The 144,179-nt window shown below is 36.3% G+C and overlaps 1 protein-coding gene across 1 annotated transcript; it reads right to left on the bottom strand.

Moving 5' to 3' along the window:
* Positions 1-65,189: 65,189 nt before the first annotated feature.
* LOC138700106 (uncharacterized) lies at positions 65,190-124,711 on the bottom strand. Its single transcript, XM_069826425.1, has 4 exons — positions 124,591-124,711; positions 66,445-66,597; positions 66,216-66,365; positions 65,190-66,129 (listed from the first exon to the last, which is right to left on the bottom strand). Exons 1-4 carry the CDS (start codon positions 124,684-124,686, stop codon positions 65,971-65,973), a joined length of 558 nt encoding a protein of 185 aa, XP_069682526.1. The 5' UTR covers positions 124,687-124,711; the 3' UTR covers positions 65,190-65,970.
* Between the last annotated feature and the right edge of the window lie 19,468 nt (positions 124,712-144,179).

Here is a 144,179-nt window from a genome sequence, read left to right as displayed (position 1 = left end):
GTTGTGTAACTTTCTCCATTCTCCTGTAACCTCATCCCTTTTAGCCCCAAATATTTTCCTAAGAACCTTACAGCAGAGTCCGTATAGGCCAGTTTCTATCTGATGCTTTTCCAATTCACTGCGGGCTAAAGCAGGGAGATGCACTATCACCTTTACTTTTTAACTTCGCTCTAGAATATGCTATTAGGAAAGTTCAGGATAACAGAGAGGGTTTGGAATTGAATGGGTTCCATCAGCTTCTTGTCTAGGCGGATGACGTGAATATGTTAAGAGAAAATCCTCAAACGATTAGGGAAAATGCGGAAATAATGATAATGATAATAATAATAATAATAATAATAATAATAATAATAATAATAATAATAATAATAATAGGAGGCCTAATCAGTAAATATAAAATTTTTGGATGTCTTGTAACCACTCCTAACGAAATATGTCTAATATCTATCGCAGAGGAATATGGTATCAATGTTGTTGCACCTCCTGAACTCTCGTAGGTCTAGTATCGTTGTAATGCACTCGTATTACCCGACATATTAGAGATAGCTCTGCAAAAATATAGTATGTTGTGAACCCCTCAAACATGTGGGTATTATAAGAATTGGACTACTATCATGTTCTGTTCAGATTTCATTTGAGAACAATCCTAAACTTCTCCTCGCAATCGACTTATCGGAAGTGCTATAAACAGTAACTTCATTCAACTAATACCAGATGACATTTTACAGCCCACTATCACCGATGCTGACACAGTACATCTTACTTTCACTGACGTTATTACTTTATATATTCCCTTCGGAAAGAGACAAAGAAACAGTTAAAAGAGCTAAGTAAAATCCCACCTTTACAACAAAACAGTTGCTAATATACATATGACAATGAAAAATGTGAAATTTTTTATGAAACCTTTCAAGCTATTTTTGTTGCAAACCCAATCAAGAATCAAGAGTTCAAACGAAGATATGGAACATTTTCTAGTAATTATTCTTCAGCAGCATTGCTTGTAAACTTCACTTCACAAAGTGTTATCGACTCAATAATAACAGAAACTTCCAATAAAGAAATCTCCTGAATAGATCTCATCCAAAATTTTGTACGGAAATATGTAACTCGTAACTATCTAGCAACTTCTGCCTCATTATTCAATACTCTACTTCGTCTGAGATATTTCCCTAACGCTTGGAAACATTCAGTTATTGTATTGAACCTGGGAAACCTGCTTCAAATCCTACCAGACACCGTCCCATAAGTCTCCTGTCAGTCATATCCAAAGTCCTCGAATAGTTCTACGGAAAATTTTGGAAAAATTTCTACATCGAGCTCCCATCCTACTTCCATAACAGTTTGGATTTCGTTGAAATCGTTCTACTAATAATTGGGTACTTCGTATTACTGAACAAATTACACAGGATTTGGAAAAACTCGCATTTCTTGACTTCACTCAAGCATTTGATCGAGTTTGGCAGAAAGGTCTTCGTTACAAATTATACAGATCCGACTTTCCGGATTACTTCTGCAACAGCATTACTAGCTTATTGTCAAATCGCACATTTTCAGTCATACTGGGTTGTACTCATTTCTCTATTAGACCTCATTAATGCTGACGATCCTGAAGGCTCTATCTTAGGTCCGATTTTGTTCAACATATGGAATGTCATTTATTCTGGTGGATGATTCCCTTAGTAAAGAGCAACAAGTAGTCAAATAACATTTTGCTGTACTTCGAAGAGTTTTCCAGAAAAACTACACTTTAAAAGTCATGAATTGTATGATCGTGCAACGCTGTAATCAGTAGGAAATGCCCAGAAGGTTTTTGTGTCCCTCTGAAAAACCCCTCCACCTAGATTGCTTTGAATAGGGAATGGGAGATCATTGTCATGGACATTGTTTTTAAAATCACAAGACAAATTTATTACAGATGATATATCATTTAATTTTTGTGTTTGAACTGTGTTAGAGAACTGAGACTGAAGAATATTCATTTCACATTAAAGAAACGAACTTGGGAAATTTAAAGTAAACTACCAAACCTAATTTTAATTAAATGCGCTGAGAACATAGACAATAAGATATGCTTATTTCAAACTAAATTAAAAAGATATGAATATTTCTACAATTCCGTATCAATTGAATGTTCTAGAGAACATAGACAATATTGATTCTTATTTCGTTTTATAAAAACTAAACTTTGAAACATTTAAAACTTCATAGGAAAAAATAGAAAATACTATGTACTTATTTTACGTCAAACGAATGAAATGAAACTATTTTTCAATTTTTCGATGTAACTTTAATTAATCATTCAGCGAACATAGGCAATAAGAAAACATATTTGTTTCGTCAAGCAAAATGAACTGAATGATTTAAAATAATCTCCATTTGTTGTAATGTTATCATTTTCTTCATTCAATCGGCAATAGTTACCTTCATATTTAATTTTTGAAGTTGTAACTGGTAATATTTCATACAAGAAATCAAATTTATTTAAACACAATTGTTTGTGTTATGTTTACATCTACTATTTACATTTTTCGTTGTCCCCTTTATCCTTCTTCGGTACGCATACACGAGCTTTAGAGTACTTAGGCCTACGTACCTCCCTCTACAGGCAATAACGTTTACAGCGTTGTTAGAGTGCATTAGATTGTAAAATTCCTTTGCAGAACGATGTTTCATTCGTTCGGATCAAATTTCTGCTCATTTAATGCACAAAACTAATATTCTTTCAATCATTAATTATCATAATACACTATTGTCTTAATTTGACTGAGCATATTGGGAATTAAATCAATGGCTTTCTCAAAATACACCATGTAAAATAATCTTGAAAAGGAAGCAAAAACGAGGGAAACTGTATTACATGTTTTGTTATAAATATCTCAAAGAATAACCCCCAGAAATTAATGACATTTCTTTCGATTCGTCCTGTATGCTTTGGACATTTATGCAACAACACTGCAAAAATTACTATGTATGCAGACGATACAGCTGTTTATACAATTCACTGTAACATTAATATAGTGTCAGATCATCTTTAAGAATCGTTAACATCGCATGATCTTGGGTTGAAAATTGGCGCATCTAATCTACAAGAAATGCGAAGCATCTAAGTAAGATTTATTAATCATGAAAGGTATATTGGAATACAAGAATTACAATGGAATTACACTTACAATGAATGGCACGCTTTATGTTACCTTTTGTAGACGGAGTTTCGATTGATGCCATGAAGCCCTGTGATGCCAAGTCCAAGGTTCTTCCTGGCAAGAGGAAGGAGAGCTTCTTGTCAAATGCATGATGTTCGCCCAGGAATGATTCACTTTGCGAACTGCTTCGGAGTGCCGCGGCGTTTGGCCGTTTTTGCGGTACCAAAGGACACACTAAAATTGATGGCTTTACGACGCCACGGGACCGGCAAAATTACGTTTAAGCCAATTTTACTCAGATTAAAAGTCTCAGGAACCTTTCCGACAATAGTGTGAAAATTAGCGCTTCCGGACGTCTAGACAGGATAATTGTCCTAAAAGTTGCAAAGAAGACGCGATCACGCAGTTATGACGTATCCATCAACGCGTTTTAATTCAGCCAATATATTCGCACAACGCACTTTAACACCTTCCATCATTATGTACGTCCACGCAAGTAAGATAGCGTCTTGCGCACGTTAACAGTGGCCGACCAGGGAAGCTGCATTTTGTGTGGGTGCATTATCAGTTCCGGTGTCAGGTGCAGACTCTCCGGCACCGTCTCTGATAACTGGTCTCGAACCTAATAGTCACTGAAGATGTGGGAAATAGCTAATGTTTTCCATAGACAAGTACAATTGAATTAAATAAATGAAAATAATTCTTTCTCGCCATATTCCGTAATTTATCAATATCTCAAATCTTTTACCATGTCTCGAGGCGATGCTGAGACTCGGAGCACAACAATATTAATTATTTTGTGTCGTCCTGCTAACCTTCCATGCGTAAATCTTGCAATCAATGTAATACCGCGGAAACCAAAAAGCGGACATGTAAAATATCTCGGAGTGCACCTAGATCACCGAGGAGCTTAATCTAAATTGTCATTAATGTAGGCCCTACTGTTAAAAATTGCATTTGTATTTACTTATTTAATTCAGAAATGGTCTGTATAGTTCTAAATGCACTAAATGTTTTGAAAATATTGTATCCAATTATCTAGTGAATTTTTCTTTCACTCGTCATTATATAACTACCATATCCATAGGGGAGAGTTGCGTAATTAGTTCCGTTGCCTAAATTGTACCACCGTCTTGAAAATTAGTTCCTTGATAAGTGTTGTCATATACGTCAAACATTGTGAACTACATCTACAAACATGCCATTTTGTGAGAGATGAAACCTATGGGTTGTGTTGTGCAGACGTGAAGTGAAAAAACTTGTTTTATGTAGTTTCAATCTACTTTTTGCGCTACCTGCTACAACAATTACTTCCGAAAGGTAAGTGGAAGTCCACAATGCTATATATTATTTAAAACTATATTTATATATTGTAATTGTCATTAAGTTACAGACTTCTGTTAGAAAACTTTAAGCTGCAAGAATTTAACAAAGAAAACGTGACGAGGTTGCGTATTTTGTACCGGATTCAGTTTCCTATAATGTACCGGTACAATATAGGGAACTTTCATTATATATGTTTGAAATTATAGTGACGTATGAAGAAAAACATACCTAATTTAAATCAGCAATTATAATTTATTAACTTCTAATCATTTAAATAAGAATATAATACTTTAATTGTTATTTTTAGGAAATAAAACACATTCAGTTCTGAATTTAAAATAGTCTTGTCAGACGTTCATTACAAATAATAAAAATTACGTGACATAAAAACAGCATAAACAGACTAAGCTAAATTATGCATTTAGAATTTAATCGAATGATATCCACATTTCATATTCTGACGTTTTTAAGTTTCTTCCTTTATAACAAATTATAATTGAATTTTACATTAATTCTAGAATGATAAAGAAGCTTCAATACGGGACATGGTCACAGGATGCACTACAAACCTCCTGACGTTTGCAGGTGTGTCTGCTTATCGACGATAGCCAATAGCGGCAGTGCTGCGTTGCAACATATGGGCTACGCAGACCCGCCGCATAGTCGCCGCTTAGAAATCTCAAAATCAAATAACAAGTGCGCTGGGAAAATTGGTATGTTGTTGGGACCCTGCATGTATATATGATGAATGTTTAATGTTTTCCGAACACATAGAAACAAAAATCATATTTCTACCCCCAGTGGTTAATACGGTAAAACCCCGATAAGACGCTGTTCAAGGGACCGCGTGTAAACCTCGCATTAACCGGGACCGCGTATTAAACGGGTATACTAATTTTGACTTAAATACAGTATCTATTAACATTTTTCTTTATAGAAATACATTATTCATGAAAGGTAATACAGCATTACTCCATTATGTAATTACTGTACTGTACGTAAAAGACATTTACGATATGTATTGTACTCAATTCTTTCGAAAAAAGTAGTTTATAGTTATTTGCCGTGTGCGTGTTTCCAAGTCCTCATGTTTAGCACACTTCACTTCCCTGCGTTTACATCCTTCCGACGTCGCAGCTGCAAAGATTAAGTCGCATTTTTTTTATTATTGTCCTTGATGTGGATGATGAGATTTCTAGTGAATCAGAGAGTTGTTTCTGATTAAGAGTAGGCCTATTGTTTCATCGTAATTTCGTAAGATTTCCAATTTTCCCGTCATAGTAGCCTCTGTCTCATTCCTTTTGTGCTGACTTCCAGCAATGAAGTAGTGGACGATGTTTATACAGCTGCGATGCGATAAGGAATGTTTACCATATGTAAGAATTTTGAGAACCATAAACTTACAGCTTCAAACAAAGGGTCCCTTCAGAATATAAACAGAGTTATCTGTTTGTGAGAGGAGAGAAGTGAGACTACTAAATTGAAATGTCAGTTCGATTTCTGATGGTGTTGTGTGCAGTTGGCTCTGTTTAAAGTATGGTATATGAAAGTGTAATGTAACATATTTTTCGTGTGTTGGCAATTTGGCATTCTCAAAACAATTATGTCTCTTAGTGAGCCCAGTGCAAGTGGGAATGGTGGATCGAGTGGATATGGCAGTAAAATTCGGAAAATGGTGTTTAGTGTTTATAATTTCTTTAGGAAATACTCTTCTGAAGAAATGCATAAAAAATTAACTTTTCAAAATGTCAAGCACTGACTGCCGAGGCTTGTTCTTTAAGTGTCTCTACAGTGTCCCGTGTATGCAGAGAGCGCAAACACAGGGTGCCGATAAATTGTTCCATTCTCCTAGAAAGCATATAAATGTTCCTAAAAGAGTTACAAATCTATACGATTTCCAAAAAGACGTTGTACGACGTACAATTTTTTACTTTTACGATAACGGAAAATTTCCGACAGCTGACAAACTAACCGTAGGCCTACTGCTTAGAAAAAAAATACTCAGGTTCAGTTTCTTCCACTAAAAGATTATTGAATCGGTTGGGATTCCGCTACAGGAAAACCAATGATAGGCGAAAATATCTAATGGAACGGAATGATATTGTTGCCGCAAGACTGAAGTTTCTGCGCAAAATGCACATGATCAGATCATTAGGTGACACTCGACCCACATTTTACCTTGATGAAACGTCTTAAAGTGCCTTTAGGAAAGGGAGGTAGACTTATTGTTTGCCATGTAGGATCAGCTGAAACAGGTTTCGTTCCAGGTAGTAAATGGGTATTCAGATCAAAGAAAACCAGTGATTATCACGAAGAAATGACGGCACAATCATTTCGCGATTGGTTCTTAAACAGATTTCTAAATCATCTAGAGAAAGGGAGTATAATAAATGAATCGCACTTTTTAGAAAGGAACCAAGTCAAAATATGCTACTTTTCTGAAGAGCAAAATAAACTTATTTTATGAATAAATACCAGTTTACCAGCGCCGTATATAAATATCAACTTGATGTTAAAGATACAGGGAGAGGATTGACTGAGTGTTTTTCTCCGCCAATTAGTGCGCATTGAAAGTATTAATCATTTCATCAGTTAAAATAAAAATCGCAAATTTTGACTTAGTTCCTTTCTAAAAAGTGCGATTCAATTATAATGGACATTGCTCCATACCATTCCGTTAGCATTAATAGAACACCAAATACCTCCTCTAAAAAAGATGAAATCAGCGAATGGGTGAAAAGTAAAGGTGTTAGTTTTTCTACCTCAGAAATTAAGTCAGAACTTTTAGGGAAAGTGTTGCCTTTAAAGCAGTGAAAAATGTATGAACTTTATCAGCTAGACAATGAAATGGGGCATAAAATGATGACTCCCACCTTATCATTGCCAGTATAATGCAATAGAACTAATTTGGGACCAGGTGAAAAGGGAGGTCGCTTGAAACAACAAAACTTTAAAATGTCGGATGTGGAAGAACTTGTAAATAAGGAACTTGATAATGTGACAATTGAAGACTGAGTAAAATGCGTGAAACACGCGGTAAAATTACAAGAGGAAGATTTCGCTAAAGAGTTAGGCCGGGAAAAAATGTTAGAACCAGTGGTCATTAATTTACAAGAAGACAGTGACACAGATGACAGTAAAACTGATGGTGAAGGGGCTGACGACGACGATGTTGGCTCACCATTAGCTCTGCCACTGGAGTAGAAATTTGCAGCACAAAAGGTACGTTTTATTAATTCATTATTTTCCTTAAACGAAACACAGGCATATAATAACCGCTATTTTTGTAAGAATGTGCTCTGACAGCATGGACATAATGCTATTTAGGGCCATGTCAATTCAATCAGTTCATTTGTACAGAAAATTACTATTTCAAATTAATCCTATCATTCAATTTATTTGATCAAACTGCGCCTTTATGTTATTCGACAACTTTATTAACCCTAATAAAAGTAAAACTTACAAAACTGATATAAATTCAGCGAGTTACGTCTGACTCAACTAATTTTTCTATATTTTGTGACTTTTAATTTCATTCGATGCAATTTGAAGATAATAAATAATAATAATAATAATAATAATAATAATAATAATAATTATAATAGTATTATTATTATTATTATTATTATTATTATTGTTATTATTATTAAGTCTTCTGCATCTTCCTATCAAACCAACCTCAGGTAAAGGGTCGCGCTCCACAGTTTTAAAAGCACTGCCGCTGAGTGACAGAGACGGAGAGCGCAGTTGTGACAACGTCGCGCTCGCATATTGCTGGCTTTCGCGAAACGTCAGGAGGTTTGAGCGTGTCTGTAAGTCTTGCTGTTGCTGCACATATGAATGGCGTTCATGGAATAAATGAATGTGCACGAATGTACAATGTGCCTGCCTACAATACTAAGACATGCGAAAAACAAAAACGTAGTTGCTAATGGAGATGTGAAATCGTTTGGAAGAACCACAGTATTTTCGGCAGAAATTGAAAATGAACTTGAAAATCACATTCTAAAGTTTGAAGAAATGATGTTTGGATTAACTCCAACAGATGTTAGGAAACTTGCTTTTGATATGTAGGTCAGAGAAATGGACTGCCACGTAATTTCAATCGTGAAAAGGACCAAGCATTGAAGAAATGGTATTATGCATATCTGAAGCGGCAACCAAAATTATCTTGTAGGCAGCCAGACGCAACATCCATGGCTCGAGCGAGAGTTCAAACAAAGAACGAGTCTAAGAATTCTTCTATCTGCTGGAAAACATTAGTGAGAGATACAAATTGGAATCCATGAGACTTTTCAATTTGGACGAAAATGGCTTCTCCACAGTGCAGAAGAAGACACAGAAAATCATAACGAGGAAAGGCAAGAAACAAGTGGGTATGACATCGAGCGGAAAAAAGAGGAGTGTATAAGCACCGTGCAAGCTCCTCTGGTGGCGACTGTTGTTACTAATTGCGGGACAGCAGCGATAGAGTTGTGCTTGAAGCGTATGAATATACTTAACATCTCAGGTTAAATGATTAGAAATATGGATGATCCTAAAAGCGGAAAGGTAATGCAAATTGCTGTGTTATTGAGTGTAGTAATGCTTATAGGAACACACCAACCGATATTGTTTTTATTCATTCCCGAAACAGAAAACTGAAGCGCAACGACGCTAATTGTGGATCCATGCAGTACGCAGACGAAAGTAAATAAGGCTACACTGCTTGTAATCATAGTATTATTATATACTAGGCCTAATATAAAAATAGACTGTATATAGTATGATGTTTATAAATAACCATTAAGTTAACGACAGGAATTTATCATTAAAAATTTAAAAAATACATAATTACTGAGTTCTTTACATATATATTATGTACAATATTAGCAACAATAAATAATAATATACTTATTTTTAAATGTATTCATATCGATATTCAATTCTTGATTTCACCTTGGAAACCAACACTCGCAGCAAGAATTTGCGGTACAGTATTCATTTTAGTGAGAACGAGATCAGAACACCCCCAAAACTGGCATACCGTTCCTAGTATTGTTATAAAAGATTACAAGAAAAAGACTGCCTCATCTCAACTAGTTCCGGAAAGGTACGAAAGAGACGCATAAAGAAGAAGAAAATATGAAAATTTAAGTTTTATGGAAGGCGAATGCTCAACAAGTGTTATTTATAAAAATTAAGTAGCCATATCATCTGAAATGCAAGTTTTCCGAAATTATTCTACAATAAAATATGAAACAGAACTACCAGACTTAATGGGAGTGACATTTGTGGTTTTGAATATATTGTTAAAATTGCTGCCAATTGGAACACAATCATACCCGTAGAATCATAATAAGAAATATTTCCAATTCTATCATTTAACCCAAAAATAGCTACCATAGATAGTCGAAACGCCCCAAGATGTAGACCATACATATTCTTTTTGTCATTTTTATTAGTGAATTTCACATCGAAAGCTTTCGAAAAATTCTGTCCAAGAGTAAGATTAGTAAAGAAAATCGTCTACTCACATTTTCCAATTAAAATGAAAACTGGATTGTCGTATTCTGCTATGAGGGTGATGTTCGGAGTTAATCGTACAATTATAATTATAATGTATTTTTACCGCCACTTTAATGTTGTTGACATCCACAATGGTTACTGTAATTTTGGGTTTCGGCCTAGCAGAGAAAGTATTCAGGAAACAATGCCTGCAATATTGAAAATTGTAGAGTGACAATTAATTGTTCAGAAGTGGAACAGCCACCCAATGTGGACCAGATTGTGGCCTTCAAATCTAAATGCTACCGAGGCAGATCGAGTGACACATGCATAACAACTGATTGCGGGTTATTGACTTTATTAGAAGGTGGTAATGAAGTAAGGTTTTCCCGGAATAATAACAAACCTCTCCTATAAATGGATCATTGTTGTTACTCCACCGTATCTGCACGATGGTAAATTAACAGCTGACAAAGTCGAAATTACTTACACCGTTGTCAGTGTTGGAAATCATGTTGAAAGGTGTATTCAGCGAATTAAAATATACAGTATAACATTTTACACAAACTATCAATTGAACTGCTTCCGCATGTTGATCTTGTTGTTTATTCAACTGTCCAAAGAGAAGTCTGAACCTCATAAGTGATACCAACAAGGCACTACTTATGAGGCAACTAGACCAGAATATCATGGGGTAGAGTGGCCAGTTCCTTTTCCCTTCCATTGCATATATCGCCGACTAGCTACAAATTACACTAGTCAGACTTCATATGCATACAAACAATATTGTTCTTCCTCTGACACATATCGTCAAGTGAGATGTACAGCCTGATAACAGATGTACTTATCAGCCAGAACCTCAATCAGAGGTAGTATATTGATGATATTGCTCATATGTGTTGTGTTTTAGAGAATTTGCAGTCGCCCATTATTCAGGAAGTGTAATTAAGAGTACTTTTGGAATTAAATCATATTAAAATACGTAATTTACAGAGGCATTATACACACAAATATTACACACGTCAATGTTTTAGTAATATGACTGTTCACCCTCATTCAATAGTCTGAAATCTGATTTAAATGCGAAACAACTTCACTGATATTTCAGGAACTTTGCAGTTACATTTTTACACTCCTCTAGCAGTACTGAACTTTCCACTGAGTCTATAAAATAATTAAAGACTGGAGATTGCTGGGTTTGCAGTGAAAGACCTGCTCTTGGGCAGAACACTATAAATCAATGAACCCATTCTTACTAGTATTACAACTTTTTATCGGCAGAAAGCCGCATGTAATTTCTATATCACACATGACTAGTGAATGACTGCGAGCCTGTAGTTAATTAGGAATTGAGACACTGCGCGGCGCCACCAGTACGATTTTGAGACCCATGCACGGTGCCTATACAACGATGGTATGTTGTGCCAGTGCATCTGGTCAATATATCCCTCCCATGATTATTTTCAAGAGACAGCGAATGAGTAATGATCTGTCTGTTGGTGCTCCACCGGCCATTATTATTACAGTTTCAGAAACTGGTTACATCAACTCCGAATTATTCGTCAAATGGATGCAACATTTCATTTCCTCCGTCCATCCTACCAAAGAAAGACAAGTATTGGTGTTACTTGATGGACACACCATCCACAGCAAGAACTTAGATGCCCTGATTCTTGTCCGGGAAAACGGCGTAGTTATGCTGCAACTTCAGAACGGAGCACTCACCTCCTTCAGTCACTTGATGTGGCTTTCTTCAGTTCTCTTGAAGTGTATTATAATCAAGCTATGGAAAAGTGGCTACATACTTATCCTGGTAAAACTGTTAGCCTCTTCCAAGTCTCGAGACTTTTAGAAGAGGCTTATGGTAGAGCAGCAACGATTTCCACAGCAATCAGTGGATTCAAATCGACAGGTGTATGGCCTGTCAATAGAAATGTGTATGGGGAACATTTTGCAGCTGCCGACACTCTAAACAGAGTTCCTTCTGAAGGAGATGTTCAACCTAGCAGCAGCATAACTTCAGGATGCTGACTGTCTCTACTGAAGGCATTAAGCCAATGCCAACGCCATCTCCGAAACTTCAAGTAAGAGCTGGCAGTTCTCAAGGATCATGTGAGCTGACTAGCAGTCCCAACAAAAACGCTCTCATATTAGCCAAGGAAAAAAAACAAATCTTCAATCTCAACAGCAAAAAGGAAAATTGTTTTGTCTCCTGAAACTAGCAAGCGAACAAAGACAGAGCTTGATGATTAGTACCGTGAAATGTGCGAGAATGTAGGGCAAATGAGATGATTAGATGCTTAAAATGCAAAAAATGGGTAAAATGCACAGGAGTAAGGAAATCAGTAAAAAAAAAATACTTCTGTACTAATTGCAAGTGAAAATAAATTGTTTGTGCAAAAATTGTATGTGGTACAATTTAGGAACCCAATGGTACAATTTAGGAAACCAGTTGCCTAATTTGTACTCCTTGTAGACATTTAGAAAACTGAACCTAATGACTTTATGTTAACTTAAAATAAACTTTCCTGTTCAGGAAAATCCTTCCAACATACTAGGGATTAAGATGTCGCTAATGAAATAATTCAACAGTATTCAGTTAAAATTAGAGAAAATAAAATGTGTAAAACTGTACAAATTAGGAAACTCTCCCTTATATTCTTCGCTTGGAAATACACTGTCCCAAAAGCTATGGTTGGGATTTCAGGGGATTTTATTTTTTGAATGAATAGAGGTAGAATAGTACAAGACCTTACCGCGATTCCTTTCTGGATATACTAGAACACACCAATAATGGGGATTGTCCTTGATGCTATGAAACTCAGTGTAAGCTATACTCGTATACAATATTATATATTGTATTTTTTCTGCAAATGTGGTGATAACGTGCTTCTCAAAATGTAAATTATCGTTATTTAATATTGGTCTTCAATGCTATCAGTTAGAGGATTCTTCCGTGTGTTGCATCTTTCCCAAGAACGGAAATACGTTTTTACCAGTGACGATATTCTGATTAAATAACAATATAAATGTTAAAAATAATGCTACAAAAGTTTAGTTTTTCTCAGAAAACTGAATGCATCGCTTGTTGTAATTATTATTATTATTATTATTATTATTATTATTATTATTATTATTATTATTATTATTATTATTCAAATGTTGGCGTGCTTCACGCTATTGTTGAAAGTAACGTTTCCGTCTACAATACCACTGAATCGGAGTCAATTCCCGGAAGAGAAATGCAGATTCCATTTCATTCCATGGGAATTGGATCTGTCCTATTCTGTGCAAAGCTGCGGCCTTGAGCAGTGGTCATAGAATTTCGATTCTTGAGATTGTTTGACGGTTGTTTTATATTTCAATAAGCATGTTTTGCAAAAATAATAGTAAACGATCCTGTTAATAATAATAATAATAATAATAATAATAATAATAATAATAATAATAATAATAATAATAATAATAATAATATAATAATAAGAGACTGAACATTTTAACTACACGAACCTGAGAAACAAGAACATAAAAGGCCGTCTCTTTTATGAAACACCATATACTGCTTAACCGACCTCTGAATTATAAACAGACATCTATCGACTAAATGAAGAGTGTGATCCCAAAACGCGTTGATTCAATTTTTGTGAAACGACTATGTTAGTTTTCTATCCACCACTCTACGGACTGATCGAGTTTTCAAGTGACATGCACAATAACACAAACTTTTAGACAAGCATTGGCGTTGTTGTGGAAGAAAACACGTTGAAATTATGATTTAGGTCTCAAGCATAATTCATATATATGTATAAAGTAAGTAGTAAAAATGGCCAAATGGACTGAGCCATTTTTGGGATTACACACTTCAATTCTCTGATAGCATATAGTATATTCCCCGAGAGATTAAAATAATCAGTGGTTATTCCTATCTTCAAAAAAGGAGAAACAATATCTCCAGAAAATTACAGACCCACATCACTTCTACCAGTTTTCTCCAAAGTCTTTGAAAAAGCAATGTATAAAAGATTATATCATCATCTTAAAAGATACCACATTTCAGTCCTAGAAAATTTTGAATTTAGGTAAAATAAACGCACGGAAAATGCAACATTTAGTTTAACCAGGACGAATGGAAGAAATAGTGTAAGCACGTCTATGCTTTCTCATTGTCGGTGGCGGACCTGACAACTAGTGGCGCTTCAAACGCTAGGGTCCATCTGGTGTCTGAAGTCAGACACCTCGAAAATATATTTCTCGCGCGTTTAATATTGAAAGTTTCTAAGGGTTGTTAATATGCTTTGTTGTTGAGAGTTATGTAGATGTCTTCAATTTGTTGTGCTTTGAAGTAACCAGTGACAAAAGAATATTGTGTGGTGGTTTACAAAATAATTACAAAAATGCCGTACTGTTTTGTTCCGGGTTGTAGATCGGAATACAGTAGAAATAGTGTAACAAGGCATTTCTTTTCATCTCCCAAAGAAAAAAATAAGTTTGGGAAATGGGTCAGAGCGATTTCGCGGAAAAATAGGCAGCTTTCGGTAAATAACCAATCAGACTGTTTTAATATAAAAAGTCTTAAGACAGCAATGCCGCGAGTAAATCCGTCAAGTCATCTCGCAAACTCCCAAAGGTAGTTGTGAGACACTGAAGAAAATCAGTAAGGAATTTGTGATCAGAAGAGTCTTTATAAAGATCCTTAGCAGAAATGTGTGAATTTAATGCGCCAACAATACAGTTCAAATGCCTTGTAAATACAGTACTTCAGTGCCTTCACTGCCTTCGAAACCCGATGACCCTATTTCCCGATAAGATTTGAGGCCTTTGTCGCCACTGTTGCTGAAGAGTTGGAATGCGAGTCTGGAATCCATCCTCTAAAAGGACGAGAGATCTAAATGAGCTGTTGTCGACTTGGGACAAACCCTAAGACAGGCACATCCAGATAAGTCTTCCTTAAAAAGTCTCCTATAAAAACTGAAATTGATATTTTTCTCTTTGCAAGAGAGTTCAATTTTATCATGGAAATAATTATTTCTTATGCATTTCAGTATGTGCACAATATCTGAGAATGCCTGTATCTTTCTTTTTTTTTTATAGTCGAACGAATTAGGAATATACATAGTATTACGCTTAAAATTTTTTCCAATGATTTCTAAGACTTCCAGGCCTTTCTGTTTGTTTAACTGCCAACACAAGTGAAACGGACTACTCTCGTCCCAACTGCTTCTAATTGTAGTATAACTTGTATAAGAATATAGCGAGAATATCACCTGGAGTAGCGTTTCTGCTAGCGTAAATAGCAATTGGTTGAATCCAATCTTGCATAAAGATCAATATTAATGCATGATTTGCTAATTGATTTTTTTGGACATCAGGCGTGAGATCTCCGAAATCAACAATTACGTCCATTTTAAGGGAATAATTATTAAATTGAATGTCTTCTCTGAGTTTGACCTCATCGAATATTACCGCTCCGAACGTTTATTTTCATATATTTAATCATTTCGGTAAATTAGGGAAAATGTGAGATAGAGCTCATGGTTGTAATTTTCAACACACTTGCGGTATTGCTGTCTTAAGACTTTTTATATTAAAACAGTCTGATTGGTTATTTACCGAAAGCTGCCTATTTTTCCGCGAAATCGCTCTGACCCATTTCCCAAACTTATTTTTTTCTTTGGGAGATGAAAAGAAATGCCTTGTTACACTATTTCTACTGTATTCCGATCTACAACCCGGAACAAAACAGTATGGCATTTTTGTAATTATTTTGTAAACCACCACACAATATTCTTTTGTCACTGGTTACTTCAAAGCACAACAAATTGAAGACATCTACATAACTCTCAACAACAAAGCATATTAACAACCCTTAGAAACTTTCAATATTAAACGCGCGAGAAATATATTTTCGAGGTGTCTGACTTCAGACACCAGATGGACCCTAGCGATCGAAGCGCCACTAGTTGTCAGGTCCGCCACCGACAATGAGAAAGCATAGAAGTGCGTTCACTATTTCTTCTATTCGTCCTGGTTTAACTGATAAAAGTCTGGAGGGATTTTTCTGCGATTTATCCAGAGCTGTATAAATCATAAAATGCTGCTAGACAAATTAGATTATTATGGAATTAAAGACATTGCACACCAATGGTTGCACTCATATCCCATAGGTAGAAAACAGAAAGTGGAAATCAGTATCACTATGAAATCTATCTCGACATGGGGAACTATTACTAATGGAATTTCTTAATGATAAATACTATTTCCCCTACTTTTTATAGTGTTCATAAAATAAATTATCTTGTCCCCCTAATAAAAGATGTAGGTCATCCCATATTGCAGATGACACAAGTGTAGTAATTAGAGCCAGTAACTCCAATATAGTCTAATCTTCAACAGAGGCAATTCTCTTCAAAATATGTGATTGGTTCTCAGCCAATAAATTAGTATTAAATTGTAACAAACCTAATATAATGCAATTTTAATCCTGCCCAAATCCAACCTCGCAAATTTCAAGTCAAATAATTAACAGGTGCCTAATAGAAACAACAACTACAACAACAACAATAACAACAACAAGCAAATTTCTTGGCTTAAAAAAAAAGATGATGTGTTAAATTGTAAAAATCGTAATTATTAAAGAAATTACCCCAAACTAAATTCAGCATGTTTTGCTATTAGATCTTTGCAAGTAATAGTAAATATGAACACCTCAAAAACAATATGCTTTGCATACTTCCACTCGGTAATTAGTTTTGGAATACTATTCTGGGAAAATTCTACAGATAGTGACAGTATGTTCCTACTACAAAAAAGAGTAATATAGAATAATAGGTACTGTAGTAAGTGCGAAATCTAGGGAATAGTGTGGGAACATTTTAAAAAACCTACAAATAATGGCCACGGCTTGTCAATATATTTTTCATTAATAAACTTCCTTATACGTAACCGTGAAAACTTTGTAACTAATACAAGGTCCGGCAGAAATAATTTGACAATTCAAAGTTGGCAGTAATATACCATTACTGTACATAATAATGTGTCGTGTAATTCATACCATTTAATAATGACGAAACCTTGGTTGAATGAACATCAGGTTTTTGCAATGACTCGTTGGTTTACAAGCAAAACACATGATGAAGTCACATATAAAACTTCTGAGAAAAAGCAGTTTGAAAGTTCTTGACAAAACTGAATCCTCAAAATACAGGGTGAATAAAAAATCTGGAACCATATAATTATCTTCCATATGCCTGATTTTCGATTACTATAGGTGTTACCAGTATTTTTAAGACCAAATGCTCTACCAGTGACACATTCGTTTCTGGTCCTCAGCTGTCTCAAAAGTCACCATTTTGGATGCAACTTTGAAATGTTAAATGGAAAGGGAGTCATATAGGTACTCAAAATAATGTGAAATTTTCTGAAAAAGAAAAACAATGGTGCAATCTGTTTTGAGATATTTCTAATCATTTTCAAGTTATTTTAAGATAACTGTCATAATGACACAAATATTAGTTACTGCATCTACAGAGGAGAGGAAAGAGCCCTTGTGGCCTGGCTCTGCAAGCCACTGCAGCGAGATATATGGGTTTTAAATAGCGGCAGTTTCCCTCTGCTTCCCTTCACCTCTCGACCCCCTAATCATGCAAGACACACTCTCTATGAGCTGACCACCCTTCAGATCTCAGGACGACTTTGAATGCAGTGTCAATTCCAATACAGTCGACGCGCAAAAAGATTATGCATAAGATAATAGTACATATTCCCGGCCAGATGAAATAAAAAGCAAATTACCAATAAAAGCTGTAACATTTCTTCTAAAAATTAAAATAAATATTATTTTTATTTTCCTGTCAAAGCAGGGAGTGCTGCAGCTCCGCAGCTCTTATGGACGAGCCGCCCCTGATGTCATGTCTGGTGGAACTCTTCCGAGCGACGTTAACTTCAAGAAATGAACGTAAAACTAAATGGTAAATTTTAAGGTATATTTCCAATTTGGTATTCAATATTATTTATATAATTAAAGTCATGTTTTCCGAATCGTAAATCATCTAATGGTTTCTGCTGGACCCTGTACAACAGTTCATAGCATAAATACGCGTAAAAATGACTCTCATACTCCATCAGCCAGTCTATCGTGCTATAGATAAGAATTGCGTTATATATCAGTAAAATTTTTTAATTGCCTCCCTATGGATATGAAAACTCAAACTCAAAATATAAGATTATTTTGGGCCAAATTAAAGAAGTACTTAATTTCTCACGCCTTCTATTCTGTAGGTGAAATTATGATAATCAGCAACGCTTCATGAATATTTCTGTTTGGTATTAAGTATGGATACTAAACCTTCGTGTTGTACTAGTTGACTATATTGTATTACTCTTCTGTATATATTTCAATTAGATTGTGACTATAATTAAAACTTTGTATATCATACTATTGGGGCATTCCATGTCAAATCAACACAAAAAAGTGGACTTTTCAACCCGACCACCTCAGATTTTCATTAAATTTGGTAGGATGGTAAAGAACCTTAAGTTAAGTAATTATGTAAAATTTTAGCCCTCAGTAATGCACGATATCCCTACAGCAATTCTGTCAATACGAAAAAAAAAATGTAAAAATGTCGCATACTATGTCAACAAAAATAATTCATAACTTCTCTTCTAATTGAGGTAGAATCTTAAACTTGGGCTTATTTTAAAGCTAAGGGATCATACGTTTCAATAAAAATAGGTTTGCATCAAAGTAATGAATTCTTTATTGAATAGTCACGTGAAACACATTTTAACATTGAATATCTATGAATGCAGGACATAAATTATTTCGCGAAAAATGTATGTTATAGAGGTAAGAGTATTCTCCCCTTGGTGTAAGTTTCATTTTGGAAACGTTTCAGGAATATCAGTAAAAAAATATATCAATGTATTGGTTTGTAGCACTTAACCCCGTCTTACACTAACACTGCATGCGCACGAGTTCCTACTTGTCTGATAAGCTGCGTCGTCGATCTGTCAGGCCGTCATGAGTGGCAGTTTATACAATACAGTCTTCAATTTATACAAAACGTGCAATCTGTTTCAAGTGCAGTGTCGTTAGTTTTCGTAGTATGTGGTAGTTTTGTGCGATGTAATGGAGTCGCGTTTTAAGTTATAGGCCTATGTTTGCTGCAATCCCTTCGAGAAATCAGGGCACTGTAATTAGAGGAAAAATTTAAGAAGTGTTATATCGTGGATGCTTAATGTATTTCCTGATTTAAAACAGGAACAAAAGGTGTGCGCTATGTGTCGCAAAGAAATAAAAATATGATATGATGCTGTTACGCAGAATCCTCATAATGACTCTAGTAATGAAGAATACGTCGACTCTACAGCAAATGTAAGTTCATTAAATACAAGTCTTTTTGACCAAGGTGTGTTCCTTATTAAACAAGAAAGGCTACAACAAGAGAAATATAAGAGACAGAAATTTGAAAATATTGTAAAAGACAAAGTCTTCGATATAAAGATGCCGAGGAACCAGGACCTTTCTGATTCTGAAACTTTGTCTAAGTTGCAGGAAAATTTTCAAAATTCAGGTAAAAGTGAGAAAATCACCATTTTAACACTACTACCTAAAACTGCAACGTAAATAATATAAAAAAGAGTTTCTTTCAGCTTTCGAATACATAATTCGGAAAGCCAAAGTCCTGGCAAAGGGAAAGGGAATTTTGTGTTCACCAAATCCGAAACCTGGAAAACCCTTGCTCGCGGCTGTTGCCTATAAAATTAAAGAATTCTGTTGTTCTGTCGAGATAAGCAGAATGATGCCTGGTAAGAAATATTTGTTGTGATTAAAGAATCAGGGAGTAAATCACATGAGCAGAAATTAATTACATGCAGTGTTTAAAAATTCTAACCCTGACCAAGAAATTGTATTCTAGCTGGAGTTAGTGGACTATACTGTCTGTGTTTGTGTGTAAAACTTATGCCGGAAGCAATTTATTAAAGTTTCAGGTCTTCGTGGATTTCAAGAAAATTTTTCTTTATACTTTCCAACTTAACATTTCTTGGCTACTATGGTGTGCAATCCTTCTCATATAAATTGCTTGTTCAGGAAATGTACAGAATGTCCTGAACCATTCAAAATAAGAGAGGGTTTAGAGAAATGTTTCGTATAAAACTGCAGTGAATCAGTGACGTACAAGCAGTGGATGACGACTGACCGATCAACGCTTGAGACTATAATGAAACCCACAGACAAATTTTTCGACTGTCTCTTGGAGAAACTTGGTGATTTACTGACTCACTCATTTATATCATCTGGACAAAGTAAGTTTCTACGTGATATGAAATCATTTCTACAGCCATGCCTGCTTATTGTGTTATGCGACTTCGCTGAAAACTATTATTTCGTAATCCAAGATGAAATTCAGTCATATCACAGGACTAATGTGCAGACAACCATTCATACTTGCGTAATATATCATAACGAATCGTCATCCGATACAGTCTCTATTAAAAATCTGGTAATAATTTCACACTGCCCGAAATATGACACTACAGCTGTATATCTGTTTCAAAAATATCTGATGGAGTCATTAGAACAAACATATGTAATTCACCACAAAAATTATGTATTTCTCCGATGGATTCTCTGCTCAGTATAAAAATAGAAAAAAATTTCCTGAACCTCACATTACATGAAGAAGATTTTGGATTTCCAACAGAATTGCATTATTTTTGCATATCGAATGGCAAAAGAGCATGCGACGTTGTAGTTGAGACACTTAAAAGGTTTGCGGCTTGTGCTAGTTTGCAGAGACCATCCGATAAACAAATAACTACACCTAGGGAATTGTACGACTGGACAAGGCATCATCTCCCAAACATTAATACCGTTTATGTGATTAAAAAAGACTATACTGAAGAGGAAAAAATGCTTGCTCTTCGATTTGCAAAATCCACCGCAGTGCCTGGAACACAAGTTTCATATAGTCCTGCTGTTTAGGATGGGTATTATACTTGCCAAGCAGTTTTAAAATGCAGTTGAAACAACGCAGCATCCTGTCTGGAAAGATGATCAGGCTATTTCATCTCAGCAATGAAAGGTAAGCATTTCTTACAGAACTTCAGGTTTAACAAAATCCATGTGACAATAATTTATTTCAGGTAATAATTTTAAAAATTCGAATTATGTACTACATGTTAAATTACATAGCGACATTCAAGAATATGATCAAATATAATTAAATACAACGAATGTGTGGGACATAATTATCGCGACTTATACGGTTAGCTTACGCTTGCTGTGACATAATAATTTTTATCTTTATAACCTATGAAGATTCCAAGTTGAAACTTATCAGTTCATTATATCACTAATTGAGGCGTACTATATATTTTTTTCATTAAAATAGAACCCCCGCATTTTTAAATATGAATATATGAAAATTGTTTCACCATGTTTTTTTAGTGTAATTGAATACATGCAGAAAACAATATAAGTAATAAAAACTATCACATATTAAGAATGTATCACCCAATTTTTGTAAATTTATCTGGAGACGTTGTTGAGATATATAATTTTAATTGAAGCGGCGTGCTTACAAAAATGTGAGTTTTCTTCATGTTTGAAACGCCACTGACAGAAAACGAAAAGCACAGGACATATGAAACTCGGCAGTTTTAGTTAGCGCGGCAGGTCAAACAAACCCTCAAATTTTGAAAGAAATCTGAGTGGTCGGGTTGAGTGCCTTGTTGATTTGATATGGAATGACCCTATTAAGATTTTTTGGCATGTTCATGTGTACGAATATCATGGAATGTAAATAAATACAATATAATACAGGGTCTTTCATAAGTAACGAGTCTATCGAAAAATTAACTATTTTTGATAATTTTTTAAAATGATGTTCATTCTCACGAGAAAGAACCTTCCTGGTGCCGTACAGTCGATTTGGAAACAAACACCTCCGCTAGCCGCCAGAGCTATTAAACGAAAGAATGGCGAGTGTTTTAAATCTTTATTAAAACATATAAATGTAAAAACATTTTCAATTGTTGACAAATTATGGTGTACAATTTTCAAAATGTCTTGCATTCTGCTGACTGCACAAATGTAAGCGACGTATCAACTCTTCATGGACTCTGCTGACCATTTCAGGCGTAACCATTTGTATCGTGTGTTCAATTCGTTCCACTAATTCAGGAATGGTGCGTGGCTTAGTCGCATAGACACGATCCTTCATGAATCCCCCAAATAAGAAGACCAGGGGAGTGAAATCAGGTGATCGCGGAGGCCAATGGATTGGGTTGTGCGACCAATCTACCTGCTTGGAAACACTTCGTCTAGCAAGGTTCGAACATCACATGAATAATGGGAAGGAGCCCCATCTAATTGGAAATGTGTTTCAGGAGTCAAAACGTTCATTCTGTTCAACTCTGAAAGGACAAACAGTGTCAGCATGTCATAGTAATCCACGCCGGAAATTGAATTGTTCGGAAAAATGAAAGGACCTGTAACAAACTCTGCTATCAGCAGACACAATACATTTACCTTAGGGCTGTTGCTGTCATGCTCTCTGATATCAAGTTTTTCCTGTCCCAAATGCGACAGTTCCATTTGTTCACTCGTCCTGATAAATGAAACGTTGCCTCATCTTTCCAGATCAGGTTATTTCTTAGTTCATGATGTATGATGAACATTTCCCCAAGGACATGACAAAGCATAATCCATTTCTGGTAATCATCATGATGGAAAGTCTGAAAAATTTGCAAACGATACGCTCAGAAATTGTGTACCTTCCTTAAAATGCTCCACACAGACGTTGGTGAAATGTTTAATTCCTGAGCAGCTTTAGCTATTGATTTTTTTTTTTTGGAATATCAAGAAATGCTCCGTGGATTGTTGCAATATTTTCGTAGCATGTGACAGACCGACGCCTCCCAGGTTTGTTCTTGTCTCTGACGGACCCGGTTTCTTGAAATATTCCGCCAACTGCAAGAATACCGGTATTAGTTTTCGTAGGTACCTGGCAGTGACCACCGAAATTCTGACGGAATAAACACATCATTTGAGCGACACTGTTTCCAAGTTCAAACCAGGCAGCTATTTTTCTCTTCTGCAATAACGTTAAGCGATTGCGTGGCATTTTATCATTCCAGTCTATCACAACAATATCCATAGGCATGATTGTGTATCATTATCGTTGGCGCATAGAAGGCCATGCTCCAGGTCATTTTAAATTCTTGGAGTATAGAAAGTCGTGCTCCAGGTCATTTTAACCCAGATATGTCTACTGTCCTATTAAAAGGACAGTTGTCAATGTTTCAAATTACCCTCTCTACAGTTAACGCATTTGCTTTTTCACAGGTGTCACTATTACTGGTCTTAATTAGAGGCTTGCTAGGTGTGTTAAGACTGGCAATTAGAATTCCGGTCACCATTGAGTTTGAGATGTGGACGTGAGAATTATTCGTTTATTTGAGCTATGGCATCCGAGACGCAAATCAGATAAGAATGTTAAATATTTTTACAGTTCGGAATTATTTTACAAATTGTTGTAGATCAAATGGCTTCTAATAAACATAAATATAACGTGAAACCACAATGCGTTCGAAATATCTATTTATTGCGACATGACAATGACGAAAACTTATGTGTCCTTTTAAAAGGACAGTAGGCATATCCTCATATATTTTGAAATTGTTTCGCTTTTTCAATTTTAGTGGATTTTCCCTACATAAAATGCTATCTACGTTTGAAAATTATGCTACGGGCGAAAATTCATCTCACATACAGACATATCATTATAATGCAGCCTACAAATGCCACACAGAGTTCGTGTGCACTGAAAATTGGGTTTGTGGCGTCTTGTCAGCCCACTGAGATATGTGGATATGAAGGGAAAGTTGAGACAGTGTCGAGTGTAGTTGCTGTGTAGCTAGTCGGCAGAGCGTTGGTGCGCTAAGCCAAAGGTCCCGGGATCGATACCAGGCTCCGGAACAATTTTTCCTTTGAAATTATTGAAGTCTGCTTCATAGGGAGATATACCTGAAATAGATAAACACAATATAATATTTGTTACTCAGTCAAATGACAAATCAATGTAAAATAATGACTTATATTATATGGTCATTAAGTTTTATATACATGAGCTACAAATTGCAAACGTTTTCGCCCATTCAGGCATCTTCAGGCACAATTATACAATATCTCAATATCAAACTATGCAGCTATTACATTGGTGGTAGATAAACTGTTTAAGATTAATGGTGTACAAAACATCTCCATAATTAAAATGTAATATTACAAATCATAAATTAAAATAATGTTAAAAACCACGTAGTGTTGTAATTGTATAATTGTGCCTGAAGATGCCTGAATGGGCGAAAACGTTTGCAATTTGTAGCTCATATATATAAAACTTAATGACCATATAATACAAGTCATTATTTTACATTGATTTGTCATTTGACTGAGTAACAAATATTATATTGTGTTTATCTATATTAATTGACAATCTGAATAATTCCAACATGCTTTCTAAGTTATATACCTGAAAGCCAGATTTGCACAGCAAGATCTGTTTACAAGTAGAGGACTGGTGACGTTCTGGGGCCTGTTTCTCAAAAATACTAGTTTAGTAGTTCACCAGTTACTAGTTACCAGAGTATATTTCACCAGGTCTACTAGATTCTGTTTCTCAAACTATTTTACCAGTCTAGTAACTTGTGACAATGTTTCACTAGTCACATGATCTGTTTCACTAGTCAACTGATTGAGTTCATTTGTTTATAGTCATTGGTAAGTACTGTTATTTGAGGTTAGAAAGCTAACTTGTTTATGTTTAGGTTTTGATTTCTCTTTTCGGTTGAAATTCCATCAATTGGAAGCAAATTAACTATACTCAATATGGTTAATGAATCAAAGCATATATTATTCGGTGCTTTGTCAAGCATATAAACAAAAAATGATAAAGTAAACCAATGGAGAAACAATTTTATAATGTGTGAGGCTATGGAACCGTTACCTCAGAACAAAGATTATGCAAACGTTAGGGTCAACATTAAGAAAGCAACTTTGATACGTACCAATTCAAGTTCATAGTATCATAATATGAACATATATTATGTAGTTAGTGAATATACTGCCCACATGAATGCCACTTATGACTTGATGAAAGATTCGCTATTTTTTTTTTTTTCGGTTTTACATTTGATCTATTCATAAATTAGTGTCGTTTTATATTTAATTTGTAGACTGAAGTTGACAATGTCAGAAGAACTGGCAGTGGAGGAGGAAAGCCAGCAAAAATTACTGCAGTTGATGAATTGGTATTAGATTATTAGGAAAAAAATTCTGCAAGTGTTGCTGGTCTAGGACAGAGGCATTAGAAAATATTCAACATCCCGATTTGTAGAGCAATTTGTATTTGAAGCTTTGCAGATAATTCATGACTTCTATTTGTTTATCTTGTTATGGGAGATCCCACTATATTTAACAACTATCCAAGCTTTCCAGCTCTTTACCTAAACTGTTCATTATATTTAAACAATGCTCCAATAAAGGAATAATATTTGTCTTCTCTATATAGTTTTAGCTCTTCTCACAACAACTTCATCGCTTCAATTGGAAACATTAAAACACATAAGCTTATATTTTAAAAAATAATTACATTTTGTTTTGATTACGTGAGGAAGGTTGTCACTAGTAACTGATAATATAGAAGTCACCAGTCTTTAGAGTCTTGTAGGAATATTTCCGTTGAATACTAGTATAATCAACTAGATTAGCATTTTGAGAAACAGAATCACTTATGAACTGGTGAAATCGACTAATATTACTAGTCTGTGAACTGCTAACTACTACTTTACCCTTGTAGTTTCTAGAAACACAGACATGTACAATAAACTAATATTACTACTTTACAGAGTAGTAATACTAGACCACGAGTTTTGAGAAACAGGCCCCTGGAGGGAGGTATTGAGCGAACATAAGTTTCTATTGTTTTTCATTTAGTATTTTTGGAAGAGGTCTTATTTTCTATCTGAATTGTCATTGTCATAACAATGTAGATTTTAGAAAATGAACTGAAACCTGTCTTTCGACAGCAATTGCTTCGTTATATATATATATATATATATATATGTCACTTCTCTCCCAATATAACCTCCTCCCCGAAACTTCAACACACTTTTCGCCTATTACTTATTTTTACGTATCAATAGCAATACGGTACTATTCAATGACGAAAGCATTCTAGAGTTGAAACGAATTTAGCCACAATGTATCATTCTTCAGAATAATATTAGTAGTAATAATAAAGAAACTATAATAAAATAACAATGCAATAATTTGTTAATAATAATAACAATAATAATAATAATAATAATAATAATAATAATAATAATAGTAGTAATAATAATTGTAAATTAGAATAATTACATTGTTTCCTTTCATGTAAGCATAGTATACAATTATTCCTCAAAATGTATGCTCATATGCCGACTGTCCTTTTAAAAGGACACCTGTTTCTAGCTCAACCAGTTACAACTAGAATATTTCGACACCATACAAATACTTCAGTTACATACTGCATTAAATGAGATTTGAAAAATACACAAAAATTGCAAAAAAAATATTTCAGGCATATCTGGGTTAAAGGAGAACACAACACAAAAATCAAACTTGAGTTTGTTACTGATTCGAATAGAGAAATATTGTATTATAAGACATTCTGTGAAATATTCAAAGACAGCTTTATTCTGCGTATTGGACTAACATTCAGCTATCTGAAATAATTGAGTGAAATTCTGTGGCACATTTGAATCAGCGATGCGGGGACTTGCCGAATCAAAAGATTCAACAGACCACGGGATATTTCGGGGCTTCACTGATTTTACTCCACATTTAGGTTAAACTTTCGAAGATCATTTATAGGGTTCGTCACAAATAAGCTCATTTGAATTGTTCTTGTAGTTTCTTTGACTCTTCCAGAAATTTCAATATTTAAATTTGGTGTAGGACGTCCTAATTCCCTAAGTTATTGTGGAATTTCTCTTTCATACTTTTAACTTTATAGCTAGATACTTTCTGCTCCCTCACCATTTTAGCTCCTGCAATACGTCGATTGCACCGTATTTCCTGTATTTAATTCTCTCTTTTCCCATGTTAGACCTAAAATCAAAATAGGATAGGTAATTTCGTGATAGGCACTAAATTAATAAAAATAGATAGAATTGAAGTACGTTTCACGGGTAATAATTTTCTTCAAATACGTTTTTCTGGCAAAAGTACAGATATCTTGCTATGGGCCGAAATAATGAGGCTTGTTCGGTATCCATCACTTTTACTAGAAGAAAGCTGTCATTCCATACACAATTTTAAAATTTGTGGATTTTTTCAATATTCTAGTAAATGAATGTCATAATAGTAAATAGTTAAATGGCCTAATATGAACTTCATCTCACCAATGCTTGAAAAGTAATGAAGGGTGAAATATTCGGGGAGTTGATATGTAGACTATTGTTAAAAAATATTATTAAAATGAAATGCTTAATTGTATCAACGTAAAATTGTGCCAATACAATGATGACTCTATATATTTAAACTTACTTCTGAGTTATTATGGATTTTTACTTCGAGAATGTATTAAAACTTACAGTAAAATAAAGAAATGTTAATATTTTAAAATCGAATATTTTTTTTACCATGCTCTATTTTTTACGGTGAGATAAACAATTTCTTAATCTGTTACAAAAATTTTATGATGGAATCTCTAATACTTTGGGAAATATTAAATAAACCAGAATTGCAAATGTTGCCATTAAGGATCAAAGTCGCGTGTAGTGTATTACGTCACCTCATACCAGACATCCATACGCGCGTTTAGCGATCGATATGACAATGCTAGATGTTGCGACATCCGCTCAACTGTACGCTAATAGATTTCACGTGAGAGTTTGTTTTTTTTTTCCTGTTACAATCTCAGCGCAACTTTTTCCCTTCAGTTTAGAGGGTGATTCTGTTCTTTCATTGTAACTTTTTCCCTTCAGTTTAGACGGCGATTTTGATCTGTTCTGTCATTGTAAGTTGTAAGTGTTCAATATGCTTAAATTAAAGACGAAAAGTTGGCGTCATCTGTGGTGTTGCAACACTTTCGGACTTTAAAAACATTCATCATAAGTCTGTAAAAGAAAAGTGACAAGTAGCATGTGTAAAAAGGTCCCGCATTTAATGGTAGGTAATGCTATTTGAGAACGCTTTTTCCATAAGATTTCAAAAATTGAAATAATTGGTGAAGTTGCTGGGACTGAAAGTAAGGTCGACAAATCAACAAGCGAAAAAGAATGTTTACAAACAGAGGCGGGAAATTCAACGAGTGAAGAAAAGAAACATATGCTCCTGAATGTAAGGAACTATAAATGTGTCTATGAGAAATCAATCAGAAATATTGACCTCATTGTTACAGAGAAATTTAGTACAAGGAATGGACGACAACTGACAGGGCCACTATGATTTTAGTGAAAAGTGACTGTGTAAATTTCGTTAATAACTTCATTGGTTGGCTTAAAAATTCAAGATACTGTACCCAACTTCATTGCAAAGTCCCAAGCAAATTATTTAAAGCAGCTGAAAAATGAAATAATGCCCAGTGAGTTCATCATCATTGGTGATTTTTCAGAGAATTACAGTTTCATTATTCAGGATACTACACAAGGCCATCACTGGAGTACTTCTCAAGCAACAATACACACATTCACAGTATATTACAGAAATTCATTGGTGGTAATTTAGAGAACCTTTGTTTTTCAGTAATTTCGGAATACTTAGTTCACGATAGTGCAACAGTTCGTGTTTTTTAAGGAAAATGATAGAACATCTGAAACAAACACATACCGAAATATCTAAAATATATGATTTCAGTGATGGAGCAGCTAGCGAATACAAGAACGAAAAAAATCCGTTCATCTACTCAATCATGAACATGATTTTCAAATACCTGCGGAGTGGCATTTCTTTGGAACTGGTCACGGTAAAGGGCCCATGACAGTGTAAGGGGTACAATCAAGCGACTCGCTGCAAAAGCCAGGAACTCTAATTTCAACTCCTAAAGGACTGTATGATTGGTCAAAATGCAATATACAGGGAATTATTGTGTCAGTCACATCCATTGGAAAACATGAAGAAGTAGTTACAAAATCTAAATCCTCAAAGATTTGCCGGCCTCAATACTGTTCCTGGAACAAGAAGTGTTCACTGTGTGGTTCCAGTTAATGGAAAGTTAGCAATAAAACCCTATTCTGATTCATCAGAAATACCGAAACTAGTTGAAATCAGACGTGTGACGCGCACAGGTCGTCAACGCGGAAACGCTTCTCGCAGTGATCAGCAGCAGTGATGGCGCATGGCGCAGCGGCATAGATCACCTTTTATACGGCGAGTTGTTTTAATTTATAACTTCCTTATTTTTGAAGATCCCATTATGAAAATTTGACAGCCTAATGAAAATGCTCAGTAAATTGTCAGTAATTTTTTTCATGCGAATTGAAGTATTCGATTTTATGTAATGGCGTTTTTTAATATATTTTTAAATTTCTTTAAACACAATTTTCAGAGCTGCACTGAATTACAGTATTTTAATAACCTATTTTGTAAGCTATTTAACGATATCTTTAAAAATATTTTTGTAATTATTCTTATGGTCAGAATATAAATTTAAAATAGAGCTATGTGCTCAAATAAAAATATTTTAACTGCCTACATTTAAACGGTAGCTGTCGCAAATATAATTTTGTACATGATTAATATATCCGACATGAAGAGTTGAATGTACAATTTTTAACAAATTTGGAGATATGAATGTTCTTCGTCATACTGTTTTGCATGGAATTACCCAGCTAAGAAATCGCATTCATTTCCTAAGCTTTAATTGACGCCATTAACATCAATCCAGACGGATTGACACACAGCCAAATAGATCACATAGAGACATACTAGTATAGTAAACATTCGAACTTTCAGGAGGGCACATTGTAATTCTGACCATTATTTGGTAATTGGAGAATTAAGAGAAAGACTACCATTAGCCAAGCGGGTAGAGCAACAAGTAAATGTTAGTAAATTCAATATTCTGAAATTAAGGACGAGGAAACTGAGCAACATTATCAGGTCGAAATTTCTGATAGATTTGCCACTTTAGGAAGTACCAACGAAGTTGAGAAAGAGATGTTAGTAGCGTGTGGGAAAATATCACAGATAGTATCAAAATTTCAGTTGAGCAGATCATAGGTTATTATGAAACTAAAAAAAGAAACCGTTGTTTTATGAAGATTGTTGCATGGTAGTAGAAAGAAGGAAACAGGCAAAATTGAAATTCTTACAGGATCCAGTTGAGGAGAATAGAGATAATTATTTCAATGAAAGGCGGGAAGCAAGTGGTACACTTCGAAATAAAAAGAGAGGTTACTTGAAGGGAAAACGGAATGAGGCAGAAACAAATAAGAATAAAAACATTCGAAATTTATATAAGGAAATAAAGGAATTTAAGAACGGATATCAGGCAAGGGTAAACGTGATCAAGGATGAGAATGGTGACTTGCTTTGCAGACTCTCGTTCAATCTTGAACAGATGTTAAAACTATTTTGGGCAACAAAGAAATAGTTAGATGTTAATAGCGTGTGGGATAATATCAGAGATAGTATCAAAATTGCAGATCAGTAGAGCATAGATTATTATGAAACTGTGAAAAAGAAACCGTAGTTTGATGAAGATTGTTGCATAGTAGTAGAAAGAAGGAAACAGGCAAAATTGAAATTCTTACAGGATCCAATTGAGGAGAATAGAGATAATTATTTCAATGAAAGACGGAAAGCAAGTCGCACACTTAGGAATAAAAAGAAAGGTTACTTGAAGAAAAAACTGAATGAGGTAGAAACAAATAATAAGAGTCAAGACATTCGAGATTTATATAAGGGTAAAAAGGAATTCAAGAACGGATATCAGACAAGGGTAAACGCGATCAACAGAGACCGGAACTTTGGCAGAATGCCTTTTTAAATGTGTTGAATCTATCTTCATTTTGAAAGTAAATCTGTACGAATTATATCTTTGTGTTAGAAACGTCACAATTTTATGTTACCCTATTCTGCCCTTTTTAATATAAATGCCTAATTTACAAAATAAATGCTTTTTTGCCTTTATTTGATTACTTATCTGTTATTTATTAATTTATTATTAAAAATTGCCTACAAGTTTATTTTAATATATTTCTATAACCGTTACAATGAAAGTGACTTCACCGAATGTATATTATTGTCTTTCAGTCAGTTCATATTCTCTAAGCGAGGCTGCCGTGCAAAAATGTATAACAGTAAGCTTTTTAATTATCTCTCGTCTTTATTTGATAAGGCAACAATGAGTGCGGGACTAACGTTATTTTTAACGGTTATTTTTCTTTCAGTTTTCATTGCGACGTTGTTGTAGCTAGCAGCAAGATGCCGAAATTCAGTGTTTCTTTACGCAGTAAATAGCAAAGTTACGTTAATAATTTTGGATCCGACGTATTTTGTATTGACGGTAAAGTATTTACATGCAAAATATGTGAGCTGTCAGTGAACTACGAAAAGAAATATTCCATATAACAACATATTAGTACAACCAAACACAAAAATGCACTTTCCAAGGCTACTGGGAAGAAGATTTCTTTGCTTTCAACAGTAATTGCAACATCGAGTCGAAAATCTCAATTTGCATTCGACTGTTCTTGCTGCCGAAATCCCTTTGTGGAAATTACAAAATCCTACATTAATACAGTTTTTGGAGGAGTATACGAACGAATCTGTGCCTAGAGAGTCAAGTTTGCGAAAATGTTACTTAAGCGAATGTTACGACGACACAATGAAAATCATTAAAGATAAAGTTAAAAATAAGATGATTTGGATTTCTATCGACGAGTCACCTGATCCTACGGGTCGTTTCATTGCCAATGTCATAGTTGGGCCATTAGATCCTTCAAAAGATGAATCAATGAAACCATTCCTGCTTACACCAGAGTGTCTGGAGAAAGTTAACAATTCAAATATCGCGCAGTTATTCACCAATTCATTACAGTTACTGTAGCCTGAAGAAATTCAATACGACAACTTGTTACTTTTCATCAGTGACGCTGCACCATACATGAAAAAGGCTGGAATAACTTTAAAAGTGATATTTCCAAACATGCTTCACGTGACCTGCATAGCACACGGCTTTCACAGAGTGTCAGAAGAGACACGATGCTTTTTTCCGGATGTCGATAATTTGATTTCCAGTATTAGACAGATCTTTCTGAAAGGCCCATCAAGAATTCAGACATTTAAATCCATTACACAAAATATATCTCTACCCCCCAAACCTATCATAACGAGATGGGGGATATGGGTCTCAGCGGCACTTTACTACGCTTCAAATGTCCTGACTATAACTGAGGTGGTGTACGCTGTGTAGAATGAAGCATCCAAGCAGCCAAGAAACTTCTCAATTCTTCGGAAGTGAAAAATGATTTAACTTTCATTGCGTCCGAGTTTGGTTTCCTGCCACAAGTGATCTGACAGCTTCAAGAAAGAGAGCGTCCTTTGACGAAGTCAGTGAAAATTGTGGATGATGCAGTGCAAAGAATGGACAGTGTACCAGGGAAACGGGGTTCATTAGTTAGGGAAAAGTATAAAGATGTGTTTTCGAAAAATTGTGATCTTGATAAACCTAGAAACATTTCAAAAATTCTACGAGGTGACAATTCTATTGCAGTTGAAATGGATCCTACAATGATGCTATGTTTTAGATTTACTCCAATCATCTTTATCGAAGTTGAGACGTCATTTTCTCATATGAAATATGTGTTATCTGACAGGAGACTCAACGTGACCACAGAGAACTTAAAAAAGCATTTGGTTGTCGTGTGCAACGAATAAGGCATTGCAATACATAGGCCTTTTAAAAACATTTTCATTTTTGTGAGAAGTACAACACTAGCATTTTGTTTAGAACTTTAAATTTCTTTAAAATATGACGATCGAGTAATTGAATAGGGTAAGGGGGTACATTTTCGAACATAGTACAATTCTGAACACACTAAGCTTTTTAAACATTTGCGAGTTTCATATGTTCGTAACTCTGCTTAAGGTATATAGCGTCGATAATCAGTCTTCTATAAGTTTGTCTTCTAAAATGTTGTGTTGTAAAGTGTTACTATATACCACTAATAAATCACTTTTCAAACAAAGGTAAGCAATTTGGCTACAGAATATGCTATGTTATAAAATGGTTCATAGTTTCCCGTTGTAGTATTGTATTACAATGATAAATATTGGTTTGTGTATGATCCTGACCTGTTCTGTGGTCTTCGTTACACATGTCACCGGCACACCAGTGATATCTATGAACAGTTTAGAAAATTATTGAGTCATTTCTCAAGAATGGCTTAAGTGCAATTTCGAACATTATTCAGGTACAATTCCGAATGGTAAGAGTACAGTTTAGAATAGTTGTTCGTAACCATTCTAACTCTGTTTGTGATCTATGATTCTAACTACGTCATTTCTGATTGTTATCATTTTAGATGGCACGAAGGAAACAGAAAAGGAAAAAACGTCTGAAATGGGATTCTAATGCTATGGGAAAGACAACCAAAAGTGTAATTTCAGAAGATATTTCATTGAAAGAAGCATCCGCGTTGTATCACCTTCCACTGGGCACTATATATGACAATGAAAATCAAAAACAAGCCGGTCTTACTGTACGTGTTACAGAGAAGATTGAACATCCCACGGTACTGTTTGGAGACATGAAAAAGGCTTTGGTAGATAGGCTCCTTTACTTAGCAAATAGAGAGTTAGGCCTTACCCCCTTGCAGGTTAAACGTGCTGCTTTTAATTTGGCCGTGGTCACTCAGAGTCCCTCAGAAAATTCGCAAAATGTTCCATCTGATTCTCCAGAAAATGCAGTTAATGCCTTTCTTAACTCACGCGAGAAAAAAAACTTGTTTACTTCAAAGAAAACTGCTCACGTCACTCCACCTTACTCAACTGTATCAACGAGATACGATCTAAGAAATTCTCTGCAGTTAATACTCGGTCTAAAGGAAAGAATAAATCTCCACCCAAAAGAAGAGTGAAACAAAAGGCAACATCGTCTGCTCCATCAAATGAAGACGAATGTGACCTCTTCCTACTGAATTATTATTCAAAGGAATCCATGTTGAAAGGGGAACGGATCCGATGCTACATGTGCGACGTGTGGTATCACGAAATGTGCTTGGGTGCCAGAGCATAAAGCAATGTTTTTTGTGACAAATGCCTTTGATCGAAACTGTACTTGATGTGTTCAGAATTGTACCTCTGTGGTACATTTTCGAACGTTTTTTGTTTATTGAAACGTTTATAACTATGGACAATGTAAACTTCTTTTTTTTTTCTTATATTGTTGCGGAACGACAACTAGGTCTTGAACATTGTATTCACAATAAATTTGGAAATTTAGTATGCTTATTTTGCCCACAAAATACAAATACCTGTTTACTGTTCGAAATTGTACCTCCTTACCCTAGTGTAATCTAGTAAATAAATGGGTCTAGTGCAAGGTTTTTGTAATTGCCTTATATTGCGTAGTTTAACTATTTATAACGCATTTTTGCCTGCCTATTTTAGCCATTTATGATGCCCTTTTTTCCTGCCTATTTTAATCATTCACAATGCCTAAACTTCCGGCCTCTGGTGATCAAGGATGAGAATAGTGACTTGCTTGCAGACTCTCATTCAATCCTGAACAGATGGAAAATTATTTTGGGCAACTACTAAATGTACATTGGCCAAAGAGAAGTGATATGGACGAAATTCAAATACAAACTGCTGAGCCATTTATACCCCAACCCACATTTCAGAAGTTTAAATTGCGATAGAAAATCTGAAAAGTACAAGTCTCCAGGTATCGATCAAATTCCAGCAGAATTAATACAAGAGGGTTGATGCGCATTATCTAGCGAAATTTATAAACTTGTAGGCCTACTTGCTATTTGGGAAAAGGAAATTGTACTAGAACAATGGAAGGAGTCCATAATTGTACCTATTTTTAAGAAGGGGGACAAGACTAACTGTAGTAACTTTTGAGGAATATCACTTTTGTTGACGTCGTACAAAATTTTGTCCACTATTCTTTTGAGAAGATTAACTCCGTACCTAGATGAAATTATTGGGGATCATCAATGCGGTTTTAGGCGTAATAGAGCGACTGTTGATCAGATTTTTTGTATTCCACAGATAATGGAGAAAAAATGGGAGTATAATGGTACAGTACATCAGTTATTCATAGATTTCGAAAAGGCATATGACTCTGTTAAGAAAGAAGTTTTACATAATATTCTTATTGAACTATTTACCAAGAAACTAGTTCGATTAATTAAAATGTGTCTCAGTGAAACTTACAGCAGAGTCCGTATAGGCCAGTTTCTATCTGATGCTTTTCCAATTCACTGCGGGCTAAAGCAAGGAGATGCATTATCACCTTTACTTTTTAACTTCGCTCTAGAACATGCCATTAGGAAAGTTCAGGATAACAGAGAGGATTGGAATTGAACGAGTTACATCAGCTTCTTGTTTAGGCGGATGACGTCAATATGTTAGCAGAAAATCCACAAATGGTTAGGAAAATAGGGAAATTTTATTTGAAGCAATTAAAGCGATTGGTTTGGAAGTAAATCTCGAAAGGACAAAGTTTATGATTATGTCTCGTGACCAGAATATTGTACGAAATGGAAATATAAAAATTGGAGATTTATCCTTCGAAGAGGAGGAAAACTCCAAATATTTTGGAGCAACAGTAACAAATATAAATGACACTCGGGAGGAAATTAAACGCAGAATAAATACGGGAAATGACTCTTATTATTGAGAAGCTTTTGTCATCTAGCCTGCTGTCAAAAAATCTTAAAGTTGGAATTTATAAAACAGTTATATTTCTAGTTGTTCTGTATGGTTGTGAAACTTGGACTCTCATTTTGAGAGAGGAACAGAGATTAAGGGTATTTGAGAATAAGGTTCTTAGGAAAATATTTGGGGCTAAGAGGGATGAAGTTACAGGAGAATGGAGAAAGTTACACAACGCAGAACTGCAAGCATTGTATTCTTCACCTGACATAATTAGAAACAATCAATCCAGACGTTTGAGATGGGCAGGACATGTAGCACTTATGGGCGAATCCAAAAATGCATATAGAGTGTTAGTTTGGAGGCCGGAGGGTAAAAGACCTTTGGGGAGGCCGAGATGTAGATCATCATCATCATCCACAGGGATAAGGCCTTTCGACGTGTTCCGTCCTCTCAAAGAAATTGATCTCTTCGTAGGTCTTCCTCTGTCTCTCTTGCCTTTAAGTTTGTATTCTAAAACCTTTTTATAGATACGGTATTCTGGCATTCTTTGTACATGTTCATAGTATTTTCCTTGGTATTCTTTTATTTTATTGTTTAAGTTGAATATGCTCAGTTCATCTCTTATCGTTTCATTATATTGCCTGCCTGTTCTTCTGTATCCAGCTACCGATCTCAAAAATCTCATTTCTGATACTTCTATTTTGTGTTTTTGGTTTTCTGTTAGGATCCAGAATTCTGAGCCATGCAAGAGAGATAGGACTGCCAAGTCTTTATAAAACGTCAAAATGGTTTCTTTCTTTGTTTTGTTTAATAGGGTTCTTTTAATCGTTCCAAATATTTGATTAAAATTTTGTAATTTTATTTGTTAATCTAATTCTCTTGTGTTTCCAGTTTCACAAGCCAGGTATTTAAAATCTCTTAATTGCTCTACTATATTGTCGTCAATTAAGATGTAGATGGGAAGATAATATTAGGATTTGAGAGATGTGGGATACGATGATAGAGACTGGATTAATCTTGCTCAGGATAGGGAGCAATGGCAATCTTATGTGAGTGCGGCAACGAACCTGCGGGTTCCTTGAAAGCCATTTGTAAGTAAGTAATATAATCTAATTATAGGCTATGTATAGTTAGAGGAACTCAAGTATTACAGTATAGCACAAGTATGGACTTCTTACTTTAAACATGTGCTCAGTAATCGCTGGAACACTACAAACAGTTCAAAAAGTACCGAAATTCTTAAGAATATCCGCGGCGCACAATACAACTTTCTGTCATGGCCAGCACAACCAAACTAAGCTGGAATGAATCATGTTTCGGTTTCCGTGAAATAATACAGTATTACTAGCAGACGCTATAACTATTTTCTACAGTAGGCATGTTCTTGAAAGCTTTTGCAAAAATTATCGCAAATATACCTATATCACGGAAATTCCTTTCCTTACCCTACGTCGTCGTACATGTTGTTAATGGTGGGAAATGAATATACTGTAGGTATAGGAGAATAGACGGAACGAGCGAAAAGTGACGTAAATCGAAGGGAAACGTAAATTGTGGGAATGTAAAAATGGGGTTCCACTTTATTACGACTGCTAATATCGGAGCTAGCAAACAGGCAAGCGTAACTTTCCTTCTCGTTTACTAGTCCGACTGTGTTATGCTACGTTTACACGGCGACAGTTTAGAGAAGAGAGCTAGAGATTATAGCTGAGTATCACCGTGTAAACGTTTGTGAGAGCAGGTATCTCGTTGACTCTAATATCTAAATAGAGGATCTAAATAGAGCGGCCTTGAAAACTGCTTTCGCCTTGTAAACACCCTGAACAGAGAACTCGCATATACTGTCAGCTCTCATTATAGCTACTCTAAATTAGTCAGCTAAGATGAACTTTTTCATTAACTCTCGCGACTGTTGCGTACGAGATTATACAAGCTTGCGCATAACTCTTGAAATACAGGTCTAAAGTAATAATCATGCTACGTTTGCACGGCGACAGTTCAGAGCGAAGTTCTGAAGAATCATGAGAGCTCTCTAACGGAGTGTTTACACGGTGACAGAATATAACTTCTCTAAACCCATTAGCGAGCTCTCATGAGATTTATATAATTCTAAACTCTAAGTTACTCTCCGGACCGTTTACATGGTGCAGACAGTTTAGAGTGAGAGAAAGTGTTGAGAGAGAGCATTTAGAGAAGAATAGGCTGGTCAGTGCGTTTTTATGACATCATCACCCATCTAACTTCTGAGCAGTGTGTCAGGAGTTGTGTAACCTGACCGCGCATAGCACTTGCGTTACTAATATTGTTGGGTGAGTCATTATTTATTTATTCGTATAGAATACTATAATTGCACGAAGGACGGAGTTGATAGTCTTGATCAAAAATGTGCAAATTATAGCTCAAGTCGGCACACATGTGATTTACATTATATGAATCAAAGATGCATGAAAATAGTACCAATGGTAAGAGAAACTCAAAAAGTTTAGCTGTGTTAACATTTTTCCCTACTTGATAACACGCCTTATAATAGTGCATATAAACAAATTTGTTCATATGAATAATATATCCGGCCCCGGAACAATTTTTCCCTTGAAATTATTCAAATCTGCTTTACAGGGAGCTTTACCTGAAAGACTAGATTTGCATAATATATACGTCACTGTGTACGTTAACAGAAAACCACAATTCCAAGTCACACAGAGATTGTGTGCACTCGATGTGGGTCTCTGGCGTTTCGTCAGCCCACGCGAATTGTGTGGATATAAAGGGAAAAGTTGAGACGGTGTCGGGTGGAGTTCCCGGGTAGCTCAGTTGGTAAGAGCGCTGGTACGTTCAACCAGAGGTCCCGGGATCGATACTCGGCCCCGGAACAATTTTTCCCTTGAAATTATTCAAATCTGCTTTACAGGAGCTTTACCTGAAAGACTAGATTTGCATAAAATTTGTTCATAGTTGAGGCGAAATGGCTGCTATAGACGACAGAAGAGCTTAATTTACATGTGAACCAGTCGGTTATTAATGTGCAAAAGCATTACCGAACAAAGTTTGGTGCAGATCCACCCAGTGGGCCTAAAATCCGTAAATGGTACACAGATTTAAAAGCACGATTCTTCGCAAGCATTTGGGACTCTGTCGTGTCCCAGGCTGCAGTCCTAGGATCGACGGACTTCCTTCGAAGACGTAGGTTGTACGTAATTCTCGATGTACCGGCGACGACCCCAGATGTTGGAAGATGAATTGAGTTGAGTTGAGTTGAGTTGAGTTGAGTTGAAGAAATAAATAGAAGGATTACTGTGCTAGCTCACGTTTATTAACGGTTCTAATGATATCAGGCCGAAATGATAGCTGAAGCTTAGTCACAGAATTTAAGTCTTAAATGAAAACAGATACAAAGTTACAAAATGTTAAAGATACAAAGTTACAGAATGTTAGCGTCGACTAGCGCAGAATACGCAAGTGAGCGCGGAAACAAGAAGTCACAAATGAGCGAAGAAACACAGAATACGCAAGTGAGCGCGGAAACAAGAAGTCACAAATGAGCCAGGGGTCAGGGCGAGTCAAAACTTATATAGGGAACAACAGCCATTGAGGGGGGAACACCTGTTTCGTTAGCGTCCCTCACGCGTTGAGTTATGTGACGTGGGACATGTTCCCTTCAAAACATAAGAATTGTGACAACAATTAGGGCATACAAATCCCGATAAGTTATGACTAGCCCAGCCCCACCTGTGAGCTGTGAGGCAGCTTGAATTACCATTTAAGTTCTTTCAAAGCCTTTTCAAGGTTTCTGTACAAAAGCTGAAATACTTTTCAAAACATGTGAATGCTCCTTAGAATTGTTTCTCGTAGTCTGTCAGTTTTCCATTCGTCTTCATAAATGTCTGTCACACTAAAACGATATTTCACTTGAAATGTTTCAAACACACAATAACGTCAAATACATTACCCTACAATATAGAACCAGTGACTTTTAATCCAAAGAAAGGGGAAACAACTATTCTAAACTTTAGACACTGAGGTCACTTTCTGAGGTATTCACTACACCTCCCCCCTTGAAGAAAAGGAAGTTGCTCATCAATGGTCGACTTCCTTTTAGCGCCACGAACCTCGCTTCTTGGTTTCTCGTACGCGTTTCGCCGATGGGTTGTCCTCCTCGTCGCCTATCACCTCGGCGATGGCGGCTGGGGACCCTTCGTTGACCGTAGACATCAGCTCGGTGGTGTCCGTCGGTGTTCCTTCCTGGCCTCGACGTAACTACCGTCTAGGTAGAGAGATGGTACTCCCATGGTAGTGAACTGGACCAGCATGTATTCTCTGCTTGATGACACAATGGCGAATGGCATCCGTACAACTAGAGTGTTTTCGCCAATAACTCCACAGGAAGAATCCGCAGTGACGACAACACTTGCAGCAGCAGCAGCTTATTACACAGGTTGTGATGACTACTGTGAAGATCACACCAACACATGTTGCCCATGATGCGTAGTGTAGCTTCGATGAGTGGTCGATTCTCCATTGCTCTTCGTCTATCATTTTATTGATCTCTTGGATCTTATGGCTTGTAAGTTGGAGTTCATCCGTATTGGAAAGGACATTACTTAAAGGAATGTGTAATTGTAATTTATCAAGGATTTGTTGTCTTCTGGAGTTGAGACAGCATTCATAATTTAGAGGGATAGTAGGAATAACGTCAGGAAATGTTACGTTTTTGGTAATAGTAGAATAAGCCAATAGGGTGGCGTGCGTTCCGTACGCCTTACAGCCTGATTCTAGTCGTATACGACCTTGACCACTCAGTACCACAGACTGAGGAGTGTGGTTGCTGGTGCATAGGAAAGAGACAACCTCTGGTTGTGGAGATACATGAAGCCACTCGTTGCCGTGCAGTTTTAGCCATAAGATGTTCCGTAGTTCCAGCACTCGCTGCTTACAGGATGTCGGAATGGCTGCCGTCGATGGGTGCAGTAGAGATGCTTCGCAGTCTTCACCCGCCTGAACGTTTATCACAGGAAAGTCCTGCTTGCAGATCATCCTGGTGTCATCGATGTGGAGACAGTCTTCTACATTCTTCTCGGTCAACTTCGCATATGCCTGTCTGGTTGGTTCACTGAGAATAAATTGTCTAGAGGGTTCCAAATAAATATATTTGTCTGACGTTGAGTTTGTCCTCTTAGGAAATGGAATCACTTGAAACAATTGATACCTTGTTGAGGTAGTTAAGGGAATAGGGAGTATATAGATTAGGTATTTCTCGTGAATAAAAATTTTGGGTTTAATTAATTGAAGGAGTTCTTGGGAAGTGGAAGTAACAGGATAACCTAGTCGAACTGGCAACTGCTCGCTTCTCATTAGTTTCCTAATCTGGCTGGGAGTTATCACCTGAGGTTGCAATATACCATCTTGGGCATGAACCAAGGCATCTAAGATTATGTTAAATGTTCGTTCGCAATCATCCATTGATCTTTGAATTTGAAGGGAATGTTCCGCAATGGTTTGCGTGATTGAGATTATGTAAGTTTCATTAACTAACTGTTCTGATACAGTATCCATATGCTTAGCGAGTTTGTTCAACCCTGACTGCAATATTTTTTCGTTTCGTTGAACTTCTTTAAAAGTGGAATTGAATGATGCTATAGTGGATTTTACTACAATCATCTGCTCTTTCGAAATACGCAAGAATTCCTTTTGTTCATTTTCTAATGCTGAAATTTTGTCACTATAATATTCCGCGTCGTCTTCCACCAAAGTTCCGAAAACGATTTTGCTAATCTGTCCTACAAAATTTAAAACACCGCGTTTTTGTCTGTCATGAAACTCATCGCTGGGGGTTGTGAAATCTGCTAACACATCTCTCAATTTTCCTAACCGTCTTACACGGCTGAAGGCATATGACCTGAATGATACGCAATCTGTCATTCCATACCAAGTTTGATTCTTTAAGCCTTCGCAAAATGATGTTGCTGCCTGTACATGTTCCTTTGTTAATCTCAGACTTTCCTTGACTTGCTCAATATTAATGTATGTAACTAACTTCCAATCAGTTGCGGACAATTGCACTTCTCCACGAGCATCGAAGTAAAGACCTGAGCTTTCTTCCATCTTAGTATAAGTAAAATCGAGACCAACTGCTCGGGCGACAAGTCCCGTCAGTATCCACACGAAGATTGATTTACACATCGTTCCTGAAAGGAGATAAAAATAGTTTCACTCGATTTGTGTGAATGCGTTTTGTTTTATTCTTTCCCAAATTAATTTCAATGTTGTTGTTATCATAGACCTTTGTTATCTCATAGGGACCTAACCATGGACAATTCAATTTCTTTGAGGTTCCCAATTTAACACTTTCATTTTGCATTAATACTTGCATTCCAACTTCTAATTTTATGGGGTTAGCTCGACGAGTGTCATATTGTTCCTTTTGGTTTTCCTTTGCTTTTACAATATTGTTTCGAGCAATTTCATAACTAGCCTTCAATTTGAATCTTAATCCTTGTACCAAATCTTCATAATTATATAGCGGTCCTGGTTTTCCTTTTTGCAATTCGCCTGGGAGATTAGCAATTCTGCCGAACAATAATTCAAACGGTGTGAATTTTGTGACCGTGTGAGGCGTCGTGTTGTAAGCGAAAACAGCAAATGGTACCCAATCATTCCATTGTGTTTGCTTTTCAGTGCAAAAACATCGTAAGTACTCTGTTAACACTTTGTGAGTCCTTTCTAACGCGCCATTACTCTCGGGGTGGTACGCAGTAGTGTTTATCTTGTCAATTTTGAACAATTTACATACTTGTTTGAAAACATTACTCATAAAATTTGCGCCTTGGTCAGTTAAAATAATTTGCGGAATTCCGTATACAAGACAAACATTTCGCACTAAGGCGTTTGCTACAGTTTCGACTTCCTGATTTTCAATAGGTACAGCTATCAAATATTTCGTTAGGTTGTCCTGACAAGTCAGTATGTACTTATGTCCTTGTTCCGTTAGTGAAAGGGGACCTACGACGTCAAGAGCTAATTTTATCCAAGGTTCGGGTTAAGTATCGGTAATCTGTAATTCCTGCTTAATGTATGGTCTGGTCATCTTATTCTTTTGACAAGTGGGACAGGTCCTAATATACTCTTCTACTTCCGATTTCATATTAGGCCAATTTACATACAATTTCAACCGGTCAAGGGTTCGATGTATTCCTTCGTGGCCTCCTACTGGGCACTCGTGTATTTGTTTAATAATTTTGTTCTTTCTCTCATCGGTAAGCTCTTCTTCCGAAATTAGGGCGCAGAGCTGTGGGTTTCTGCTTAGCGCGTCTGCATTGGTGTTTTGCTTTCCTGCCTTGTATTGAACAGTGTATTGGTACTCTTCTAATAATAGTCGCCATCTGAGAAGTCGCGAACTGGGGTCTTTGACACTAAATATCCAAGTCAACGGTCTGTGATCTGTTATGATTGTAAACGACCTTCCCAACAAGTAAGGTCGGAAATGCTTACATCCCCAAACTATCGCCAATAGTTCCTTCTCGATCGTGGAATAGTTGCGTTCTGCCTGATTCAGAGTTCTACTCCCGAAAGCTACGGGGAGGTCTTGGCCTACCGTGCCCTGACTTAACACGCATCCTATTGCGTTGTTGCTAGCGTCGCAAGTTAGAATGAAGGGTTTAGTGAAATCAGGATACCGTAATATTGGTGGAGTGATAATCTTTTCCTTTAGTTCCTGAACTGCGTTTTCGTGTACGTCTGTCCACTTGAAAGCAAAGTCCTTCTTCAATAATTCTGTTAAAGGTTTAGCCAACTCACTAAAATCTTTGATGAATTTCCTGTAATATCCTACTAGACCGAGAAATGATTTGATCTCTGTCGGTGATCTTGGAGAAGGGAAATTTACAATTGATTCGACTTTCTTCGGGTCGGGTTTTACACCGTTAGTTGTTACGACGTGACCAAGATAATTTAGTTCCTGTCTCAGACACTCACATTTATCTGGTTGCAATTTCAAATTATGATTCCTGAATCTGTCGAAAACTTCTCTTAATCTAGCATTGTGTTCTTCCAGAGTTTCGAAATAAATTACGACGTAATCTAAGTATATTAATGTTCGTATTCCCTGCAAACGTATCAAAACATTATTCATGAGTCTTTGAAAAGTACTCGGTGCGGACTTTAAACCAAACGGCATTCTAGTATATTCGTAATGACCACTTTCTGTTGAAAACGCTGTTTTCATTCTATCATCCTCAGCTATTGGGATTTGCAAATAACCGCTCGCACAGTCTAATGCTGAAAAGAATCGAGCTCTTCCTAGTTTGTCTAGAATATCTTGGATATTGGGAAGGGGGTAGCTATCACCAATTGTAACATCATTTAACTTTCTGAAGTCTACACATATCCTCCATTTCTTTTCACCTGATGCGTCTAACTTTTTAGGAACGACTAGTATTGGAAAGTTCCAGGGACTCGAACTAGGGCTACTATGCCGTCCTCTAACATCTGAGAAACCTGTTTATTCACTTCTTCCTTGTGAACCTGGGGTATCCGATAGGGCTTAACGTGTATCGCTCTTTCATTAGGTACGTCTGGTGTGGGAATGTGGTGTTTAGCCGCCGTAGTGGCTGTTAAAGTGTCACCTGGGAGGTGAAAAAGTCTACGTATTCGTGGCATATCTGCCGAATGGGTTCTTTCTCCTCTATATCCACGATATGATCTAAACGCAGCTGAGTGTTTAATTTCGCGTGTCTATTTTCCTGCTTTTTACTAAAAGGTTCATTTGTTTTCTCTGGGTTTCGAACCAAGTTGCACGTGTATTGTGTTGGAGGTCTCTCCCAATTTACATTTACGTTACCCAACTGATACGCTTCGTTTGAGGTGTTTACTATGCAGACAATAGCCTGTTCATTCTCAATATTTGTGACCGCGTTTCCTACAAGTACGCCGGGTCCTATTTCCTGCCTCATTATCATAACGTTTCCTTTCCCTTTCAATGGAATTTTTACGAGCCGTTCTGTCCGGGGTGGAATGTGAACCTGACATTGGGATGGGGCGAATACCAAGGTTACTTCATTCTTTTGAAGAAAGTCCTGACCCAAAATACAATCATATGGTTGGGGGAGTTGGTCAACTACATAACACAGCTGTTGGTACCGTTCATCTTTTACCTTGAAGTTTAAATCTATCTGTCCTAGGGCAAGAAGTGTGTCACCTGTCACTCCTTTCAACTGTATATTAGTTTCCTCTATTGGAACTAAAACAACGTCTCTTTGAATAAGCGAAAGCTCAGATCCCGTGTAGATGAGTGCATTAATTTTACCTTTTACTTGATTACTTACTAGTTGTAACGTAGAGTTATGACAGCCGTCTACTGGACCCTCGGATCCCTGGCCACTCGGGCCTGCTACTGGATATGCCTCGACAGTCCCTAACACTGTGGTTTTCACTACCACACTTTGCGCATTTACACGCGAACGGCATTCCTTTGCCCTATGTCCCTCTCTCGGACATTTAACACATGTGACTACATGTACACTGTGGGTACTCGAACCCGGAGTCCTTGGGCCTTGTGTTCTCGAACTCAAGTACCTCGACTCCTCCCTCGGGGAAAATCTCTTCTTTCCCGACATTAACGCACTTTCTCTTCAAGCGCGATCTCTACTACTAAGGGGAATCTCATCTATCCTACTTCCCCACGAGGTTATCACCTCACTCACTCCTTGCGTACTACTGATCAGCTTGCAAGCACAAAATCGACCGTCCTTCTAGACGCATAACTTTCCTCTAGTATTTTATTAATACTATCCCACGTATCTCTATACGTTCTACTTAACAACTTAGTCCTTGCTTCCCCTGTTATCTTAGACTCTATGCACTTTGCAAATAAAACTCTCTTACTGGGGTGGACGAAAGTAATCGCTGTCTCTACGTTAGCAACAAAATCCCTGAGTTCAAATTTCTACCCTGAGAAACATTTAACCCTAGCAATACCAACGGGGGGTTACTTTGTGTCCACCTTATCCAAAATTTATATTTTCAATATCTATCTGATATATTAAAAATACGAAAATACTATTTATTGTCAGTTATGAATCTATCTATCTTACTGTGTTATTGTTTAATAGTTTTCACTGATAGTTTTACCAAAACACGAAAATATGTCAAGGTGGACAAAAAATATCCCCCCCTTAGTAAATGGTGTAACCCATAATACAAGATTTCACGTTATTTCAACTATTTCAAGAATGATGCAGGATTCATGGCCAATATAATTGTTGTGCTTTTGTGTTACTACACATGTAATGCACCAACAATGGACATATTTATTCTTTTTTTTGTTACGCTCCTATTGTCCCTACAATGGGCATATTTGGTCTTTCTATTTTTGTTACACCTGATTGGTATGATGAAGTGGTGTGATATTTATGTATTCTATTTGTTTCCGACAATTACATTTGTTGTTCAGTCTACTAGCAATGAGTCGAAAGACCACAGAAGAGTTATTGGAAGAATCTACAGATTCCGAAACTGAAAATAATGATGATGATGATGAAGTAGTGAGTGAACCTGAAGACCAGTGTATCATGCGTGACGAAGTGGAATCTAGTTCTGAAGATGACCTTGACAACTTATCTGAAATTGAAATCAGTGATAAATATTTTACTAGTACTGGAAGAGTTTACGTTTCCAAACCACCTCGAATATCAAGACGAGCTGCACAGAATATTGTGAAAGAACGCGAAGGACTACGAAGTGAAGGTAAAGTGGCCACAATAATAGAGTCGTTTGAAAAGTTCTTTACTCCGGAAATTGTAGACAGCATTATAAAATATTCTAATGAAGAAGCGATTAGGCAGAAAGTACCAGGAACAAGTAGACTTGAATTCCTTGCTTATATAGGGCTTCTTATCTTTATGAGCAAAGAAAGTGATAGCAAGACAGCAGTTACAGATCTTTGGTCCAATATTTCTGGAAGATTTATTTATACTGCTACTATGAGCCGAACTAGATTCCAGCAGCTAACTAAAATAATAAGATTTGATGACAAAACCACACGAAATGAACGCAGGGAGTTTGATAAATTTGCCGCAATGCGTGAAGTATTCAACAAAATGAACTCAGTTTTACCAAAATGTTATTCTGCTGGAATGCACACTGTTGTAGATGAAATGCTTTCATTATTCCGTGGAAGATGTCCCTTCAAAGTTTTCATGAAGGATAAACCTGGGAAGTATGGCATACTTATACGTATGCTTACAGATTCAAAGTCAAGATATGTTATCAGTATGGAACCATATGCAGGAAAGAATAAGAATGCAGCGCAACAAACAAATTCAGCTACAGCTGTCGTAAAACGTTTGGTTCATTCTATAAATAACTCCGGGCGCAATGTAACCACAGACAGGTACTACACATCTGTTGACTTGGCTGAGGATCTATGGAACAATCACAAGCTAACTCTTGTTGGAACTTTGCAGGCAAATAGGAAACACATTCCTCAAGAACTCAAAGAAGCTTCTGGAAGAGAATTATATTCCAGTAAATTTGCGTTCAGTGATCCTGATACTGGAAGTGTTCCAATTACAATTGTTTCCTACATCCCTCGTGATAAACCTAAGCGGAACCTTCTTATGTTATCCACTCAACATTATGATGATGCAATTGGTGCACAATCTGATCCAAAGAAGAAAACAGTAATAAATCTGTACTACAATGACACTAAAGGCGGTGTCGACACAGTGGATCAAATGGTACGCAAATATTCAACACAAAGAGCTACCTGAAGATGGCCAGTATCTATTTTCTACACACTTCTTGATATAGCAGCTCTAAATGGCTACACCACATTTATACTGAACTTTCCAGACTGGAATAAGAAGAAACCAAATCAGCGGCGACTTTATCTACACGAATTGGGATTGAAGCTCGTAACTCCGTATATTGAAGAACGGGCGAGAAATGTTACAGGACTGCAGAAGTGTGTGATTTCGGCAATGGAAGGAATTCTGAAAAGGAAAATCAAGCAGACAAGTGGTGCAAAAGAAGTCATGGTGGTAAGGGTCGATGCCATTTGTGCACTAGAGACTGCCGATCAAAAATAGAAAAGTACAACAAAGTGAGCAAGACAACAATCATTTGCAGTGTTTGTAAAAGGTACACATGTGGTAAACATAGCAAGAAAACTGTGGTCTGTTCAATATGTGAGGACGGGTGTGAAGAAAGTGATGTGTAGCATTTTACAATTTATTTTGTGACTGCTACACTGAAGTATTTGTTGGAACATATACAATGACATTTCAATTTTTTTCTTTTATAATAGTGCATACTATTCAATGATTGTAAGTGTGGTAAACAAAGCAAGAAAACTGTGGTCTGTTCACTGTGTGAGAACGAATGTGAAGAAAGTGACGCATAATATTTTCCAGTTCTATGTTATTTTCTGGACTGTTGCATTCAAGTACTTGCTAAAAAATATACAACATTTAAACGTTTTTTGCTTTATGTATACGTATAGTATACACTATTTTCAGATTGTAAGTTTGGTATAAGTAGCATACAACAAGGAAACCGTGGTTTGTTCAATATGTAACAACGAGTGTGAAGATAGTAATGCGTAACATTTTCCAGACTGTTTTGTTGAAGTAAATTGTTCGAAAATATACAATGATATTTAAATTTTTATCTTTTATAGTAGTACATGTTATTTGCCGATTAGAAATGTTTAAAAAATGCTCAAAACTAAACATTTTTATAGTGGTCACAAAATATCCCCCCCTTGGTACTGCATGTCATCAAAATAGCTTGGTATTGCTAGGGTTAAGAATTAACTTTAAAACTTCACTTATTGAACAATAATGTTCCTCGGGCTCAAGTGAATTTGAATTCATCTCAGAGGGATTCATGATCGAGCTTTTATGTTACCAGCAAGACTAAAGTTAACCTGGGCTCACCTGCGAGGATGGGTGCAGAAGGAAGAGGCCCTCGGGCGTTCGCTTCCCGCCGCCGGTTGTTGTCGGGTCTCGCTGTGGCTGAATCGGTACGCGTCTCCCGAATTCAGCTGCTTCCTCCGCCTCGACGGACCCAGCAATTAGCCGACAGGTATCCACTAGCTGCCACCAGAAGAACGTCCTGTCGTGTCTCAGGCTGCAGTCCCAGGATCGACGGACTTCCTTCGAAGACGTAGGTTGTACGTAATTCTCGATGTACCGGCGACGACCCCAGATGTTGGAAGATGAATTGAGTTGAGTTGAGTTGAGTTGAGTTGAGTTGAGTTGAGTTGAGTTGAGTTGAAGAAATAAATAGAAGGATTACTGTGCTAGCTCACGTTTATTAACGGTTCTAATGATATCAGGCCGAAATGATAGCTGAAGCTTAGTCACAGAATTTAAGTCTTAAATGAAAACAGATACAAAGTTACAAAATGTTAAAGATACAAAGTTACAGAATGTTAGCGTCGACTAGCGCAGAATACGCAAGTGAGCGCGGAAACAAGAAGTCACAAATGAGCGAAGAAACACAGAATACGCAAGTGAGCGCGGAAACAAGAAGTCACAAATGAGCCAGGGGTCAGGGCGAGTCAAAACTTATATAGGGAACAACAGCCATTGAGGGGGGAACACCTGTTTCGTTAGCGTCCCTCACGCGTTGAGTTATGTGACGTGGGACATGTTCCCTTCAAAACATAAGAATTGTGACAACAATTAGGGCATACAAATCCCGATAAGTTATGACTAGCCCAGCCCCACCTGTGAGCTGTGAGGCAGCTTGAATTACCATTTAAGTTCTTTCAAAGCCTTTTCAAGGTTTCTGTACAAAAGCTGAAATACTTTTCAAAACATGTGAATGCTCCTTAGAATTGTTTCTCGTAGTCTGTCAGTTTTCCATTCGTCTTCATAAATGTCTGTCACACTAAAACGATATTTCACTTGAAATGTTTCAAACACACAATAACGTCAAATACATTACCCTACAATATAGAACCAGTGACTTTTAATCCAAAGAAAGGGGAAACAACTATTCTAAACTTTAGACACTGAGGTCACTTTCTGAGGTATTCACTACAACTCCATCCATACCTACTACAGTTGCTGCAAGCCCTAATACCAGAGGAAAAAGTACTACGAAGAAATATTTGCACAAGTATGTAGACCTTAATTGAAAACGATGATGAATTTATTCGTTCCGTGTTGTTTTCTGACGACGTCACTTTTCAACTTTCTGGTAAGGTGAACAGACATAACCTCAGAATCTGAAGATCGGAAAATCCGCGTACCTACGTGGAACTTGACTATAGGCTTGATGTGTGCCGTGTTACTTACGGGGGGGTGGGCACAATTAACATCTTTAAGTCAAGAAACTAAACGTTTGGAGTTTCTCTTTCCATTGGTACTATTTTCATGCACCTCAGATTCATAGCACGTAAATTACATGTGTTCGAAACCGGAAAGGTCTTTTGTAGGAACTCTGTATAAATACAATTTTCAGGCTTCCTGATGAAAGAAAGACAACGGATGCAGCTGAAGAAGTGGTTCTTGAAAAGAAGAAGAAGAAGAAGAAGAAGAAGAAGTGCTTTGTGCCCCCAAAATTAAAGGGAAAAAAATATTCTTAAGTCCAACTTACCGCCAACGTTAAAAAAAAGTGTGCAGAATTTGCAATGAAAATGACTGATTGCGTTTAAGCTCCTCAAATGAGACCGAGTGTTCAAAGAAAAAAAAACAATTTGTCACATAACATTGTTCATCTTCTTTCATTATATTGTGTTTATAATGGTTCTACTAATACAGTGTAATAGTTGTGCCTATTTCGTTTTGTTAAATTATAACTATATTCTTGTTAACAGATACCGGTACAGACTCCACTGTACCAGTTATGTGATTTGTTTATAATGTACTAGGTGAGCGTTATTATTATTAATATGATGCATTATCAATAGTATTAAAAGATTATAGAAAATATTCCACATCAATTGAATGGTGATAATTGCACAGTAATAATAATAATAATAATAATAATAATAATAATAATAATAATAATAATGATAATAATAATAATAATAATAATAATAGTAGTAGTAAAACAATAGTGATAATAATAACATAATAATAATAAAATAGTGATATTATTATTATTATTATTATTATTATTATTATTATTATTATTATTATTATTATTATTATTATTATTACAGTTCGCATTTACTGGAGGTTATGGAGCTTTCGCTGTACCTCCTCCAGCAAATAAATAAGCAAGAATAAAACCCACAAAATAATTAACAACTAAAACAATGAACCTTGCTAAAATTACGTGCCAAATTACAATAAATTAACAAAACTAAAAGCCAAATTCAGACGCTTCAACAGTCTCAGCTAATTTTGACAATGCCTGATTTCTCAAGGTCCTTATTCTTGTAATTCTTGTTAAACACATAACGCAAACAACTTTCCAATTCATATGCTTCAATCAATCTTCGTGTCTTCGACACTCCATTGTTTTTGGCCGTCATTTATACTGCTTCTGTCGCGAGAGTTTATGAAAAAGTTCAACTGAGTTGAATAATTTAGAGTAGCTATAATGAGAGTTGAGAGCATATGCGAGTTCTCTGTCCAGGGTGTTTACACGGCGAGAGTAGTTTTCAAGGCCGCTCTATTTAGTCTCTCTAATATATAGAGTAAACGCGATACCTACCCTCAAGACCGTTTACACGGTGATATAGCTGGAACGGAACCTGGTGAAGGTTGACCTTGATGGAGAAACCAGTTCTACGGGCGGTTAAGAGTGGAGGGGGTAACGCTTGTTCATTCTTGCTTGCATCTCGTCACATAACATCGGTCGGTAGTCGAACCCACACCACAATACTGTTCTCTCCCTTCAAGTTTCACCAGGTTCCGCACGAGCTATACTCAGCTATAATCTCTAGCCCTCTCTTCTCTAAACTCTCGCCGTGTAAATGTAGAGACGCAATTCCGCCGCTCAGAGCGCTGTTCGGTTCTAGATATTTGTAGCAGAACACTTATTGACATTGACATTTGGGGCATTTAAAGGACTCATCGTTGCGTATTAAATGCTTCGTACAATATTTTATGGTCAATAGACGTAAGTTCAAGACTTCTACGTATCAATTATATTAAAATAAGTGGTTGTCATTTTTGATATGAAAAGATATTACATATTTTAAACTCTGGCACTACCTTCCTGTTGTTCAATTCATACACCATACCTTTTTTTCGAACATAATGAAAGAAACTTAATAGATTTTACATGAACAATGTAGTCTACTATTTTCATATTTTTATTTATTATTATTCATAATTTATTCTGTTAAGAACAATAAAATAATGTGTTTAGGGTATAAACCTGTTGCTAGGAAGCGTAATGTGACCAACAGCCTTTCCTTTATACTAATGACAATCCTCATAGTTGTGCCTTTTTTGCCAATTACAGGTCCGATGTGTAAGCTCCATGCTTGTTCCGGCGAGATATCCAGGGTTTTCCCCCCCCCCACGTAGATCTATTTGTCCTCTGCCTTCTTCAATTCAGAATAATTGCACACTACAGCGACCGAAAAACGTTGTGTTTCTGCCATAGTTGTAAATGCATTGACCAGCCTGTTCTTTTCTATATGCTCGTAACACTTTCTCTCACTCTAAACTGTTTGCACCATGTAAACGGTCCGGAGAGTAACTTAGAGTTTATAGTTATATAAATCTCATGAGAGCTCGCTAATGGATTTAGAGAAGCTATATTCTGTCACCGTGTAAACACTCCGTTAGAGAGCTCTCCTGATACTTTAGATCTTCTCTAACTCTAAACTGTCGCCGTGTAAACCTAGCATTACTGTGGAATAAGATAGAAAGATTATATAGGGGAAACCCGGGCAAAGCGGATAAGCTAAGAATAAACAATGCCACAGGCTATATTTTGGTGCTCCCGAACTTAAACCTTCATGACAATGGTTGTGACACATGTTGTCCACATATCTAAAAAAAAAAAAAAACAGCAATTTCTTTCCCACACCTACACATAGTGATATGATTTGAGAAAGAAAATATAGTTAATATCCCTATAACATTTTGACCTTTATAGTTAATGTTTATTCACTGATAATAAAATTAAATCTACAAATAAGCAAGATGTTAATGAATCATATTAGACGATAAGAAATGTTATTACAGCCTTTTACAGCACGTTAGATTAGTACAAAATTCAAATTTGAACAAGTCGACGTTTCACTGGCGCAGAAGACTTTGATTTCTTTTGCTTTTGCTCCTGCCCATAAGTTACTTCTCTTTCATCGTTTTTAATCGGTATAGATGTAAGAGCTTCAGAGCGCTGACATTTTCTTCGTTTACCTCGCATCTTTCGAGCATCCACTTTTGGCACTGGTCTAAATCTAAAGAAGTGACTTGGGGTCTCCTGCTGACGATGTTGAGGGTTTTGGTGTAACAGGAACTGAAAATCTGAGTGTAATTGATGTATTGAATATTTCTCCCGTCTCTGAAAATGCCGACATCACAGAGGTGGTTGATTCTGAGTGAGCATTAACTGTTTCTTCAACCGCCCAAGAAGCTGGCACCACAGAATTTATTAAATCTGAGCCAGCTGTCGTTTCGCTGATTTTTGTCTCAAGTGGGCGATCTGTAAGTTGATCTGGAACAAACTCTTCATCAACAAACACATTATGGTTGTGTGGGCAGACAGCAGAACCAATGATTGGAAGATTTCATTTCTTCAAGTGCTTTCTTCATGGCTTCTTCAGACCATTTAGCTTGTTCCGTCTTCCGTTTGAAAAATTAAACCATCTAAAACACATTACGACCATTTCAAGTAAAAATTAAGATCAGTGTTGCAGAATTATAATTTAATTATTGTGACTTAATGCCTCGAATATGTAAAATGATCTAACACGCTTTATTACAATAGACAAATACATACAAAAATGCAGCTACCACTTTATGTAGTCAAATAAAGGTGGCAGGGCAAAGCGGATAAGTTATCCACTTTGCCCTATTCACTTTTCCCGCAGACGCCTTTTCGCTTATCATTTAAGATTATACAAACATAAACGTCAATAATCTTCTTCGTAAGTACAGCACTTTAGAAGTGATCGTATCGCCTATATATTGATATCACGTAACAAAGAGTTTCTGCAGCGTTGTATGTTGTACTTATGCTTATCTTACCTTGAAATATTTTAAGAAAACAGTCAATTTTCTTCAAACGCACGCTGACTCTTTCTCTCACTAGCTAGAATGACGAAAAGTCAGTTCCAGCAGCAAAATCTGATTGGGATTCTTCCCCAACATAGCAAAAAGCGCTATCTGTTGGCGTTTGGAAGAAATGGGCATTATTCCCTTTGCCAGGATTATTCGTTTTGCCCGGGTCTCCCCTAGTTCGGGTCAGGTTGCTTAATTCCCTAAGGATTTAACGTAACCATTTTCCCCCTATTACTATATATGTTAGTGGATTATAGTGATTCTCTAGCTCTCAGGTTGAATTTTTTTTTGGCAACTTCTTTTCGAATTTCGGGTACTGACAATTACTACAACTGGCAGTTATTTTCTAACTGTTATGTTGGCATCAATAACCTCGGTTTGCAGTAAACTGATGAAAAATACAAGTACCTAGGCTTGTGAATTAATAATTAATCAGTAATACCGGTATTAATACTAATATCAATACACAATTCAGTTCTGTTACGTTGTGATTCCAATTCAACTCTATATTCAGACCTACTTCGTATGAAACATGCATGTATATGAAATTCTTTCGTGTTTAGATTTTTATTAAAATGTCCATGAGAGGAAATAGCATGGTAGCGACTTCTCCAAGAAAGAATGTGCTTGAAAATATTTTAAGTTAGCTATACATTTTAAAGTGATGTTGTGTTTTCGGAATTTGTCCTAATCATTTCACATCATCAAACTACATTTTTAGGTTAGGTCTTGTGAATCGTAAATTGTTTAGTTAAAGCAATTAATTTCATGTTGCCAGACAAGATACATTTTAATATTAGATCATACTAATCGTAATTACAACATAATATGCGACAATTCCAGAAGGAAAATATACCGTTTCATAAATTTTTTAATCATGTAGAAAATGCCTCGCAACATAAAAATGAGATATGGTAAATAAGCCAGACATGTAGTTATTGTTAATTACTGTATTATTATTATTATTATTATTATTATTATTATTATTATTATTATTATTATTATTATTATTATTATTATTATTAATTCAGTACGTAGCATTGTGATTTTTTCCTCTTTGGTGATAACTGATATTAGTTAGCAACATTGAAGAGACGGCCAAATTAGACTTTTAGGAACTGCACTTATGTGATCCTCACCATAATACCTAGAACTACCTGATGATTCGGTGTCGATGGATCTGAGCCGCGTACACGGCTCAAACGTGACACCACAACATTTATTAAGTATTATCCTTACCTTGAGTTCCAACACCATTATTTGGTAACCTCTTAACTTACATTTAATATGCCTGTTTAACTACTCTACAATATCGTATAACCTACTACTGTCTGCAATTTTTACGTAACTAACTTAGCTATCCTCCCTTAATATTTCTTCCCGTTCAATCTCTCTATTTATTTACTTTACTCTAAATCAGCGGTACCCAAATTTTTTAGGACCCGATCCACTTTTGGCGAGATAAATCCATGTAAAATCGAAAACCACGATAATTTTACTCAAAATCAGTGGATACCACCCAGCTTCGAATGTACCCATACTATTTTTCATATCTCTTTAGCTTCTTAGACTAGCCTTCGTTAATGATATATTTTTCGAATATTTAAACGCTTTGAACAGTAGTTCGCAAAGCCAAGATATTAACATAATAACATAATCAGCGGATTTATAAGGAAACTTGATTTTTGGTCATCACTTGACAAAAATCAATTTCATTCATTCTAGCGTATTAAAACAATCGTGAAAAAATCAGATACGTAATGTGTGCTAAGACAAAGCAACAAATTGAGATTGATTTGCGGATATGCAATTACGTTTATATAATTTAAACAATGACTTATTGAGTATTTTCCGGAAAAAACTCAAAACAGTTACTACTGACACAGATGGGTACTGAACCCGTTTTTAGACAGTTGTGTTCAACTGGCTGAAATTCCAAAAATATATTAAGGAAAAATTAACAATATTTACCCACTAATGCAATGCTGAAACTATAGCTACTTTTCTGCGCTGAAAACAGACCAGTTTTGGATAAAAAGAATGCAAGAATGCCTCGAAAAGGATCGTTATATTTTTTATAGCATTTGGAACTAGGTATTTACAGCATGCAAAATAAGTTTCTCGTCTATGATTGTCATCAGAAGAAAAGCGACAGATTTTCTTGAAATTGAAAATGACATCAGTATGTGATCGAATGTACTGTAGAGTTCAGATTTGAAGAGTTAAGAAAACCAGGTACAATTGGACGGAGTTACACAATAATAGACCAACCGACAATTTGAAAAAAAAAAATGAAATATTTGCACAAATTTGTTGATGGCAGACTAATTTAACTCGGAAAAAATCAAGAATGTGATATCTGCTGCTATTTATAAGCAAAAAATTCGTTTAGTGTATAAATGCATTCATTTATTTATTTATTTTGCTTTGAAATATTAATTTAACTGCTAGTCCCTTATCAAAAATCGGTTAGCCGTTTTTGATATCATTTGTGCTATTTTTTTGCAATAATATGAATTTTATAATACTTATTCCATAAAATGTTTTATATAAAAAACCGATTTATTTCAATGGCCAATATCTCGAAACAGGTTTTTGGCGCTTGGCCTTTTATTGCGTAACTCCGTCCAATTATAATATCAATAAATTTTCACTTTATAACTGTACTGAATCATTTGTTTTATTTTTATGTTAAAATGTTTTTATATTTATAACTACAACATAAATGTGTATTAATAAGGCAGTTTTGTTTTATTTCGTAAATTATTTCGCGACCTCTTTCAGCTCTTTACACGACCCTCAGGGGTCGCGAACCACACTTTGGGGATCACTGTCCTATGCCCGTGTGCACCATTCTCGATTAAAATTTGACCATGGTTAAGTCGGCACTTGACCATCTTCAACGCCAATTTGCGGAGTATCAATCTCGATCAAAGTTAAACAAGCGAGTTGATGATGATCAAATTTGATCACGGGTGTGGGGCCGATTATCTTGAATTGAACATGGTCAAGTCGAGAAAACCAAAATGGCGGCATGATTTGACGTACTTGATGGATTTGAAGATGAAATGATGTATCTTGAACACGCAAATCACTGCGGAAATAACAGAATTGGTGTTATTGTAGAAAGAATAAGTTTGTAGATGAATAATAAATAGTTATTTATGGTACTTGTGAGGTAAGTGCATCTTTATTGCGCGAGTGGAAAGATTTAAGCACGAGGCGTCAGCCGAGTGCTTAAATTACACGAGCGCAATAAAGATCACGCTCACAAGTACCATACGTAATTTTATCCATGACCATAACGAAAAATTCTGTTTTATAAAAAAAAAATATGTTGAAAATAAGTCCTCATATCACATATCATGGCATGGATTTTAGAATCGATACGTGTACTAGGTAGGTCATGATGTAGGAGGCCATGATTAGTAAAGAATGGTGTGTAAGGCGTTGGATAAAATAACAAATTATAATTAATTATATAATTTTAATATGTATTTTTTCATTTTAAAAGTGTATTTTCATCTTTTTGAAGTTTCAGGGATTATTTAGAAGTGTTCACGGGACTAATATGATTAAAATAATTTCACATTTTACTTCTGTAAACTTAAGAGGAATATTAAAACATAATCAATCATTGTGTCTGTAATTTTAATATGTATTTTTTCATTTTAAAAGTGTATTTTCATCTTTTTTAAGTTTCAGGGATTATTTAGAAGTGTTCACGGGACTAATATGATTAAAATAATTTCACATTTTACTTCTGTAAACTTAAGAGGAATATTAAAACATAATCAATCATTGTGTCTGTTTAGCTCAGTTGACTAACGCGTGTTGTTATAAAATTCTAAAAAATTATAAAATATAAAATCCTATAAACCCAACTTCGCAGGTTCAAGTCTCCTCGCTTCCCAAAAGGTAAATTATTACAAATATTAGATATGGATGCAATGCATAAATTACGACGTAGTAGATAGAGAAAAGAGAAGATTGAGTGCATGTATATTTAAGAAATGGTAATAAAGAAGTGGAGGTAGTGACATCTAGTAACTAATATATTAACTTCTTGAGTAATAATTCAATGGAAAAATATACGTGTGTGCCCGGGTACTAGGAAAATATCAATGAACTATGAGTTAAAGTTCAAACTGTGAGGTAAAATCTTTATCTCACTAGTGAAATAAAGTAATGTTGAATAAAAGCCTACTTTACAAACGCAAAAGTATTTAGTAAAGGCATGTTTTTCGTTATGGTCATGGATAAAATGTTTTTTTTTCTCAAAATAGACTAATGTTTTATATATGTTTCTGCTTTGGAAGATCGGGACTTTACTTGAGGACAAAATATTATTTAGGCCTAACTGTTCAATTTTGTTAACATAATAATAAAGTAGTTATTCTATGCCGGTAATAATATAGTAAAACTAAATGACCATTTTGTAGAATGCGAGATTATCACTTATTAGCTATAGATTTGCCGTTTGAAACTATTAGGACCTACATGACGTTTTGGACAATTAGGCTATTTACGCTTGAATTAAGAGAAATTACACGGATACCTTCCTTTCCCTCTTACTCCAAAATTCCAACCTTGTGAACGCAAAATAAATGGATAAATTTCAGAACAAGGATACTTTCCTTTCCCTCTTACTCTAAAATTCAAACCTTGTGCACACAAAATAAATTGGCACTAAAAACTTCCTTTTCGTATGCATGATGATGCGTATTCGACATACACAGACGAATTGCTTTTTTTTTATTTTAAAATAATTCTTAGCGAGGTATCCGTATACTGAAAATTTCCCAAATAAATTATTGGCACTGAAATGTGTCTTTTCGTAAGCAAGATGATGAGCATTCGACAAACACATACAAATCTGCTCTTTTTAATAGCCTATTTCAAGATAATTGTCAGTGGAGTATCCGTATACTGAAATTTTCCCAATTATTATCAATAATATGAAATGACCGCTGCATAAATTACGTTACAAATTATGTGGAATTATGTAAACACGTATAACTCATGTTGAATTGTGAGGCTAAATCCAACCAGGTAGCCTGCTTTTCTCTTAGAGAACTTTCGTCAGTACTTTTATTCTCTAATATAGATGCAGAATTGCTGACGAGTTCTAAAAGAATTCCCACTTCGAACTGTGAGAAGTTCAGTGCTCTTTTCTTTTTTTCTTCCATGATTATTGAAACTTATTATTTGAAAACTGCGAGGATGTTTGAAACAGTCCGACAAACAAAAACGAAGCGATAATTGACAGAGTGCGTTCGTTCGCTGTTTTATACGCGGTAACCTAGCGCTCAGATGATTCTTCTCAAGCGAGCGTACCGTCAGCTGACGGTACTGGGTTGATCGAGGGAAAATGTCGGTGCACCGCATCTGTAACTTGATCATTGTCAAGAATTAACCATGTTTCCGTGATTGCTGATAAACGGGCTAGATGATCGAGAATGGTGCACACGGCCACTAGTCTCTTATCCTTTTAATCGTCTACTTACATATTAGGCTATATATTCTCGAACAAGAAGACTTGGCTTAGCGGTATGTTTAATTCCTCGTATGTTAGAAATATCAATGTCATCACTCGCGTAGCTCAGTCGGCTAAGGTGTTTACCTGCCGATCCGGAGTTGCGCTCGGGTGTGTGCTCGATTCCCACTTGAGCTGATTACCTGGTTCTTTTTTTTTATTCGTGGTTTTCCTCAACTGTAAGGCGAATGACAATTAATCCATAGCGAATCATCGGCCTCATCTCGCCAAATATCATCTCGCTATCGCCAATCCCATCACCAACGCTAAATAACCTAGTAGTTAATAACCTAGTAAATAACAAACTAAAAAAAAAACACTCGATGGTTTGATGGTAAATTGCAACCAAGTATTTCGTGGTTTGCCTTTTTTACTATGAACATTTCTTTATCAACTCTACACAATTTCTGTCACACGATGTGACTATAACACTGATGGGTGGATTGCTGCACTGTGAAAGACAAACGTCGCACGTAGTACCTGTTTCATGCATGCAGAACCAGTTCTCTGCCGAAGTGGGACCAATACGTGATGATGAGTCAAAGATGAGCGAGTTGCTTCGATGGTGCAAACAAAGTGAATCAAATAGCGTATGTAAGTTATTCGTAAGAAGCTTTAATGGTTGAAACAATTAAATTAATTATATTGTAGGTACTTTTCTTTTATTTTAAATGTCTTATCTGGACGTAACATACGTCAATACACTTAAAAAGAACACGAAGTAAAGGATTGTTTCCTTGAAAATTGAATCAAATTAAGAAAGATCTCTAATATAATCCATAAGTTATACGTGGTAATACAGTAGAACGGAAAGGAATTGAAATCAATCGCAGACTTATTGTTACGAATATCATTCCGATATCCATGTTGACTAATATGTCTCATAATGGAGCTCTAAATTGAATTTTCTAAGGGTGGTAATGACTTTTCCACAAAAGTAAACATTGTATCCTATTTTCTGTTTTCGGAAATAATCACTCTCCCAAAGGGTATTTAACGCCGTTGGTTGTCATGATTGCAGTTGTTTGGTTAAAATAGGATCTAACTAAGTTGTATTAATTCCTTGGGCATCTATGTTCTTTAAGAGAACATGGTATACAAAGTCACCACGCGAAATCGAAAGCATCTTTCACATCTAGGCTTACGATGACTGCCATTTCTCTTGCTTTCAGACTTTCTTCTATGAAGTCCTTCACTGCCATTGCAGCATCTATTGTGCTTCTTTGTGGTGTGAAGCCATACTGACTGCTGTTCATCAGATCATGAGAGTATGTATGTATGTATGTATGTATGTATGTATGTATGTATGTATGTATGTATGTATGTATGTATGTATGTATGTATGTATGTATGTATGTATGTATGTATGTATGTATGTATGTATGTATGTATGTATGTATGTATGTATGTATGTATGTATGTATGTATGTATGTATGTATGTATGTATTTTTTTAATATTAGTTGAACGGCATGTCCCATTACAATAAAGGTAATACTACATGCCTTGCTACCTGTATGTTTATAATACAACACATTATGTCTCGTTTCTGTCACTCTCTAGGCGTATGTAGCTCTGTTATTCTGTTGTGAAAGTTTGAGTCTTTCATTATATCTATTGCCTACTCTTATCTATCCTAGATTAAATTATCCTACGTTTACTCGTCTAAATTTATAACATTGACATAGTTTATGAATGTATGCGCATGTTCTTGCATTATTTTATGCTTTGTGAAAGTACACTTGCCAGTTTTCCTTAACATTTCCCGCTGGAACGCTAGTCTTTCTTTGTCCAATTTCGGGCACTCGTATGTATGTATGTATGTATGTATGTATGTATGTATGTATGTATGTATGTATGTATGTATGTATGTATGTATGTATGTATGTATGTAAGTATGTATGTATGTATGTATGTATGTCATCAAAATCATGTGCAATTTGTATATAATTAATAATTAATGTTATTAATGTTAATTAATAATTATTGTTAATGGTGGTTCTGTTACATTTCTGTTTCCAGGAGCCCACCCTTAACTGTATTTTACTATTTCCATGTTATATTTCATTCCACTTACAATCATTCTAGTTATTTCTTAACAAAAACTCTTTTCTTTGTATATCACTGGTCTACAAGCAAAAATCATAAGAAATAAAAATAGGTGGACTTAACTAAAATCGATATGCTGATTTCAAATATGTAACTAGTTTTCCTGTATGAGGTATAGCAGTAGTCGTCAGCACTCACTGAAATGTGCAACGGGTACGCGGTGCCGTCCCATGTACATCGTCGTGCAGCAGGGAGAGATAGAGAGCATAACCGCTAGCAGCTACGCAGTGCACTATGGTGCGCTGCGTTTTCAGCGGGTAAGAGATGCTAGCCCCATCGTGCTCTGTGCTGACGACCCCTGAGGTATAGTTTTGGAGATGACTCATATTTTATATATAATTTTCAGAAATAATTATTAAAGATCAGGATATAATGGCTTTTAATTTTCAAAGTTTAAATTCTCATAATAATTGTTTACAGTGCGTAAACACTTTTTTGGTGGTTGCTATTTACTCCTCCTCCAAGTTGTCTGTGGTAGGTCGCTAAAGTTTTTTTACAGTTGACGGTCCAATGGTATTTTGCAATGACGTTTACGGCCTCTTCAAGCAGCTAAACAGGACCATTCTGCCACTGACTGGAGACTTTTAATTGATTCCTTAGTGCGAAGTCTGAAAGCAGTTCTATTGCTTAATGGGAATACAAAACCGTCTATTCCGACAGGCCATTCTATCCACTTGAAGGAGACTTATGACAACATGAAAGTACTCTTGGACCCCATACAATATTATATTCATCAGTGGAGTATTCGTGGAGATTTGCACATCATGGGGATCCTTATGGGAATGCAAGGAGGCTTCACGAAGTTCTGCTGCTTACTATGCCTGTGGGACAGCAGTGCTACAGGTGAACTTTTTTGAGAAACAAGGTTGGGAACTGAGGAACATATATGAACCAGGAAGACACAGTGTTCAGAACATGCCTTTAGTGAATCTGGAGAATATATTTCTCTCTCCCTTCATATTAAATTGGGCTTAATTAAAGGTATTGTTAAAGCCAAGGCGAAGATAAATTCTAGGGAATTCAAGTTTTTGTGTGAAAGATTTCACCAACAAAATTACAAGAAATCATTTTCGTGGGGCCACAAATACGAGAGATCATGGAAGACAATGCATTTGGAGAAACACTAAATGAAGCGTGCATTTCCATCTATTTTTTTTTCGCATATATCAGTTGTAGGTGCCCTGTTTGACAATATTACGAAAGGTTATGAAGAAAGTGCTGCCCCAAATAATAAAGTAGTGCACTTTCAGGTTGTGCAAGTCACAACGTTGTATGTACTGTATAAAACTATTTTTATTCCTACTGTAAACTTTATAAATTGGTACTTATAACATTCTGGAAATGCACGCTTCAAATGATGAAGAGAAGGCTGCTTGGGAAAGTTTTGTTTAGGTTTGTAAAAATTTCTTGTCCAAAATAAATCTTCTGATTACAAAGAAGGCGTGGAAAAACTTTTGAGCTGTTACAAAGCATGTCGCATGTCATTAAAGCTGCATTTCCTACATTGTCACTTGGATTTTTTTCCCACAAAATCTAGATGAAATCAGTAATGGGCAAGGTGAAAGGTTTCAACAAGATATCAAGACAATAAAGCAAAGGTATCAGGGATTTTGGAATGACTCCATGATAGCAGACTTTTGCTGGATGCTGTACCGAGAAGATCCAAGCCAGGAACACTGCAGAAAGGCGAAATCATCTCATTTTTAACATGTGAGTGTGACATACTGTGATTAAGTCTAATTATGTCAGTATTAATTATTAGGTTGATGAAAACTTCTTTTATGTCTTACAAAAAATTTCCAGTCCAAGCAATAATTTACTAAATTTTTCAACTTTTGTTACATAGTGTTCTAAAAAAAAACTATACCTGACACAGAAAAACTAAGAACATTTTCAAAATCAGTGTACTGATGTGGTATAGAGAAGTATATTTTCATCTCCTCGCGCAAGGAGCGATTACCGAAAAACAGCGGTGGCGTTACTGTCTGTTTTGACGTATGTAGGCCCGCCGAGGGAGCGAGAGGTACGGGCTGATGGAAGTATTGCCTCTTCCAAGAAGATGGAAGTATTGCCTCTTCCAAGAAGATGAACAGATGGGGACATCGCCTGTGGAAATGAAGCGCGTAGCAAGAGAAAAGTTCGAAGATTAAACGCGCAACATCATGTTTACGAATAAAACAATGATACTCTGCGAGGAGAATGCTCCATCACTACATAATAAAATAAACGCACTTGGAACAAGACACGTATTCACATGCAGTGGAACTGAAACTAAAACCGTAAAGTAACTATCACAATGCAAGACTGATTCTATCGATGTCGTTTCTCTTCCGACTGTATTCTTAAATATCATTCAAGTTATCTCGTAACCTTTCCTGTCACCCGCTCTTCCTTATTGAATTGTTTCGTTCGCATTTATGTCATCGGTAATCCCTGCTTGCGAGACCTATTTATATATGTTTATACCTTAGTTTTCCCTTCACATTTTTTCTTTACTGTATACTAAAATCATTCGAGTTCCCTCAATTTTCTTCCGTTTACTGTTCTTTACAATTTTCTACATGCTATTTCTACATTTATTGTTAGTAATGGCTCCGCAATAAAAATTGTTCTTGTTATTTCATTAGTTGAAGTCTAGTATTCCAATCTCCATCATACAACCTGTATTGCTGATGCTTTTCATAGAGTATGTGAAGCAATAAAAATTGAATACCCTGTAGCAAATGCCTTCATACCCGAACTTAAGAAGACACTGACTATGGCTCCAAGTAGAATACAGGCTTGCCTTTAACTAAGTTTTCCATTGTAACGAGTTAGGGAACATGGATTTCCTGTGCTGTTTTCCTATGTGTAAGGAGTTTCTGATGTCCTAGGATGAAGCAGAATCTGCAGCTGTAGTACGAGCGAAGAATTTGCTGAGGTACCCAAATTTGGAGACAGAACTGTAGGCAGTGCATACGTTCAAGTTTACTGCAGAGGCCGTCGTGCGGCTGGAAGAGGACAGTTTATCCAAGGAGCCAAGGAGGTGGTGTGGGATGTGGTAGAAAAAATTTGACAGCATGCTTGAGAAAACTTCAAAAGAAAAACTTAGGCAAAGCTTATAAAAAAATCCTGACCTTGAAAAACTAGTTAAGTGCAGTGATTTGGAGTTCAGAGTCCTAACCAAGTATTCACCAGCAGTTTTCGTTGGTTCTGAGCGGTCATTTTCCTTGTACAAAGATATTTTACATTGAAAGAGACATAATCTGACCTTTAAACACACTGAAATGTTGAATATAATCAAATGCAATTCTTTCTTGATGCAGTAAAGTGAAAATAGAAGTTATTATGCTTCTCTTCCTTTATTCCGTTATATCCCTTTTCTTAAATTCTTTTTTTCGACAATATATTTTCCTTTTTTTCCTTCTTAAATTAATATTTTTTCCCTTTAAAACTGATCTCTAGTTATGGCACAGAGTATGTTCATAAAATAAAGTGACGGGTTATAAATAAATGGGAGGAAAGTAGGTATTTGTTTCAGTTCTATTTATTTTCATTATCGACATAACATGGAAAGAAATTAAAGTAAGCTTATGCGCTTGGTGAATTTTTTCTTGACATTTCTGTGTAGTAATGTTCACAATAAGTTATTATTGTTACGATTTTGATTTATTTTCATTAGGAAAGAAAATATGCACACATAATTACAACAATCAAAACATTTCACACATAACTTTGTCAATTATTTGTGTAAACTTGCCTACCATCTCAGTCAGGTACTTTCATACGATGATGGTTTCTGAACTCATGGAACTACACGCTAAATCACTTCGAGTAACATTCACGCAAATCAGTAATGATGTAATTAAAGTTAGCACTATAACGGTTGCATTTATTTAATTATATATATGACAGTCATTTATTGTGAATTATTTGAATGTTAGATATTATTATTATTATTATTATTATTATTATTATTATTATTATTATTATTATATCTTCCAAATGGTGTGTGATATGTTATCTAATGAAGACATATATTTTCCTTCAGCATTAGTAATAGTTAACTGCGTAATGAACACCTAGTAAATGTTTCAGAAGGCCATTTAGTATTATCATTTTTTAATATTCTTCTAACCAGCCTTGAACGAGACAATAGTTTTATTATTTAATCGGTATTTGACTTATAGGCCTGTGTGAGAAGAATGTTATAACGTTAATTTAAAATTACTATTCCGATCCTTTGGAAGTGAATCAAACCAAGACAGATGCTAGAGCCTGGATTGTGGGGAGTTTCAGACTGAATGGCAACCTATTTGCCTCGCTTGAATTCGACGTCAAATTTGTAGCAGCTTTTCCCGCAGTCACAGACTAACGTTATTGTTCCAGAATATTGTCCGGCAGCAAGACGAAACTTGTCCTTATACTTTGTTACGTCCACTTTCTCGTCTGGTGGGGCACAAAGCTTCATCTGAAATCAAAAAACGGCGGAAATACGTTAATGAATATTACAATAATTTATTATGTGTAATCTACGTGGGTTCAGTTTTCACCTACCTTCTTTATTGGACAGTTAGGATTAATATTTTTCTCCTTCAGCTTCTTTTGTGCTTCCGGATCTTGAGATGCTTTGGCTATTTCTTCGCAAACATCTTTTTCTCCTTTGAAAGGAACCATCATCCCTCTCTTCTTGACATCATAAACCACCTGGAAATAGATATAGTAATAACATTATTATTATTATTATTATTATTATTATTATTATTAATCGCAAGAGACAACTTACTTTGCAGCTTTCAAAATCCTTTGTAAGGTCGATGCATCCGTCTGCTGAAGCAAAACAATCTTTAGATAGCAAGGCATTTGGTTTATCCAGCTTGAATACGTTTTTGCCTTTTTCACATTCTTCAATTTTGTTGATTTTAACTTTATAACCATCCTGAAACAAACGATTAGTTTTACTTTTAGTTATTACATTGCAATATAAATAAAACTAAATTTCCTATAGGAACTGACCATCGTAACAAAACAATGTTTCAATACGATTTCAAACTTATTTTACACATTCATTATTCCCGTTTCCATTACTTGAATTTATCTCTTCACTCCGTTTATGGATAAATCTTCGGCTAGGGTGTAATGATTATCATGCTAGCCGTTGGGTCGAGATTCTGGGGCGTTAAGATTCTCAGCATGGTTTCCTGTGGCACGTAGGCAAGGCTGTAGATCCCGTGTAATATATTTACGCTATGTGGGCTTATAAATACTCTGTTCCTAATTAAAGACCCTAAACAAAATTTCTCGGAAATTTCTCGCCCACGTCGTCTTTAGTTGTTGAATAATCTCAGACTACTACAGTAGTACTATTACTGCTACTGCTGCTATTATTGCTACTACTTTTGGCTTTTAGAGAACCCGGAGGTTCATTGCCGCCCTCACATAAGCCCGGTATCAATCTTTACGAGTATCCTAAGCAAGATTAATCCACTCCCTATCATCATATCCCACCTCACTCAAATCCATTTTAATATTGTCCTCCCATCTATGTCTCCGCCTACTCAAAGTTCTTTTTCCCTCCGGCCTCCCAACTAACAGCTAGGTATATCCATTTTTGGATTCCCTCATACGTACTACATGCCCTGCCCATCTCAAACATCTGGATTTAATGTTCCTGATTATGTCAGGTGAATAATACATTGCGTACAGTTCTGCGTTGTGTAACTTTAGTCTATCTATTCTCCTGTAACTTCATCCCTCTTAGCCCCAAATATTTTTCTAAGCACCTTATTCTCGAACACGCTTAGCCTCTGTTTCTCTCTCAAAGTGAGACTCCAAGTTTCACAACCATACAGAACAACCATAACCGTTTTATAAATTCTAACTTTCAGCTTTTTTGAGAACAGACTGGATGACAAATGCTTCTCTACGGAATAATAACAGGCATTTTCCACATTTATTCTGCGTTTAATTTCCTCCCGAATTGCTACTATTAACGAGTAAAATTAGAGTGGATCAACTTTCAATCCGAAGAGGGGGAAGTAGGACACTGTCAAAAAGGGAGCCCTCAACTAATTGCAGAAGCGACAAGAAACGAGAGGAAAAATGAAGTACAGTCTTTCAAGAAATGCAGCCACTTTGCTAGTACTTGACAGCTGTTCATCATTATAATGAGAGAGTATATGCCCTACAATTAATAGTAAATGTAGTATAAAAATACAATAGGCCTACTTGCGTACATCCTACAGGGCGGAGAGTGTAGGTCCGTCTGAAGACTATGTTATATGACGTCAAGAACGGAGTCAGTGTCACTACACTGCTCTCCAATTATTAGGAGGTACTTAACTAGACTCTCGCTAATCCGGCCTCCTTCTAGTGTACTTTTACTGTAATAGTGTTGTGGAAAATTTTCACCGGTGCCATGTGTTATACTTTCTTTTTCTCTCGCTGTGTTTTAAATTCGCTTTAATTTGTTGTACTCTACTACTTATAGACTACACAATCACGCACATACTCACACACGGTTAAATATTATGTTTTAGTTAACGACGCTCGCAACTGCCGAAGTTATATCAGAGTCGCCGGTGTGCCGGAATTTTCTCCCGCAGGAGTTCTTTTACATGCCAGTAAATCTACTGACATGGGCCTGTCGAATTTAAGCACACTTAAATGCCATAGACCTGGTCCGGGATCGAATCCGCAACCTCGGGCATAGAAGGCCAGCGCTATACGAACTGCTCCAACCAGGTCGACTATAATTATATATATACAGGGTGTTTAAAAAATACGGGGCATAATTCCAGGTATGTTTTTCCCACATGTAGACAATCAAAATAGTTCATTACAACATGTGTCCGGAAATGCTTCATTTCCGAGTTATGGCCTTCACAACATTGAAATTCACCGGAACGTTTTTCTTTCCGCAGGTCGTTGTCATTACAGAAGATGTTCAAAATGTCCACCTCCTGCTTGAATACAGACCTCACATCGATGTCTCATTGACCTGCGAACACGATCCCAAACTTCAGGAGTATTGCTTATGTCCTCAGAACATGCCACAATTCGATTCCGAAGGGATTCCAAATCAGGCACCGGAGACGAATAAACCAATGATTTTAAGTGGCCCCACAAGTAGAAATCAAGAGGGTTCAGATCAGGTGAGCGTGGAGGCCAAGCAATTGGGCCACCTCTATCTATCCATCGATCAGGAAACCTTCGATCCAAGTACCGGCGAGACGTACGACTGAAGTGTGCAGGAGCGCCATCATGCAAGAAGTGAATGTGTTGACGATTGATCAGTGGAGTGTCTTCTAAAACATGAGGTATGGTGTTTTCCAGAAAGTTTGTGTACGCCTGCCCCGTAAGTCTGTTTACAAGTACATGGGGTCCAACTAATCGATCACCAATGATACCGGCCCACATGTTGAGGGAGAACCGCACCTGGTGATGAGATGGAACAGTTGCACGTGGGTTTTCATACGCCCATACATGCTGATTGTGGAAATTTGTTATGCCATCTCGTGTGAACTATGCTTCATCTGTAAATAATACTAAGTCAGGAAAGTTCGGATTTACACCACACTGCTGCAAGAACCACTGACAGAACCTAACTCGTGCAGGATAATCTGCTGGTCACAGGGTCTGTACACGTTGCAAATGATAAGGATACAATTGATACTCTTTCAACAGTCTCCAGACAGGCGTATGAGGAACATTGACTTGCAACGCTACCCTTCGTGTGCTGATAGGAGTCATGTTCACAGCCTCCAGAATCTCCTCCTGTACTTTTGGAGTTGTAGATCTTGGTCGTCCCCTTCCCAAACCAGGAGAGTTAAATTTTCCATACTCGCACAGATGGTAATGGTGACGTACAAATGTCTTCCGATCTGGACATTGTCGCTGTGGGTACCTCTCCTGGTACAAACGACGAGCCAGCGCAGCATTGCCGTCCGCCTTACCGTACATGAAGTGTATCTCTGCCAGCTCTTGATATGAATACATGTCGCACAGTCTAACGCCTACACAACACTGAATGTAACCTTCGTCTCAGAATGAACTGTCAGAGTGCCCTCTTAATGTCTCCTTTGACGGCAACGACCTGCGGAAAGAAAAACGTTCCGGTGGATTTCAATGTTGTGAAGGCCATAACTCGGAAATAAAGCATTTCCGGACACATGTTGTAATGAACTATTTTAATTGTCTACATGTGGGAAAATACATACCTGAAATTATGCCCCGTATTTTTGAAACACCCTGTATATATATATATATATATATATATATATATATATATATAGTCTATATATATAGTCTATATATATATATGTGTGTGTGTGTGTTTTGTGGGATTTAATCGTTTAATCTAACCGATTAATGGATCAATTTGTGTTGTAAGATTAATCGATCAAAAATATTTAATCGAATAATCGAGTCTGTTAAAATTAATCGGTTGTACTTGATATTAATTATCATTTTGTTAATGAAAACTCAGACTAAAAACTCCGACAACATTCGTCTCTCAGAAATTGCTTATTTCAAAGCACAATAGTACCGTTACTGCAAATTTTTGCACAAACACTTCAGAAAGAGTTGTAGATAAGAGGACAGTGAACTGACTACCCCTCAGTGCTGCTCATCGGAGTGACTACTACAGCGGAAGAATCGGAGATTACGAATAAAGCTCTCCACCGGTGATCTCCGGTACTACCGTAGGTGGAACAGGGGACATACGGAGGGATGCGGTGGTTCGGAGCGAAGCGACAAGGACGACCGGCGCGTACGGACTGACAGTATTTGAGAGTGGAATAAAATGGCACCAAATCGGATATCCGTCGCATGGAAGTTCTTTAATTTAGTTGAAGGTAATAATAAAGTCACACTGTAAACTTTGTGGGCAAATTTACTCTAAGGGTGGTGGAACTTCGAATTTGTTAGACCATTTGAAGCGATCGCACAATCGCGAACTTGATGAAAACAATTACGCAAAACATTTGACACGATCTCTTTTTAAATTGTTTTAGTGCTATTGTTCCCAAAGGCTCACAGTCTATGAAAAAGTCTTGAAATTTTTCTAAAACGTAACTTTCGAGGCAATAAAAAACATATGAAATATTTACAAGACGACTTGAGTTATATTTTACTGATTTGACAACTTGAGTTATATTTTACTGTTTGGATTAAAATATTTCTGAATGAAACTAAAGAAACATCTGGTAATAATGTAATTACAATTATCCTTAAGTTGATATACACTTATATTTTTATTACAGAGCAAGAGTGGCGCGTTTTAGAAGAGGCAGTTCAAATACTGACACCCTTTAACACAATAATCACAATCCTGTCCGGTGAAGAATCTGAATAAATTATCTTGGACAGTAAACTTTAACCCATTGATAGCCCACGTTTCTTTTGTTTCATTCTGAAGCTCCCTTAATATATTTTACGTTAACTAAACCGATTAGAATAATAATTAACAAACCATGTTTGCGATTAAACGAGAGTTTCTAGGAGAATTAAAGTATAAATGTTTACATTAGCTACTGAAAAGCTTTACTTCTGCGTTAGTTTTGCAGTTAGATTGAATGTTATTAATTTGATCAATGATATAAAACTAATACGGCTTTCCACATATACTATTAATTTCAAAACTAGAAAAAAAATCTGTCAGCTAACGTAGCACTTTAAGCAACACAAAAGAAAAGAGCCGAAGAAAGAGAGAGAGATTAACATAAAAGAGAGATTAAACAACAACAAATTAGAACTTATTTAAAAATATACGCGGACGTTAGCGGACTCGACTAACTACCTGATCCGATTAAAGGAATGCTCAGCGGAAAGTGTATGTCTGCGCCACAGCACATATACAATCTGCGCGGCATTAATCGGAGGTAACCGGAGGTCTCCGATTGAAAGCGCACAAACAACCGCACCGGAGAAAACCTAATTATAAGCAGCACTACTACCCCTATTGAAAGTTGAAATATTATGCGAAACCCTTATTAAGTTTTATGGTTCTTCAAGAAAATTTTCACCTTGTTGTCAGCTCGTCTTCCTAGCATATGAAATGCATACTTTTCTGGGATTCGTCCTCATCATCCCTTAGCCATGGCTACACTGTGTGCAAGTGAGAGACTACCTAACTATCTTCTTCTCTTTCTAAAATTTTGTAACCCGATTACAATAGGGCCAGTTTGCTGTTTTGTTGCAGTTAATGCAATTCCTTTACTGAGTTTGTATGCTAAAGAAAAAAAAAACAGATTTCTGTGGTCTGTAAAAAGTGAAAACTCCATAATAACATAAGAGAATTTGAGAGGTAAACTCTAGGAAACGTTTGGGTTTAAATTGAACAATCGTGTGAGAAGTGCTTGACAGAAAAAAAGGTTTTTCATGTTTCGTGATGCAGGAAACAGTGTCACTAAACGTAGAGCAGCACTTATTTCGGAGCATGTGAATGCACTCACATGTTTAAAATCATGGATGAAGCAGTATTAACTAGGTGAATCTTCATATTCTTTTTATTTATGTTTGTCAAAAAAATTCTCGGAGAAAGTGACACAATAAATTATGAGCCTCATAATAAATATGTTAGTAAATAACTAAAATAATTGTTTTGTAATATAATGATACAGTATATACAGATGTAAAACGTTTAATACTTATGCTTATCACAGAACACAAATTAAATGTAACAATAATTGTGCATTACGGTATATTAAAACATTTTTTCAAATCGATCAAAGCTGGATTAATTAAACAATAAAAAACACTATAGACCTAATCAACAAAACAAAACAACAACCATTCCACACAGTGCAACACCAGCATCTTTCGATATCACTAACCTATTCACTAACATATAGATACAAGACATATTACAGATACCGTAATTTCCCATAACTATGGTCCAGGCACCCAACTATGGTCCAAAACGCATTATGTACTACTTAGTCCTCCAAGAGTTCGGTGTTTGCCATTTAGGGCGCCATTGTGATGGAATTATGTTTCCCATAGATGCTTCTATCTACCATTACACGTGGCAATGATATAGATGCTTAACAAGGTCAGTGTGCATCGTTCTATTGAATGTGTGAAGACACGAAATCATTCAGTTTGTGATTGCTTGTGCTCTCCTCTGTAGAACTGGTACATTATAGATATATGATTCTTTGTACAATTAAACCTGAATATATAGTGTTTACTTTCACGTAATAATTACACTGGCAGAGGTTAAGGACTCTGCGTGAAAAATGTTTAACCTCAAGGCTAGAAGTCAGTCCTCAACTATGTACCACAATTTTTCGTGGATCATAGTTGTATTTCATTTCATTGTTTCAATAAAATGTGATCAATGTGATTATTTACTTCTGCAAATACAGTATCTCAGTATATTCTAAAACACTATTTAACACTATAGTCAAGTAAACAAAGAAACAGGCTGTTCCAGCATCAATGGTACTAGCACGAATGATGGTCCGGTAAAACGAAAACTTCAGGGTAGAAGGAAAACAACCGCGTCCCTGTGAGTGACTATGAGAGCGATGAAATTGAATTGTATACAGATTATGATTCAATTTCAGAATTACAAGAGAAGTGGAGATTCAAAGGATCGAAATAAGCATAATGAATGTAGTTCTCAGTACGATAAATAAACATTATCAGTGAATTTATTTGCATAATATTTTGCTAAGAATGTGTTAGTTTATTTTGATACCGTACTTTTGTTCTTTGATATACCCTCACCTGCAAAAAAACCGGGCCAACTACATTTTCTTTAAATTTTTTTTAAATTTGTAGGATTTTTTAAATAATTGTAGGTGTGCTGAGGTTCATTTAGTTATTCGTTTATGTTGTGATACGTAACACTGTAATACTGAATATGTAATAGCCAACAATGATCTGAAAAGAAGAGTCGTTCTTATTGTAATATTGTGTGTAAACGTCTCGGATTCATTTCGAGCTAGGCTGAAGATGTCTACAGACTGGTAAGCTCTTTTGAGGCAGTATTGGAGTACTTCATTATATACAAATGTCACTAAGTTCTACCGATTCAGCAAAAGTGGTTGCATTGATAGAAGGTGGGAATAGTCAGCGTTATGTGGCTGCAGTTCTTGGGATTCCTCGATCGAACGTACAACGAGTGTACCATCGCTTTAAAGAGACAGGAGGTTATTCCAGGAGACCCGGTTCAGGGAGAAAACGAGTAACTTCGGCTCGTGACGACCATTTTATTGTCCTAAACACATTAAGAAATCGCCATTCCACTGCTATTGAGACCAGAAGAGCCTTCCAGAAAATAAGACAAGTTAACGTGAGTGAGAGAACTGTGAGAGAAGGTCTGGATGAATGTGGGCTGATTCTAGAAGACCAGCTAAAGGCCCAGAATTGCTCCAGCAACATCATGTTGAACGATTATGTTTTGCTCACAATCATGCTAATTGGAACCTGGGGGAGGGCGACGAGTGCTCTTCACAGATGAATCGAGATTTAGTTTACAGATGGACGTGAAAGAGTGTGGAGAAGAGAAGGAGAACGTTTTTCTTCATGTTCCTTCAGTTCATGTGTCAGTTTCCAAGGTGGATCAGTAATGGTATGGGGTGGCATTTCGTATGAAGGTCACACAGAACTTGTTTTCATTAATGGAGGTGCTTTGACTGCTCCAAGCTGCATCGAAGAAGGTCTAATTTAACATATGGTACCATATTCCCCACTTATTGGTGAAAAGTTCCTGCTAATGCATGGCAATGCACGCCCTCATGCTACAAGAACCGTGAATGAGTTCCTTCACAACGTTGGATTGAATAGGATGGCATGGCAACCAAGAAGTCCTGATATAAACCCTATTGAACATGTGTGGGGATTGCTAGGGAAGCAAGTTATAAGTCGTGTAACTCCTCACAGCAACTTACAGCAGCTCCGAAATGTTTTAAGTAAAGAAGGGAATAGAATCGACCACACTGACATCCAGAATCTGATCGAAAGGTTGAATCGGCGAATGGTAGCAGTCATACAGTCACGGAGAGGTAATACATCTGGGTGGCCACAAAATCAGTTGAGCATTTGGAAGAAAATTGATATAATTTGTGAGTTGTTACACATTTTAATTATATCCATTGTTTGGCTTTGAAAATAATAGTGCAAATGATAATGAATAATTTATCTTTTTTCTGGGAAGGAATGTTTTCTTTATTTTTCATAAAGGGTTTTCTGATTCTCACCTCATAAAAAATTGAGAAACTTTAGGTGACCGGGTTTTTTTGCCAGTGAGTGTAGTTGTTCATTATTGCAGAAAAATGACTTTCAGATTTCACTTGTTTATTGAGTGTTTATGTAATGTGTACTAATAACAAGAATCCATGTACTTTTCATTTATTTTTAATATTTCTGTGCTAGATTATGTTTCTACCCTTAAATTAGAAACTCAATGTATTGATTTACGAATAATTACACCTCCAACTATAGTCCATTCTGCTTTCAAGCATGAATAATGAGTGGACCATAGTCGGGCAACTCAGAATACAACTATGTACCAATGGTTATTATTTTTTAATACTTGTAATTAAATAATTGCAAACACATATGTCAATATTTATTTAATATAAACTTATAAGAGTCCGAAGCCAAAATTTCACTTAATCTGGATGAATAGTACTGAATATACAAAGAAAAATGTGACAAATGTGAACTATAGTTAGGGGAAACTACGGTACTAAAACAAATGCTCATAGACAACAACACACCACAAGAACACATCGAAGAAATCATCCAAATCACAGACATCATAACAAAGCAAAACTATTTCACACACAACAACAAATACTACACCCAAACAGAAGGATTACCAATGGGATCACCCATACTAGCAGAGATTTTTTACACAACATAGATCAAACATACATACTCAACAATGAACACAACAAATATGCAGACAACATAACATACTGGCACAGATACGTAGACGACATATACTATACAAAGGAAACAAACGACAAATACACAAACTACACCAAAACATAAACAAAATACACCCAAAACTCCAATACACACTGGAACTTGAAAACAATAACTCCATAAATTTCCTAGACATCATCATAACAAAAGTTGACAACGAACACACCTTCAAAATATATAGAAAACCAGCCACCACCCCCACACACACACACAACACATCTAATCACCCCATACAACACAAACATGCTGCATTGAGGACAATGGTACACAGATTACTCAACATACTCATGAGCCAACAACACTACAATGAAGAAGTGAACACAATCAAATACATAGTACAAGAAAATGGTTACAACCCAAACATAATAGACAACATCATAAGGAAGACAAACCAATAACTCAACAAATACAAAAACACACAAAACACAACACAAACACAAGAACACAAGAAATACATCACACTAACATACGAAAACAAAAACACACACAAGATCGCATCCTCATTCAGAAAACAGAAATACAATGTAGAATACAGAACAGAAATACACTACAAAGACATCTCAACACACAAACAACACAAACAAGTAAATACAACCACACAGGCGTATACAAACTCACATGCAATAGTTGCGACAGTTTCTACATTGGACAGACAGGTAGATCATTCCAAACTCGATACAAAGAACACATTAAAGCAATAACCGGAGGACACAATACATCCACAGTCTAGTATATACAGTCGCGAAGCTTGGGGTGATTTTTTGCATTTCTCGCGATAGTTGCTAGCCGCTTGGAGCGCTGTGTGTACTAGGAACAATAGACTGTGTCACTGCCATCGTGATCTAATACAGGCCGTAAGGCAACTCATGTGACTCGCTTAACCCGATCACGAAGGACGGCGTTTCAACCATATAAATTAGTTGGAATGCATAAAAAATAACATATATTTCTCTAAAACGTAGTGTAATTGCATTAATAAAATTTAAAACAATGATTAGGAGACACTTCAGACATAATTCCTTGCGAGTTAAGGTGTAATATTATTTTTGGTGTGAAAATTACGTTGTTCATATGTGTAATAGACCTACCTGTCTTTATTTTGATTAAATATTGCGAAATTATTGTACATTCATTTATGCACGATTCAATAATTTTCAGTTGCACCGCACGAATATTTAGATATGTTGAAATTATAGGTTATGTTTACTGTCTCAGTTGCGCCTTTCTGTCTAATTTTAGTGGTCTCCAATGCTCTGCCATTCATATGAAAATATTATAGATTATGTTTACTCTATCTTATATTCCTAAATTCGCAGTTATACACATAATTAAGCATAATGTCATGTATGATAATCTGCACATTAAATTTGTCTTTATTTTAATACTACAATTGAGTATTGAATTATTGTATTTATCTACTACCTAAGAGAAGAAGTAACAATCGTACGTACACTAATTTCATAAGAGTGGAATGATAAATTTTCTGTCTTTATCAAGGAAGGTAGATGTGCTATATTAAAATCACAATATAAATTCTTTTTTATTAAACCTCAAAATAGCTTCCATTCTAAACTTAAAATGTTGATGCGAAAAGATTATGTTAACATGTAAAATCTCTTCACATTAAAATAACACAGTTTTGTAATTATTTCTGCAACATATTATGCAACAAGAAGTAAAGGGAACTTATGGACACATGACACTAAATAAAACTTAGCTATGATACGCAATAAAGTTATAATATAATAATTCACTGAGCTCCATACACTGAAATAGAAAACCCGAACATATATTACGCCCTGGTCTAGATCGAAGAGGCATTGTCTGTGCCGTATTTCGCATTGTTGTGAAAAGTTGTGTAAACTGTGAAATGTTCGTTATCGGTTGTAATAACTGTAAATAGCTCAAATACAATAATTTCAGTAATAATATGGGACAAGGAGACGTTTGTTGCACTATAAATTCTAAGAAAAAGAGGTCAGAGTTATGCTTCCAAAGATCCAGGAAGGTGAGTTTATAAAATATAATATATACTTTATGAAAATAATATATAAACCTTATTTATTTCGTATTTCAATAGTGCAAGGAAGGTGTTAACTTATCAAAAGAACACGATATCAAAAGTACAATAAATTTTATCATCTGCTAGGGAAAGAGTCTGTGATGAGGCGATAGTAGTGATCCTGATGGCTAGTAACTATCTATGGATGCATATTTCAACTATCTATGTTTGCACATTTAGTAAGTATTGAGCTTCGCAACTATATATACTAAACTGTGATACATCTACATATGCAGAACACAAACTAATGCTAACCACAGATACAGTAACATAAATACAGACATGGAAATCCTACACATACCACCCAAAAACAAAAAACTCAACAAACTACGACAGTATGAAATATACAGACACACTAAAACACACCCTAATCAAATTCTCAACACACAGATCAATTTCACAACACACACACTATTTGACACAACTCTTCATCATATGAACGCACCCACACAACAGGCAGCGAAGTTAAGATGGCGCCGAGACACAGAAGGCTCTGAGGATGGTGTCAAGTAGCACCGAAACAGCTGTAAGCCGCACATGCTTACATAATTAACACGAGTAAGATCGCCATTTAGTCAATTATTTAGATTAATCTATCGATTAATCGATTAAATTCAAATAGTTAATCGATTAAATATTTTGATCGAGCGACAGTACTAATATATATGTAGATAGATAGATAGATAGATAGATAGATAGATAGATAGATAGATAGATAGATAGATAGATAGATAGATAGATAGATAGATAGATAGATAGATAGATAGATAGATAGATAGATAGATAGATAGATAGATAGATAGATAGATAGATAGATAGATAGATGGATGGATGGATGGATGGATGGATGGATGGATGGATGGATGGGTGGGTGGGTGGGTGGGTGGGTGGGTGGGTGGGTGGGTAGACAGACAGACAGACAGACAGACAGACAGACAGACAGACAGACAGACAGACAGACAGACAGACAGACAGATAGATAGATAGATAGATAGATAGATAGATAGATAGATAGATAGATAGATAGATAGATAGATAGATAGATAGATAGATAGATAGATAGATAGATAGATAGATAGATAGATAGATAGATAGATAGATAGATAGATGCTATACATCCACCGGCCACGTGTGTAATGTTCTAGTTTCTATTTAAAAATGGAAGTGGAGTGATTGGCTCAGCTTATAACATTAAATTTAATGATATATTTAAACACTCAAAGTAATCTTATCCGGTACCCCTCTGTGAAAAGTATGGCCGGATTAGGAAGAGAAAACTGCATATTAAATTTTAATTATATAGCCAGAAATTTTTTTTCCATTATCATAACGACAGGTAACATTGCCTTTTTAATAAGGCATGGAATTAAATGCACCATTTTTTACAGCTGTTTTTACGTGTCTTTCCTGAAAGATTAAATTTTTTCGTCATGATTAAAACCCTCTTCGACCGAGCCATACGGGTTTCTGACCCCCAACATATAGACCAAGAAATCGACCACCTACATTCAGCCCTAACCGCTAATGGCTACGCCAAGACAGAGTTAAAAAGGGCCTTGAAACCAAGGAAGAAGACGACACCGGAGTCAGGCCAAGACCATACGAAGAGAGGCACGGTGTTCTTGCCCTATCACAAGCAAGTTACGGACCGGATAAGCAAGATCCTCAACCGGCACAAGGTGGATACTATCTTCCTGCCCACGAAGCAGATACGCAACAGCCTACGCTCAGCCAAGGACAAACGCGACAGATTATCTTCTACGGGGGTCTACAGGATCCCGTGTTCATGTGGAGCAGTCTACATAGGGACAACGCAGCGGAGCTTCAAGACTCGATCTCCGAACATAGAAGAAACTGCCGCCTTGGCTACGTAGATAAGTCGGCTGTAGCTGAACATGCTTATCTGGAAGGCGAACATAAAATTAGGTTCGAAAACACCGATACACTCAGCGACACACCACATTTCTACGCGAGGCTACACCGAGAGGCGATTGAAATATATAAACATAAGAACAATTTCAATCGAAAAGAAGAAGGCCTCAAGGTTAACAAGGCCTGGTATCCGGCATTAAGGAAAACCAACATCAAACCCGCCCGCGTAGCACAATTAAACAACACAACCTCGGACGCGGAGCGCGTGGAAAACAGCAAACCCGCGAAGCACATTCGAGCGCGGACCGAGGCGACAACAGCAAGCCCCCCCCCTCCCGCACTATATATACAACGATGCAGCTCAGGATAGGGACACGATCGCGCACTGTGAGTATCTCCTTCCCCAGCTAGCGACGTTAGAGGCAGTAGCTATTAGAGCCTACATAGGTAGAATCCCCTTTCTACTTATGGCTGCCTACAGTCCCCCGGGCACACTCATTGAACGGGATTTAGATATAGTGACAAGTCTCACAGATAGGATCATAGTCGCCGGCGACTTCAATGCGAAGCACGCTAGCTGGAACTGTAGACGCCCCAATCGGCAGGGCGATAGACTTTTTCAACATTCCACAGGAAACGGGTACGTTGTGATGGCCCCTAGGGACCCCACACACGTACCAGATGCTGCTAATCAAGTTCCCGATATCCTAGATATTGCTCTGGTAAAAGGTCTCACAACCAGGGCGAGATTAACAACTCTGGATGATCTTCCATCCGACCACCTACCGGTGATCATGGAGATCATGCACCCAGTCGAACTCTCCCCAACCGCTGAGAAATTCAATTACAAGGCGGCAGACTGGGTGTTCTTTCAAGACCAGGTAGCCGCTACGCTTCCATCACTCCCGCCCGAAGTTACTCCGGCAGGGATAGATAGGTCAGTTAGCGACCTGACGGAGTGCATTAAAAAGGCAATGGATGCAGCAATACCGAAACGGTCTCCACAACCAGGACGGATGCAGCTGCCAGCCTATATTAGAGACCTAAAGATCGCCCGCAATAGAGCCAGGACATTGTGGAATCGTACTAGGTTAGATGAACATAGAGTAGAGAGTGTGACTATCTCCTTCGGAGAGTGAGGCGGTCCACGAAATGGTCGTGGATGCTTGGAAATCCAAGGTTGAGACGATGGACAGCAGAAACATGTCAGATGTCTGGCGTGTATCTCGAACTCTGTCCAAACCGTCTCAATCTATACACCCATTAATAGTCGGTCCAGATGCCACGGCCTTTACTCCTGAGGAGAAAGCTACCGCACTGGCAGACGTTCTAGAGACCACTTTTCAACCCGTGGAACAAAATTTAAACTTACCCCATATCAGAGCTGTTGAGGAATCGGTTCGAGACCTCCTTAGCAGGGAGCCGGAAAATGGGATACGACCTACGAACACCCACGAGGTCGCCCATTTCATTCGTCGCCTCGGCCCTCATAAGGCCGCAGGAGCCGACGGTATCCAAGGAATTACATTGCAGCATCTCCCAAGGTCAGCTATGAAGCGCATAGCAGAAATAATTAATAACATCTTGGCTTCCGGTCACTATCCCATTCCCTGGAAAGAGGCTCACGTAGTTCTCTTTCCAAAGCCCGGAAAGGATAAGACGAATCCAAGCAACTATAGGCCTATTAGTCTCCTCAGTTGTCTCAGCAAACTGGCGGAGAGGGTCATACATAGACGCCTCACTGAAGTAGTGTTGCCTCAAATCAGGAACGAGCAGTTCGGCTTCCACCCTGGTCGTTCCACTACACTCCAGGCACTCCGCATGACGGAGGACATTACCTGGGGCATGAGCACGAAGCGTTTCGTAGCTGCAGCTTACCTGGACATCGAGCGAGCATTCGACAAGGTTTGGCATGAAGGGCTCCTGGTTAAGCTACTGGGCATGGGAGTCCCGGATGGAATGGTACGCCTCATTTCAGATTACCTCCGAGGCCGTGCATTCGGGACCCGGGTCGGCACTGGTTTCTCCACCCCTCGTGGAATTCGCGCAGGAGTCCCGCAGGGATCGCTTATCGGTCCCATACTTTTCAATGTATTCATTGGTGACCTCCCGTTTCGCTGTATCCACGGCAGAGGTGGCCATCTGTATATCTATGCAGATGACACTGCCCTCTTGGCGATGGGCAAAGCCTACGGGTTGGCGTCGCGTGGATTGCAGTCGATCTTAGATCGCCTCCAGCCGTGGTTCCACGACTGGAGAATCAAGGTCAATGTGGATAAATGTCGGGCCATGCTCTTTTCACTAAGAGCGAGGCTCGAAGACATACCACCTCCACCCACACTTTTCGGACAGGCAATGCCGTGGATGAACCAAATTAAATACTTAGGGATCATTATGGACTCTCATCTTACGTTCCGAGATCATATCCATTCCCTTCTTCGTAAGGCCAATGGATTGATGGTTGGACACTATCCCATTCTGGCGGCCTTCACTCCTGACAGCCTGGGGGTGGGACTTGCCATGTGTAAGGCCCTCATTCGGTCTGTAATAACCTGTGCCGCGCCCGCATGGGGGTTCGCGGCAGTGACCCATCTCCGGAAACTCCAAGTTGTCCAGAACCAGGTGATTCGTATCATAACACATCTCCCGCGAGTCGCTTCGAGAGAGAAGTTCCACGATGAGCTAAACTTGCCGACCGTAGACGAGTTCATTGCTCGATTGGCTGGAAACCTGTATGAGGCCGCTCGTGCCAGCCCCGGCCCGCTCATATCTGGCCTTGGCCGGTATGATCCTGGGTTGCGGCGAGGACACCGGACGGGTCTACTAGCTGTTCTCTTGAGACAGGAAAACAGGGAGGCGGGTGTCGCTCCCAGATTTAGGTAGTAGATTATTAATTCATGACTTAATCTAATAAGCAACCGCTGTGAAATGGCCTGCTCTAACTCGGGCTATAAATCCAGTCTATCCCTCTTACAGGTCTACGGAGTGAAGAGTCAATTGACTATTCTCCGGATCTGACAGAAACCATCAAAAAGCCAATTGGCTAATACTGTTATGATGGTTAAATAACTTGAGCTAACATATCGTCCCCAATAAATCCGTTTTGCTGATCGATGGAGTTGTAATAGAGCCAATTGGCTAGTCTACATCCATCGAATCAAGTCATTTTACCTAAGAGCCAACTGGCTAGTCTCTAAAATTGAGACATCTCATCCTGCCTAAGGTTTTTCCGTGGTTTTCCTAAGGCGTTAAGACAAATGTCGGGATGAGCCCTAAAAGAAATGGGCCACGGACCTGAATTCACTTCCCCAGACATTGGTGACGGCTCAAGATTAATGATTGTTCACATCGAACTCGGGCCCTGGCAGGGTTCAATCGTCCCCTTGTACAGATCACTGGAGTCATCATGGAGCCAATTGGCTGGTCTCCTGATCTGAGGAAAATAAACAAAGCGCCAATTGGCTATTGTAAGATTAATCCTTACGCGTTCGAATCCTCAAACAGCCAAACTGGCTATCACCGTTTCGTGCCTAGACTTCTCCTCCATCGCGTCTCTCCTCCGGATCAGGTCGCTGTACTTCTGCCCCTCCTCCCCCCCGTATGTTGTAGCTAATCAGTTACGTCCATTTTCGGCTTACCCACTAGAAATTTCTAGCGCTCCTTCACTGGGGCGGCGAAACCCGAAGTGAGACAAGTGGCCAAGAGGCTTGGAGCTCACATGTTCAGTTTTTCACAGCCCCAACTCCCCCCTTGCAAAAAGGACGTGTTTTCACGTACCTTTAAAGTTTCTCCTCCCACTTCCCCCACTCACTCATTCACAGACACAGGATCAGTTGAAAAATCATCAAAGAGCCAATTGGCTATTGTAAGATTAATCCCTACGCATTCGAATCTTCAAACAGCCAAACTGGCTATTACCGTTTCATGCCTAGACTTCTCCTCCATCGCGTCTCTCCTCCGGATCAGGTCGCTGTACTTCTGCCCCTCCTACCCCCCCCCAATGTTGTAGCTAATCAGTTACGTCCATTTTCGGCTTACCCACTGGAAATTTCTAGCGCTCCTTCACTGGGGCGGCGAAACCCGAAGTGAGACAAGTGGCCAAGAGGCTTGGAGCTCACATATTCAGTTTTTTACAGCCCCAACTCCCCCCTTGCAAGGTCGTGTTTTCACGTACCTTTAAAGTTTCTCCTCCCACTTCCCCCCACTCATTCATTCATTCATAGGATAGGGACCAATGGCGGGCTTATGTGAGGGCGGCAATAAACCACCTGGTTCCTTAAAAGCCAGTAAGTAAGTAAGTAACCCTTGCGGTGAATTTCGGTGAAGTCCGGAAGGCCCAATTAGTCAAATCCACTCTCCTCATCTCCACGCTTGGGCCCCCTGGGATATAATAAGATGCGAAAGAGACAGTGATGTGCGGAAAGCAACGGGAAGTTAACGCATTTATCCTTCCCAAGAAAAACTGCAAACATGAGCAAAGGAAGCTTTTAATAGAAAAAGGACCATCTTCTGCGGATCTCTGGAGAAAGAACTAAGGAAGAGACTAGTGAAGTGCTTTGTGTGGAGTGTGGCATTGTATGGGGAAGAAACATGGACATTACGACGAAATGAAGAGAAACGAATAGAAACATTTGAAATGTGGATGTGGAAAAGAATGGAGCGTGTGAAGTGGACAGACAGAATGAGAAATGAAGCTGTGTTGGAAAAAGTGGGTGAAGAAAGAATAATGCTGAAACTGATTAGAAAGAGAAAAAGGAATTGGTTAGGTCTCTGGTTGAGAAGAATAATAGACGACATTAGGAGACTAAGCGGAAGGCAGAAAATAGGAAAGGTTGGAGATGCTGGGTTTGCATGAGAGACCTGCCCATGGGCAGAACACTTATGTAGGTATGTTCAGAATGCCTGGAATGTCGTGTGTAAGGACAGTCACTATTTGCAAAGACTAGTCGATTCCATGCCCACTTGACTGCAAGATGTGATCGAGATAAGGGGAAGGTAGACTAAATATTGAATCGTGACTTTTTGTTTTGTTTTTTGAACACTTAATTGTTTGAATGTTCTAAGGCAGTAAGTTTGTTGTGTATGCCACGAAAGATATTTTTGTTGAGAATAAAATTTTTTTTTCTTTCCATTTATAGCCACAATGTCATAATGAAGTCATGGCAAAATACATTAATGAACCTGATGTTAATTAACTGAAATAATCGTAAAAGAGGAAGGAGCAAAACAAAAAGAACATAAATAGCAGGAGGTTGTATTCGAATGTAGGACCTCACGAATGAGAGGCCGGAACGCTACCATTACTTTATTAAGCAATACACAGACTAGTTTAATTACAACTTTAGATATCAGGCAACGTGGTCCAACAACATGTAACATCGCCTGTTTCCGAATTGTAGCGAAGATACCCGAAGGGAACTTTGCTTGAAGAGAGCGGCCACTTTTTCTTTTGACAATTGTACACTGTTTATGCATCCTAGAGTACTGATTGGTAAACGAATAGTCAACTTGAAACCACCGTAACGCACGATGTCGGTCCCCAACATTACAAGCCTAGTAGGCCTAGTAAGTTTTGTGATGTCGCGCAGTGTGAAAAGTGAAAAAGACTTATCTGTAGTTGGTGATATTAATCGTGGGACAAAGAAGAAGGAAAAGAGAACTACAAAACGTGAGAAGATGAAGGAAGTGAGGTGGTATTTTATTAAATAAGTGGAAAATTTAATTAACTTTGTATTTTAAAAATAATAACAATAATAATAAATAAAAAATAAATAAGAATAATAATAATAATAATAATAATAATAATAATAATAATACTAATAACAATCCCCTTAATATTCCATTTATTAATACAAAATTAATAGTAATTAATAGTAATGAATAAGTTAATAATTAATTATTTGTAGCACATTCAATAATAAATGATAAGAGAAATAGGTATTCCATTTCATCTGCTGCATTATTACACGTATCAATAGTGTTCTTTCATTCTTTTTCTTTTTTAAGGATATTGTGACCATTTTCCAAACTTGTAAGGTTACACAAGCAATATAATCACACTGGAAATGGTGTCTTTAAGTATGGCATAGTTACACGCGATGACATAATAAATGCTCGTCATAACTAAAAAAAAAAATAGAATAATTCAAGACAATAAACTATCATATCTAATACCTTTGACTTCACCAAAGAGGAAGAGACCTCATAGAGAACAGGGAACTTCTCCTTAAACCACACTCCACAATATTGAACAAAGAAGCATACAATAATCTGTACTCTCAAATTGGTACAGTAAGAACTCCTCGCGAAGACTGGAAGATGTTTAATTTTAAACCTGTCACCTCTTCTTTTTTGATCAGGATGCAAAGAGAATAATAAAATCAAGAGGAAGGATAACCATTCTTTTGTAAAAACGGAAGTTTATTATCGAAATGACGATGCTACCCTCTTAAACGTGGCCAAAAATTGTTGTCAGTCATGCCAGCAGAAATGTCCATCAGAGGACCAATAAAAACAGAAAAGATCAAGGAGGTGGAGAATCTGTTGAAATGCTATGCAGGAAACCAGTGAGAGAACAAAGCTGAACTGAAATGATTTTTTCATGTTATAAATTCTAACAGGTCCACTGAAAGTGAAGTCATTGACGGGATTTGTGAAACTGGCTATGACTGTGAGGAAGTTGATCCAGGTTTAAAAGTGTAGATGGAAAAGTCTCATAAAAATGTCATTTTTTAAATTTTATTTTCAATTTCGTAGACTTATATTTCAGAGTGAAGAAATAATTACATTGATAATAAGAAATAGTAAATAAAAATATTAAATCAATTCCACATAGGCATTCAAAATGCTGCTTGTCCTATTTTCTCAATCAAAACGCCGTTTGCCCATTATATCTCCCGCCAAAATTTCCACATATACAAAGTATAATTTTTCTCATTTTGGCTACAGATTGAATGATTTTTCTCCAATTTTTAGTGAATACAATTTCAGGTTAATTCTCATAATTTAGACGCAGCAATTTTTGCGTTTTTTCTTGAAAATAAAAAATGTAACAGAACTGCGTTTTGAAAGTCCACTCCTCTGGTTAAAATGGAAGTTTTCTGAATAAAAGGAGCAAGATTTCATAAAAATAGAGTAGTGAATTATCATAATACACACTACTGAACTGCAGAAAATCCTAAATGTCTGTAAGAAGCCAATCATTAAACAAGTCAATTAATTTAATTAATTAATTCAATCTGTTGAAATTTAGGTCCTCTGGCCTTTTCTATCATGTAATTCGAAATATAAATACAAAAAAAATATTTCCAGAAAGAAGAAGTAAATCTGTTAAAAAGATTAAAATACAAATACAAAAAGAGAGAGAGAAAAAATTCAAGTAAAGGGACAAAATCACGTTAGGTACAAATAAAAATAAAGTTATTATATTAATATTTGCCTAATATATTTAGTGATTGATGTAACTAAAGATATAAAAATAAGTAATTGACTGTACAGATTTGAAGAGAAACAAAACACAAACAATTTCCAAACATTTACACTTAATTTTCAGTTTACTGCATTATATTCTATTCAGTACGAAAACGATCATTAACAATAATTTGTTTTTGAGCACTGTTAAATTCCGACAGTCTCTAATGCCACTGGGTAGAGCATACCTGCATAAACAGCGCTCAACGAGCGCGCGCGCTCTTTCGGAGCGTGAGAGCCGTGTTTACCTCTCACCGAAACGGAGAGAAAGATACGTCAGAATGACAGACTTGCTATAGGTAGAGGAGACGGAAACGACCACTCAGTTGTCTAGTGGAGTGCAGTGTGTATGCCTAGTCTCAGTAACTGTTTCACGTTGCTTACCTACTGCTATAGTACGGTATGGAGGAATCTAAAAGACGGAACATAGCATTTAACATTTAACGATTTACAGCTCGAACTTATTGATCTTCAATGTAGCCTAAGGGTTAAAGATAGTTTGAATAATACTACTAGTCTGGTTGAGTTTTACAAGACTAAACATTAGCAATAATATCCACGACTACACAGGCTGGCTGTGAAAATGATTGCTATGTTTGTCTCAACATTTATATTTGTGAGCAAGTGTTTTCTATAATCAACTTTAATAAAGGCAGACATCGAACATCTGTAACTGATGTTTCATTATGATCAGTAGGCTACTGTTCCTTTCAGCTGCCTACAGCATAAAACCTCGTTTTGATGTACTGATAAATAAAAATATAACAAAATGATATTGTATATTTAAGTAGCTATAGAATTTCTATTATTTCTGTAAAATAAATATTTCTTTATTAATTAATAATAGTCCAAGATAGTTTTGCAAACACTGAACGGGAATTCATTTCATAAACACTTGCAATAGTACTTCCTTATGTGTACATTTTGTACGAGATCACCCCTTCTTCCAGTTCACCCTTCTACAGAGCGCAGTTAATATGTGCATTCCGCTCATGAGCTGTGAGCCGGCTCGGAGAGCGCAAATCTTTTGCAGGCCTGGGGTAGAGTATTCCACAAACGCGATAGCGAGTTTGTAAATGATGGATACGTTGATGTTTTATGTGTTAGTATGACTAGTATGAGGCTGCTTTGCGTGCGTGTGTTGAGATTATAATATGATGATAGGTAACTGATGCGAGAGGCAAGGTATGTATTAGTGTGGGACTGAGCGCACCGGCCTTGGTAGGAGGGGAACATCACAGAGGAAGCTGGGAGTGGGGAAGTAGTGGGACCATTCAGCTACCGCAGGACTTAATACAGGTATAGTAATCCGTTAATGTTTTAATGAAGTTTGTACTGTGGACGTTATCAGTTCGGAAACTGGAGAATAAGGACGTAGTTTCAAGTAGCTTTGGAGTGAGTAACAGCGAACATAAGAGTTATGAACACGTTGTACCGTAATCTCTGAGACTGATTGACATTGAGATCAATCAATAGAAAATCACAATAATTAAAATGGGACATTACTAACGTTAACATTAGATTTTTCAGTGGCAGCGGGAGCTATGTTCGAATGCTGTTTTAGGAATGAAGTATAGAAACTAACTTTTTGATAATATGAATTAGTTGGATGTTTCAATTTAAATGCGTGTTCAACAAAACTCAAAAATTTTTAAACAGAACTCAAAACATTATTGTGCCATTTAATTTGACTGGAAGAGCGGAGGTAAAGTTGCGTAACAGACGTTGATGCCCCATTAAGATTGCTTGATATTTTCCCATATTGAGGGTCACTCCGAACTCTCAGGTCCCTGCAGATATAGATTCAAGTTCCTCGTTAAATTTGCGTATTGAATGATTCAGTAAATCAGGGGATGTGACATTTGCAAATTGTTTGCGTAAATGTGGTGCTCGCAGTGTTGACAGTCCAGAGGATGTCATTTACATAAATAGTGAATAGTAGTGGTCCTAGCACAGATTCTTATGGGATTCCAGCATCAACGATACGTCAAGAGGGAGTTGATAATTTTTAAATGTAGTTGGTTATGGATAAATTGAGATTGTGTGATTATGTTTCATCGTTTTAAAATTGATCTTTTTTATTGTATATAATATGGTGAGCAAATTATTTGGCTAAACTATCGTTGAGGTAGTTTCCTTCGTACTCCGCTTGTACACCTTGCATATACGAATCTGTGACAGGTCAGGTTTCGTTAGTTTAAGCTTTTATTATGCCTGAAGATATACGATCAACATAAATGATATAGTGATTAAACGATTTAAATAATAATACCATTGGTTACCAGTATTTATCTTGTGTATAATCCTGTCTGAACAACAGTTTTGTAATTATTTGTCAATGTTTTTCCGAATACTTTTGTGTGATTATATTCTATGACTCAATGTATGTATCTTGTGTATAATCTTGTCTGAACATCTGTTTTGTAATTATTTGCCAATGTTTTTCCGAATACTTTTGTGTGATTAATTTATATTCTATGACTCAATGTTATAATGATAATTCACGACTTCAAATAATTTATCCACTATATTATATACAATAAAAAGGATCAATTTTTAAAACGATGAAGATAATCAGATATCCTCAATTTCTCCATACCCAATTACATTATTTTAAAATTATCAACTGATTCAATACCTACAATATATTCTCTTGGTACCTACATGAGGTTAACTTTTGACACGTTACTGTTCAGTTGGTAAATATTTATTTGTTAATGGTACGTGTACATAATTTATTTGTTGGATTTTCCCATATAAATCATTGATGTGTGGCATGTATAGAGAAATCGTATTTTCATTTCATTCCTCTTTAATACTTCCTGTTAATTTGTATCGGTGTGACAAAATATCGGTGTAATTCAAGCATACAGTATTTTGCTTACTTATTAACAGGGAAAGGATTTATATGTAAATACATATTTACTTATAAAGCTAATATAATTTATATTTTGCATTATCTTTATGTTTCACAATGTGTATGGTTGAAAAATCCTACTTTTATTTTCCATATTTTTCCATATTTTAGAGTTTAGTACATATTTTCGTTAATTTCCATATATTTTCCATATTTCATATAAAACAGTCCATATTATATTAGGTTTAACAATAAAACAAAACAAAATTCCATTAACTTTTAAAAATACATTTCAACAATAGAGATTTAAACACATGTTCAGTAATCCCTTTAACATCAGAGTTATTTGAAAATTAGCAGTCCTATCAACAATGGGAAAGTAAGTTACAAAACTGTATTAATTTAATTTAAAATTTTTAACAGACTTCAGTTGTGCAGCTCAACAGTTAAATGCCAGTCAGAGTACACATAGGTTCAGTTTTGTAAATCATACTATAAAGACGGTAAATATGCCAAAAGTACGTCATTCAGTCAATTTAAAATCAAAACTAACAAGTTACATTTCAGAATTTAAAGAAGATGGTTTATCAACTGACAATAAAATATTATTTTGTAATTTGTGTCAGTGTGCAGTATCATCTACACAAAAGTTCCTGGTGCAACAACACATTACAACTAGTAAACATCAGGCCAACAAACAACTAAATTACAAGCAGAGACAATTGTTTTTAACACAACCAACAACATCGAATGTAAGATCTGAGTTTAACATCGACCTGTGCCGTTCTCTCATCTCTGCTGATATTCCTCTCTACAAACTAAAGAATAAGGTCTTCAGGGAATTCCTTGAAAAATATACTCAACATACAATCCCGGATGAGTCAACACTTAGGAAGACGTATGCTCCATCCATCTACGATGAGACAATACAGAAGATAAGAGATGAAATTAAAGATAGTTCAATTTGGGTTTCCATTGATGAGACTCCCGACAAAGAAGGTAGACTTGTTGGTAATGTAGTTATCGGTTTGTTAAGTGAACAATATTCTGAACGAATTCTTTTACATTGTGATGTTCTAGAAAAGTGCAATAACAAAACTATAGTTAAACTGTTCAACGAAGCTATGGGTATCCTGTGGCCAAAGGGTATTATGTACGATAATGTGTTATTCTTTATTAGCGATGCTGCCCCTTATATGGTCAAAGCTGGACAAGCATTATCTGTTGTACATCCTAAATTGACTCATTTTACTTGTGTGGCGCATGCATTTCATCGTGTGGCAGAAGTGGTCAGAGACAATTTCCCTAAAGTAGATTTGTTGATTTCATCAGTGAAAAAAGTATTTCTCAAAGCTCCCAGTAGAGTTAACGTGTTGAAAGAAATGTACCCTGAAATTCCATTGCCACCAAAGCCAATTTTAACTAGATGGGGTACATGGCTAGAAGCAGTTGAATATTATGCCGAACATATAGACTCTATTAACAATGTTCTCCTTGCATTGGACTCTGAAGATGCAGTCTCAATTGATACTGCGAAAACAGTTACCTGTGACATAAGTGTGAAGAATGACTTAGCTCACATTCAGCATACATTTTCATGCATCATAAAAACGCTCAAAAGTCTCCAAAATAGGCACCTTTCACTATCTGAAAGTTTTGAAATTATAAATAGTACTGTGGAACAACTGAATCGTGGTAGAGGTAAAGTTGCAGATGCAGTAAGAGCTAAGGTGGACACTGTACTTTCAAAAAACCCTGGATATGAAGAACTACAAAAGGTTGTTGCTGTGATGAGTGGTGAATCAACAGTGAAGATTAACTTGGACTTATCCCCAGCAGACATTGTGAAATTGAATTATGTACCAGTTACTTCTTGTGACGTCGAACGCTCTTTTAGTCAGTATAAATCTATCCTCAGAGACAATAGAAGAAGATTCACTTTTCAGCACTTGAAAGAAATATTTGTAACCTATTGTTATGGTAACAGACAAAAATTGTGTTTTGTTGAAACTACATTGGAAGATAAGGTACGTCCATTATATTTTTTGTTTAGTTTGATTAAAATGTACCAATATTTAACGTACATAGTCATTTTTTTATAATTTTAAGTCCATATTTAATTCCATATTTTGGTAAAAATCCATATTTAATTCCATATTTTGGTAAAAATAACTACATATATATTTACATATTTCATATATTTTTAGTCCATATAAATCCGTTCCCTGCTTATTAATATTGTAGTATAAAAATATCGATGTGACAACATCACGGATAAAAGTCACAGATATTTGTCACAGTCACAGTTGTCACAGATACTTGAAAATATCGTTTAAGCTCATCTTTAGACACTGATCACTTACCATATCCTGCGCATGCGCGAGAGTGTAGGCTCACGTAGCAAAACACAACACTGATTTCAAAATTAGCAAAACTAAGAAACTGTTTGAAGCCGCGTTGGAAAAAATAACACCTGAAAATTGGAATAGTGCGTGTGAACGTGTTCGGTATATTGAAGATTTTTATAGGAGCAAAGATGGTATCGTGGATGAGCTCTTGGACAGTTTTGTAATAAATTTAGAAGAATCGGATACAGGTACAGATACAGATGAGCGTGAGGAGACTGACGACATCTCTATTTTCATGGAAGCAGGCCCTTCCGCCACTGGATGTATGGACGACATCGCTCCTCTCCCACCATCGCCATAACAATACAGACGAGGTAAGATATATCTCCTTTCTCTCTCTTTTCACAGTGAGACAAGATACCTCACACAGACTCTAGCTACCACACGATCGCTCACCGGCACAGAACGACCGTCCCTAAAGTAAAATTTGTCTCTGTATGAAGCAGTTACCTGAGGTTCTGTAATTGCCATAGTAGTGAAGTGTTAATTCAGGCATTTTAATGGGATACTGATTTGTTGTGTCTTGTCATTTTTTTATTTTCCAACTCCTTTGAAATAATATTTTTCCACCTGTCCTTGGAACTCATATTTGAATCAATTTGTGAATATATCTTCCCTTGCAAGGCAGAGTATCGTCAGCAAAATTTTGCTAACTTTACAGTAGAGATGGTTACGATTCTTACTCACATGGTAGTGAATACGGTAGTAACATTTTAAACCAATGTATCAGCGGAGTCGGGGCTCACGGACCTTTTACAGTCGATGCTCGGCGATTTGTCCCAAGCACCACAAGCCATGTTTACAGAAAATGGAGCTTACGATACTTTTCCTTGCAGGAGACGATATTTCAGTTTCGTATTTTGTAATTCTTGATTCCTCATATTTATTTATTTTTGTACTTTCGTGGGATATCATCAATTTTGTCCCGTCTGAATTTTCGGTAACCGGCATCCCTGTCCGCCATTAGATCTTTATTCCTTGTTGCCATCAGTGGTGCTGGAGGCTTGTAATATGTTTAGCTTTCCGTGGAGTGTGTTTGTCGTACAGTAGCACAATAAGTTCGTGAAGAATTTTCACTTTGTTCTCCTCTGAGCATGCAGTAGAGACAGTGTGTCAGTACGGGTTCATCGAAAGCTAAATAGGTTAAGTGCTGCTCACATACGCAAATGCTTGAACAGGTTTACCAATGCAATGAGTAGGCCTACTATTATCCCTGTCGTGGCTGAGTGGTCAGACCTTTAGCCTGTCATCCAGGCGGTCCGGATTCGAATTCCATCAAGACCCGAAATTTTTCATTGAAAAATCTACAGTTACATTCATGGCGAACAAATCGCAGTTGGGGTTTCTCTCGGGGCTCTCCCGTTTCCCCATATGAGTCATTCCACGTCAAATCGCACGAAATTGTACAAATTTTGACCTTCATATTTCTGATTGCGTTTATATTTTTTACCAACTCTATGGGTCTAATAAAGTAATAAGTGTATTTTCATTTCCACCTAAGTCCACATGTTTCTAAAATATTACATGTTAAAATTCGTTAAAAATGTCGCATAATGTAACATTTCAAGCGTCATATTTCTGAGGATATTGATATTCATAAAAAAAATGCATTTAAAATCTTGAAATACCGGTACTGTCTTTTGTTAAGTATTTACTAATTAATTTTAATATAATTGGGCTATTAAAAATATTTTTATGATTCAATTTTTTAAAGTTAAATATCAATGTGAAATAACCGTATTAAAAATCTAAAAAAAAAAAAAAAATCCTACTAAGTGCACTGAAGTATTCCTAATAATTCCAGAAAAAATCACAATAGGATCTCTAATAGTTTAATGGAAATTTAATTACTTACAAAACAATGTGTAGCAGACCGGTGCAGCAGCAATGTACGGAAAGCGTTGACCGTGCGCTGGTAGATTTATCGGCGCTGGATGATCCAGTGAACGTTGCAACATTACATCCAATACGAATCAAGTCACTGGAGGAAACACTGCTAACTTACACTGGTATTCACATATTATGATATCTTCAAATATTTGTACATTTTGCATTTTAAACGTCTATTTTTATTCACACTACACTTTAAATTTTCATTCGCCTACCTTCTTTCTCGAAAGAAAATTGTTTTACTAAAGCTTCAGTTTTTTACAAACGAATGAAAGAATGTAATTTTAATGTACAGTAGTGGCAAAAAAAACCGGACTGATCCTTGTAGCTGATTGCAGAGCCTTGTTCATTCAGAGCACGATAGACTGGTAACTAAGACTTTCGTGGTTCGAATCCTTCCTGGGAAGGAAACTTTTCTTTTTGTTCCTTATTCAAATTTATTCCAAATACTTTTCGATTGCAGCGATATTTTACTACTTAATTAACTTATTATTCCCAGAACATGAATTTTACCAGCAATCGAAAAGTAATGGATCTTCATGTAAGCAGATATTTTAAAAATTATTTTTGTTTTTGTTTTATGAACTTAATCCATCAGAAAAGTAGATAACTTTTTCATATCGTTCAATTCTTGCTGTAAGAAATTAATTGCTTCTGATTGAAAAGTGAAAGGAATCGGTGTCACGTTTCATGCTTTCTTAGATGACAACAATACTTTTGTGACGAATTTCTGTATCTTCTTTGAAATATAGCCTACTACAAAAGGATGTATTGTGGCTTGGCAGTTGTTTCAATGCAAACCTTGTACTGAATTTTTAATTACAAAATAATAATTTTCAGAAAAGTCTGCAATAACTATGTAATTTCCAGGTTGCACATTTTCTTTGCATTCCGTCAAAAATTGACTTTGCTGCTGTGCTATGAAAACGTGCGGCAATGAGAAGTTTGCTTGAAAATTTGTCTAAAGTGTCATCAGTTGAAGACTGAAGCGTTTCTAAATAAAGTAGATCAATTGTAACCCATTGTTTGTATGTTATCTGCACAATAGCCTCGGCGTCAAACTGTTCTTGGATATGTTTGATTATATTGTCAGGTCCTGGACAACTTGAACATTGCTTAAGGTAACAATAAATTGATGAAGGATTACAAACAATGTGTGATAGCGCATCTTTATAGTTATTGACAACTGTACACTAGAATTTGATATTAGTAGTGGAATGTTTGCTCCATCTAGCCTATAAGTAATTTTACATTTTCGTGATGTGTGCAGTCCACACCTGTGGAGTAACGGTCAGCGCGTCTGGCTGCGAAACCAGGTGGCCCGGGTTCGAATCCCGGTCGGGGCAAATTACCTAGTTGAGGTTTTTCCGGGGTTTTCCCTCAACCCAATACGAGCTGGACCCCGGACTCATTTCACCGGCATTATCACCTTCATATCATTCAGAAGCTAAATAACCTAGATGTTGATACCGCGTCGTAAAATAACTCAATAAAATAAAAAAAAAGTGATGTGTGCAAACACATGCACTGTACGTTCTATTAGCCCCTGGCAAAATACTTTCTTTTGGTTTTACATCTGGAAATTTAGGACAACTTATTTTTACCAGTGGATATTGTCCTTGAAACACTTGTATATATCCTTAAGATTACATAAAATTACTCCTTTCTGCTTATGAACTTTTTGACCACCCTCTTTCACAATAACAATTTTTTTCCCCTACTCACTTCGTCTGATCTGAGAACTCCAGCACCTTATTCACTGTAAACGGTCTCAAACTTTATTACCCAGCCTTGCTATAGTTAAACACTTGACTATATAGCACAGTATAAACATACAGCATTGTGAAGGGCTCCCTCTCTAAGCTGAGCTGACAATAATAATATAACTTTGGATAAGGCATTTACTGTTTCTTAAGGTATTAATCATTTGTTGAATGAATGCATTTGTTGTGTAGTGTGGCGACATCGGGTTATTATATGCAATGAGCACAGAAGACATAGAGTAGACAAAAGCAACTTGGAAGTGAAGCCGCGCTTGCGCTCACGATGCTACCAAAACATTAGTTCCCGCTTAGCATATGGATAGTTGATTGTGGTGTTACATCGTCGTTTTTATTCATAAATGAACTAATTTCAAGATGCCTAAGTTTGCTGCGTATGACAGATTTACAAAGAAAATTACTGGAATAACTTTTCACAGCTAAATATGCTTGTGTGGAATGTACTTATTTATAATGATTATAGTCTCTGTTAGATTCCTATTATTCATGTATTAGTCTGATTAAGAGAAAGGATTAGTGTATTGATATTAATTTAATCATTTTTTATGATCACGATACTACGAAATCGAACTTAAACTTTGCAGACTTAAGCATTTACGAGCGAAGCTAACCTAACTTAACCCAAGTTGGAAGAAAGCCAGCATTGAGTGTACGAGGTTTTTCTTCAACCGAATGCAATAAATATATAAAGAATAAAGGTGAATCTAAGGTATCTCTCCACACTACACAATTCCTCGTACTCGTATCACTTAAATAATCTCCACAACTAACCCACTTACCTTGTCACATACTCGGCTTAATGTCACTTAGCTATCCTCTCATTTATATCGAAAATTCGCCAGAATAAATAATCATATTACAAAAATTCGAGATAATATTGTTTTATAGAAATAAATCATTCAAAAGTCATTCATCATCCTTGTCATATTCACTTTATGAGTATTACATTACCATACTGTGAAACTATTATATTATTAAATAATAAATACAGTCAAAACGAAGTAACTGAAGATGACATACTTCCATCAAAACGATTCTCCTATCAATACAGGTAGGTGTGTTATACAATAATTTACACTAAGAAGAAACATAAGTGAAATATTTTACCTAAATAAATACTGTATGTATTAGTTACATGACATTTGGTTATAAATTCTTCGATTTTAGTTATTTCTATATATATTTTATTTTACATAATAGGTACTAATGGAAAGAATTGCAAGCAGCAGTAGAAATTAATTTAAATATTTGTGAGACATTTCATGTCACACGTTATTTCCATTCGCAAACATCATTATTAATGCAATAACTAGGGTAACATTTTGTGTTTTATACATAATGGGGTTGACAATAAAAAAAATGTTATAGCAAAACAATTTTGACGAAGATCCTATCACTTTCTGTATGGTTAAGGAGATTCCATTTTAGCTATACAAAACCGGGACATCTATATGAAATACTGGCGATAGGAAAAGAATGATAATCTGCATTAAGGAACCAGTTGCATTATTAACTCAAAGCAAATATTGTAGGTTAGCATTTTTATTGAACTAGTGGTGAAATAAGATCTAAGTGTTTTTTTAACCTTCCGAAGTATTAAATGACATAATGCATTTTGCAATTTAAATAAATTGTATGTATGTAATTTATCAATGACAATTTTCAAATGTTTGCTAAAAAATACGTGCTTAGCGATTCTGTGTTATGAAACAAAAAAGAAACTGTGACTTCTCCAGGAAATTAGGGACGTATGGGTTCCTTTTATCATAAGATCTTCTATAATACTAGTGACAGACTACAGTCACTAATCGTTATTATTGACCTAATCGCGACCGTGGTTGTAGTGTGTCACCATCCCGATCGCGATCAGGAGCTTAACCTTATACCAGAACTAGATAATCGCGCTGATGTACGGCCCAGTGGACGAAAGTAACATTTAATAATTTTTGGTTTCGAATCACCTTGATTTATATTATTTAGGAAGTCGTGATAGCTTCTGTTGTGGACTTTTGTTACCACTTCCATTGTATTATATGAAAGAGAAACGAAAATTAATGGCTAGAAAATGGCATTTGAGGAATTTAATGCAGATGTGAGAAAAATAAAAAGAAATATATTAACAAATGCCAGATGAATTATTCATATATAGAGAGCAATAGAAGGCTGCTGAAAGATGTTTCATTTCCATAAGTAATGGATTACAAACTGGAACTGATTTCCTTTTCAGGTTTTCAATTTCAGTGTCCTTTACGACGATGTCGTTGAAGTTAGGGTTCATTTTTAAAATGTGTTTATTACAAAATAATATAAATATTAGGCCTGATGATATAAATGATATAGGTTATAAAATCTCCTTCCAAAATAATATAAATGGCAATGGTATAAATTGTATCAGTTTAGATTATAAAACGTGTAAAAATTTTAACAAACGAATTCCCATATCAAGCTGCAAGAAACAACATTAAAAAAAGGGAATACAATGAACAAATATCAAATGAAATTATGAAATTCAGATATTTTCTAGAAGAGAAATAAACATGAAATTACGTACCTAGAGAAAATTGTTTTCTCTATGGTAATTCAGCTGTTGATCATACGGGACCAAACGTGACATAGTGTGTGTACACACTTTCGGTAATCGGGATCGGAGATAATCGCGATAATGGTAATCGCGATTAGCGATTGTAATCTGTCACTAGTATAACGTAGTAGCTATTTTTCAATGTTTTGGTAGCTACAAGACGGCGTCAGGTTCATCAGAGCGGCTTCACTACGTCCAATGGTATTAAGATGCTTTTGTCTACTCTGTATCTTCTGTGTGCGTTGATTAATTATATGCAACGGGGGATTTAGTAAAACTTTCCGCGCGCAGCCTTCTAGGACACGTATACATGTAGGCCTACGGCCATTAGCTGGGAATCGCGAGAACGTGCGTGCCTCCGGAAAATAAATGTTTGCAAATGTATGTATGCAGATCCTACATTTTTAAATGCAGTAGTTTACAGATAATACATCAGGGAACAAGTCTTTATTTATTTTTATTTTTATTTTTATTTTTATTTTTTTTTTCAGATTTTTAACTTGGCTATTTAATGTAGCAATTTTGCTTTGAAAAAGAAATGATAAAAAAATTCGGCCCAATTTTAAATTTACTTGTGATAGACCTAAAGTAATAAAAATTATTGCATTTAGTCCTTCCAATGCGCCAAACCCCAAATCTCAACTATATGTAGACAAAGAATTTCAAGTGAGCTTATGGAACAGTGCGCGCATAATTTGCGTAATTTCAAATAGTCATAACTACACAAATAAATTAATAATTGTGGAAATAAACAATACGGGTCTCTTTATTTGATGTGTGGAATTCATGAAAAGAAAATTCGACCATTTACGAGAAGGTCGTACTTTGTTGCTGTGTGATTTGACGTGGAATGACTCATATTACGCATCTACATCATTCCATCCACATTTCTCGATGTCGTCATCATTCCATAGTATTCCATGAACGCCGGCTGGCGACGCACGGAGAGAGCTGGTCTAGGGACGAGTGAGGTGGCAGGGTCGAAACCTGGGTACGCGACGAACCTTAGTGTAGTCAACCGGTATGGGCTTGGGAATACGTCTAGTTTGAGGGTTAGCGCAAAAGATAGTAAAAGGTCGCTATGCTGGGTCCCCCCCTCCCGAAAATTCCATTCCATTCCAGGCCATACAATTTTACTAGTTGCAGAATACACGCAAACAGAAAAATGAATTTGTTTCAACACTCACTCTATTTCTTGTATATCAAGTCAAATTATCCTATCTTTTAAAGCAACAAACCTATCGATGATGCCTGCATAAAATGTCTGAGTTTCACCGACGGTGGACAGTATATCTTATGAAAAACTAATGATGAAAGTCTCTCCTGTGATGTAGAATTCAGAGTGAAAGTTTTCATTCAACATGAAAGAGCCTCTCCCAACGGAAGGAGTTATTTTATTTCTTCTCAGCACTTAAAATATCAGATGGAACTTGGATCGTCCACATCCAGAATTTAAAAGGTATATTTATTCTCATCTTTTCGTCTGCAAAACGGCGTTCTAATAAATGACGAATACAAAGTAAGGTATGTCATTTTCCAGATACATGATGCGCTACATATTCCACACACGCTTATCAACATTTTCTACATCAGTACCTAAGTATTTGTAGGTCTATAATATTATACATACATGCACATCATCGTTGTGCCTGCAATAACTCCAATGTCCAAAATATAAAAACTTTCAGTAGGAAGAAAAAACACATTTATTCATCCTATGGCAGCCGTACATAGGAGACTGTGAATCCTTACATTTTCGAAACAAAGAAATACAATTACATATAGGAGATTTTATTATTTGCTGTATCACTATTTAAGTTATTTAATAGAGCAAAAATCTGAAAATCGATGAATATGTCACATAGGAGCTATTACAGGAACAACGACAATAAAATACAAACAATAATGAAGGATTAATACACTATATGAAGGGCTAAAGGGGAAAAAAACGTCGATGTCCACCTTTTGACATTTTTGAGTTGAATAGTACACTCTGTTGTTTTTCGGCTGTCGAGTTACTACGTGCTAATAAGCAGCGTAGACAGGTTTGCTTTTTCTCGACTATAGGCGTTAAGACAGATGTCGGGATGAGCCCTAAGAGAAATGGGCCACGGACATATATGCCCTTCCCCATAAGCCCCCTTTTTTTTCTTCTAACAAACAACTTAAAGCTGTAGTTCAGAGTATATAAATTATTAAATATATGTGCAACATCACACATATCGCAATGCGAAAGGACAGGGAAACTTTCAATTTGCAGATTAAGAATTCACGGCGTCTCTCCTGGCGGACTTCACCTGCCTTGTCATCGAACAACAGCCGACAGAGTCTTCTCGACTCCTCCTACACTGCGAAATGACAGTTCATTTCAATGTGCAGATCTACACCAACCATCTCCTCCTCGTCCCGTCCCGTGATCATTTTGATCACATTTCCATCCCCCTCGCGTATGTGGTACCTAAGAGGTTACGTCCATTTTGGTTTTCCCCTTCAAAATTTTCTAGAGCTCCTTCAGTGGAGCAGCGTAACCCGGAGTGAGACTAGTGGCCAACAGGATTGGAGCTCACATATTTAGTTTCTTACAGCCCCCAAACCCTTGCAAGGACGCGTTTTGCGTACCTTTTAAATTTGTCCTCCCAATTCTCCTCTCTTTTTCGATTTTCGATTTTCGACTTGACTATATATACTGGTTTGTTTACTTGTGCGTTAGTAGTCATGGTCAGCGGTGGAGAGAGATAGGCAGAGACCACAGATTTCCGCTTAATGACATGAAGCGTAGAATGAGTAGACTATAGTAACTTCTAATAATGTAGGGGAGTCATTAGGCAAATTAATTAACAATTTCAGTCTGGATTCAAAAACTGAAATATAAAAATTATTTAGCATGTCAGTAAACTAGTGATTCAGAAAACTGTTACATGATTCATATTCATTGTTTGTAAATTTAAATGAATTATTCAACCCAGCAAATATTCTACAGATAAATGTTAATAATGTTAATGCACCCACAGAAAGAATTAAAACAATGAGTTACTTCAAAGATATAAAAAATCCTGATTGCAGTGTAGCATTTTTCACTTTGAAAGAAATAGTTTTGAAACGGCCATTCAACACTTTCAATGTTAAAGTTGACGTGATTGAGGCATTACGAGCTCTCATGCTGAATTACCCTGAATTTACATCTGCCATATTGAAATATATCTGGGTTCCTTGTGCAACTCTTGAATAAATTCATGTATGAAAACTTTTTTATTATGTTGACGTCTAATGCGTAATATAAGGTTATTATTTCACGTAAAAATCTCTTTCAAATTAATACATAGTTATTGCGATTATCTTACAGCTAATTAGCGATAAAACGAGAAATACAACATTTGTCTCACGATTCTTTTATCGAAATTAGTACGAAATTCTGTGGTCTCCAGCCTTCGATGTAAGTTACTCGTCGCAGTTGATAAAGCGTCGTAAAATGACCAATTAAAAAGTTACTCGCGACTGCAAACAAAGCAAGTAAATAGCGAAAAACTAAGACACAGTAATTCAAGGAAGCATGACCGACGTAGCCTTCTATTTTACACAGTAAAGGGATCCTAGAACACAGACAACCTGAAACCACTAGCCTCTCTCCCATCCCGCAACAAGTTTCGCTCCCTGATCATAACTTTATAGAACTTTAGTCAGAAACTGTGGCTACCAAATTTCTTGTATCTTACTGCATTATTATGGTGATTCAAAAGCTGATTTTTATTACAGTACGAATGTTGTGTTCTTTTAAATTGATTTATATATTATTCCTGAAACTTAAAAGTTAATCATAGTTCTTTATAACACCAGCTATCATTCCAGCGAGTTCTGAAATTCCCACTGTTTAATAAAGACAATACAGTTCCTTCATGACCAATCTTTAACCAAAAGATTAATTTAAGCATATTACTATTTTGTATTCTGCTTTGTTAGAGGGGAAGGATGAAACTATGATGTAAGACAAGAAAATGATGCAATTTTCTAGAACAATATATTGATTATTATTGCATAGCAGACAATTGCCATTACATCACGAATCATATACAGAGTGTAAGTGGTACAAGTGCCATTATTTTAACTGATAATTATTCATGCCGCAAGGAAGGAAAAATGTCCTTACAATTTTTTTTCTGATTGCAATATTTAACTAATTATTAAAGTTTACAGTATTAGGCGTTTGGCAACGTTGCGGGATGGAGAGGAGGGGATTTAGAAGTATACAGTACAGCTCAAGCGGGAAGGAGGGGGTTTAGAAGTACACAGTACAGCTCAAACAGGTACAGACATACCGGTACAAAACAGATGCTCTGTTCTAATGCAGGAGCGGACCATGACAGTACTGTTGTTTACATAAAACGAGCAGCAAATACAAACTTTCAATATCATTAATAGAACATTATGGTAAATTTACATTTTGTGTACTAATATTGCTTACTTACTTACTTACTTACTTACTTACTGGATTTTAAGGAACCCGGAGTTTCATTGCCGCCCTCACATAAGCCCGCCAATAGTCCTTATCCTGAGCAAGATTAATCCAGTCTCTATCATCATATCCCACCTCCCTCAAATCCATTTTAATATTATCTTCCCGTTTACGTCTCGGCCTCCCAAAAGGTCTTTTTCCCTCCGGCCTCCCAACTAACATTCTATATGCATTTCTAGATTCGCCCATACGTGCTACATGCTCAATTTTTAATTGTACGTCTAAAAAGTAAACAATAATGGTTTTCTGCACAAAATCACACGAACTTTTTTTCTAATTCAACATTTTAATCTCTCTCGCTTCCGTAAAGTAGTATTATTTTTAAACAAATATCTAGTTGTGTGATTTTCGAAAAGGAGTAAGAGACTTCTAGTTCCTAATAATCGTTGAGAAACTGCTACAAAAGTTCGCCGATTATTTAAATTATGTAACCTTCCTTGAGGAAAACTTTTATGGTACATCCTTCTTGCCTCACTTGAATTATGACGACTTTCTCCATAAATTATGATATTCCTAGACTGTAAATGACATTGTCGAATACCCTGTACTGTACTACCATCCACTCGGCATTAAAGTTATGGACAGAGAGCTTAAACTCAGCTGATCCGTACTTACGTCTGTGCAGAGTACTGCCTGCTGAACACGTTGCCAAGTCTCTCACGCCAGAATATTAACAAATTTAAGCATGCATTTTTATTTAATTTCACGAAAACGTAATATTCGTAGAACACACAAATATTTATTTAAACTAATATTAACTCTTTGCTAGTTGTATTTACTGATGTAACTGTTTTCGTAATTTTAGTAACGAAATGAGCAGTATGACGCAAATAAAATAAGGAAAGACATATATTTTTTTTTCTGGGAAAACTATCGAGTTTTGACCCTATGTTGTATGGATATTTTTTGATCCTGTAGACCGTCCCCGACGACTGTTAAAAGGACGGCACTTATATCCCTTGCACCCTGTAGATACTTACTGGCTTTTAAAGAACCCGGAGGTTCATTGCCTCTCTCACATAAGCCAGTCATCGGTCCCTATTCTGTGCAAGATTAATCCAGTCTCTACCATCATATCCCACCTCCCTCAAATCCATTTTTATATTATCCTCCCATCTACGTCTCGGTATCCCCAAAGGTCTTATTCCTCCGGCATCCAAACTAACACTCTATATGCATTTCTGGATTCACCGGTATTTGCTACATGACCTGACCATTTCAAACGTCGGATTTAATGTTTCTAATTATATCAGATGAAGAATACAATGCATGCAGTTCTATGTTGTGTAACTTTCTCCATTCTCCTGTAACTTCGTCCCTCTTCGCCCCAAATATTTTCCTAAGCATCTGATTCTCAAAAACCCTTAACCTCTGTTCCTCTGTCAAAGTGAGAGTCCAAGTTTCACAACCATACAGAAAAACCGGTGATATAGCCTAATTGTTTTATACTTACTTACTTATTTACTTACTTAATTACTTACATACTTATGGCTTTTAAAGAACCCGTAGGTTCATTGCCGCCCTCACATAAGCCCGCTATCGGTCTCTATCCTGAGCAAGATTAATCCAGTCCCTACCATCATATACCACCTCCCTCAGATCCATTTTAATATTATCCTCCCATCTACGTCTCGGCCCCCCAAAGTTCTTTTTCCCTCCGGTCTCCCAACTAACACTCTATACGCACTTCTGGATTCGCCCATACGTGCCACATGCCCTGCCCATCTCAAACATCTGGATTTAATGTTCCTAATTATGTCAGGTGAAGAATACAAAGCGTGCAGTTCTGCGTTGTGTAACTTTCTCCATTCTCCTGTAACTTCATCCCTTTTATCCCCAAATATTTTCCTAAGAACCTTATTCTCAAATACCCTTAATCTCTGTTCCTCTCTCAAAGTGAAATCCAAGTTTCACATCCATACAGAACAACCAGTAATATAACTATTTTATAAATTCTAACTTTCAGGTTTTTTGACAACAGACTAGAAGACAAAAGCTGCTCAACCGAATAATAACATGCATTTCCCATATTTATTCTGTGTTTAATTTCCTCCCGAGTGTCATTTATATTTGTTACTATTGTTCCAGAATATTTGAATTTTTCCACCTCTTCGAAGGATAGATCTCAAATTTTTTTAGTTCCATTTCGTACAATATTCTGGTCACGTGATATAATCATATACTTTGTCTTTTTGGAATTTACTTCCGAATCTATGGCTTTACTGGAATCAAGTAGAATTTCCGTGTTTTCCCTGGCCGTTTGTGGATTTTCTCCTAACATATTCACATCATTCGCATAGACAAGAAGCTGATGTAACCCGTTCAATTCTAAACCCTCTGTGTTATCCTGAACTTTCCTAATGGCATATTCTAGATTCTAGATAACTGATCAAAAGTGTGTTCCAATTCCTCATAGAAGCTAGCTATTATATGGTCGTCTTTCTTTTCTGTAGGGGCGTGAGCATTTATAACTATGATATCGCACCATCTACCCTTAAGTAGGTCTACTAAGTACGATAACCCGTAACTGATAAATTCGACCTTTTCTACTACTGATTTTATTATTTTATGTACAAAGAATCCTGTTCCTAATTGGTGATTATTGTTTCCTTCCCCATAATACAACAAGTAATCTCCTATTTGTGATATGCCATTCCTATCTAACCTAATTTCTTGTACTCCCACGAAATCTATTCTATATCTAGCTAATTCTTTTGCTACTAATGTTACTCCTCCTGGTCTATAAAGGCTAGTTACGTTCCATGTACTAAATCTCATAAACTTATTCCTTTGCTGTGGTTGTGCCGGAGAATCAGTCCTATTCCGAGGTTTATTGTTAGGTTTCGTAACAAGCAGTTTTTACGATGATGGGTTGTTAGCACTTCTCCCAACCCCCAAGCTGGAGGACCACCCCTTATCGGCTGTCCACGACTGCTTATTCAATACATTCGCAGCTACCCTCCATATCTGGAGGCCTTCTTCTCTATCCGCAACCTGAGGACGCGCCATGCCGTGGTGATAGGGACCCACAATACATAGAAAAAATAAATGAAAAAATTAAATTATGGTTTATTTAACTTCGCTCGCAACTGCAGAAGTTATATCAGCGTCGCCGGTATGTCGGAATTTTGTGCCGCAGGAGTTCTTTTACATGCCAGTAAATCTACTGACATGAGCCTGTCTCATTGAAACACACTTAAATTCCATCGACCTGGGCCGGCATCGAAACCGTGACCTCGAGCATAGAAATAGAAAGCTAGCGCTATACCAACTACGCTACCGAGGCCGACTTTACAAATGAATCATATAGATAGGATTAGATAATACAGAGACATCATTTTATTTTTACTAACATTTTTAATATTAACCTGTCTATACCTTTAGAGAACCGGAAACACCGCTTGCTCCCCCCTCCAAGACTGGAGTTCGATGATACTGGCGTAAAACACAAATCACTCTACTAGGTATAGGAAGGAAGAAAAGTAGTTCATCCATTTACGTAAACTAGGAAATATCGCGATTTTGAGTTTGATAATTTTCATTAGGTTTTTCTTTAATCAAAGTACAGTACTGTATTAAGAATAAGTGTTTTTACTCACGAAGTGAGTTATCCATGCGAACGTATTCATTATGCAGTGTATATTATACTGTCTACAGCGCATTAGCGTACAATATAGAGAAAGAAGTTAAATTGAAAAATAATCATAATATGAATATTTAAACACAATTTTGAAAATGGTGGCCGTTCATTTCGATACAGGCTTCAGTTCTTTTGTGCATATTATCGCAATATAGACTATTGCATCTAATTCCAATTGCCAGTTTCGTCCTTCATACTAGTAACTCATGTTGAAATAATTCTGTACCTACTCTACGTACTGTAAATTCAATCTTCACTTCTGCCCGACCCAAAAATATAAAATTACTCAGACATGCTATCTACTGTCCGTCCAAGTGGTTATGCCGCAGGATTGTAGAAAGGGAGGAAATCACGTGACAGTTAATTACTTAACGATGCCCTTTTATTTAAGTTAAATTAAACAGCTGTATAATATTACGTAAACTTCCAATTCCTAAGAGAAATTAATGTTTTCAGAAAAGAGCTAAGACAGCCCAGCTATTACAGAGGGGCGAGCAGAAGCAGGTGGGGGAAATCGGGATGCGACGTAGGCAAACGGACAGTACCTGTGCGAAAATATGATTCAATATTGAAAGCTCTTTCGTCACTGAAAAACGCGAACATATTTCTGGAACGTACTATACTCAGTAACTCAGTACTGCTTACTATCTGCGGTCTTGGTTCTGTGTGGAGTTGGAACGTCCTTAGTAGAAGGGGTGGGAGTGAAGTACATTAAAAAACTCAGGTACAATAAAAATTGAAGTAAAAATAAAATGATGTCCCTGTACAAGTACTGTTATCATTATAGTTGTGTTGCTAATATCAAACCTCAACGAGAGGGCATTAACCGTGGATATAATCGTAAAAAGAAAAACATTTAAAGTTAAAAATATGACAAATTTAAAGTGTGTAAGAAACAAGCTTGTAAGAAAATTGAAATGAGGGAATTTACAGACATTTTTGTTTACTGTAATTATTACCAAATCGTATATGCTATCATTATTACCTGTCTTTACTTAATGTACAATAAGGTTGAAAAAGAATGGGCCGGCGACAAATGTGCAAGTTCCAGAAACAGAAAAGTGCGCATGCTCGTCTCTTGAAGCTCCATTTTACAAGATGACAATTAAACTTGCATATTTATGTATTTTGTTCTAAAATATGTTGTAAAATAAAACGAAGGGTTGTTTCTAGCTGCATCAAGGCCTCTGAAAAGTGAAATAGCAATAAAATTTATAAATACTAAATCCATCGAAACGGCGTACAACATTTATCGAAAGAAGATGAATGAGAAAGCTACGTAATACGCCAGAGTCAGGTGTGAGCCATTGTAGCGTAAGTGGTTTAAGCATGGGTCTAAAGCAGATTAGTATAGTAGATGCCAGGGGCGGCCCGTCCATAAGAGCTGCGGAGCTGCAGCACTCCCTGCTTTGACAGGAGAATAAAAATAATATTTATTTTAATTTATAGAAGAATTGTTACAGCTTTTATTGGTAAATTGCTTTATATTTCATCTGGCCGGGAATATGTACTCTTATCTTATGCATAATCTTTTTGCGCGTCGACTGTATTGGAATTGACACTGCATTCAAAGTCGTCCTGGGATCTGCAGGGTGGTCAGCTCATAGAGAGTGTGTCTTGCTAGGTCAGGGGGTAGAGAGGTGAAGGGAAGCAGAGAGAAACTGCCGCTGTTTAAAACCCATATCTCGCTGCAGTGGCTTGCAGAACCAGACCACAAGGGGATCTTTCCTCTCCTCCCACACCGCTATTGTAATGCTGCGTCAAATGGATTCTCTATTCCCTTGAAACTTAATGACACATTTTTTATTTTCTTTTCACATACTTATTGTTGTAGAATCTTATCAAGTTAATATAACGAAATTAATATTCACTTTTGCCTTATTATTACGTATATATCCAGCCTCCAGCAGAACCTAATATTTGCCTTAACTCAAAATGATTGCACGAGTAGAATCATTTTGATATAGCATGTAAAATACGAAAGAGACTTCTTTTCCAGTTTTAGAAAATTGTTGACCATCAGTATATCTGAGTGTTGCTTTGGTGTGATGTCTTAATACCGTAACTTAACCAGTGCAAATTTGCAAGCATGAGTGTGTGTGAATTACAGAATATTACTTTTATTTTTCTCAACTTTCCCTTGCGGAGAATATTGATGTAATGAAGTGAAATTAAAGGGTCGTCCGTTACCCGACTTAAATCTTACTTAAGCTTCATCCAGCCGAAATAGTGCATATATGTAAGGAAGTATAACAATGAAATTTACGCTAAGCATTTGTGGTTACGTGGATGTGAACAAAAAAAAACCTGTGTTTTGTTTTCCTTGCCTTCTCGTCGGTGGTGATGCTGCATGGACTAGGAGTGGTGTGACAGATTTAAGACATTTGCCCCTAAAAAGCAAAATGCACGAATATTCGCAGTCTCACCTGAAAAATGTTGCTTCATTGGCTATGTTACGCAACTCATACTGTTGTGAAACTAAGTGAAACGAACAGAACAAACATTCTCAAACATAATCAAGAAGTGAGAACAAATCGTGAAATTATTTTTAAAAAATATTGATTGTATCAAATTTTGTGGCCAATATGAACTTCCCCTTAGGGAACATGATTAAAAAACGATTCGAAGAACCCTGATGTGTTTCGTGGGTTGTTACAATTCGTGAGTAATCGAAATGAGCCTTTCAAAAATCATTTGGAACATGCCACTGTTTAAGGTTATTCTAAGACAATTCAGAATGAACTGGTAGATTGTAAGTTGAGTGTCTGCCGATCTGAAATTCAGACTGAAATCGATGGTGTTAGTTTTTCTTAGGGATTAACAAATGGTCCCACAGACATCTCCCAACTAAGTCAGGAAGTTTTGGTTTTTCGATATGTAGTGCATTTATTTTTATCCTATACTTATTAGTAATGGTATCAAGAAGTGAAATTTGTATGTACCGAAATCTACTGCAGCTCTCCCAATCCACATGTTCACGAGCCGCCACTGGTAGATGCGAATCTCCGTTAAACTTAATTTTTTACATTACGAATTTACATAATCTTATATCGATGGTAGACAATGAAAACCTCGTAACTCCATTTCGGTAAATTTTACAGTAGAAACAAATAACTGTTAAAAAAAAACATAAAATGATACAGAGATAGTTGCTACAGTTTTTACTACATAGTACAAGTCTAGTTATTAATAGATTAGAGAAATCAATGTACTTTCAAATCTCTCTTTGAATATGGAGTTCCGAGTTTTTCACCTAGATATTCTGGATTGAAACTGAAGGTACTTACAGTAATACAAAAAATTGAACGTGGTTATTTTAAGTTTGTATAAAAGGATACAATAATACAAGACTTTCATTATTTTAAGTTACTTCAAGATTATAATTGCATAGTAATGAAAACTAATTTCAGTATTAAAAAGAATATTCTTAATTTGTGTAATGAATAGGGTAGTACAATCTTTTATGATTGGAACACACTTTTTCCCCCTTTATTATTACCTTGAACAAGAAACACTGAAATATTCTTTGGTTTGCCATGAGATAAGTAATATAGTAACACTGGAACGAATTTTTGCATGGTTAGTGAAGGCAACATAACAAAAAAATAGTAACACATTATTTTAGTACAGAGTGAGACAAAAGCAAAAATCTTACACTAATAATAGAAAATGCTATTACAGAAGTTCAATATAAAAGCAGTTAAATTCTTTAAATCATGATGTACAAATTAGAGCTATACAAGACCCCTTGTAGCAAGATATCAGCTTGCCATTTAACTTTAATTGCTTTTGTTCAAACTGACAAATTATCATAAAAAGAATTATTGATCCTTAGGAATGACTTCTTTAAGCTGCTGCATATGTGCATACTTTTCTGCTTTGATCTTCAGTGGAGAATTGTACAGAGCAGGAACTTCAAATGAGTTGTAAATATTAGCCATTCTTCGTGGAAATGTCTGCCATGTGTCACTGAATTTCAATTTGTACTGAATTCCGCTCAAGAGATAATACTTCAAACATCAGATATCAGTCACTGTAACAACTATGCTGGCAAACTCTGAAGCATTCATACCTCCTTCACACTCATTCCACAAGACGCAGTAGCCATCATTTCTTTGAAGTCATAGATAGTAAAGTTGTGGACCTTCAGTGTACTTTTGTAATATAATGCAGACGCCTGTAATCTGGGAGATAGCAAAAGGGCTTGGAGGTCCATGGCAGACACCCTAGCTGGCCCTGATTTATCAAGGCTTTTGGCTTCTCTTGCGTCATTTTTTCGGTCCACATGCAAAGAATATTCTCTCTCTTTCTCTCTCTCTCGTAAGTAGCCTCATGAACGGTGCGGTGAAAAACACGCAACTCCACATTAATTTAAACAGTATCATTTAGAATCATTAACGGTTCCATTACAATAAATTATTATTATTATCAGGGAACGGATTTATATGGACCAAAAATATATGAAATATGTAAATATATATGTAGTTATTTTTACCAAAATATGGAATTAAATATGGATTTTTACCAAAATATGGAATTAAATATGGACTTAAAATTATAAAAAAATGACTATGTACGTTAAATATTGGTACATTTTAATCAAACTAAACAAAAAATATAATGGACGTACCTTATCTTCCAATGTAGTTTCAACAAAACACAATTTTTATTGTCTGTTACCATAACAATAGGTTACAAACATTTCTTTCAAGTGCTGAAAAGTGAATCTTCTTCTATTGTCTCTGAGGATAGATTTATACTGACTAAAAGAGCGTTCGACGTCACAAGAAGTAACTGGTACATAATTCAATTTCACAATGTCTGCTGGGGATAAGTCCAAGTTAATCTTCACTGTTGATTCACCACTCATCACAGCAACAACCTTTTGTAGTTCTTCATATCCAGGGTTTTTTGAAAGTACAGTGTCCACCTTAGCTCTTACTGCATCTGCAACTTTACCTCTACCACGATTCAGTTGTTCCACAGTACTATTTATAATTTCAAAACTTTCAGATAGTGAAAGGTGCCTATTTTGGAGACTTTTGAGCGTTTTTATGATGCATGAAAATGTATGCTGAATGTGAGCTAAGTCATTCTTCACACTTATGTCACAGGTAACTGTTTTCGCAGTATCAATTGAGACTGCATCTTCAGAGTCCAATGCAAGGAGAACATTGTTAATAGAGTCTATATGTTCGGCATAATATTCAACTGCTTCTAGCCATGTACCCCATCTAGTTAAAATTGGCTTTGGTGGCAATGGAATTTCAGGGTACATTTCTTTCAACACGTTAACTCTACTGGGAGCTTTGAGAAATACTTTTTTCACTGATGAAATCAACAAATCTACTTTAGGGAAATTGTCTCTGACCACTTCTGCCACACGATGAAATGCATGCGCCACACAAGTAAAATGAGTCAATTTAGGATGTACAACAGATAATGCTTGTCCAGCTTTGACCATATAAGGGGCAGCATCGCTAATAAAGAATAACACATTATCGTACATAATACCCTTTGGCCACAGGATACCCATAGCTTCGTTGAACAGTTTAACTATAGTTTTGTTATTGCACTTTTCTAGAACATCACAATGTAAAAGAATTCGTTCAGAATATTGTTCACTTAACAAACCGATAACTACATTACCAACAAGTCTACCTTCTTTGTCGGGAGTCTCATCAATGGAAACCCAAATTGAACTATCTTTAATTTCATCTCTTATCTTCTGTATTGTCTCATCGTAGATGGATGGAGCATACGTCTTCCTAAGTGTTGACTCATCCGGGATTGTATGTTGAGTATATTTTTCAAGGAATTCCCTGAAGACCTTATTCTTTAGTTTGTAGAGAGGAATATCAGCAGAGATGAGAGAACGGCACAGGTCGATGTTAAACTCAGATCTTACATTCGATGTTGTTGGTTGTGTTAAAAACAATTGTCTCTGCTTGGAATTTAGTTGTTTGTTGGCCTGATGTTTACTAGTTGTAATGTGTTGTTGCACCAGGAACTTTTGTGTAGATGATACTGCACACTGACACAAATTACAAAATAATATTTTATTGTCAGTTGATAAACCATCTTCTTTAAATTCTGAAATGTAACTTGTTAGTTTTGATTTTAAATTGACTGAATGACGTACTTTTGGCATATTTACCGTCTTTATAGTATGATTTACAAAACTGAACCTATGTGTACTCTGACTGGCATTTAACTGTTGAGCTGCACAACTGAAGTCTGTTAAAAATTTTAAATTAAATTAATACAGTTTTGTAACTTACTTTCCCATTGTTGATAGGACTGCTAATTTTCAAATAACTCTGATGTTAAAGGGATTACTGAACATGTGTTTAAATCTCTATTGTTGAAATGTATTTTTAAAAGTTAATGGAATTTTGTTTTGTTTTATTGTTAAACCTAATATAATATGGACTGTTTTATATGAAATATGGAAAATATATGGAAATTAACGAAAATATGTACTAAACTCTAAAATATGGAAAAATATGGAAAATAAAAGTAGGATTTTTCAACCCTACACATTGTGAAACATAAAGATAATGCAAAATATAAATTATATTAGCTTTATAAGTAAATATGTATTTACATATAAATCCTTTCCCTGATTATTATTATTATTATTATTATTATTATTATTATTATTATTATTATTATTATTATCATTATCATTATTTATGTACCTTTAGTTAGGAATCAGTGTTGTATTCACCACACAATAAGATCACAGTCACTTAGAAAACACTAAAATATCACAGAACGTTACTTCTCAGTCCACACACAATGGCGATAATTGGAGATGCAAGGTTTTCAGCACAAACAAAAGACCGCGGGAGATAACGAGGTTTTCATTTTTCCGCCTAGATCGCGACACTGTGCAACGAGAAGTTCGTGTTCTCAACAGTTTATGCATTAGATTTTTCTACGCTGGTTAATGGAATTAAGAAGTTTTCACAGTGCTTGGAGTTACGTGGTTTTCATTGCCTACCATCGATATATAAAAGTCAAAGTCAATGTGGCTACGTATGTATGTATGTATGTATGTATGTATGTATGTATGTATGTATGTATGTATGTATGTATGTATTATGTATGTGCTCTATACAAATCTACACGCTTTGACCGATATTTGCCAAAGTTTGCACATTTAACCTTCGTAACCAGGAGAATAATATAGGCTACATTAAAATCTGACAAATGGACGATAAATTAATTAAAAATAAAAAATAAAATTATATGCGATCAAAATTCCTGTATAATATTAAATGCAATCTTCTACAGTCAATTATTGTCTGTTGTATTCAACATCGACTTTCACGAGGCCGTGGAAGAAATAGCAAGAAAGCATTGTTGGTACATCATGAAGGCCAAAATTTAGACATTTCATGCAATAAGTATCTTTCCGTAGTCCAGGACCGTAGTATGAGTTTCTCGATACAGTTGTAGATAGTGAGCAGGCTGTATTTTATCCAAATGAATTCTTGAGAAGATATTTTTATCTCGCTTATTCATGTGATACCCACTAACTTGCCTTTCGATTTTAAGCAACTGCAATTTTATTTCAGTGGAACTAGCATTTGTAATGGCCATAGTAAAATTAAGCTTAGGAACAGTCGCTCAAAGTTTCAATATTAATTTAAAAACTCAGTGTTCTCATATTCCCAACTATGCAGCTTGCTCTCGAGTGGACACCCTAAACATATTTTATATACATATATTTATGCAAAGGAGGGAAAAACAAAGCATTTTTACAGATATCAAAAAGCAATTTAATGATATTTTCGTTATGTTGCTAATTTTAGTATGTGAATGTACGTAAGCGCAGTGAAAATAACGTTGTATTAATTCTAAGTTATACGTCTCTCAAAATATTGTTGTTCATGTCCGAAAATGTGTTACTGCGAGATTCTATCTGTATAATCACATTCCCAATCAGTTAAGCATTGTGGGAAGAACGATGTCTTAATTTCTAAAATATACGTATCCCACAATATTATTATTTATGATAAAAAGTGACTTATTGCGAATTTATATATTGTATCTTTATTTTGTATACAAAATAAGATATAAGATAATTAATATTTTCTTAATTTCTGAGATACAATTTCTCAATTTCTCAAATGGGTATGATATAAACTGGCGTACAGCGGTCAAGGGGTAAAAAATATTCGAATATAAATTAAATTACATAACGTACATACTGATTCTTTGGTATGACCGATAGAGAGATACATTTTTGCTGACGATGACACCCCAACGGGTTAAGACTGTTAACAAGGGAATTCCCTATTTATCGTCAGCTCCCTCTGAAGTTCAAATGAAAGCACACACAGTCATGAAATTACGTTAAGTGTCAGGACAGCTTCACATCAATGTACAGATCTTATATCATTTTATCTCTGCCTCTGTGTAACGTCACATTTGCGGTGGGGAGGAAAAGAGATGGCAGAAAGGTTCTAATGGTTTTTAATACTCTAACGCTCACGAATAATACAAAACACTTGAAATTTAACAGTCATTGACCACCAGAGATGTAATGTAAGATCTGTAGAACATTGGGTCAACACTATGTGGATGTAAAGGGACCGAGGGGTGTGTTTTTGTTTTTCTGAACTTCAAGACAATGCTAACTCATTTAAAGTTCGTGTGACTGTAGCCTATATATATTTTCGTTGGTTTTACTTTGTTTATAGTTCGATTTATTTCTATTATTTTATTTTATTTCTGGTGATGTAGAAGAGATGGTCTAGTGGCCTTAACTACACCAGATTAAATAAATAAACAAAAAAATATAATTAAATTAAAAAACAGTTAAACGCAAGGCTCATGATGCAATGTTTTCTTCTCAGTGCCTGATCTACAGCTGTTTTAAATTGAGTTAACCCTGGTAGGCATTAATTATTTAATGTAAGTGACGCTATGTAAAGATTCATCTTTATGAACGAGGTTGTCTATAGTTGAGTTTCCGAAATTTCCGAAAAGTCTAACAACCAGTTTAATTAAAAATAGAAACAAAAATGAAAACCCGGGCAATGCCGGGTGTTCCCAGCTAGTAAATTTATTATTATGAATGTACTATTGTGAACACATGAAACTGACTAAAAATTTTGTTTACTTATATTTGATATGCTTCTGATTATCGAGAGAGCAAATAAACTGTTAATTTTGTATACAGGCCAGGCCGTGCCTAATAATAGGCCACGAATGATGGGCTATAATATGTTTGCAAGACTTGCAAAACCAAGTTTATTAACAAATTCCACTAACACTAGTCATTAAAAATATAAAATAATACAATAAAAAAATCAACCTTACCGGGAAACGAACTTACAATGTTTCATCCCGAAATCATAAACATTACCCCTACACTACACCACCTCGTTGCCCTGGTTGCATTATAGGCGGATTACTATCAAAGAATTAACCGGAACAAAAATCATAGCATTGCCTTCGAACGCACTGAGTTTGACTTCAGAAACTTTACATTTAAACTATCAGAAGTCGGCCCATTATTTTTGAACCCAATTGTACGTGGTGGACCAGAAAAACGGGCGGTTTTGAAGTTCGGATCTTTCTGACTTAGGTCAGTGAGGTTCGGCTGCAAACAATCTTCTTCTATTTAGGAATGTATACCATTTAGTCATGAGACTTAAATATAATAAGTAAAAATTACTCTTCAAACATCTCTCTTAATAAAATAAAAGTGTTTGCATTTAGAGGATCGAAACAATAAGAGCTAAAATTATTTTAGAAGGAAAACCTATTGAATAAGTCAACTGCTTTAATTATCTCGGTTGGAGCATATATTTAAGAAAACGAAGATTTTACAAATTAAATAAATAAATTCAATTACATATTGTGTGGTACAATAAGATATTTGAAGAATATGAGGAAAGACACCAAGCTTAAATTTTACAAAGTGATAGCAGTTCCTATGTTGATGTATGGTGCAGAATTTTGGGTTTTAAATAACACAGAAGAACGCAGAATTGAAGCTGCAGAAATGAGATTTCTGAGAGATGTGGCTGGATATACATTATGGGATAGGAAAAGAATTGAAGATATGTGAAAAGAACTGAAAATAATAATCAACAGAAAAAGTATCTCAATATAGGAACGAGTGGATGGAGCATTAGAACGGATGGAAGATGATCGCATTCCAAAATTAATTTTAAATTATAAAATAAAAGTGTAAGGAATGTTGGCAGATCGAGTAGGAGATGGATACAACAGTTGTAATTCATGAGACCGGAACGAGCCAGTTAAGGATTAAGCCCTGAAGCTGATAATGATAATAATGATGATGACCATTTAGTCATGATGGAGAATTGGAGTGGGCACAACGTGCATATGCCATCAAAGCTTATTACAAAAATGAGAATAGTTTCGTAACTTCAAAGCACTTGTTTCGGCAGCATTATAATATCCGTTGTAATGAACTGTAATGCCTGTAATGCCTGAGCTATTTATCTTTTGTGTGGAAGGGAGTTTAAGCATTTATGCAATATTCGGCAGACATTGGAACGCGATAGGCCTATTCAAAGAGAAATAGAGTGACGTGGAGCAGAGGATTTAGGGCTTCGCTCGAATCCAGTTCTAACAGCATCGATGTTCTCTGGTGTTTGCACAGTTCTCACTCTCCCGGTACGCTTCTTCGTTAGAACGGAACCCGTCTCTTTGAAATTTTACACCCACATTTTAATAGCATGCACAGATGGCACAGAATTATATGGCTGATATTGCAATGCTGGCGAAACAAGCGCTCTTGCAGTCACGAAACTATCACTATTCTTGCAATAAGCCTTGATGGTATAGCACGTTGTGCACCACTCCAATTCTCCACCCTGACTAAATGGTTTACACTTCTAAACACAACGAGAATATTCGAAGCCGAATCCAAAAGAAAGAGTTTGAAAGAGCCAAAGTTAAAAATCGCTCGTTTTTGGTCCACCTTGTACACTGTTCCGTCGATATATGGAGAAGCCAATATCTTCCTACTTAGATATAACATGCGGAGCAAGTCCCCTGCAATCAGCAAGCATCATAGTTAAGTACAGCTTGAAAATTCAGCAATATTATGGACAGTAAAAAGTCGATCAAATAGGAATGGGTAGTTAAGGTTGTTAATTCATTAATATTTGAGAAAGGCGACTGGCCTGAAGATTTTACGGAGACAGATTGCTTCCAATACCGAAGAAAAATGATGTCAAGAAATGTAACGAGTTCAGGACTATCAGCCTGATATCACACTCGGCGAAAATTCTTCTGCGCATAGTGAATTGACGTTTATATTCTAAGATGGAAGAACAGTTGGAAGAAGAGCATTTGGCTTCAGGAAAAGAAAAGGTACGAGAGATGCAATTGGACTACTACGAACAACCGGCGAAAGATACGTAGAGAAAAATAAAGAACTGTGGTATAGTATTTGTGGATCTAGAAAAGGCATTTGACAGAGTAGATTGGAATTAACTGATGAGAATTCTAAAAAAAATTGGCGTGGATTGGAAAGAGAGGAGGCTGTTCAGTAACCTTTATATGAAATAACGGGTCAAAGTCAGGATAGGAGAAGAAATGTCTGAAGTAACTGAAATAGGGTTAGGAGTACAAGAATGCCCTTTATCACCTACCCTGTGCAACATCTATTTGGAGGATTTAGTGAAGAACTGTTTTCAGAACATGGGAGGAGTGATAGTAGGAGGAAGAAGAATAAATTGTATTAGATTTGCTAACGATATGGCGTTGTTAGTAGAAGAGGAGATGATACTAAGGGATATGCTACTGGAGCTAAATGACAGATGTAAGCAATATGGACTGAAGGTAAATGCCAACAAAACGAAGACCATGGTCATAGGAAGAAAAGAAAGAAGATGTGCTTGCGAATTCTAAATGAGGCAGTAGAGCATGTGCACAGCTTCATATACTTGGAGTGTACTATAAGCAGGAACACGAGCTGATGCCAAGAAATCAAAGGAGATTAGCAATGGCAAAGGAAGGTTCTAATATAAAAATGAGCATATTCTATAGACTTCTGGAGAAAGAACTGATGAAGAGACTAGTGAAGTGCTTTGTGTGGAGTGTGGCATTGTATGTGTCAGAAACATTAACATTGCAACGAAGTGAAGAGAAGCGACTAAACGCATTTGAAATGTGGATATGGAGAAGGATGAGTGTGTGAAATGGACAGACAGGAAAGAAACGAAGTTGTGTTGGAAAGGGTGACTGAAGAAAGATGATGCTGAAACTGATCAGAAAGAGGAAAAGGAATTGGCTAGGTCACTGGTTGAGAACAAACTGCCTGCTGAAGAATGCGGGGCTCAATTTTCTAAAGAGCAAAGCCATCAGCTTTACAAGGAAAAGAAATAAAATAATCGCATCGTATACGTTAGGGGGTGAAACCATACATACATACATACATACATACATACATACATACATACATACATACATACATACATACATACATACATACATACATACATACATACATACAAGAAGATATCAGATGATAGACGACATTAAGATATATGGCTCATATGAAGAGAGAAAGAGGAAGGCAGAAAATAGGAAAGACTGGAGAATGCTGGGTTTACAGTGAAAGACCATTGGGCAAAACACTATGAATGAATGAATTCATTGAAACAAAGTGAATCTGATACAAAGTTAATACAAATTAATTTTACTTCCTAGATCAATAAAATTATATCTACCTATGAAATATAATTATAAATAAATATATAAGGAAATAAATGAATAAATAACGAAAGAACAAAAAAGAAAGAAGAAAGAGAGAAAGAAAGAAATAAAGTAAGAAAGAAAGAAAGGAAGGAAGAAAGGAAGAAAGGGAAAAGGAATGAATGAAAGAAATATTACTAGTACCCTAAACTCTTCAGGAATATCCTAACATTTTGGCTATTTTCAAGGCGTTTAATAACAATTATTTATAGGGTAAACATTGGTAATTTCGTGATAATTTCATGAAAACTAATTTAAAATGCAAATGTGTAAATATATCCTTATTCCGATTTTTTCATCTAAAAGACGATAACTTGCTGTATAAATCTGGGGACATAAAAGATTGGATACGTTCTTGAATATGTGCCAAAAACCAATTTTACAACTTAAGCTGAAAGGCTGGTTATTTCGTGATAACCTTGGTAATTTCTGATATTGCATTGATAATTTCGTGAGAGATAGAAGAATTGTGGAAAAATTCATTAAAGTCAAATGAAATTCTCATTTATTGTTACAAGACTTCAAACATAGTAATTCCGTCTAATATTCATAGCAAGAAAACATAGAAATACATATCAACACATAATAAGAACGAAATCAAAGTAAAAATTGAAATTGAAACGGGATCTTCTTTGCCCTGAAAGGGTGAACACTTTTATTACGGACTTTACTATAGCCTGTATTACTAGGGTAACTCTAAAAGTAATGCATAACTTTTGTTTAAAAATTATGTTTTTATCCTACAGCTTTGCTATTTTCACAGAATGTAGATGCATCCTTAAGGAACAAAATGTCACTTTTCCACATAATCCCTGTCCCTTTCAACTGCCTTACGTAACCTAGGAACGAGGGCCTGTATGCCAGCACGGTAAAAGTCTGGACCAACACGTCTGAGCCACTCTTGAGCAACGTGCACAAGGGAGTCATCTTCTAACCTCGTTCCGCGAAGGGATCCTTCAGTTTACCAAAGAGATGGTAATCGCACGGTGCCAGTTCAGGGCTGTAAGGCGGATGTTTCAGTGTTGTCTAGCCGAATTTTCTGATCTGGTCTGTGGTCTTGTGACTGACATATGGCTGTGCATTGTCGTGCAATAGCAGAACATCCTGCTTCTCCCGATGTCGTCGAACACGACTCAGTCGAACTTGAAGTTTCTTGAGATTTGCAACATACGCGTCAGAATTAATGGTGGTTCCGTGTGGCATGATGTCCACAAGCAAGAGTCCTTCTGAATCGAAAAACACAGTAGCCATAACGTTTCCTGCCGAAAGTGTACTTTTGAATTTCTATTTCTTTGGTGAATTTGCATGATGCCACTCCATTGTCTGCCTCTGTCTCCGGTCCAAAATGGTGGAGCCATGTTCCATCTTCTGTCACAATTCTTGCAAGTCATCTAGCACTTATCATTGACACTTAGCATATAACAAATCAAACAGAAGCTACACTGAACCCATTGCGTTTCCGTTTTCTTTTTTGTTATCACATCTTGTCTTCAGATTTCTAAAATTCCTATTGTAATATATGTTATACTATTTTAAAAATTGTAACACTTAATGCTCAACAGAATTCGCCTCAAACAGCTAAGATTTTTATCAGTAAAGCTAAGTCTATACGGCGATTACAGATATATCTAAAATTCCAAACACATCTCCTAAAATTTCATGAAGATACAATAAATGTTTGTACCAAATATCATGTGCTTACCTTTAGTAATAAGCCTGTAATGTAATTACAAACATCCACAAAATTTGTATGCCTGAGAAGTCGACGCAAACTTGCTCTCTCCAAACATAAAAGCTCACTGAAGCAACTACAATAGTCACACAAAGCTTAGCTGTATGTTTCTGGAAACTGGACAACATATGCAATCCCTTGGTGGAAATTTGGATCTCGTAACACCATTGGTTAGTTCACAAAAGAGCAAAGAAAAAATATCACGAAATAACCACTGCCACGAAATTACCAATGTTTACCCTACCCGTACTATAATCTGCTTTCCAATCATTTATGTTAGATTCTATTGATAAATATTGGAATTTTGCTATCATATTTTCATTTACAATGCTACCTTTTCGATAGCAATAAATTGAATATGCCCTTGTTATATAAGCAATAATTAGTACATTTTTATATTTGTGACAAATATGTTCGTGTAGTTGTTTTTTATTTTGCTAAGAAGCAGCTTGTCTTTTGTCTTTGTCATTTAATATATGATTTCTATAATGTTCTTAAGTATTATGCGGTCTAGAAATGTCTCTTGCCAGTCATGAAAGAATCGTTGCGATCGAGTTCGATACTTGCTAGTGCTGGATGCAGGGTTAATGCTGATAAGAATTTTAAAATAAAAATTTGAATCTTTTCTAAAGTTTCTTAATATTTAAATGTTTCTATCTTCTGCGCAGACTCTTACCCGCTAGGAAGTAATGCACTTAATTTTTACGCTGTCAATAGCAGGGGCCAATCTCAATAAAATCGTACAAATAATTGCTTTGTATACGTAGTTCTTGGCCGTAGATCACCGATATTTCTAAGTAATTCAACGTCCTCTGAAAATGGCAAATACAATCAGAAGAAAATGAAAGCTACGTATTATTGTAGAAAAAGCGTGCTTTAGTTTGCAGGGGTGTGAAAGGTCACTAGTTTTGTAACTATTTCCGTCCACCGTTGTGGATTAACGGTTAGCATGTCTGACCGTGAAACGAAAGAACCCGGATTCAAATCCTTGTTGGGACAAGTTACCTGGTTGGGGTTTTTCCGAGGTTTTTCCTCAAACAATTAAAGCAGAGTTGCTGGGTAACTTTCGGCGCTAGACGTCGGATTAATTTCACCATTATAATAATTAAACACCCTCTCTTTCATCACTTCCGTTTCTTTCTCTATATTTCGCTCTTGCATCCGATGTAAAGTCCCAGAATACGGTCCCTATATCCAGGCAACATGCATCTAAAAGTGCACAGAAAATCAAAGACCTACCGATCAGACTTGTTAAGGAATGCGCGTTGGTTCGAGTCCTCATGGAGAAGGAATTTTCTCACTAAATTTCGACCAGTGTATGGGACCAGTGCCCACCCAGCATCATGATGAATTTGAGAGCTACAATAGGTAGTGAAATCCTGTTGAGCAAGCCAGCTCTAACGGTTAGGTGGATCATCGTGCCTCTTCAAGGGCTATCGCGCCTCTGTTGAAACTTTCCAAGGAAAGACGTTAGATCGTGAGAGAAACAGATTAGCAGAGTTCAATCTACAATCCATTGGTGCTATTTTCATGCACCTCAGATTCATAGAACGTAAATTACATGTGTTCGAAACCGGAAAGATTTTTTGTAGGAGCCATGTACATAGTAGCAGCGAGGCTAATTAAAATTATGTACAACTGAAGATTTTGAGGGCACAATAAATGAATATTGTAATATTATCATATTCAGGAGTTCGGATCCCGCTCAAAGCTGAACTAACAAAACATGTTGTTCAGTTTTATTCTGTTATCAGTGTAATAAAACAAGTCACTCATCAGTCACTTTTCCGGTGATCACTAACATTGAACAACAAGAATTTTTCTCCGACACAAAACAATGTGTACCATATGGTTTGGTGTGTACTGATTCCGAAAATGCATCTCTTTTCTTCGTATCACGTAAGGTTTTTAAGATATACTGTGATTTCACTTTTCGATAAGCGCTCTTCCTGGAAACATCTGGCTCGGGTTGGGGGTTGTAAACCAATACGAAAGCTAATGCATTTTATGAGTTTATGACCTATTGCCGGTTTCTTATGGTTGTTGGCATGTTCTTTTGTATTTCTAATAAAGAAACAGGTATTAGTTCCTTCTATTCAGTAAATTTCATAACAGTTCAAAGTGAGGTCTACGCAATCACAAACAAGGGTGTAGTTTTCAGTATTTAAAAGAAAAGTTTGCCAATTTGGATGAAGGCAAATTAAAAGAGAAAATTTTCATCGATCCGCAAATTTGCAAAGTTTTGGCTGACTCTTGTTTGAGGAACAGTTTTTCGTTACAGAAAAAATGGCATAGCGTGCTTTCAAAAATGTTTACTCAAATTTCCTTGGAAATTCTAAGGTAGAGAACTACATAGAACTTGTTGTGGAAACCATGTTAAGTGCATATGAGATAATAGGGCGTAATATGTCTCTCAAAAATACACTTTTTACATTCTCATTTGGATTTCTTTCCTCCTAACCTTGGAGCATATGAGATAATAGGGCGTAATATGTCTCTCAAAAATACACTTTTTACATTCTCATTTGGATTTCTTTCCTCCTAACCTTGGAGCGGTAAGCGACGAGCTTGGGAAAAGATTTCATCAAGAAATATTTGAAATGGAAAGGCTAGGCCTACATAAAGAAAGATCATCATCCAGCATGCTTGCAGACCATTGTTGGTTCCTTGTAAAAGACAGTCCCGGGTCTAGTTAAAAACGGAAGTCGTCAAGAAAATCTTTTTAAATGATAAGTCCAAATTCTGAGATTTTTCTCATTCTACATATGAAATATTTTTATTGTTGTTGTGTGTTTTGAGTTTTAAACTATGTAACATCAGTTTTGCACTGTATACAGTACACATTTTTCAAGTATTATGAGTTACTTTGAATCCCTAGTCTGTTGTAATTTTATCAGTAGCAGTGAAAAATAAAAAATAAAAAGCTTTTTCATAAAAAAATTCAATTCACTTTCCCCGGAAGAAGGTATGTGATGGGGCAATTTGGACTTTAAATTTAGATTTAGGGCATACACAGTAGTAATAGTCACATATTTTTTATTTCGGAGCAAGACATAAAGTAAAAATTTGTTGTTCAGTGTAATCGATCTGCACTTTGTTTCAGTGTAGTTCTAATGAGATTTCTGTTGGGCGGAGTTTTCTTTTCGAACAGGTAGATCAATTCCTTTCTCGATACTACTTCACGATACTACCGATTATAAGTAACTGTATCATTTATTAGTAAATACTATTCGTTTTTATAGCGACTGTCAGTAGGGCTATTCTCTGAAATAAAAACGATATTCCATTTTAAGTCCATGTCTAATTTCTTCAACACGCCGTCATAGTTTCTCGGCAACACTGACTAGGATTTAAATGAAATGGTCACTTAATAAGCAAAATATCACAAGAATATTTCTTTGTCCGAACTGAGATATGGCAATAAAGAATACTCACACAGGCGTCTGAGGTGATGAAGAAAAATCCTGAAACTAAAAGCACTGCGAAGACTGTATTCAGTATTGTTACAGGATTGCTGTCGCTTTTCGCCATGGTTATCTAAATGCTAATATTTTCGTCTAAATCGAATTTATATAAAGGGCTCTGTGAATAGTGGTTATTGTTTTGCTTTCATGTCAAGCAACATGAAAGATGTAACTGATAATGTTTTATGTCGCGGAATATATGCACTATAGCATTCGCATGGGGGAGAGTAATGGAAGGTCAGAGAGATAAAGCACGAGCAGGAAATGTTATATTGTATGAGATCTGGTCGTTAAAGCTGCATTGTCCTGTGAGTTCTGCCATTTAATTATAAACAAAGCCGTGGCATTGTGTACTGAGTTGAGAAATGTAAGGTAATTAACTTATAGTTTATATCGGCCAAATAATTTGAAACATAGTTCAGAGGGTAATTTTGTAACATATTTGAATTGAAGAGCTGAGAAATATAAGGTAATTAACTTATAGTTTATATCGGCCAAATAATTTGAAACATAGTTCAGAGGGTAATTTTGTAACATATTTGAATTGAAGAGTTGAGAATTACAAGGGTGCTAACTGCAATTTTGTCTAAATTGAGGTATGCGTCTTTTCTTACTGTATGTACGTTTGTGTCTACAATATGATGCTCCCTTTTGTTTTTCAGTTAGAACACTTTCTAAGACTTTACTTTGAGAGAACATCATGCATATGTATAAAAAATTGAATAAAAGTACGGTCACACGTCGCTACTTTTGCAGCGCTGCAGTACAAAAAACTGCGCAACTCTTGTACTGCGACGTGTGAACAACGGTGCAACCCGAAAAGTAGCGGCTGCCGAACCTGCTGCCCGCTACTTTTCCATGCTGCGCGCAGCTTAAAAGTAGCGACGTGTGAACAGGGTTCTCAGGGTTGCAGCCGCAGCATTTTTGATATCGGTTTTGTTGAAACTTTTGCTGCGGTTGCAACCAGTATTACCACTCAAATGTGCCAATGATACTTTTATTGTTTGGATATATTTTAATGTTAAATGTGATGCAAATAAATTATTTGTAACAGTTATTAAATACACATGCTCTTTGCTGGAACACCGTAAAAATGTGGACATATTGCAGGAACTCAAAATGGATCCTATAGTTAATTTTGTTCAACAATATCGACTTCAGTGGAAAAAACATGTCGAAAGGATGGATCGCACTAGATGGCCTAAACAGATTCTTACTTATGTACCAAGAGGAAAGAGGAAATTGGGAAGACCACGAAAGCGCTGGCATGAGACCGTAACAGATCCTGTAGGGTCTAATACGTGAGGGATATGATGATGATTAAATACACAACACAGTCTGAGCATAATTACCGACGCTATAATTCATTTTTTAAATTTTCCGTAGCGTAGTTCCAAACAGGAGGGTTGCCAACATTGATTAGGTGAATATACTGTTGGTTATCATTTAAATATATAGGCATTTTTAAAAGCTTTATAGTAAAAATAATGTCAATTTCTGAATACTAGATACGACGGAAAATCAAATAATAGATAAGGAAGCTTTCGCTTAGTTTCTTAATAATGCGAACATAACCACAAAATGTATATTGAGAAGTCAACACGGAGATGGGAACCTGCAGCATGACTGCGGCTGCAAAAGTAGCGCCTTGCGTGTGAACAGACTCGCAACCTCCAGTTGCAACTTTTGCAGCACTCGGGTTGCGCAGCACGAAAAGTAGTGTGCAGTGTGCTACTTTTGGCTTACGTGTGAACACGACACGCAACTTTTGCAGCTGCAGTACAAAAGTTGCGCTGCAAAAGTAGCGATGTGTGACCGTACCTTAAGATACACAATTTGCAATCTTTATTTTTCTTGTCACGTCAAATGTAAAAATAGACGTGCAATGTTTCTTTCTGTTTATAAAAATGCAAAATAAAAATATAAAATCTATGTAAAGATTAATTAAGGAACCAACCAACTGAAATACAGTAGTACATCCAGTACTTAAGAAGAGAGCTGCTTGAATTAAAAAAAAAAAATGAAGAAATTCATACAAAGAATAAGATTCTCATCTGCAATAGCTTTTAAATCAAGCCTTAGTGCCATATTTTATCAAAACCTATTTCAAAACTGAGAAGTAGGGCTGCTTATCTTCCGCTGTGGAGATGTGTTCACTTTCCAACCAAGCGATCTATGGCTCGAATCCCGTTGTGAGCAGTGGGGAGATTTATCTCCTGTACAGTGTGCGGACCCCATGACCAGAGAGTTAATTGAATACACAGATATTAACTTCCATAAATACATCGTCTCCATGTATCGGTGGCCAATAAAAGAAAAAAACAAATTGTACAAATTCGGAAACCAGTGGATCCCCGTGTCATGTATCACTTCCTAGAGTTAATAACTTATAAACTGGTGGAGAGGTGGCAGCACTGTCGCATACTTCAGCGAAAGTAAGCTCCGTATTTGTTAAACAAATCAAATGTAAAAGAGTAATTTAATTAGAATATATTCATATAAGTTAAATATTTTACATGCAACATATTTAAAAGACAATAATCATTATCGTTTAATACTATGAAATCTAAAATCAATTTAGACTCCCCAGAAGTTGAAGGATGGGTGGAGCGGAGAAAAATTCTCGCCGGCACCAGGACCTGAACCCGGGTTTTCAGCTCTACGTGCTGACGTTTTATCCACTAAGCCACACCGGATTGCAGTTCCGATGCCGGATTGAATCCTCTCAGTTTAAGGATCACCTCTTAATTTCCCTTTAGTGGCAAACCCTCATGCACTGTGTCACAGTCACATCGGTACATTCCAATAATCCCTAGAAGTTGTTACATAGCAACCCACAGTCTCTGTCCTTGCAGAGTGAATCAACAGACGCCGACCCTAAATAAATTGCCGGTACTTATCTAGTTACCGGTATTGTGTTCAGAACGGTAGCTTCATAATTTATTTCAAAATCAACGGTCAATAAGTACAAAGAATTTGTCAGCACAAATATAAAGGATTAGTTAATTTAAATGTTACTATATTAGTCACTGTCGTACGAACAGTCAAACAATCTTTTTCTTAAGTGTCGCCCTCGTAACGCTAATAGAGAATTGTTCCTTTATGCTATAAATCTAATGAAATTTTTAAATATCTATTGAAAAATGGTGGCCCGATTCAGCACGGTTAGCCATCCTGCCTACGTAACTTCCCGTTATACAGAGTGTTTCAAAAATACGAGGCATAATTTCAGGTATGTATTTCCCACATGTAGGCAATCAAAATAGTTCATTACAACATGTGTCCGGAAATGCTTCATTTCCGAGTTATGGCCTTCACAACATTGAAATTCACCGGAACGTTTTTCTTTCCGCAGGTCGTTGCCGTCAAAGGAGACATTAAGAGGGCACTCTGACAGTTCATTCCGAGGCGAAGGTTACATTCAGTGTTGTGTAGGCGTTAGACTGTGCGACATGTATTCAAATCAAGAGCTGGCAGAGATACCCTTCATGTACGGTAAGGCGGACGGCAATGCTGCGCTGGCTCGTCGTTTGTACTAGGAGAGGTACCCACAGCGACAATGTCCAGATCGGAAGACATTTGTACGTCTCCATTACCGTCTGTGCGAGTATGGAAAATTTAACTCTCCTGGTTTGGGAAGGGATGACCAAGATCTACAACTCCAGAAGTACAGGAGGAGATTCTGGAGGTTGTGAACATGACTCCTTCTATGAGCACACGAAGGGTAGCGTTGCAAGTCAATGTTCCTCATACGACTGTCTGGAGACTGTTGAAAGAGTATCAATTGTATCCTTATCATATCTGAGGACATACGCAATACTCCTGGAGTTTGGGATCGTGTTCGCAGGTCAATGAGACATCGATGTGAGGTCTGTATTCAAGCAGGAAGTGGACATTTTGAACATCTTCTGTAATGACAACGACCTGCAGAAAGAAAAACGTTCTGGTGAATTTCAATGTTGTGAAGGCCATAACTCGGAAATGAAGCATTTCCGGACACATGTTGTAATGAACTATTTTGATTGTCTACATGTGGGAAATACATACCTGAAATTATGCCCCGTATTTTTTAAACACCCTGTATAGATAAGTAATGTGGTCTAGTGGTGTGACGTCTTGTGTCTCCAGCACTTTTTCTGTGAAGCTGTATCGTCTGCTTGTGACGTCATTCCCGCTGATGCCAACTTACAAAAATACAAATGGAACGTGTTCCTGTATTTAGTCGCAGCTGATTTTTGGCTTCCACTAACGCTTCTTCACTGCCTTGACGACAAATATCAGCCAACAGCACATGTTATGTACGCAACGCGATACTGTGTAGCGTTTCAAAATTTAAATTAAATATGACTTTACTAATAGTCACATGAATATGTTAATATTACAACTAAAAATATAACATTAATAGTAATGTACGACATTTGATTCTGATGAGTTTCATCATGCTGTTGTAAAGGGACTATAAGCATTAAAAATTACAAAAAATATTACAGTATGTAGCTTGAATAATGCAATTTATTGGAATGTCTTCATTTTTTTTAAATTTCACATTTCAAGTGATCCCCTTGGTATCTTATGACCTGTTGTAATCTTACACGAAAATTGTTCATGACACTTTGCAATAAACCTGGTATTTCGTCGATTTCTTGCACTTCAGCCTGTATTCTGGTCTTCAGATCCTGGATAGAGTGTGGTCTGGTTTGAAACACTCTTGCTTTGAGGTGTCCCCACAAAAATAAGTCAGGAGCTGTTAGATCTGGGGATCGAGCCAGCCAATTGATATCTCCAAACCGAGAAATTATGTGTCCTGGGAAGAAATTTCTCAACAATCGCAGTGTGTCTCTGACAGTATGGGCCGTAGCCCGATCTTGTGAAACCACAAATATCATCCCTGCTTAGTGCGCCTCTAAATGTCGATACCGTTCGCCATTCACCGTAATAGCTCTCTCATTTCCATCTTCGAAAAAATAGGGACCAATATGACTGCAGCAGAAAAAGCATACCATACGGTCACCTTTTCACAATGTAATGGCCGATCATGCAGTGCCATAGGATTTGTGTGACTCCAGTATAGAACATTTTGCTTGTTGACGAAGCCATTTAAGTGAAAATGTGCCTCGTCTGACATAAACAAGTTATTCAACACGTTATCACTTTCTTGAACAATGGCACCAAATTCCATTCGAGAGGCCCGATCTTGTGGTTTCAATTGCTGAGCAACTTGAATATGTAGGGATGAAATTTTAAATCCTTGTGCAATATCCGACGAACTGTCCTGCAAGATATGCGCAAGGCCGCAGCATGTCGCACTGCAGATCTTGACGGACTTCGTTGTACAGCCAATCTCACTCATTGGATATTTTCTGGAATACGAACATAACGTCCACTACCATGAAAAGAAGGTTATAAATTGCCTCTGGCATTAAACATGTTAAAGCAACTCACTATTGTGTTCCTCGAAGGAATTTTTTAATACCGAGTCTCTGAACATTGAACTCACGGCGAAATCGACGTTATGTTTGAACAACGGACTTACTTTCAACATTTCATTTTCGCTACTCTCATTTCATTTTACAGCTCTACCAAACTAATCAGAACCAACTGCCGGGTCCTGTAATAATAATAATAATAATAATAATAATAATAATAATAATAATAATAATAATAATAATAATAATAATAAATAATGATGATTATAGTAACAACAATGATGATAAAAATAATATTAATAACACATAATCACTAAATATGGGAGAGTGGGGTGAGTGAGTCAGGAAGGGCAAGTGCATCCACCCTTTAAACCTGGTTAAATTTAAAATCTTAAGGTCTTTGCAATGCTAGAACTTTGTTTCAGATAGTCTTCGAAAGTGAGTACCTACATAAGTGTGACGCTCCGCTTGAATTTGAAGAATTCGGAGGTAATTCGCTCTCATAATATTGATGTAAGCAAACTACAAGTTTTATGATATGATTGATAATTATTGGTGGATAATGAGTAGTCTGTGTTAACATAATGTTTTAATTCCCTCGTGGAGGCTTGGTGGGAATATATATCCTCTAGCCTCGTTCACGGGTGTCAAAGAATTGCAGAGTGCAGCATGAGGCGAGTCCAGTGAATTTACGTGGACTCACGGACTCACTTCCAGTTGAAGATGCCGAGGAAGATGGACATTGGTGGAAGAAATAAACGCAAATGTAATCAGCTTGAAAATAATAACAAACTCTCCGTATAAGAAAACGATGGGGAGAAGAAAGCAAAGAACAATAAGAAAATTGAAAATTTATGACACAAAAAACCAAATCAATAAAGCCAAAAGTGCAAAGAGAAAACTGAAATTATATTAAGATTATATTACATTGTCTGAACCAGCTAATGAAAACGATACCTAATGCTCATATTGCTGTGAGAGCTGTGCAGAGTGCAAAATGCGTGTGAAATTTAGTCTATGGATGCATGAGAAGTGCACTGACAGTAGCAAAGGAAGAAAGTAGCCAGTATTTTAAAAGTCAATGGTGAGCCTTGTGTTCCCGTAAAACAGGTAGAAATAGCACTGCAGATGCTCCCGACACCGCTGTTACAACAGGAAAGGACAAATTCACATTGAATGTGCAAAGGAATAGGCCTTCCAGACTTGAAACCCCGGGAAAGGAAAGTGAAGTGGAAAAGCGGGTGATGAATTTAGGTATCTTAGGAGGATGCAAAAGGCGGCATGCATATTTATGTTACCTACGGAAGGAGCATCCTACGTTAAAAAAAAAGGCTACAAACTTCTCTAGGAGATGCGGATCCCTACCACGGCAGTGTTTTTCTCTGCATACTGTCGTACAGAATTTAGGTTTTAAAATATAACAAAATCAGTACTCATAAGAAGTTAATGGAGAAAATTTACATTGTGTTTGTTGTTTCTCGCCATTCCCCATGGTTCTATAGAACAAACTTTTACCTAGGTATGACTCAGAAAGTGAATATATTGCCTGTGTAAAATTTTTAAATTGCTGTCCAATAGGCCTAATGTTCATGAATTTTGAGCATTGTAATCTCATTTGGCGATATGATCTCTAAGGGATTAATTTATTAATCACCTTGTAGGGTTGTCATAAATAGGATCACTATCATATTCCAGCCTAGAGTCCTCCGTTTGATTACCTAAAGCCTCCAAGCGACCCGCAACAGTAGAGGTATGTATGGAGTATAGATCGGCGACATCTGGCCCTTCTACACAGTTCAGATTTGCTGTTCAGTAATAAAACAAAGCTAGGCGCTTGGAGATTACTGCTCTGTTAGAATAATTTGGTAGCCAGCACTTCATTAGGAAAGAAGAACATGTAGTTTATCAGAAAGGAGGGGTTTTTTTTTTCATATGAAACACTTAAAAGGTTTAGTTATTCATCGTAATGTGTAGAGACTCGTGAAGCATGCACTTATAAATTGTTTTATTTTAAGTTTGTGCTGACATTTATGTTTTTTGTCATTTGTTAATTCCAACCTTTCCCTTATTGCAAAAATAAGTGGTAGATTAATTCCAGGTAGCATGTAGCCATGGCGATTAAAATTTTTCATGTAGTGCCTGAAATATTTATTGAGTTCAATTTTTTTTAAGACTTCAGTTTCTTTTATGTCACCACATCTAATACATAATGTTAACAAAAGCGGTTGTATGAATGAATTCGAATGTGTTTCTTAGATTAATATTGTCACATTTCTTGCGCATCTCAAGATGTTACCACTATATACTGTAGCTTCAGTGGAGAGCACAGAGCGTCTCTGAGAGAGTGTGTTTGTATTCCATAGATATTTAATATTGTTTAATATGTTTCAGTAAATGCATCATCTTAGCTTGAATGGTTTTCCCATTGCATGTGTGGGAAAAATGTGGTAGCTTCCGAAAATAAAAGGGGTGGCTCCTGAAAATTTGTAATTTTGTCTAGCAGTGGTAAAAAATTATTTTATTGCAAATAAATTACTTTTCAAATAAATACTTCGTTATTATCTTTATTAAATTCAAATGGTATTTTGTACATGAGTATTATTTCTGTTGTTCACCGACTTATACACACAGTACTCGAATAGATGTAAATACACAGTGCCGGAGCATGCGGGAAAAGATCGTAGCGTGAACTATTGACTCTCAAATTATAATCCGTACCAAGCAAAGCTAGTATGATCCAAGTACACCTAACTTGTATTCAAATTAACCATACACAGGACTCTAATTATTACTGATACGAATATCTTATACGTCTGGCTCAGATAAACCACACGCACCTCTATTTTCTGTAATGTTCGTCACGTTAAGACACTCTGAATCATATAGCTAGGCCAAACACTTATCCACGGGTTATCATTACCTGATGTAAGATAATCCATGCAACTTAAAACTGTATCTTTCCTTTGTAACTTTTAATTTAATTAGCATGAAACCTTCATTACGGTATATATATTGTAACAGCGACGTGAGATTCGAACTCACGACCAGCGTCCCGCAAGAAAGCAGATCGCGCGGAGCACGGAGGAATGGCGCGCGGCGGAGAGGGGAAAGGGCCAACGCAGCGAGAGAGTGGAGCGAGAGTGCGCGCGCAACTGCTGCGTACGCAGTGAATGGGGAACGGACCTTCCCGACTCTTCGAGAAGTCCGTCGAAGTGGAGATATCCAGATAATTCTCTACACACCTGTAGAAATTTCTCGCAACTATGATTTTGCTATAAAAGAAGAAGCGCCAGCGAACTCGAGAGTTTTTCAGTTATTCAGTCAGTGAGAAATCCAGAGCAAGGAAGCCAGTCTTGTGCACCGGAGTTCGACTCGAGTGTGCGTCCGCAACTGCGTCAGCAGCCGAAGGCCTGAGTTCGAGTGCAGTGGACCGCAGTTGGAGGGACCTGAGTTCGAGTACAGTGAACTGTCTCTGGAGGTCTGTGGTTCGAGATACTGTGAACTCGAGTGACTGAGATAGAAGAACTGTGAACTGAGAACTGATAGTTCTGATTTGTAAATAGTGCTTTGTAAATATTAGTTAAGATTAACAGTTCATTGTTGTTCGTACTAGTCCAAGTAAATTGTCATTGTCGTCGGTGGAGTTTTATAACGAATATTGTGTTGAGTGAAAATCCAATTGTTGACGAGAGCGTTTAAGGCGAATTGTAGAAAGGAATTATTGTTGTGACGAATAAATTACATTGTTGTTACTAATAAAATTCACAATATATATCGCTTGCACACTGGCTCATATTCACATTCTCTCATACTTACTTTTACTACCTGTATTATTATTATTATTATTATTATTATTATTATTATTATTATTATTATTATTATTATTATTATTACTATTATTGAATTAGTCTTGTCAAAGAGTACCGTATGATACAAATTTACGAGTTCGTGTCAGCTGCTCATTTCCGACACCGCAGGAAGGCAGTCTGTGCAAAAAGATACGCAACACAACTTTACAACATCGCTCCTTTCCCTGTCAATACTTTTCTAGTTTTGTATAGGTTGTAGTTGCAAATTTTGCTGGAATTAGTGGTCTAGTTCAGTGTTTCTCAATCTTTTTGATGTTGAGGCTCTCTTTTCCTCACTTTGCTTTAGTGAGGCCCCATGGTCTAAGATGAAGATTAGAACATTGATTCTCAACTGGAGGTCCGCGGCCATTTACGAGGTCAAATATCAGTTAAGGAATTAAATCGGTGAAATTTATGTATATATATATATATTTTTTACTAGTCTTAACTTTTATTTATGTTATGCCAAATGCTTTTCTTGCTCATATCGATCTTCATTTTTTTTTAGTTTCAATGCGAAAACGTAAGTAATAATGTCAATACGATCAGCGGTTTTTTCATGTGGGATTAAAGTAGTAGCTATTTCAGGTCATTGCGGATTGTTGGCAAGAATATTACATTTTGGAGTATATTAGGGCAAAAACATGTTGGAGTTGTTCATCTCGCCACGCATATCGCCGCGCATCTCGCCGTGTGGCGATTAGGAAACAAACCAACGATATATAATGGGTAAAAACATGCTGGAGTAGTTCATCTCGCTACGCATCTCGCCGCACATCTCGCCGTTCAGCGGGAATCAAACTGGTTTGATTTTCAAGATGCAGCTGCCTGAAACTAGCGTTCTGATTGGTCGGTTGTCGCAACGGAACGTCATGATTCCCTCCAGCCGTCCTCTCAATGTAAATGCACAGTTGTGCTACTGCTGGCCGTGTACATTGTTATTTATTAATAACAAATATTGCCGTGTGGATTTACAGCCATGGATAAGGAGAAATTAATAATGAAATAAGTCGTACCAAAACTTGATAACTGTTAATGTAAATGAGATAAATAAAGACTTTCAGTGGCAGTAATTAGTTCATTTTCTGTTAATTTGTTGGGCAGTTTCTTTTCTTAATTTTTTTTTTTTTTTTTTGCAGTTCTTACTTGCTTATTATATTACAGTATGTTCATTTTTAAAGCTATTATTATTATTATTATTATTATTATTATTATTATTATTATTATTCATTTCGTTTTCAGAACAAAAAGTGTTTATACCGACGTCAAACTTTTGTACAATATTTTGAAAGAATATGTGTTTCTTATTGTGTTTGACAGTGAAAGATTTTTGCTAATAATAAGTAATAAATTTTGATAGTAGTACATTATTATATACTGTATAATTATTAATTACCTGAGAGTCACTACCAGCCTCTCTTCAGCACTGATTGGTTGTTTATGTATGTTAGTGTACACTTTTTGGATTTTAGGTTCTATTAGCATCAAGATGTAATTGAACGTTGACTGAGACATTCTTAAATATTCGTAAAATCTATCTGGAAATGCCTTAAGCTGCTGATATAATTGATAGAATTCACCAAGTTAGTGCATTCCTTATTGATTAGATGCACACTGTATTTTCTTTTTCTGTTGGAAAGTAACCACCACTTCATTGCAGTACTCGTAGATAAATCGCTATCACTGTCAGAATTTGTAAACATTTTTTAAGTACTAATATGTACGACCAATAAATTTATTAGTATTTACCACGTTGTGTTCATGGAGAATCTCACATCTGTACTCATTGTCCGCGTAACGGCGAGAATCATGGCGAGGTGAATTGCTTCACTGTGTTCTGCTGAGGCGAGATGCGAGATGCACGGCGAGTGAATGGCGAGGTGCGCTACTCGAAGAGGCGAAATGAACAACTCCAATATGTTTTTACACTTAGATACCAGTGAATGCTGGGCATCATTTTTTGCCGCCACGTTAAAACATTAGCATAGTATTATGTTCAATCAATGACGTATTTTTATTGGCCATAAGGTCGTAATGAGTTTTATTGTTACCCGCTAAAGATCAGAGATGCAATTTATTTATGTGTTATCCCACGTACTTTCAACAGTAAAGGCTGTTGTGAGTAATCCATTGTTGAGATGCTGAAAATAAGGCGAATGCTACAGCAGAGTTGTAGAATCGTATAATAATACATCCTAAGTAAAATTATTCATAAAAATCATTGGCTATTTCAGCGTTTTATTCGTTGCTAATTGCGGGAAATAAACTAACTCATCATGTCAGCAAGAAATGAAATGGCATGTTATTCCTCGTACAGTAAAATAATCTACTTGGCATCTTTCACGAATCTGATCGGGCAATCGTAAAGTTTAGCGGTCCCTGCTTAGATCGTTCTTGCACGCATGAAAATAACAATGGAATTTACCACTCTTTGGACAGAAAGTACTACGTGACTCAAAAGGATGACGGAAATAACAGAAGGCTAACGGTTTCATTTATGGAATTATGGACGTAGTTTACGAAGGCTACACCAGAGTCACATTCGCGGTATATGTCTGCAGTTTGAACCCAGTGAGGGCAATATTTGCTCGATCCCTGACATGAAATTATTATTTTTGGGTACAGCTGAGTCGCATTCGCATTGAAAATAATACATATTTGATAATATACACAATTAGAACTAAAAAGAGATGTATATTACCAAAAATATTACCATATAGATTTCATTACTGTTACAGTACCTAATATTGTAGTTAAATGAAATGAAGCGTGCTTCATTACGAAATTCTTGCACATTCATTTATGCATAAATCAATAATTTTTAGTTGCATCGCACGCATATTTTGATGTTTTAAAATTATAGGTTATGTTTACTCGCAATTATGCAATTATAATTAATCATAACGTTACGTATGACGACTTGTAAAGGCAATTTGTTTACACATCAATTGCAGTTATTCGTTTCATACAGTACTTCAATCTGAAGTCTGATTAGTTAAATATGTTACTAGGACTAAACTAGCGCACATACTCCTTGCATATAGTTTGGTTAATTTAGACTTTTATTATGCCTTGTTTATAGGATCAAATGCATTTCCACAAAAAAATAAATTGAACGGTTTTTACTTCCGAAATCACATGAACTACCTCAGCGCTAGTACTCAGTGACGTATGCAATAGAAGGGAACAGGAACTGGCCACCCTACCCCCATTATTTCTTGGCTTAGTTGCTTTATGAGTGATACTTTATTGGTCTTCGGACACTTGACTAAATGACAGCTGTATTGCAATAAGGCAACCTCAAAGCAACCAGATTTACAAGGTTATGTTGCCATGTCGAATGTGAATGTGATAGCACAATTATTCAAATTACAGACCACTGTATTAATATATGTATAAATATATTGCTGAATAATTTTTTACAGCGAAAGAAAGCATTTGTGTTGAGAAATCTTCACATATAGGCTACTAGTTATGGACACTGATAAAGCATTTCCGGAAAATATCAGGAATGCTTAATGCACTCAGTTCAAATTAAGAACCAGTTATATAATATAACCATTTCTGTCTAATTTTGATGTTCTCCAATGCCCCGTCATTCCATAACTACGTTATGATACCATATAGGAATTATAGGTTATGTTTACTGTATTTACCTCATATTTCTATATCCGCAATTATACATCATAATTAAGCATAATGTCACGTATGATACCCCGCACTTTCAATTGTATTTAATTAACTTATTTATTATGATACTGAGTTGTATTGAATTGTATTTATCGACTATCTACGAGGGAAAGTAATATACGGTAGGCCTAACCTATGTAGGCTACATTTCATAGGAGAGACTGTGGTGAATTTTCTACCTACAATTAAGGATGGTAATCGTGTTCTGAAGTCTATCCTAAATATATTCTTCTTTATTAAATTTCAAAATAGCTTTCGTTCTCAACTTAAAATGTTAATGCAAACAGATTATGTTAACATGCTGAATTCTCTTCACATTAAAATTAACACAGTTTTATAATTATACCTGCAACATATTATGCAACAAATAAATGGAACTTATGCACACTTTACACTAAATAAACATTTTAATTGTATTATTTATTTGTTTCTTACTATACTGGGTTGCATTGAATTATATTTATCTACTATCTATCTGAGGACGTAAACTAATATCATAGAAGGGACTGTGGTGAATTTTCTACCTACAATTAAAGAAGGTGAATGTGCTAAATTAAAATAAACTCTCACTTTGAGAGAGGAACATAGGTTAAGCGTGTTTGAGAGTAAGGTTCTTAGAAAAATATTTGGGGCTAAGAGGGATGAAGGAGAATGGAGAAAGTCACACAACGCAGAACTGCACGCATTGTATTCTTCACCTCACATAATTATAAACATTAAATCCAGACGTTTGAGATGGGCAGGGCATGTAGCACGTATGGGCGAATCCAGAAATGCATATAGAGTGTTAGTTGGGAGACCGGAGGGGAAAAAACTTTTGGGGAGGCCGAGATGTAGATGGGAGGATAATATTAAAATGCTTTTGAGGGAGGTAGGATATGATGATAGAAACTGGATTAATCTTGCACAGGATAGGGACCAATGCCGGGCTTATGTGTGGCGGCAATGAAACTGCGGGTTCCTTAAGAGTAATTTGTATTGTTATTTGAGGTTATAAGGCTGTTTTGGTTTTGATTTCTCTTTTCGGCTGAAATGCCATCAATTTAAAGTAAATCAACTATAGTGAATATGATTAATGAATCAAAGGATATTTTATTCGATGCTTTTTAAAGCATATTAACAAAAATGGTAAAGTAAACCAATGAACAAAAATGTTTGTAATGTTTGAGGCTATGGAACTGATACCTCAGAACAAAGATTATGCATACGTTAAGAAAGCAACTTTGACAAGTACAGATTCAAGTTCACAGTTAGTATCATAATATGAACATATTATGTAGCCAGTGTGTCTACTGCCAACATGAATGCCACTTAATAGGACTTCATGAAAAATTCGCTATTTTTTTTCAGCTTTACATTTGATCTATTCATAAACTAGTGTAGCTTTATATTTAATTTGTAGGCTAAAGTTGACAGGTCAGAAGAACTGGCAGTGGAGGAGGGAAGCCAGCAAAAATTACTGCAGTTGATGAATTGGTATTAGATTATTAAGAAAAAATTCTGCAAGTATTGCCGGTCTAGGACAGAAAGACCTGATGGCATTGGAAAATATGCCAAATAATCAACATTCCAATTTGTAGAGCAACTTGTATTTGAAGCTTTGCTCATAATGCATGACTTCTATTTGTTTGTCTTGTTATGGCAGGTCCCACTATATTTAACAACTCTTCAAGTTTTTCAGCACTTTACCTAATCTCTTCATTATATTTAAACAGTGCTTCCATAATGGAATAATTGTTCTTTCTGGATATGGTTTTAGCTCTTCTCACAACAACTTCATCACTTAAATCGCAACCAGTAAAAAAAAATAACTACAATATTTTGTTTTGATTATCTGAGAAAGGTTGTCACTGGTAACTGATAATATAGAAACCATCCAATCTTTAGAGTCTTGTAGCAATATTCCTGTTCAATACTAGTATAATCAACTAAATCAGCATTTTAAGAAACAGAAACACTTATGAACTGGTGAAATCGAACAATATTACTAGTCTGTGAACTGGTAACTACTACTTTACCCTTGTAAAGTAAAAAGGTAAAGGTATCCCCGTAACATGCCATGGAGACACTTGGGGGGCATGGAAGTAGAGCCCCATGCTCTCCATGACCTCGGCACTAGAATGAGGTGGTGTGGTCGGCACCACGCTCTGACCGCCTTTTACCCCCGGGAAGGACCCGGTACTCAATTTTATAGAAGGCTGAGTGAAAGTTTGGCAACGAGAAAAAAATCCTGTCACCACCTGGGATCGAACCCCGGACCTTTCAGTCCGTAGCCAGCTGCTCTACCAACTGAGCTACCCGGCCGCCGTACTTTACCCTTGTAGTTTCTAGAAACACAGACTTTGTAAAAATTTTATTTAATAAACTAATATTACTACTGTGCAGACTAATATTATTACGGTAGTCCATGAGTTTCGAGAAACAGGCCCCTGGTCTAGATCGAGAAGGCCTTGATATCAGTCTTCAGTTTCAACCCAGTCAGGGCTATATTTGCCAAGTTCGATCTCCGACATTTAATTATTATTTTTGGCTTCACCAGAGTCACATTCGCTTCCATCGAATATCGGTCTTCAGTTTGAACCCAGTCAGGGCTATATTTCCCTAGTTCGATCCCCGACATTTAATTATTATTTGAAGGGCTCACAACCAGAGTTGACCAAGTCCACCCGTGATCAGTTTGTGGATTAATACAATCTCGGATGAAGAAAACTTAGATTTATCCATTGCCATAACAAACAAAGTCCATGACTCATTTGTTACTCCACAGAGGACAGCATTTCCAATGGAAGGCGAATGAAGACTCAATATCTCAGAACTATTCCAGATGAACTTGGTCCACTCTGGTTGTGAACCCCTATGTAGGTATAATGAAATCGCTGGAAAAATGTAAAAACATGTGTAGAAAATGAACCTCTCACTTTAAATGTCAGTCCACAGTTGGAACCCACTGACGGCTATATTTTCTCAGTTCGAGTCCCGAAATTTAATTATCCTTTATTCTAGGTATAATACAATTGCTTGAAAAAGAAAAGTATGCACAATTACCCTCTCACTTTAAACTTCAGTCCACAGTTTGAACTCAGTGACGGATATATTTCTTTGAGTTCGAGCACCGAAAATTAATTATTGTTTTATTATAGATATAATACAATTGCTGGAAAAACCTAAAAAAAAAAGAAGTATACAAAATTACCCTCTCACTTTAGACATCAGTCTACAGTTTCAACCCAGGGCGGTTATATATTCTCAGTTCGAGACCCGAAATTTAATTAAATTTATTACATTACTAATTTTGACAACAGCTTTGCTTGTTAATTTAAAACGGCTGTGTTATTACATTATTGTGTATACAAATTTTTAGATTTTTACAGTAATTGAATTATACCCCCAATAAAAGTAATTAATTTTCGGGGCTCGAACTCGGAAAATATAGCCGTCACTTGGTTCAAACTGTAAACTGAGATTTAAAGGGAGAAGTTCATTCTGTATACACTTTATTTACATTTTTCGAGCAATTGTATTATATCTATAATAAAGAATAATTTAATTTCGGGGTTCGAACCGTCGACTGACATTTAAAAGAGAGGTTAAAGTGACAGACATTCATTGTGTAAATATGTTCATAGACAATTAATATAATTGCGCTTTTTATATACCTATAATAAAGAATAATTTAATTTCGGGGTTCGAACCGTCGACTGACATTTAAAAGAGAGGTTAAACCGTCGACTGACATTTAAAAGAGAGGTTAAAGTGACAGACGTTCATTGTGTAAATATATTCATAGACAATTAATATAATTGCGCTTTTTATGTACCTATAATAAAGAATAATTTAATTTCGGGGTTCGAACCGTCGACTGACATTTAAAAGAAAGGTTAAACCGTCGACTGACATTTAAAAGAGAGGTTAAAGTGACAGACGTTCATTGTGTAAATATATTCATAGACAATTAATATAATTGCGTTTTTTATGTACCTGTAATAAAGAATAATTTAATTTCGGGGTTCGCACCGTCGACTGACATTTAAAAGAGAGGTTAAACCGTCGACTGTCGACTGACATTTAAAAGAGAGGTTGAAGTGACAGACGTTCATTGTGTAAATATATTCATAAACAATTAATATAATTGCGCTTTTTATGTACCTATAATAAAAGAGAGGTTAAAGTGACAGACGTTCATTGTGTAAATATATTCATAGACAATTAATATAATTGCGCCTTTTATATACCTACAATAAAGAATAATTTCATTTCGGGGTTCGAACCGTCGACTGGCATTTAAAGGAGAGGTTAAAGTGACTGACGTTCATTATGTAAATATAATCATAGACAAATTAATATAATTGCGCTTTTTATGCCACTCTAGTGTCAGCTTCGTAAACTACGCCGTCAATTGCATGCATAAAACCGTCAGACTTCTTTTATTATGGCAGTGCTTTTGAATCCCGTTGTACTTGCATGCGTGCAATAACGACCTAAGCAGGGACCGCTAAACTTTACGATTGCCTCTGATCGATTAAATTAAAAGAATATGACATTAATTTTGATATAGTTTGAAGATGTAGCTAAAACAGGAAGAATGATTCAATTAGGCCTACTCATGCCTCTTCCATAGTAGGCCTACTGCACTACTACCTAAGATAATTAGAGAATCACACATAAATGTCTACACCGCACCGCCATTAATATCTTAAAAAGACTCACACCACTTGATTTATAACTATAAAAGTATTCAATTTTTATAACAATAATGTCTTACATAAGTTTTGTAGCTTTCGGTAACATATAGGTAGCCTATAGCCGTTACTCAGAAAATTATAGAAATGAAGATTCTAATGTAAGATAATTATCCTCTACATTTACTTACATAATCACAAAAGGTTTCACTTTCATATCATCAATAATAGTATTATTGTGTATCATTAGTGACAAATACTCACAACATGAAATTACCTGTAATATTTCATTTTTAATGGTGATGTCAACACACCTTCTTGAGTTTTTAATAACCTAACACAACTGTACTAAGAAAATTACACAACAGAGAATCACATCTGTAAATTCATGATAATCTTCGCAATACGTTTTGAAGTTTTTTCAGAAAATTACACAAATGAAGATCGACGTATAGACATTATGATGTCAGAGAATCTGTTGACAATCCTAGAGTCATGGCCTCCGTGATAATATTTATTTTATTCTTTTATATTATTCTGAAAAGCTTTTAGTTCTCAAAATAGACGACAGATGGACTTTGGAAAATAGGAAAATTATGTAGAAAAATTTACATGTCACTGAAAACGACTATTTTTCCGCACATTCCTAGATGCCAAGCTTTAAGATTAGGGATCATTCATAAAAATCCGTTCAGCCGTTTTCCCGCAATTTCCATTGCCAGTTCAAATTGTATATGTATTATATATTATTTGTTCTATTTATTGCGAATGTTTAGTCGTATTAATCATCATCATCATCATCATCATCATCATCATCATCATCATCATCTGTTTCAAGGATTAGGCCTTGTGGTCTGTTCTGACTCAAGGAAAGTCACCTTTCCATCTCCGAAGAGGTCTGCTAATAGTCCTTGCGGTTGGTAATTCAGAAGTACCTTTGGGAATCAGTGGTCTTCCATTCTTTGTATGTGTTCTAGCCATTCTCTCTTGTGTCCATAAATTTCGTCTGTTAAATTCAGTGGCGTGCAGATCCTATTGCATTAGGGTAGGCTCTTCATGTTTGCATGCTACATAGGTATACAATTTACTATATCTCGAACATATTGATAATTTGATATTTAGATATAATTTTAGTGAGTTCTGACCTCAATCCAGAGCAGCAGCCAGGAGGAGGGTGAGAAAATAGAAATCTTCGGAATCTAATGATAAAATAAATTAGTAATTAAATAAATCATACTTATTTACTTGAAGGTGAACTCCATTCTGCATTATTTTTAGAAAACTCCTCAATGACATCGCTGTGGAATGTAGGGGATTTTCGGATTTGTTTCAGCTTTTTCTTCTCAATGGACATCAAGGCTAGACTGCTCAATCTTTCTTACCCTTGAGCTGATCTTTGAAATGATTTAATCCGCTTAAGGGCAGAAAATGGCCTCTCACCAGATGCAGATGTGCTTGGTATGGTCAAAACCAGTAGGGTCAATTTGTGCAATTCGACAAATGCTGTGTGGAGTTGTTTTGATTTTAAATGTGTTACCAGTTCATGAGGGTATTTTCCACGAAACGCCTCCATTGAATTTAGGACTGTCAATTCATATTTTAGACGGACTATGTCAAACATTGCACTGTACTTTACATTCAGCGCGTCCAGGGTGGAATTAGGAAATTTTAATTTATAAGACAGAAATTTGGTTGGATCTAGCAATAAAATAAATTCCAACTGAGGGAGATTTCCAAACCTATCTGTAATATGGTTTGTCACATTGTCTATTATTTCAAAAAATATTCTCCTGTATTTTATGACATCATTTTCCAGGCATTTTGTTTTTCGCTGCACTTCTTCACATTCGACTTCATTACAAACATCACTCCATAATGCATCAAATCTGTCTCTCTCATGTAGAACAATACGTTTTG

This window comes from Periplaneta americana, chromosome 5, assembly GCF_040183065.1.
Source record: "Periplaneta americana isolate PAMFEO1 chromosome 5, P.americana_PAMFEO1_priV1, whole genome shotgun sequence".
Lineage (NCBI taxonomy): Eukaryota > Metazoa > Arthropoda > Insecta > Blattodea > Blattidae > Periplaneta > Periplaneta americana.
This window is presented reverse-complemented; position numbering and strand designations above follow the sequence as displayed.

What these genes read in the sequence shown, in the direction of transcription:
- LOC138700106 (XM_069826425.1), bottom strand. Translation starts at nt 124,686, where the DNA reads ATGGCGAAAAGCGACAGCAATCCTGTAACAATACTGAATACAGTCTTC. An exon ending in TCATCACCTCAGACGCCTGT is followed by an intron (nt 66,598 to 124,590) that starts GTGAGTATTCTT and finishes CGTTTGTTTCAG; the next exon opens with GATGGTTATAAAGTTAAAAT. An exon ending in CTAACTGTCCAATAAAGAAG is followed by an intron (nt 66,130 to 66,215) that starts GTAGGTGAAAAC and finishes TTTTGATTTCAG; the next exon opens with ATGAAGCTTTGTGCCCCACC.